This window comes from Glossina fuscipes, unplaced genomic scaffold (assembly GCF_014805625.2).
Source record: "Glossina fuscipes isolate IAEA_lab_2018 unplaced genomic scaffold, Yale_Gfus_2 1, whole genome shotgun sequence".
NCBI lineage: Eukaryota > Metazoa > Arthropoda > Insecta > Diptera > Glossinidae > Glossina > Glossina fuscipes.
The window spans coordinates 28,631,499-28,772,723 of NW_023998415.1; the positions used below are offsets into that span (position 1 = coordinate 28,631,499).

At 33.6% G+C, this 141,225-nt stretch overlaps 1 protein-coding gene and 1 pseudogene across 4 annotated transcripts; both read right to left on the reverse strand.

The window, feature by feature from the left end:
- Positions 1–22,333: 22,333 nt before the first annotated feature.
- LOC119632611 lies at positions 22,334–23,102 on the reverse strand (annotated as a pseudogene).
- A 32,649-nt stretch (positions 23,103–55,751) lies between these two features.
- Positions 55,752–117,601, reverse strand: LOC119631516 (protein rhomboid-like). Of its 4 annotated transcripts, XM_038023803.1 has the most exons (5): positions 117,583–117,601; positions 116,359–116,489; positions 70,209–71,101; positions 57,198–57,705; positions 55,752–57,002 (listed from the first exon to the last, which is right to left on the reverse strand). In XM_038023803.1, exons 3-5 carry the CDS (start codon positions 70,695–70,697, stop codon positions 56,674–56,676), a joined length of 1,326 nt encoding a protein of 441 aa, XP_037879731.1. In that variant the 5' UTR covers positions 70,698–71,101; positions 116,359–116,489; positions 117,583–117,601; the 3' UTR covers positions 55,752–56,673. The 4 variants fall into 4 exon arrangements, with proteins under 4 accessions (XP_037879731.1, XP_037879734.1, XP_037879732.1 ...); XM_038023806.1 differs by lacking the exon at positions 70,209–71,101; XM_038023804.1 differs by lacking the exon at positions 117,583–117,601 and having other exon boundaries at positions 116,359–116,504.
- Positions 117,602–141,225: the final 23,624 nt, after the last annotated feature.

Consider the following 141,225-nt stretch of genomic DNA (forward strand, 5'->3'; position numbering starts at 1 on the left):
AAGTATTTTATAATCCATTGAAATAAAAAAAGAAAAAAAAAAAAAAGTCCGTTTCGTGTTAACAATTCCAAATACTTCAAGGTGTCTTTTTTTTTTTTTCTTTTTGTTTTTCTTCATTATTGGTAAAATTATTTTTTACCAAAGTTTCTTACTAACTTGGCAAGAAGTTTTCTTAGAACATTAGCAAGCATAGGCAAGATGTGAGGAGACAGATCAGCATATATCCGTCGGCCAATTCCTTCGGTTCTTTGATGCTCGGCTTGATGCTATTATTTCAATCTTATTAAGAATATATTTTTTACGCCTAAATTCATAAATTTGAATAAATTTTTTGAAATTCATCTACTATTTATAGCAATCGAGGACAAGCCGATCGCATCCCAACTAATGGGCGGTACTCTTATATATAAATTCGCTAAAATAAAGATAACCGTTCTCTTCGTATGGATTCAGCCAGTGAGCAACAATTCATCAGAAATACTCATGTCTACAGTAGGAATGTTGAGCGCTGCAGTGAAGCAAACATAAAGTGTTAATAGTTGTCCCAACACACCTTCAGTAATCCTTAAGATCTTAACTTTGTGCAAACCGTGAAACTTTTGCCAACCACTTACTGCAAAAAACTTTTATTTTAAGGACATAATCTTAAGTATGTGTATCTGTCGAACGATAATCAGGGAAACGTTAAATTTCTGGATAACATATCGATACCCTTACTATAATCTTCAAGTGTTTAACATTTTTAGAGAAGGCAGAACTAATAGAATGTACATCTGAGACAGCGATATACAACAAATTACGTGGACATTGGGATCTTACGCGGCAATCGCGGCAATGTACACAGACGACCTGGTTGTACCGAAACTCTTTCCTCGCTGATGCAGGGATCCTACACAAATATTTCATAGCTGACTAAAGAGGGATTTTCTAATACAGAAATATTTTCAATGTTAATCAACGATGGATTAGCCATGGAAACTAAATGTTTTTTTGACTTTTAATGCGTAAAAAAAAGATGATCCTGCGTACATCTGACTTGACAGAAAAGGCAGCAATTAAAGTATGTTTCCGTATTCAAAATTAGGCCTTTTCACAATTGAAAAATCAACCTCTATGTGAATCATACCTGTTGAAAAATGTGCTACCTGGCATCCAGCCCTGGGAAATTTATTACACTATTTGCCACTGCACGTATACTACAGAATATACCGTTACATTGCTATAATTGCTTGAGCTTCGACGATAAGAGCACACAGTCAGTCCCCAGAGAACTTGGTAAGTTGGCGCCTTTTCCAGATTTTTGCGAAATAATCTCTGTATCTCTGTGTTTTGCATGCTGTTTCTCTGCTTGGTATCCTCTCTTATATGATAAAAAAAAAAAACAATTTTAATGATGACAAATTTTTTGAGTTGTTGAAGTTATTTAATTGTCTTATGTACTCGAATAATGTTGTGTTTGTTTTTTTTCAAAATAGTAAAATAAATTTTTACATTTGGGCAACGGACTCGCATTTAACAAGCATTTACTCCTTGTTAAGCGAAATACCGAATATTAATGTAATTCACTATGTATGTGCAATAAAAGGGAAAGTAATTTGTTGGAATTTCTACCCGAACTGATATCGGTCGAAATTAAAACTATAGCGCAAATTGTTTCCGCGTCGCGACCATCGACGCAGCCGTGAAGCAAATGAAGTGCTTGATCGTACATCCGTCGCCATTCGGTGTCAAATTCAGAGCAACTTATGCAAGGGAAATATATGAACCGGACACTCGGCACCAGAACTCGAATAGACAAAATATTATTTTTCCGATCTTTCGAAGGTACTTTTTCTTTACAAGTAAGTCTATAATTCGAACTCAATATACTACTATAACATATGGTGCGTTGGTCCGTGTATATGAGATTATGTTTATATATAGCTTGTTTGATGCAATCGATGAATGTAAGCAGCAAACAAAAACAATAACATTTTAATTAGCGGGAGAGTCATGTCACGGTATGATTCCTTGTAATACAACATGTAATACAATTAGGGTTAATCTCTACAGCTGTGCTGGAATTAGCTGGAAAATCTTTCGCTTACGCAGGTTAAGTTCAATCGAATTCAGCTCGAGATTTGAGAAGGCAATGATGCATTATTTAAGTGATTCTTAAAAAGACAAAATGAATAAAAATGTATTTTTACTGAATCATCTCGAAAATTAATTAAATTGGAAAATTGTTGTGTGTGTGTGTGTGTGTGTGTGTGTGTGTAGAAGAAGTAAAAATTCATTTTATCTAAATTAATGCGAAGCAAGCAATAGCAGCAGCAGCAGATTGCAGGCGTATTAAGTGAATGAAATATGTAAACACATGCACGATAAATACAATAATGATAATTGTATGATTGTGTTTATCATTTTCAATGTTCATGTGCATGCACATGTTGTATATATATATGGGTGTATGAGTTTGGTTTATATATTTACTTATACTTACTTAACTGATATGTTTTGCGCATCTATTTAATTGAAAATGTGTATCACGTAGACGTCATGTAGGCAAAATGTTTAAAAAGTTTAAATGAGCTCTAAAAACAAAACTCATCTCCCCATATGTAATATCTATATTTGTAGTATAGATAGAAATATATATATATATATATATATATATATATTTATTTATTTATATATTTGCATACCTTTGCAATAAGCATATAAAAATTGTCTATATATATATATACAAATAATATAAGACAATAGTAAAGAAAACAAGTTGTAAATCATCGTTACGCTCAGGTCGAGTGTAATGAGATTATACGCCGTAATAATGAAATGATTGATTATCACTTGGCATAATATATAAATAAAATAAAATACATATGCGCACGCATACGCGCAAACAAGTTTATGATTGCGAATCAACGATTATTATTATTATTGATCGTAAACATGGAACGCATATGTATTCATATGTGCGAAATCTATAAATTTTTTTTTTTAAATTTTTTATTTTTTTATACATATATAGAAAAGAATTTGTTGAAAATATTGAAAAAGTTTAACACGACGTCAGACAAATTGTATTGTGTATCCGTACCTTGATTCGTTTTTATGCTTTTATTTCATTTTTTTTTTTTTTTTTTTAAGCCATAAGTCTATGGAATTTTTCATATTTTGCTAAATAAAGCTGGCGCCACATCTTTGTAGTTATTTTAGTTATTTTATTATTAATGTGTTGTAGCACATGTACGTTTATTTACGCATACGGTATATGAATGAATGAATGAATAAATGAATGAATGAATGAATGAATGAATGAATAAAATGTGGCAATAATTGTATGTCAGTTATATTTCTTTTTTGTGTGTGCATGCGTTTGTTGTGACAATTTCTTGTTAAAAAATTAGTTACAATTTGATTATTCATTCATTCATTCATTCATTCATTCATTCATTCATTCATTCATTCATTCATTCGTTCGTTCGTTCGTTCGTTGGTTTCTTTTTTATTCCTTTGTTTTTTCTTTACGATTTTTCTTGGCTTTGTACCCTCAACCGTCGGGAGACCGTACTTTCATAGCTTAATAGTCTTTACATTTATTCAATTATTATCCTTTTGTGAATTAGTTTCTCTGTTTATTAATGATGTAAATGCACAAATATTTGCTTTTCAAGTAATTGAATGTATTTCTGCATCTGTATCTACAAACCACAATACAATAAATATATAATGCGGTATGAATGTATGTATACATAAATGGAATGAAATTTCTAATTCATACACTCAAGCACCGGATGTCATCAATTGTAGACGTTTTAGTGGAAAGCAAAAGACCGACATTGCATAATTAGGTAAAATAGATGTTAGACAAGTAGTTAGTTATTTACACTGATGATGATGATAATGATGATGATGATGATGATGATGATGATGATGATGATGACGATAATGATAATAATAATAATGAAGAGGATGATAATGATGATGGCGGTGACGATGACGATGATGATGATGACGACGACGATGACGATGATGACAACGCCGACATTGATGTTGATAAGAGACACATAATGCAGAAAAAAAAAAAATAAATATTGAGGGAATACAATGATTTGATAGAGAAATTATGCGCGCTTAAGTAATAAATAATAAGAAAATGAAGCGATATATGTACGCATTAATGTTAAAAGTGTGTGCAAAGCAAAATATTTTTGAAATATTTTAAATTAATTTCCCCTACAAGCTCCTCCAAAATAAATTTTCAGTCGGGACATATTTCACAAATCTTTTTCCAACCAACTCATACTCCCATTAACTGATGTCTTTTTCGATTTAATAGATCGTCTGGATAGACGGATGCTAGATACTATTTTCCACACTCATTAAGGCAACTTTGCGTTGGATTAAAAGAATCGGTGAGTGACAATAGTCAATCAACATTTATTTAATAAGCTGGGCACTCATATCAATAATGTTTGCAAATTAGGCCAATTAAGATCTGCGTTCAATTGACGTCACATGGGGTCAATTCAAACTTATGATCGCCCCGATGAGACAAACAAATCGGTTTTAATCAAATCAAAAAGCAATCAGAATGATATCAGAAATAACGGAAATATTGAGGAGTGTAAGTGAATGTTGGCATTGATTCAATTCTTTCAAGCACGCCTCGTGTCAACAGATACGGTATTTCTGTGATCGTATTACTGTATATTTATGAGACATTTCCGGACAATTAAATACTTCCTAAGTGAACTTTAAATGAGGCTGCGCTACAGATGCCAAATGATTTAAATTATTATGGTTCTTTCTCAGTTGTCCCTCCTACATAAAATATAATAGGAACTTGTTCAAAGTACTACTTGATTAATTTTAACAAATGAGAAGACTTGGAATATACCTCATAATGAAACGTATGAAAATTTCTAAAGCACATTAGCAGATTGAACGCCACCCTTTGGCAGATCAACAGCGAAATTTTGTTCAGTTTATCATCGCTACTTAGAAACCGGACATGCGCAAAGTATAGATGTTGTTAAACGATATAAGATTTGCAATGGATCTGGTCGCCTCTGCTACAAATATTTACAATCACAAATACAGAAATAAAAAAACTAACTATTAACCTATCCGTCTGCTGGATAAAATCGGGAAAGTATATCACGAAATAATATGCGACCGCACAGATACCAGGCTTAATAGCTCTTCCGTGTGTTGCGGATACTGGTTTGCATTTAGGAGAATAGAAAGCACTTTAAGCAATACTGGTTGTGATTTTTGCTATCTCCCCACAACCGTAGAGGGCCAATATATGGAACTTAGGAAAGAAGATTATTGGATGTTAACAATGCTTTTAACTTTACTCACTCGCAACGCATAGTGGCAACATTGAATTCACATAGAATAGCATTTTACTTATTTAACATTATGGTCACGCATATCGTGGGCGAAAAAGTCCTTAATGCAAAATACGTACAAGATGCAAGCGGAAAGAAAGTCTCGTTAGTGAAGTAGACCCGGATGTACCGGCTCTAGGTCCAACACTGTAAAAGCGCATGTACGCTAATCTGATGCATCTACTAATGCCAGAGCCAGCTAAAATCATAAGATAAGCTTACGACATCACCGTCGTTGTCTTGGTGCCTATCTTGGTACTATCACGAAACTGCACATGTTGGCCTGATCGCAAGGCTCAAATTTATCGGGACAAAGGAGGGAAGCGATTTTTATTAGATTCACGCAGAAGACGAAGCGAGCTACATTGAAAGTGGGTCGCGTCAACATAGTATCGCAAAAGCCATTTTAATACCTAAGGGTCATGACTACGCTTAGCAAAGTTTGCGTTTAAGTTTAAATTGATTAATCAATAATTGATCGCTAACTAATTAGCAGAGTTCCATCGGTTATTAACGAAGACTAATTAGGACAACCAAGACTATAAAGTCCCGGACAGCAACTCCCGTTTATATATGACAAAAAGCATTAGACATTCCTTCATATGTAAGAGGGCAGAGTAGTGTAAGTGAGGCTTGAGAAAAATAGCAGTGTATACCACACTACTTTCAACGATGCGATCCGAAATATCAGCAGCACAATGCCAATCGGTCGAGGTGCAAGACTGAACTGAATTGCTGGCGAGGCACCGTCTTATACAGAAAAGGCAAAAACGTATGAACCGATCCGTTAAAGGCAAATGAACGTCTATGTTAACTTGGAGAATAGAACCATAGCAACATGGCGAGATACACTCACACATCACTGAACAAGTTTCGTGGACACCTACAATAATTAGCTGGGGAAGGCCCTCCTCCCGAACATTTTTCGGCGCTCGATCAGAAGATATGTAAAGCGGTTGGAGTGCTTGTCGCTAACGTAAAAGAGACGCAAACATCTCGACGGCGCTAACGAAGACTCTTAGATAATAATTAAGTGTTTCACCTTTCGGTGAAGAAATACCTGAACGGATGTATCGTACGGATACGAGTTTGCTTTTTTAACGCAGACGAATATTGAAAAGTGAAAAGTATTCATTCAGATCAAATTTACATGTGGTCCTAAGGCGATGGGATATTCGATAATAAGAAAAATTATATGAATCGACCTCAAACCATTTCAGGTCGTCGTCTAATCAAAGACACAAGCTTTTTGGCTGGTTCACTTTTCCGCACACTTTCAGCAATAAGTCTGCCTTAAAAGTTATTCCTTAACTGCTAAAGGAAACGACCTTACAATTAATTAGCTCACTGGGTTTGTATGCATTTTTGAAAATTCTTTCATGTTGCAATCAATTGTATGGTCATGATTCATGTAAGCAAGTCTTTAAATTGTCTAAAGCGTTATGTGCGTTATGTGTTATCGAAGCGGTGTACTATTGTGACATAGTGTTTTTGGATATGATAAGACATTTCACTACGTTTAGAAAGAAGTCCATAGCATCTCTCAGCGATCTTTTCTGCGTTTTTGGGTTTTGTTGCGAATAAATTGAAATTCGCTTAGGTCCAAAAATGGATATTTCGAGATTTATTTCGTTTATCTATTTATTCCTAACACATCGTCCATCAACACCAATCATTTCAATCGAAGTCGGCATATCTTCCTCTATTGATATCTGTTGATTGATACGATTTTTAAATATTTCGATTTTTTTTATCGTTAATGTTTTTTTTTTTTTTTTTTTTTTTTTTTCATTCTTAACAATTTTTCCGTTCATTTAATTTTGGCAAAATTTCTAATAATTTTTTTTTTTTCATTTCGTCGGGTTTTATTATTATATATATATATATATATATATATATATGTTTCAAATTTGAACTGAAATGAGACGAGTGCTGGTGAAATTAATTAAAGGAATATGAACGTATCCTTTATGCATACTATTAATAATTTTAATTAACGAAACGTGAGGCCACGTGAATAAATATTTATTTGCGCAAAAAGAAAGAAAAAATATATCTGAAACGAAAATGTTGTATGCAAGTAAGCCGCGTATTCAGATTGTTGTACCTGAGTATCGCATAACTATTTGCATATGTATGTATATATGTATGTGTATGCTTGGAATTCAACTGTATGCGAATGGTACGTGCAAATATGAGTTTTCAATAACAGAGTTAAAAAATCACAAACCGTAAGTGTGGGAACTGAATTATTTAAATGGAACGAATAAACGAAAATCGGGCTATTGGTTATATACACTGAGAGAAAACTTTATTATAAAAATTAATACAAATTTTTATGCCCAAAATCATTTTCGAATATCTAAATTCAATTATCAGCAATGATTGATTTTCTTCGAGTGTATCAAAGGAAGAGAGAGAAAGAGAGAGATAGATAGATTAAGAGATAGAGAGAGAGAGCGAGTGAGTAACCTTATGTTAAGAAAGATTCATCATCATCTTTGGTTTGTATACGTCTAGATGTGTATATTGTACAATGTCTAGATGTGTATATATGCGCATACGTACGTGCCCTGGTAAATCTCCAATTCTCATATGCATATTTATTGCATTTTTTTCGCTACGGCAACGCCCCCAAGTTCATAAAAAAGAAGGAATTCCAATTTCATTAAAGAAATAAGCGCTTAACAAAGCACACAAACACATTAACTTCCTCACGTATATTAATGAAACTAAAGTCCAGTTTCGAAAAGTTTGACTTAAATGTAAGCATCTACGGCTGCTTCATTTTTAATCCGTTCTTCTTGCACTTTTTTTTTTTTTTCTTTTTTAAAGTTTCCTTTAATAGAAAAATTTTTAAATGCGGTCATCAGAGCGTGTAGCGTGAGTATGCAAGAATTTGAGATTTATTTATTTAGTAAATGAAATAAAACGCATTTATATCTGAGAACTGTTTTAAGCAAACTACGTTGCCAAGGTTCTGACGCTACTGTACTTACATTTAAATTCAAGATTTCCTATAACTTAAATGCGAAACAAAATATTAGTTTATTGTGCTTTTTCCCTGCAACTTTCAAGACAATTATTGTAATGATAAGAGAGCAGGATGCTTTTGTATGTCGCGCTAGCATAAAAGATTGACACAAATTGTAAGACACGATTGATTTCCGATCATGAGTTTTATGTTCTGAATTAATTGTATGCAAAGAGGACGAAAAAAGTCCAAATTCTAAGGCAAACTGAAACCATTCAAATATTTCCCTTCTAAGGCATATGTGTGTGCCATTAGGTATACATTTGATGGAAGAAAGCCGCCACTTAACCTATACGGTAAGTACAACAGAAAGTAAAATCAATTTATTGGCGCACGTTTGCTATTATATTCCATTTCGCTATAATGCACACTCATGGACACAATGATCTCTTCACAGCATCATCAAGTATCTAACTGGGTGGCATGGGTAACAAGTGAAACTGTTTTTTTTTTTTTTTTTTTTTTCTTGTATTTATCCCTTACCACACACAAAGAGAACTGTCTCCCCCAGATGGACAGAAAGTTACTGTGACGTTTAAAATCAAATTAATTACTTGAGAAATTTTACTACCTACAGAATGTTTTAAGGGGGTAACATTCTATATATTGTATCCCCTGTACGCGTTGCATATCTTAACTAGGTTTGAAAAGTATCTAAGTTTTTTTTGTTTTTTAAATAATATCTAGAAAACTTGTTGACTTTGTTCTAAGTTCAGCACACATTAATATTTTAGTTAACTCAGACCCAGAAGGTGAGTAAAGCTCTTTCCTCAAAAACTTTTATTATATTTACTAACTACAGGTTATGTATTTAACTTACTTATTAACTATATGTTTTGAGGACACGATAGAATCTACGTAAAAATGTTTTTCAAGTCAATTCGTTACGCATGCATTACTATACGATAACTAGATGAAATTGTAAATATTTTCGATCAATGCTTTGTATTTATTTATTGTTTACTTGAGAAAATATTGAGGTATTGATAAGTCAAAATTCATGCATTTATTACAGTCATGTGAGATTTACTAACGCTACGCTCTCGCTTGTCTGATTTCAACTTTTCCTAGGCAATCCGGGCATCCGGCGTCAAAAATATTTTTTTATTTATTTTTTTTTAAATTTTAACGCACGTAAGATGATGGTAGTTAGATACTAGGAATCCATATTAATACAAATCCTAGCATTTGTGATCTTTTTCATGGAAAAATAGCAGAAGTTTTTCACGTTATTGTATTGACTGGAATTTGCTTAAATAATGCATTTGATATTAAAGTGATCTTGTTACACTCATCGCTACACTTATACATGCGCAGACATATCACATCTGGCATTAAAGCATTTATTGCATTCTATATAATAACTTGGTAAGGAAGAGAATCAAGAATATATGCTTCACTTACCTTTATATACTGTTCGCGTCTGTATGGGTAACTGCGCCTATAAAGAATTAGCATACTTTTTTTTCACTTTTTTTTTTTTTTTTGTCTGATGGCCACGCGTCTGCAAGCTCAAATTACCCAACGTGCCATATTAGTCTTAATGCTAAATATAAGAAAAATTAAACACACATAAACACACGAAGTCAGTTTCAAATTACATTTAGTTAATATTCGGGCGGTCCAGCGCACACATAATTACATATATGTAAATACAAACAAACAAAAAAAAAAAAAAAAAAAAAAAGAGAAAAATTGCCAAAAAAAAGAAGCATTTAAAGGCATGTAAATCGATATTATTCCATATGCAAGCGAACGCTAAGAAGTTCAGAGTGCTGCTGTTGCTGTTGCTGTTGCTGTTAAGTACGCTGATGGTGATAATGTTGCAAATATACTGTTTAATACTGTTGCAGTGTTTGTATTATGTAGAAGAAGAAAGGTCGTACGACCTATACTTGATTATACCTGCCCAGCTAAGGTGATAAAATCCGATTAAGAAAGAAGCTGATGCTCAGACGACCGGCTGTTTTCTTTGTCTTATTGTTTTTTGTTGGCGTTTTGTTCGTTGCGGGCGGTCAATTCTCGTATACATATAAATCATCTTTTTTTTCATTTGCCGATTACGTTTAATGACTTTGATCAGCAGCAAATTTGTTAAAAGAAGCAAAAAAAAAAAAAAAAAATTGTAATTTGATAACACCTTTGCCTCCTATACTGACGATAATAATGACAACGATAATGACGATGATGCCAATCATCGTCATGATACCCTGCCATATGCAAAAGTTTTTTAATTAGTAAATACATACTAAGCATGTGCACAAAATATTCTGCATATTATTCATTATTTATTTATTTTGTTTTTTTTTTTTTTTTTTGTTTTATTAGTAACAAAATTTTTTCCTTAATCCTTTCTAGGGGTGGTCTCTACCATTTAAATTTGAGATATAGAAAATAAAAGAAAGCAAAAAAAAAAAAATTATTATAATATTAAAAGTACAAGAAAAATAAAGGAAAAGATTATTTCAATTTTGTTTTTATGACCTCCCGGAAATATTTGAACGAAATCATTTGCTATCAGAAAACTTTGCTACTTTGCTTTTCTTATTGCGAAACGCATTAAAATGTTATTGATAAGCGCAAAGTTCGACTAACAACGAAATTGAGCAGAAAGTTATTAAACTTTGCTTTTAGTTTCTAATTTATTTCATTTCATATTGATTTTTGCACACGTCACCCAAGAGTGACGTGCATTGATTTTATCCCTTAGTTTGCCACAAGTAACGATATGCATTACACATCCCCGTAAAAAGGGAAAAAATTAAGTAAACAAATAAAATCTGAAACATCTCGTCTCAGTTTATATATATATATATATATATATATATGCGCCTATATAGGCCTTCTAGAATATATGTGTATATCTTTCGGAAAATTCGGTCCGTTTTGATTTTTATGACGGAAGGTATACATACTTACTAACCTGCTAGCAAATGGACTAAAACGCAAACGATTCATGTTAGTATTGAGAGAGATACGATCGTATACGCATGGCTACGACAAAGTTCATTCTCACCATCCCACTGTGTTTTGCACGAATTCCAACAAGAAGGGAGTGCCACAGAAGCAGATAAAAATTTCTTGAAATTGTTGGATGAAAGTGTAGTTGCTGAGAGAATATGCAGAAGATGGTTCGAGAAATTTCGAATAGATGTCTTCGACCTTTCTAAAAAGCCGTACTATAGTTGACCATCTGTAATCGATGACGATACTGTCCCAGATCATGTTGGAGAAAAATCCTTTTTTGACAAAATCGGATACTGGGGGATAGCTTGATTTAGCTGAAACAACCGCCTTAGGAACTCATTTGAAAATTCAGATTTTAAAAATGGACAGGATTTGCCGAACTTATCATATTTATATGTATATATATATATGCACTCAAATTCGATATCTACGTACTTAGCGTGCAATGCAATTGCACTTCCCGGGATAATGTTTCTTGTTTTTCGTTGGTTTTTTTTTTTTTTTGTATTTATGAATGAAAACTTGTCCTGAGATGAAGGGTTTGGAACGGACACTTTGGAGGAAATAGTAAAGGCAAAAAGTAAAAAATATATAAAACGGTTAATAGTTTGTACCGGTGTCACTGCGCATCGCCCACTGTGGTCAGGGACGTTTTGAAATCTGAATTTTGTGCGTCAATCGTTTCCATTATTCATCCTCAATCACCCACATCTTTATGAAACCTCTCCGAAATCTATTTCTATATGCTGGAAACTTATTCATATATCGCTCGTAGTGATTATAATGCAAAATTTCACATTTACTCTCTAACTAAACTACACTAACAATAACAAAAAAATTAAGGATTTTATATGTAAAGAGTATTCAAGATTCTGTTCAAGCAGAATATAGTTTCGTTATTATTATCATTTTCTTTTTTTTTTTTGCCCTTACGGTCGATTAGCGATGAATATCGTTGGCGCGTCTGGCAACCAAATCTTCTCAGCCAGAAAAACTGCAATTGTTCTTCAATGATAATTGAAAATTTAATTTCAACTGTGCTCCGTTACGAAGGAAAAGTTGCAATTGAAAAACTTTTCACAACGTAACCTTCACTGTCCTTTCCTTCATATATATATATATATATATATGCTTGAAAATCATTTTTTTGTTTTGGGTTTAGCTATTTATATGGCAATGAATGGAAATGAATTCACACCATGAACTCGTCGCATATATTCACTCGCTTGCATATATTCTGATCATTTAAGAAATTACTAGAAATTTCTTATTCATACACACATCTATTTAATCGTTTTTACTATTCGAAAAATGTTTGCTCAATGTTGATAGTGACAAGATGCTTTACGTAGCAGCTAGCTTTTAGTAGAATTGGGAATGATTCCCATGTTTGTCATAAAATAGTAAAATACGCTCGTATTAGATCTTGAAATTAAACTAGGAGGCAAACGATAATACTTTCTACTTAAACTGAATATGAGGCTCAAAAGGTCTTTGCTGAGCTCTAAGAGGCAAACGATAATATTTTCTGCTTAAACTGAATATGAGGCTCAAAAGGTCTTTGCTGAGCTCTAAGAGGCAAACGATAATATTTTTTGCTTAAACTGAGGCTCAACAGCTTTTTGCTGAGCTTTTTCACAAAGAGATGGTTCTTACTAGGGATAGCGAGTTGCGTTGATCCAAATATCGGCAGCTGGTTCAATGGATGGGGATCACGTCAATCATTATATATTTAATATTAGCACAATTTAATAAAGCCACAGATAAAGAAATGGAAAAACATGCACAATACATGTATAATAAATAAATAATTGTTTTGTTGTAAGAAAAAATTGCTGAAATTCCTGTAAGCTCATCAGTTCCCATTGATGAGAAATCTTTATTGGATTTAAAGTAAAGTGACGCACTTTTTGTCTACAGCCCCTTTAAGATACAAGCTGCTTATCAATGGCATTCAAGGTTAACCGCCTTTAAGCATACGAAACTTATTTTTTCAAAGCGAGGAGGATCAGTCTTGCATGTCTTGCATGTCTTAGTTGGATTAGTTGCAATCGCGGTTTTCGAAGAAGAAAAATGATTCTACTAAGGATTTCCATTACTTTTTAACTATATTTTCGCTTAAGCGAATTTACTTTGCATGAAATGATTAAATTGACTTAAAATTTCGGATATGTTCCTGCCTTACATTTGAAGTATAATAAATATTACGGTGCGAACAAGCAAACAGACAGAATATGTAAACGAAGAAAAATTAGGAAATTAAAGAAAATTTGATGAAATAGTTGAATAAATAGTTGAATACCGTTAAAATTCATGAATACGTATTTATTTAGTGTATGTTTATGCACATATTTACACTATGATGGCAATATTCTGTTTCCGATAGTTTTTGTTTTTTTTTTTTAAATTCTTTACATCTGCAAAGAGGGGCACTAACGGAACGATAAAATTGTATGAATATAAAGCAGTGTGTGCGGTAGCATAAGTACATATGTACTTAAAATGTATTTTAATTAATCTCATAAAACTTCCCTAACGGAAGTCTTCGTTTGTCTGTTTTTTTTTTTTTTTTGTTAAAGACTTTAATTTCATAATTTTCGTGTCATCATTAATTCTGAAAACGTTCTCGTTATAACGTAGCTCACGAAGAACAACTGCAGCTTGTATTTTATTTGTTTGTTAATATAATATTTTGTTACTTATTATAAATCTTGTTACAGGTGAAATTGTTTCGTGGAATAAACTTGACTCTCAAAGCAAAGGAGAATATAAAAAAAAAAAAAAAAAAACATTCAATTCTTTTATGCTGCTCCCCCTTTTTATGAACGCTCTCAGGTAGAGATCGTAACACACTTTCTAATTAGAAGAACCGACAGCTAGCGGAAGATTAGCGACAACTTGCGCTTAACTTGCGACCAAACACATTTTATTACTTTTAACGGTTCAGGTACACATATATACATATATATATACATATATATATACGTATATTTGTAGAAGAAAGAGAGAGAGAGAGTGTGTGTGTGTGTGTATACACATTTACCAATTTATAGCTGAAATTTAATGCCAGGATGCGTTAAATCACTTCATAAGGGGCCATCAATTTTGCGGTTCCGAAAGTAAGCGTGAGTAGAACACATTTTTGTTTAAGATTAAAATTTTTTTTTTTTTTCAATATATTGTGTAGACCTTGTCATTATTGTGAATATATATATGAAAAGTATAATGTACAGAAATTACTTAAACAATGAACCTAACGTTACGTTACCTGTATGTGGTGGCTCACACTTGGTTGAATAACTTCGTAAATAAGAATTATTAACTCTTTGGTGTATAGAAACTATATTTGATATTCCTAAAGGACCTGTTAGTGCACAAAGATTGACTGTTAGGATTGGTTCGTGCCCTGAAAATGTCATTTTTTAGCAGGGAAAAAAATGGCATTGCATTTACCCTTAAATGCAGAACGCTACAGAAACATGATTATTAATCTTTTGTGGCACGAATTAGACAACTTACTCTCGGATGATATACGGCTTCAATACAAGGATGCAACATGCCACACATCTCGTGGCACCATCAATTCATTACGAGAAAAATTCAACGGCCAAAAATCCATACATGAGTTTGCCACAAAGATCACGCGATGTCACTCAATTGGACTTTTTGTTTTTGGGGTTTTATTGGAGCATTGGTTTACTCTAATAAACGATGAACTCACAACTACCTCTCATTCACCAAAATTGTCGTGTTGTTGGTGAATTACGAGCAAATTTATACGGAGAAGTGGGAAAAATTGCTTTACCAAAACGCGATCACTTACATGAAAACATTTTTAAATAAAAATGTCCTGGCCCGGTATCTAAAATAAAAATAAAAAAAACCTAGTTGATATCGTTTATCCTTTAGTTTCAGTAGAAATTGAAAAATAAAGAAAAAAAAAAAAAAACACTAATTTGTTCCTCAACACATTTGCAAGCAATATAAACTTGTCAACCTTTTGAAGAAAACATGTTTTCACCTTGAACTGAAATGGAAATTCTGTTAATCACGCGCATTATTCAGTTAGTTAGTAAGGATCATATATGAACTCTGAACTGTTGCGATTGTTGTAACAAATTTTGTACCATTTGCTCGTCGGGGAATTGTTCTAATTTTCAATTTGATCTGTGGACCTTGGATAAGGTTACAATGTTACGCAATCATTTTTTGTCTTTCCAAAAATACAAGACGTTGGCTCATTTTATTGAAAATCTCTATCGGGTTATATGTACCATAAGTAATATCTAATGATACAATTCCCAGGGAGGCTTATAAGAAACTTATATACTCGAGTAATCTTAAATATATAGTTTATGTAAAACGAACAGTGTGTTTCATAATATTTGATGTCCAACGCCTGAATTTATTTGCTTCAAATAGCTGGGAGACTGATTATCCCACTTTTACAATCTGAGTCATTTCTTGCTTGGGAATATTTCCTTTTCCTTTTCCTCTTTCTTTGCTTTTGGTATATTTTCGATACCCGGTCGTACTATTGTTGGCTTTTATTTAACTTGCCTTTTTTGACCGATCAATTTTAAGTTGATATTTCGGGTATTTCGTACTCCCTACTTTGTCCGGTCATGCTTAAATTTTGCACAACCGTTTAATTACGATGACAAGAAAGGACATGAAAGGAAAAAATGTTGTCTTATTTAAAAATAATTTCTTATATAAGTTATTCAATTCATTTACTAGCTAGTCATAGAGACAGATATCCACATACACGGTTGCCAATGTGTCAGCTCGCAAACGTATTAATATCTGGGCAGCATCATCGGTTATATTACATTCACTATTCATTAGAAATTTATTCATCATAACGGCAAAGCGTTATCATGTAATCGAATTGAATGGAATCGTCAATGCAATCGAGTAATAATTTCAATTTAATTGTTTGTGCACAGTTAATGGAATCATTGGTGATTATTGATTTATTAAATTTCTTGAATATAAATAAATTCATTGAGAAGCGTTGTTAATTGAACGACATCAGATAAACGATACAAATCTATGTCTATTCTATGTCTTTCTACTTCTTTAATTAGATTAAGTATGTATGTCATAGCAATAACACATTTCTGCATCTCGACGAAACTCATTCGCCTAACGTCACTTCATTTCTGAAATGAATATTCGAACGGACAATTGTTGCCATGCACAGTTTATCATAAACCGAAATGTGAAATAAAATCTCTTATCGTTACGCTTTTCCTTTTATATCTTACATGAGTTATAATGCAAGGGTATATTACGCTTGTGCGCATGTGTGCAACACACTGAAGAACTTGACGTAGATTCATTTTTTATCATAACGGTCTAAGCTTGTCGGTCCGTTTGTCTATCTTATTCTCTTACATTTAACCTGTGGGTTAAGATATTTTGATGAAATTTGATATAGTCGCGTGAACCCGTTTTCATTCCATGCAACAACTTATGGAGTGTTGGAGTGTATGGAGTGTTTTTAATTTTAAACTTATCATCATTTGCATATTAAGGGTCAACTATGGTTATCCAGAATAGCAAGAGAGTATTGATAGTGATCCTATGATAACCGCAGTCTACACATTACAAACTAATAACTTTATATGAAGAACAAAATAGGACGTGATAAACTCATAATTATTGCCAAAAATTGTAACTTGCAATACGTCACAGATATCTATCAAAATTTTGTTGGAAACATTTACCTCAGTTACCTGAAGCTTAAGATAAAATTGCTCCGTATTGAGTTGTTCACACTCCTACAAATAATAAAATACTAGGCAATTGTCGTGCTCACTATCGGAAAATAGGTGCATAGCAATATTAGTTTATATATATATATATATATATATATATATATGTATATATTTATATATATTTAATTATTTATTATATATATGTATATTTATATATATATATGTGTATATATACGTGTGAAAATCGGATAGCCAAAAAAAACTTACATATATATATATATATATATATAACCCTACTTACTGCATTTAATTATTTTTTTTGGGGTAAACTATAAATAAATAATTTCGTAGGTATTTTGCATGCAAACGTTAAAAGTAATTGATGAAAAAATTGCTTTTCGTAACTAAATGTGGCTGACTTTTGCCACAATTAATAATAAAAAAAAGAAAAAAAAAAAAAACATTATTTACATACAATTATGGAAATTGTAGCGAATTGCAGCATAAAAATTCATAGTCCTAGCATTGTACTTTCGAGTAGCGGAAAAGTGGTAAATTTCTTAAATTCGTTGTCTTATAAAAGTTTGACAAATCGCATTGAAGCGTTAAATGTGGACGCATAAAGAAAATCGAGAAAAAATACGAAACGCTGAATAAAGTGCAAACGCTATTCAAGACAAAACGAAAAAAAATTAATGTATAATTACCGCCCGTAAGGCAGAAATTTCTGATTGCTTCTACTCACATAGAGGCATAGACGCAAAACCGAGCAGATAAAATTCGCGACTATGAAGTCAACGTTCGCAGATTCAAAATCTTCAATGCAGATCGTCTTTGGCCGGCAGCTATAGAGAATTCTTAGTTAGTGAAGGTGTGGCACATACCAATTGACCGCACACTCACTAGACTGTAACAGCTAGTCCGCATTTGTTTCGCCTTCGTCACGTTATAGACATCCACTGAGCGATTGGCCAAGTTCAAAGAAAGGAATAACTTGATGATAAATGATAAAAAAAAAAAAAAAAATAGCAATCCCCGAAGAGTCTGGATTTTCTCCTTCTTCTCTCTTTATTGTCTTTCTTTAACTCTACTCGATCCTTACAAATTCAAATACACTGAATGCAGTGCGTTTGAATATGAATGAGTGACGAGTAAAAAACATGGAAAGCACATGTGTGTGCAGTTTTTGCTACATAGACACATGGATGCTGTAGGCGTGTTCTTTGGCCAATTTGAATCATTTTCAAAACTTCATTTCCGCTCATCGGAGAATGCTTAGCACAAAGTCGGCACTGATGAGCAGACGAACAGACGACGCGCTTGACTGTAATCCGAATTTGAAAGTGATCAAGAATTTATATATGTTAGGAGACCTTTGAATCTTGTTTCTACGTCTTATGAAAACGTCTTTGGGGAAAACAAAGGGTATTATGAATAGTATTGCGTAGGCGTGATCGAATTTTTCTATTATTGTACAAGTAATACATAATCGCGCATTAAATATGCATTCAAATTTTTATAGGTTTATTTGCTGTGGTTCGCGAGTAATGGGCGAAGAAGCGATTTTTTCTTTTTCCTTTTGGAAAACAGAGGTGTTTTCGCTTTACATTATACTCAAGGCGTGTCCTTTGACCGATTTGGCTCATTTTCACTACCAACTTGCGTGCAAGAGCTGACAGTGTTTCCGCCAAATTTCAAGTTCATTTCAAGCTTCATTTTTGTGGCACGCTTAAGTCGATTCCGAATTTGATGATAATCACGAACTTATATAATTTGTGGGTTCTCCGAAACTTCCCTCTGGGTGTTGCGAACGTTTTGACAAAATGAATATACCTCTCATTCCTGGCTGATGGATATAAATATATTTTTTTCGTGCAAGACCTGCCTCTAATATATCTAGAAAAAAAAAAAAACAATTGAATGCATTAATTAATTTTTTGTAAATAAATATGAAACAATATCGACAATTTTATGTTCAAAGATACATTATGTAACTTTCAGGCAATTGATTTAACATTGGAAAAAAAAAAAAACAAAATTCGACGCAAATACTTTTAAAAAATTATGTACATGCGACGATTAAAGTAATTTCAATCGATGAACTCACTGATCATACTCACTCCTGATAAAAAGAAAACGAGATTCGCATTTTTCTTTAAGATGATAATTAATTTAGGTTGCTTTACATATTGCGATCTTTCTCTTCTATCTTTTCATATATTTATGTTAGGTTTAGGCAATAAGTTGCGTAAGGCTAAATGTCTTTGCATGAACAAAGCTGTCATGCATATTGTGTTACAATTAGGCTTACATAGAATTTCACATTTGAAATGCTCTTATATAATTTTATTGAGGCAAATTGTTAATGCTTTCCATACGGTTCTATTAAAGCGAGCAAAAGCAAGTCTTAGTTGCGAGTAACAAATAATTTTATCTAATCCGAATATAATTTACTTTCTTTTTTTCTTTCTTACTAGAAATAGAATAAATTGCAATTTAGCAGAAAATAGATTAAATTAAAAAAAAAAAAAAAAAAAAAAAGAAGAAAAGAAGAAAATGCAAGAAATAAAATTGATTTGCAACAATCGTATATTACGAGAAATTTTCAATGAAATTTCTTTATGCCACTTGCATACTCTGATGCGTATTTCAGAGAGAATGTGAAAAGAAGAACAGTAACAAATGGTAAACATGTTCGCCTGAAGACGAATCTTGGATACCCATCAGTTCCAAACTCCAAATATGTTATGAATGAAGTAAATTTCCTTTCGAACTCCGGACACAGAGTATGTATGATTTAATAGCCCCTTCTTCTATTAGCAGTAGGTGAACGAAAAATCAACGAACGGTAGTATCGCTTCGGATTTTTTACCAATATAATATTGCTATTTCTCTCTCTCTCTCTCTCTAGCCATTGGATCGCACATTAATATGTTAAGCAAAAGCAAAAGACAAAGATTTCAATATAATTTTAAATTGTTGTTGCCCAGGTCTGGCTCATAAGAGAAGTTCAATCGTAAAAATCCTCAATTGCTGTACGTAGATGTGCTTAATTGAAAGAATTATTTAATAATTTTTCGTATTGGTTTGCGGTTATAATAGCCATTTTTGATCCTTTGAACAAACCACACTGACCAATGGCGGTTCAATCTGTCTTAGCAAATAAAAAGCCTATACATCTCCAAGCTCCCAGCCAGGTTGATTTGGAAAACAATACTCGCGAGTAAAAGTTAAGACGGACGGATGAATTGACAGATGAACTAACCTGCCTGCATCATTCCAAACGCAGGCATGCAATTAGTTTACCTTCATCCTGATGGCGTCAGCAATTATAAAATAAAACTAAAAACAATTCATGGCTGCCTTCGGAAAATTTAAACTAAAAATGCTGGCAAATTATTGGATTCGCAAGAAATTGTGATTATATTACGAAACTATTTACTGTTTTTTAAAACTCAATCCTAACTCTTTACGCTGGCTGGAGCGTAGGAAAAAAAACACTTTAAATATATAAAGTTCGCTCATTCGAACGTATCTCTCTCCCTCTACAACTCGTTTTCGCGAAATATTTGAAATGCGAATGTAAAGGCGATTGCGAAAGTAACTCGTTTCAGATCAAAAAACTAACAGTTTTGCTAATGTTTTCATCAACACTTTCTGTCTATTTCATTACGCCAATGTAAAAAGTAAAGATTGAATTACATACGCATTTAATTCGCATCATTGACTATAGAAAGAAGAAAAAAGAAGAATTGATATATATTTTTTCATATTTCCTCGTTTTGTGATTACATCAGCGAAATATTTTTCTGCAGTTCCAATCGTAACGTTTCCTATAAAATAAAATTTATTTTTTTCTTTTTTTTGTAGATAGCGCACAGGCAAACGCACATTTCTACACTTTGCAAAAGTGTTGAGCCTAATAACAGACAAAGAATCAGTTGAACGAAATGATTATCGTATACATACATGAGTATGGATTGAATGCATGAAAAGTGGAAAGAAATTTTGATCTTCGGAAAGCTTAATACTTTTTATTGCCCATAATATATGTACTATGCTAGTAGTACTTATATATATATATGCACCTTTTTTTTCGAAGAAACTTATTATATATATATAGAAATAATGCAATAACTGATGATAAACGTTCTTTCTCATCTTCTGCATTATTTTTCTCGCACACATACATGAGCGCATACAGTTGCGTATAATAAATAATTCTTTTCCACAGTTCCTTTTAACTATTACTACAGTATTTCAGTTTTGCTAAACAAGCAATTCTTACGATATAAATCTTTTCAAATTTTTATTTAACTCAATTGCTTAAATAAGTTAATAAATTATTGCGAAAACCATATTCCAGAGTTACTTTTCATAACTTAAATACGAGGAAAGAGTTTTCACCTACAATATGCTTAACGCAGTTTCCCTTTCAATAACACGATGCTTTCATCAACTGCGTGTCATATAGTGTTCTCTAGTCTTGGCAGAACACTCGAAGCCATCGCAAATATTTGGTCCTTTCAATTTGTCCAATAGTAGTAAGCAGTGGAACGGGTGTTAAAGTCTTTGTTTGTTTAACACTAAACCTACCGACATTTCATGTATACCTATTTCTATCATGAGCGGTCAAAGAAACATATGTAAAGTAGACAGTAAACAAGTAGCAGAATATTCAAAAGGTATTGTTTTTTAGGTGGAAAGTCAGTACTCGTAGCTCAACCAGTTAAATGCACTGTTAAGCATTTAGTGAGGAGCTCTAAGCCTAGACGTAGGTTATTACTGGTGACAATTCAAAGTTTTTAACCTTAAAATTCATTGGAAGAAATTGATCCTAGTTTTCCCACTGTGTCCTCGCTTGCTTTTCAGTTCACTGTAAATAGTTTATCATTTAAATTTATTAGTTGTATAACATATTCGTAAATAAATGCGTGAATGAGTCTATATATGTACTCGATATTACAGTATACATATACAATAGTCTGAAAAATAATTTGCTTGCTCATATTAATCATGCAACTCTGTATTCATGTAAATGCTTGTTAGAGGAGGATAGACGAAATAGCAACAACTAGGCTCTGCTAAGACAAGAAAATTTCTTTACAGTGATTTTTTCTTATGGAGAACTGAAAATACAGTAAACATAAGTATATAATAAAAAAAGAAAAAAAAAAAAAATGATGAAAAGACTTATACACACTTATACGCACGCATATGTCACCAATTTAGTATTCCCCATTTGCCGGCGAAATTTCATCGGGTGGTGCATAGAGGATTTCAAAATGCTTTTGAACCAACGGATGGGATTCCTCTTTGTCGACTTCTTTGCAGAAAATTTCAATGTCAAGCAATCGAGAGAAATAAAGGTCTCGTTCTTCTTCTTCTAAGCCTTGCAAATTCAGACGCATACACATAGCCTGAATCGATAATTCGTCGATCCGTTGATTCGTTGCAGCAATCGCGTTCTCGTTGAATTTCTTAATGATGCTAATCGCTCTCTCTGCTTTCGTGATCGACTCTAATGCCATTGATGATGATACCGTTGAGTGTGCTGCTGAAGCTGTCGTCAATGATTCGAATTTTTGTTGAATCGCTGCAGCTGCAGGCAGCATTTTGTTTACATTAGTCGTTCCGTAACCCATCTGCGCACCATCCCGAGCTGCACTCGCGTCATAATCCTTTACATCGTAATTGGCCCTTGACTAATTTATCAATTGGTATTATCTTGTCAGCCTTGACTTTTTCAAATGAAGCTTGTAAAATTTGAAAATTCTGAATATATTCATGCTCCGAATCCGTACAAAAGTTGACGTGTGTCATGGACACCGAAGAAGGAAATAGCATATCCATAAATTGACAATAAGCAGCTCCTGTGCGAAGCTCCTCGATTTTGCCGAATTGCGCCTGCAAACGTTCATTAACCCAAGCCAACATATCGTGTACGGATAAATTTTCGCTTATTGCATTCGTCGAATACACATTCGTAGCCATTCTTGATGATGATGATGATGATGATGAGATGAGTATATATATGTATATATAACTAATTGGCACTGGTCTTATCTGCGTTGTATTAATTTTCGTTGTTCCTTCAAAGCAAAATTGAAAACAAAATGAGGAACGGAAACGAAGAGAGCCAGATATTAGAAGAATAAATTTTTTGCACGTCAAAAATTCTTCAAATCATTTTCTTACTTTTTTTTTTTAAATATATATATATAGATATATAGATAAAAATATATATTGAATTTCTTTAGCGAGTTTAACTTTTAATTTTTGTTGCTGCGCGTTTACCGTTCAGCTTTTTATTTCCTTAGATCTGCAATTATTTTCAACGCTATGTTTCTATAAAATTTTGATTAAAATTAAAATGTTACGACGATGACAAAATATTTTTCTGCAATTGATAAGTAGTTTTTTCTAAAAGATATGTTCTACAGTTTTTATTTTTTCTTTTCTCTTTTTTTAAAATAAATTATCAAAATTTTTTTCGATTATAATGACTTGTGTCCTGCTGCAAGACAAAAACAGCCAAACAATTGGCAACTAAGCATCGAGGAGAGAAAACACTTATCACAAATAAGTGCATCTCGCCATTTGTGATTCGGATGAAAGGTCATGACACTGTTATAGCGTAGTATAATAAGAAAATGAAAGTAATACACCTCGAGTAAGTCAAGATGCTGCGATAGGGCGCCTAAAACGCGCATAATAAATAATGCAAGAAAGCATAGCATAGCTGTTTTATAAAAAAAAAAAAAAAAAAAATTCAATACTGAATATAAATTAAATGCATACTGTTGCCAATTGTCTACTTTCCAGTTTTACTTAATTTTAACCAAAATCTTAGGATGTGTATTTCCCAACCCAAGTTGACGACCCTGGACAGTGAATCATCATTGGCTGTTAAATAGTTGGAGTAGGGGATTAAGTTCAGTATGTTACTTGGAGAGATATTTCCTATTTGCGAGTTTATTAAAAAGAAATAATTTGTCTAATTGGAAAAAAAAAAATGATTTCTTATCTGCTATCATGTAAACTACCAGTGTTTGATGTTGCATTTAAAAATTTTATTGCATATGTAGCAGATTTTTGGGAAATGCTGTATATTTCCAAATGTCTACATTACGCGTTTATCGCATAAGTAATAATAATCGCGAGTTTCTCTCTTTTGACTCATTTTGCTTTGTTTTTTAAGATATCTAGGCGACTACAAGAATGTCGACGATTTAGTCGCAGTCGATTTGAAAGATGAAAAGGTCCCAGACGTGCAAGCTCTAATAAAAAAATTAGTAGACAATAATGATAACGATGAAGGACAAGACAATGAAGATCCTTGACTGATGAGGCAGTTCTAAAAATATATGCGAACTTGCACGTTGCAAACCATTTTCATGGACTGAGTGCGTCACATGCAAGGTTGCTTTCCTGTATTTCGCTCATAAATATTATGGGAAATTCTTATGCTAACAAATAATATAAAAACATAATCATTTGTCTACGCCCACAATAATTTTAGTAATAAACGCGTAATGATGCCAAAAGACGCCTTTTTTTTGAACGCCAATATTATTAACTGGCTTTTATTGTCATTACATTCCTATAAGAAATGATTTCTTCTTCTTGTCCTATTAATTACAAATACTATTAGTAGCATAGTGGTTGACACCAACTTAAATCATTAATGGATTTGTCTTCGAATGACTTACCGAAAATGAAATTTTTCTTTATATTAAACATCATTAAGGATTCATTTTGTTAGTTAGATCTTTATAAAATATTCGGATAATTTGTTGGTTAAATTTGTTATGATTAGATGGTGTTATAATAGGTCTTCAGAGGTATTCAGAGAAAACGTAAAGACGACGACTATAGTAGATAAGATTTAAATACAGTTTGCACCCAAAATGAATGATATACGATGTACTCCTATCCCATGTACTAAGTTATGTTCTAAATAAGTCCTAAGTTAGTCAATGTTATATATATTGAGCCCAGCCATTCGTGGTGCATCAAGTCCGCTTCGAAGACAATCAAGAAATAACACATAGTTTTAAAGTTGATTATATTTTGCTTTTACCGCAATTGTATTATCAACACAAAAGCCATTATTAGTTTGCACTGCGCAAAGTAATAACAACTTCGTATTTATGCACCTCGAATAGACTGCAATATATGTATGTACTCTCTACCTAGATTCTATCGGTGTTTAAGATACAATTTTCAGATCACAGAGAGCCGTCAATATATTCGTTCATTAAAACTTCTTTCAAATCTGCCTGCATATGTTTTGTGCGTGTATTTGTGCATTTGTGAATGGAGTTATTATATATATGGAAGGGTGTGCAAAAGTGAAAATATGTATATATAATAAAACTGGAAGGTATAGGCATTTAAGGACATTTCTTAAAGCACATTCACTGTATTAATGGTTAACAATCGAAACAGAAAAGAAGAGAGAAAAAATCAACAAATTTTTCGTGCAACAATCGCATCATTACATTGTTAACATAGCATTGCGATATTGTTGTCTTTTTAAAATCAGAACTCATGTGATATTTTTTAGGCAGTGAATATGTGTATCACAAAATGTTGGCATTTTGGAATACCCTTTATTCACATATATACTCGGCATCCAACGTTGTTGGTGGCATACATGCATGTAAGCATGTAAGCGGGGAGGCGCTTTGTATGCTTTGACAGCAACTCTCATCTTCATTTGTCGGCTGGTTATCAATATTGTAACTAAAGCGCAATCCACGATGCCGTATGTTTTCCATCGTTTGTTTTGTTTGTTTTCATTTTTGATTGATGCTGTTCAACCTATATCTGTACGCTCTCGTATATATGCATTTTTGCATATTCAAGCAAGAAAGTGTACCTACGTAGCTTCCAGCGTTTTTCTCTTTTATGCCATGCATACGTTTCGAGCGCGTTGAGCATTTAATTGAACGTCCGTCTCGTTTACATTGAAATGAATTGTGATGCGTGTGAGTTTACTGACATTATCTTCACAAACATCTGAAATCATATTTTAATCAATAGGTACTCAATTATGTGCACATGTACGCGCCATGCATGCAGACACAAATATAATTTTTCGATGAGCATATAAAACATATGGTAATTAAATGCAATATTCTTGAACGCAATAAAAAATGTTTAAAAAAAAAATTAAAAAAAAAAAAATAAATGGAAACTTTTTTCTAATAATCATTTCCACAATTTTGAATTTCAGAACTGCAAAATAACGACATTTATATTATGTCATCATCATCATAGTTGTGCAAAGCACACTAAGTAGGGCAGTAAAATAGCTAAAATAAACATTTTACTTAATGTCTGGTCAACATTGTTTAAATTACTTCAGTATTCTTTGTAAGATGTAATGCGAATTCTAGACACTGTCGTTTCTAATTCTAATTCTAATTCTTCCGAAATAAAACGATTTTTTTTTAGTTTTCTACACCTCGTTTTCTACAATGGCTGAGCATATCTCGGTCGTGTACGTATTCACACGACCTTTATGAAAACTTAAATCAATTTTTCATTAAGCATAACTTAAGTCCATTGACGCGTCTTAAAGGTAACTCAAAAACAAAAGTTCAGAAAAATCCCAAGAACTTTCTTTAAGTAGCTTAAGTGTTGACTTACGATGGAGTCTCATTAATATTGGGTTTTTTTCGCTCGTTCTGACATTTTTCGTACAATTTTTCGTGTGCAGGAAACAGGAATTTTGCTCCATTCTTCCTGTAGTCTATTTTTCATATCTTGGACGGAAGGGATTGAGTGTTTTCGCACACGGCCGTCCAATTCATCTCACATACTTTTCACGGGATTCGTGCCTGGCGATTGGGGAAGGGGGTGAAGCACTTTGAAGCAGTTACATAAGGGCCATCCTTGAATTAAGCGGAACTTATGCTTGAGATCGTTATCTTACTAGCGTTTGAATGTTTCCTAAACACCAAGTTTGTCCGCACTTTCTTTCAAATTTTCCTTCAATATCCTTAAATAACTTTCCTTGTTTAGAATGCCATCTATAAACATCAATTTTCCGATTCCATTGGCTCTAATGCATAACAAAACTATAATATGACCATTGCCATGCTCGTTGAATTTAAAAGACTTAGCTGCGTAGTTAATAGAAAGCTAAGATTAGAAATTTTTTCATTTGTTTCATCATCTCTGCTGTCACCAGCAATCGTTCCACTATAAATCGGCCGTATTTTATTAAGTTAATGATATGCTGTTATTTTTCTTGGTATCCTTCCTTATAAGCCAAAAACAAAAACCAACATTAATGACGTTATGTTTTTTGAGTTGTTGAAGTTATTTAAAGAAAGCCTAGTTTCAAGTTTTTTACGACGATAACTGAAAAATAATAAAATCTTTAAGAAGTAAATTAAATTTGAATCACGCCATGGTTCATTTTGAGCAACTGCCATTGCGTGGGCTGTCACGAAAAGTGTTCCTGTGCGAAAAAATAATTTGTAATATTTAGTTTATTAATGTCGAAACGAGCGAACAACTGTGCTAGGCGAAGTGGTATAGGGCGCCTAACGATCGGCGTTGCCTGACTGTAATGTCTTTACTTGCAGTTCGTTGCTTGCTGATCGATGAGATCATGAAAGAGGAGAAATATGATTATATGCTGATCGGCCAAAAATGCTTATGAGTATTGATGATAAAAAGATAGCTTGCGAGAAAACCTGGTAAGGCCTCTGTTAAGGGTAATCCATATGTTTGCCGAGATGCATTAGAATTCTTTTCATTTCATTCCGAGTCCCATAGGAAAAAGAAAAATCTTTACTCACATGGAAACTAAAAATATTATTACTTAAGGTAGGCTGATGCAAGTTTAACGCTTTTATTTAAATCAATCAAATTGGGAACAATTCTAGTAACAATAGCATGCAAATTAATATATAGAGTAGATCTGCTTAATATTATACTTTTTTAATTGATACGATAACTAAGAAGTAAGCCAGTCATTTATTTGATTATCGCATTAATTAAAATCCATTGCTTTTACATAAATAATGTGTAACGTGTGCATTGACAATCAATAATCATTAAATGTTAATCACTATGTTGAATACGTAGCAACCCATCAAATTATAAACGTATAAATATCAGTAACAGAGATATAAACGATAGATTCACAGATAATGACCGCATCTGCATCAGTGGTCTATCTTGCGTCAATGGCGCTAAAAGCATGAAAGATTAACAAAAAACTTTTATCACAAATTCAATAAACACTTAATTATTAAATACTTAATTACACGGGGTGATTGATAAAAACATAGATAGACACATAGATATAGATATACACAAATACACATATACACTCATAAAAGAAAGATAGATATAACCCTTCTTCATGCGCTATTGCTATTAATATAAAGTATATTATATTCAAAAATTAAATTTTCATTTAAATTATTTTGTGGTTTAAATAATAAAACTTAATCACCGATAAAGAAGAGAAAGAGAGAGAGAGAGAGAGAGAGAGAGAGAGAGAGAGAGAGAGAGAGAAAACGCTTTGCATGCTTTATAATAGAATGCAATATACAATGCATGTAGGGACAGACAAAAAAAACTATATAATTGCATTTAACAGAGCAATACATTAAAAAAGTTTGTACATACAATTACACGCATATATTTATTACATTATAGTTGGGCAAGGCCGAGCATTAAATACCCTACACAACATTATCTAACACAATTCTTATTCTCTATAACGCAACCTAACATCATAGTATAAGATTAGTCCTTACATAGCGCAGAATCCAAAAGTAGGCGTATGGGTCAATTTCCATCACCACATATTAAAACGTAGACATTTCTTAGCCACTTATGCCGAGAAATTTTGAAAATTGCAATTTTTTTTCCATATAACGACTTCTCAGGGTAGGGAGCTATGTGGGGAGTGGTGGAAAAAGTGAACTGATCCGTACCATTTTCAATAGCGTTCGTCATTGCATGAAAGCACGTCACTGTACCAAATTTTATCAAAAAATATCTCAAAAATTGCGACCTGTAGTTCGAACACAAATTTATATGGACAGACATTAGACGGCTAGGCGGACAAACGGATGCTCTCGTATAAGGAAAAATGAAGTTCATACGACAAAAATGTCAAATTTTCTATGCTTCATGTTGAAAATTATATCATATAAGTAACTGTGTCAAAGTTGGACCATATCGGTCTATTTTTTTGGATCCTACCTTAATAAGAATTTTCACGAAAATTTGATATTATAGTAATTTCATAAAACCATCTACGCCTATTTTTGGAACTTGCCCCATGTAAGGATTAAACTTGTATTACATGAGACTGCGTTTTGGAACCGCTTCCACATAAATACGCCCATGAAAAATATGCTTTTATATAGAACGAATTATGTTAGACAATGTGATGTCGGGTATTGCAGGGTCGGTCTTGCCCGACAATAATGTTCTTACTTGTTTTTACTTTAGTTGACGAAAACTACGAAAATAATCGAAATCATTGACGTCGCTGATAGAGTTTTACTTAACATAAGCTATAAAAGGGAAGTATGAAATTTTTCTTAGATTCGATTTGAAACGTATTGGATCAGGCTTGCGTTGTGAACAACATTTTCAAAATATTTCACTTACGTGAACATGGAAAAGGTTTGCATGTCGGTAACAAAACAGAGGCCATTAGTTGTTGACGTATAAAAAAAAATATACCACACAAGGGCAGTTAAAACCATTAGTGTGCCGTCTAATAAACGAATTTTCAATTAAACAGAGAAAACATGACGCTTTTCATTGGTATCATTATATTTATGTCAACGTCATGAAAGCGCAACATTTGTCATAAATCTTATTTGCCCTAAAATAACCCGCATACCGACACAAAACAGGTAACTATCATTTTACATAAAGAGGAAGAATGCGAAGAAGTCGAATTTACCTTCACTTTATTTTTACCTTTTTGTTTAGGATCAGAAAGTGAAATGGATCACTAAGGACTTTTAATACTTGTAGATATATACACATGTATATTATCGGATAACTACAAAAGGATTAGTTGGTGAGAAAATTCTGGATTGTGTTTCGGCAAAAAACAACTAAACGTTTATCCCTAATGTACAAAAGATCACTTTCAACTCCTATTTTTTTGATAAACAAATTATTGGCCATCGTTACAGGGGCAGAGTAAACCATAGATGATGCCTTGAATTTAGTTAATTGCTTTCACAATATCGAATAAGAGATGAGGCATGGTTGCTTAACCACGCAACCTATCAGTTGTAAACTATAGTAAGCAAACTCGCGATCTTTCTCAATGAAAAAAATAATAATTCCTCGAAACCATTTGTTTATAAATAATTTATTTATATATTTCGCGTAAGTAAAAAAGTGCAAATTTTTGGAAATGATTAGATCTACAATAGAACTCACGCATGAATCTTTGCATATAAGCCTTTAACAGGCTCTTTATGACAACTTTCTGTACCTTAAAAACCTTTTCTTTTTTTCTTAATATGAGTAACCACTTAGAGGATGTCCCGGATTAGTCTAACTAGGTGTCGGTTGGAAAAAAGAGTGGAAAGAGATATTAGCTAAACTGTGGTCGGTGCAAGCCTTCTGGGTGTATGCCCCAATCAGCGTCTTTACAAAGTGGGTGCTTAGTTAATAGCTAGGAACAAAGTGAACTAGTCCGCACTAAGCTTTGTACCCGAGCGTACCTTGACGTGACAGCCGCCATTCTTACGTACTCGTTTCGTCATGCTGACATATGGAATGTAACAGAAAGTTAGTTCTGTATCTTATGAAAATGACAAATGTGTGTGTTTTTCGGAACCGAACAAATGCCGTTCAACTCTCGTTAATAAATTTTTTTTTTCATATCGTTTTCGTACAGCGTTCCATTTACGATGCTTGCTTGATCTTCAATCTCATAGCTCATCAACCAAAGATATACATTTGCCAAAATTAAATGCACTAAGACGGAGCTTAACGATTTTAATCAATTCACTTGAAAAAATCATCTGTACAACAGCTATACAATAAATGAGAATCTGGGACAAAAAATGGAATTTTGACTTTTCATCCGTATTGAGGGACTATTTTTATTTTAAAATCAATTGTTATTTCGTTAATATGGAAATGTTTGATGTTTCAGAAATAACGCGTTTTATTGAGGTTTTCTGTAAACGACAACAACAAATACAATTTTAGAGACAAGGAAGAACGCTAACATCAAATGCTGCACAGTGTTTATGGGCTTGGATGACGGATAACTTTGTATGGTGTCTGTGTGTTCGTAAATGGCAATTTAATTATAAGTAGCGACTCTTAAGAGAGATGTGTAAAATATGTTTTCAAACAAAAATTGTCATTTTAACGACGGACAGGCAGACAATTACATACGCATTACAAATACATATGAACGGGCTAAGTATGCGTATTCACATCGTAAATAAACTAAGAGCATTTATATCTGGATGTTAAGTTTATCTATATTTGTCGCAAACCGGAACGATGTCCTGCGGCGTGTAGACAAGAAAGATGCAAGAAGCATTTGTTAATTTGTCGACAGCAGACATATACTAAAATTGAAAAATCACTAGATCCCAACTATATATATATATATAGTAGTGCTGATGACAATACAAGGCGGTAATAAAATCAATCTATAATTGATAGTTGCCAAGTGTGTACAAAATATCTAAGTAAAACTTTACTTACATTAATTTCATAAAATTACATTCCATTCGATATAATATCAAATTGAAAGAATCCGAATCCGAGAAACTGAGAAACATAGACGAGAAAGATCATTAATTTTCATAGTTTTTGCTATTTTGATATATTGATTATCATCTATGTTTGCATGGCATGGCATTTAAGGCTACGTAAGAGCATTACTAATATTGTAAATTATCCCAAAACCTATTTAAATTCTTTTGCGTGTTATGTTGAACTGTTTGAGGAATTTTGAATAATAACGCGGAACTCGAATGGAAAATTTCATTTCCATTCTGAATCCTTTCCTCGCATATGCTTTAATTCTACCTCTCGCTTGCTTTAAGATTTTCGAAAGCCTTCGTTTACATAAGCTGTTGCTAGTCTAGTCTAGCTAGCTGGTCTCTTCGAGAATTAGGTAATTTTTAGCTGACCTAGATTTAATACACTTCAGCATCATTACCTTTTAGTTTGATATAATATGTCTTGGCGGCAAAATACATCTTTGGTGAGAGGTAATAAATGCGCTATACAAAATGATTGTTAACAGTTTGGATGACCTAAGAAATATTTTAAATCAAAATCACTACAGTTTTTATTATGAATTTTAAGTAACATGTCCAGCCCACATCTCAATCTCACTGCGTTTGCTTTCTCAGTATGGAAAGATAAAAATAGACAGGTTTTTGCTTCTTCTACACATGGTGCTACTGAAAACTTGAAACTCAAAAATTATTTGCTTTCAATGTTTTTTTTTTTTTTTTTTTTTTTTTTTTTTTACTATAGGCTACAACGCATACATCTCGAAGTTGGAGCGTAACGTCGAGTATCAGTTGCATTGAATAACAACTTAGTAGTATCCAGAATGTCTTTTAATGATAACAGAATTTCATATTTAATGATATCGTAAAAGCGGCGATCGGGAAGAAAGCGTATACAACAATCATTCAACTTTAAGTAAAACTATCGCAAAAGTCACTCCATAAAAGCTCTTAATTGAACTTAGCAGCTGTTTTCTGTCAAGATCAGGTATCCCATATTTTTCTTGCCCAACTAACCGATACTAACCGATCCATGCAACAATATTTGAAAATTTAATATTGCCATTAACCACCCAGTATTTTGCAGCAAATCAATTTAATAACTAATTAATTTTTATTTTATATAATGTATGTGCATTTATTGCGCTTTTATTGAACAATGATAATATCAAAGCTCATAGCTTTATGACGTAGTGCAATAGATTCATTTCATGTACATATAAAACACAACAATTTGAAAATGCTCTTAACAATTTTCAAAAATTGAAGCTAACACAGAAAAGGTCTCATGGGCGGCCACTTTTACTGGATTTATGAGTACTAAACAGGAAATGACGTAATAAAAGCCAAAAGAATCCAAGCTGCATTGAAGGACTCTATTTGAACATCTATGCCACATTAATATAAATCTTGGACAATTGAATTTGAGATAAGCTTTGTGGATACTTACAAGTCGTTTCTCAGCTTCAAAACAAAAGAGCTTAGGATAAACGTAACTCCGCCCAATCAAATTGAGGCTAGTTCGTAGCTAGTATCTACAGTGGCTTGGTATGTAGATTTTTCACTTCACGACTGAATCTCATTTGTAAGACCGAGCTCAAGCCGAGCTCCCGAATGGGACCTTATGGCATTTTTGTAGTGGCTATAGTTTCCACAAAATCACGTCAAGAACGTTTTATCGGTATTGAAATGCATAGCATAGTGAAATTTGGCCCAAAGAAAAATAAAAATGGTAGATAGGCTTTGCTTTACTACGTAAGGAAGCACGTTCATATAGCTTGCGCTCAGTCACTTATATTCCCAGCGATGATGGATAATAAATATGTTTGCACACTCTGTTCTCTGAGGCACAGAGTTGTACAGCCTTAACAGCAAAAATCCAATTAAAAAGTTAATCACGCCCACGGAGACGAAAAGGGGATATTTGACTTATCTTCGAGTACGTTGAAGAATTAAAAATATATATCAAGTCTATCAAATGTGTCACGTCATAGAGTATTTTCTATGCCTCAAACCCGAACTGTTTCATTACATTGCTGTCTTCTCAAAGAAAATCGATTCTTAAAGATGTTTATACAAATTTTATATTTGCAAATAATTTTATGTGTTGTTTACTGCATTATTCTTAATGTACTGTTTACTATACATGGTGTACATTTTATGACGATATGCGGAATTGGGGAGAAGTAAACTTGTTGAGAACGCAAATAATGAAGTGAAACCAAAACATGCAAAGATATTGTAGTCTGGCAAAGTTCGATTATTGAATACTCTCTAGGCTGCCCCTGATAAAATGCTTCATTTATTTTTGTGATAAAACACTACAAAGTTTATCTTGATTTCTTCTAAAAATATATATTTTATGGAAGCACTGTTGTGAAAGCGGACCCAGAACATGAACCGACATGGTTTAAAATTAGCAAAATTAATTGTTTTTATCAAAGATATTCAGATCATCTTTTTGATCAATTTTTACTATGAAGTACTAAAAATTCGATTTTGTTGCTTACTATTCATGCAATTCCCTACATGGAATGGATCCGTAAAAATAGATCCACAATTAGTTCTTACTATTTGGAAACAATTTTCAAAATGGAATATAAGAAATCAGATCTTTTAACTACAAAAAGACTGGCTTGCCTTGGGCATGAGTGACGCGTTAGAAAAACCAGTTCATTAGCTGAGTAATGTGCCAAGGTACTATTAGTTAGTCATTTTCGTTAAAAAAATTTTGAAAATTGTTAGTCCTTTCATATAACGACTTTTTCAAAAAAAAGTTATCATCCGCAAAAGTTATGCGGACCAATTCCTTTTCAATGGTCTTCGCTTTTAGGCCACAACACGTCAGTGCATCAAGTTTCGTCAAAATGTCCCAAAACCTACGATTTGTATATCGGATAAGCAGGCGAATAGGCAGATAGAAAATGATTTCGAATCGATCGATATGAAAATGAAAAGTGCGCCCCTCGTAAACTCATTCTGCGTATTACATATATCCAGGCGAGTTGAATATACCCTTCACGGTTAGTGATGTAGGGCATAATAATAATTATGGCTTTGTTTGTTTGTAAACATATAAATTCCCAATTTCTTAAGTTTTGAATTTTACGTTTTTTTTATTACATTATAACAGTCTGAAAATTGCAAGACTTTTATGAGCGTTTTATTCGAAAATATATGAATTGAAAATATACCGCAATGCGTGTGGCTTTATATCCAACTTAAGCAAAGACAAAGTAACACGATAGTCTGTTGAAATAAACTAAAGGCAAACATGTTTTTACAAAACAAAATTTACTTGAAATACTTTTGCACATATTTGAGTTTATTATATTATATAAGCAGATTACTTGAAATGCAACTGATTTTCAAATTTCATCGATTGTATGTTATAAAGACTAAACCGAGTAGCTTATCCGTGTTTCGAACCGTAAACAATTTTCATGCTCCTTTCTTTCTTTCTTTTTTTTTTTTTTTTTTTTGTTGCAAATCACTTCAGAAAATTGTTCATACTTCAAAAACCGATTATCATAATATTATTAAAAAAGTTACAAAGTTTTCTTAAAAGTGGACACATTTTTAAGAAAGCTCGCACTGGTGTATGATCTTCAATGAGATTCGCAAACATATTGTAACAATGACCCCAAGTACTCGTCGCGCGACTTGACTTTATCATGGCATATATGACCCAATGATCCTTAAATCATAACGGGAAAGACGACTACTTTTATAGTAAACTCATTCTCAGGGGTAGAGGCCAGAATAACTTTATCTCATCCAATCGTTCGTATTTTTATTTCAACGACTAACACCAACTGGTTGCGCTTATAATTTCTAATAAATAGATATCTTGAGCTTGTACCACATAACCAGCGTTAAATATTATATTTTTTTTATGCATATTATATATATTTATCAGCAAAGAAATTCAAATATGAATGCACTTAACTGCCCCCAAAGTCCCCAGAAGATTTCCTCTCTGATTTCCTTTAAACAAACTTACATTGACTAGAAAACTTAAAGTGAAGCTGGTACCCGACCACCGCACACTTCTTTAATTAATTAAATGGAGAAAAGATATATATGTTTTACGGCTACTGTCGTTATAAATGTCGGAAATTTGCCACTTCAAAGTGAAACAGCAAGGATTTCTTGTTCTTTGGACCGTTATGGGTACAGTATGGGTTGTGCGGACGAACGAAACATATAAAATTTATCAAGAAGCTATCGCTTCAATGTTCGATCAAGTTTCTACACGAGAATAGGATAGGGTACTGAGTGATCAGGTGAATAAAGATCTTGAGGCAAGCATTGCTTAAGATAGAATTAATTTCTTCGAAATTCTTGGATCGGCGCATACCATTATTAGTTTTTATCTTAAATTACGAGTGATTACGAATGAAAAATTTGCTGAACACCTTAGCCTATTGTCTTTTCATTGACAGCGTGTCGAGAGAGTTTTCGAAATTTCAAGTCAACTAATTACGTAACTTGTTAAGTAGCACTTTTTTTTTCCTGCGATTAAACTGATTAATGTTACCTTACATTGCATATAATTTATCTGTTTTTAGTTAAATTTTTTTCACTAAAATTCTCGGCAAATGTTTGCAAAAAGTTTAAAAAAACCCAAAGAGAGAGAGAGAGATAGATCTTAGAGCAGGCAAAAATGTGAACGAATAAATGTATTCGCGTGATAATGCGTTCAGATGTTCCGAAAAGTGCGAAAAGCTTCTTGTTCGTGTCTCGTCTGACTAAAAATCATTAAATTATCATAATTTTTAAAAAACAAGTAAACAAGAAAAACCAAAACCAAAACCAAATGTATAATAAATTATTAAATTAATTTATTGTCACATTTAATAAATGAGTGCTTAAATGCTTTTAAGAGGGTGAGGACACAAACATGCTCGACATACATATACATTTTTTGTGGTTACTATATATATATATGGTTAATAGCGAGCACAAGCAATAAAATCGAATCGAATCTTCTCCTCTTATCTTTCGAATTTTATGTCACTGTACGCTAACTGATGCCAAATTTTGACTAGACTATCATCACAATAAACTCGCGACTGTTTGATGTCTTTAATGAAACGCTAATGAGTTCGTGGGCGGATATTATCGTCTTATCTATATTTATAATCGTGTCTGCCTAATACTTTAAAAACACTTTGTAAGCAAAATTTTGATAAAAATTATCTTAACATTTAAGACAAATGAGTCAAAGAGTTAAAGGGAACTTTTTGTACACCGTCACGCAAAGTAAATATAAGAATTTCTTCTTCTATTTTTTTTTTTTTTTTTCATATCGACGCCTGCCATAGCTTTCTTTATTCTTTACAGAATTTTCAAGCCACCACAAGTTTTAGTTAACTTCATAGAATGCGTAAAAGTTATGTTATGTATTTAATCATTTTAATGTAAAAAATTGAATTTTTACAAAATGACAGCCGCACTACACATAACCACTTACACTTATACTGTATACATACTTCAAAATAAAAATCGTATACTAAACGGTTAGCGGTAAGCTTTTAAGCAAACGCTTGGCAACCAATGGTACTGAACGTAGTTCAATCAGTTTGCGAAACAAATGATTTTTTTCGATTCTCTAGTCAATGGCCGATGGCGCTTACTAAAGAGTACTGATTTAATATTCTTTGACGAGTGCGATATTGAGATTAAATTATAAAAATCGTTTAGATTTTTACAAAAGGGTCCTGATCGCATTCGAAAGCTCGTAATCATATCTACATTGGTCAAGCTTTATGAATATGAAGATTGTAGAATAACGATTCGATTCTAGACTAGATTTAAGATTATCCTTTCTAGTGGGGCGAATAGGTGAACACCGCCGTTTATCAACTTAACGAGGAAGGCGACAATTAAGATAAACTTTTGCTTCTTAGGCGAAGGAACGGCTAATTATTGTCAGACGGCAATCTATTTTCAGACGTAGCAAGAAAGCTAAGGGATCACGTTCCAAATTACTTAGGGCAAAGAGCGGAAGTATCTTCTGAACTGATTGTATTGAATCAATGTACAATCTGTAGGAAGGAGAACGCCAACAGAAGCATACTCCCGTATCGGCCTAACCAAACTCGTGTACAATCTCTTTATAATATACGGATCGTCAAACTGTGTTAATCATCTTTTATATACATAGCGCAGAGCAGTGCTTGCTTTATTTAAGCTGTGCTCAGTATGTGCATTAAAATGTAAACCATTGTTCAAATACAACCATCGACTCTGCATATTCCAATTTCTGCGAATCGATAAAGTTCTCTGTCGATAATGTATTCCTCGTTGAAAGCAGAGATCAGTGTAATATTGTCGCCACACGTTGGCAATAACTGGACGTAATCACCGATGAAAGATTGTTGATGTAAAAGATACGTAGAAAATGTTCCAAGTGACTGCTTGGAGGGACATCTGAAAATTCCTTACAAAAGAGATGCTGTTGAACAGAACTCCAGAGGCATCTATTTTGAAGATAGACGGATATCCATCTGAATAAGTGTGAAGGGGAACCCGAGGACCGATATCGAAAGAACAATACCCTATGATTAAATCCATCGAAAGCTATACTAAAATTCGTATATACTACATCTGTTTGTGAGGCACATGAGAGTGTGTCGGAAACGTGACAAGTAAATTGTAAGAGATTCGTTATGGTTCATCTGCCCTTAATGAAGCCATGCTGAACCGGAGAGATGGACGTCTTCTTTTAAATCCATAAAAATTACTTCACATCGCAATTTAAAACTTTACATACTAAGCCAATGTAATCAATCCATAGATGATTGCTTTTCTATTCATTGGCAAGTAGGTGCACTGTCTGGAGTGAGATCTCTAGCTAAATACGTTTGAAACTTATAAACCGAAAAAGCAAGTTAGCATATTCCCTTTCTACAAAACTGGAAAATATTGGCTGCGCATTTAACTCCTTGACTAAGCGGAAGTACGTACATTACAAGCGTACAGATGGGTACTTTTAGGAAAAATGAAGGGATAAGAGGACTTAATAAATATGAAATTTCACATCTACTGAAATATAAAAAAAGTTTGAACGTGTGTTGAACCTTTCTTTTTTTTTCTCTTCATCTCTCTTTTTGCCTTTAATTGCAAAAATTTTGTCAACATGTCGATCGACTTGCTACAAACTATATTTGTGTCTTGTCGTATTACTATGTATTACAAAAATAATTATTGTGATCGCGTTGCCTGCATGTAGGACAAAGTTTACATTCATCTAACTGTCTTTATAAATAAATCAAAACTTTGGCGTAACGAAAATCGATTTGTTGTTCCTTGTTGGGTCTTTACGCACAGAAAAGTTAGCTTTCGGCTCTGGTCTCTCTTCAAAATGAAAACGACATTTCAATTACCATTAATGATGAATTATATATCGATTTCGATTTGGACGACAAACAGTTTCTACAAAATGGTGCAACATTGTATGACAATACACCACGTGATACTAGAGCTCAATGAACGTACCAATGAACCACCAGGTAATCCAGTGTGACTTGGCCACCAAGATCATGATATATGAATCCATTGAACTTTTTTCTTTCCGATTATATTGAGAAAATCATTAGTTGACTCCAATAAGCCAACAACTTTCGATTTTCCTATTTTCTAAGATTGTTTGCGCTATTGGTGAAATAAAAGCTGACTTATATAAAAAAATGCTTCCAAAATGGTGTTTCACAATTGAACTTTACGAAAAAAATCCAGACGCAGTCATTTGCATCAAATCATTTCTAAGCATTAAAAATAGCAAGAGCTTGGTGTTGGTGAAATAAAAAAAGAAGAAGAAACATTATGTTTATATCTTTTACGATTCCGTTTTTATTGCAAATTCAAAAAAAAAAAAAAAAACAAAAAGTAAATTTATTCGATTGCCGTGCGCTTAATTATTGTAGCACATCGGTCGACAAGTCCAGGAACTGAGACATAGCGATGTCGCCGTTAACATAAAAATCCATACTATGTTTGTCAATCTAGGCTGTTACGCTGTTAGGCTGTCAGGCTGTTTGAGCAACGATAATTTTTGTTTTGTTTTCAAAACAATGACAGCAATGTGCACTTCGTGTGTTGATAAAATATTACTGCTTGAAGGCGAAAAACAAGAAAAAAAACAAAAAAAACACAAAAAACAATCGTTCAAAGGTAGCTTTAATTGAAAAGAATTTTCCCAACTCTTTTTCCTTAGAAACAGCAAACGATTGCCAACGATTGTTGTCGAGGTCGTACGGGCACCGACTACATTGGTGCCTAAAAGGGGTGGTGACATCAAAAAACATCAAAAAGAAAAGAAAAAAAATGCGGAAAATTATTCTCAATATTGCAATAGATAACTACCCCCTGCAAGATATCAAAAGGCTGTGTATGCACAATTTTCCAGGAAAACTTTTAGCACGAGAAAGCTATTATCCAAATAATTGCCGCGTTTACTAGCAGTAGGACCAAAAATGATCAACCGTTTAACGGCAATTAAAAAAAAAATCTTTCCGGCGGTGTATGACAATGCGTGAATTATTGATCCGCCATTGCACACGTGATTCAAATCGATGGCCCATCAAATACAAGAAACCTGGTGAAGGCTATGCGAAACTCAGCCGGGTTATAGCCTCCACGTTATGGGATTCGCATAGTATAATATTTATTCAATTACAGCGAATTTTAATATGTATATAGCACTTTTGGTACGAATGAAGAAGACAATTTCCGGTAAATGACCTCAAAATAGGGAAAGGAAAGAAGCGATACTTCAATAAGACAATGCATCGTGTTGCAAGCCGATTCGCAGGCATCCAAGTACGGATTAATGGTCTCCTCCTGTTTGCTGATCTCAATAACGTGCTGCATCAAGTAAAAAGATTCGAACGAAAGGATCGAGCCATTGTGGAAAGAGAAACGTATTTTAACAATCGTCGTTGGATTAATTGTATCTCTTTTGGAGAAGATTATATCGATAAATATAAGTAAGTGTAGCGAAAAAGAAGAAATGTTTTATTTACTTATTCGCGGAACATTTACCCTACTTCGTGGAAAGCGTTTATATGCCGAGTCGGATAACAGCCTTAGTTCGTCTTCGACTACAATTTCGCGACTCGCATTCGCCTACCCGTGTCCATGTTTACCAGTATTTACTTATTTTAATATATTATCTTTAAAATACATTTTATTGCTTTGTTGTATCAAACACTTCTCCAATTGTACGTGGATCGTTATTTATTTTATTTTCAGTCTTAATACTTCCATTGAAAATCCATTAAACCATCTTTCGAATATATTTGCGCTGCTTACAGCAACGTAATCATTTTATTTCACCGAAAAAATGAAATTAACTCGTGAACATTACCTTTGTCGCGGACTATCGATACGCGGATGCACCAAGCAACTTAAGCAATGACACCGCCAAAGTCGCGAAGGTTATTCAAAATTAGTTGTTGTGCCAGGAAAAGTGATGATACAAGGAGACATATTGAGACATTGTGGAATTGAGGCATCACTTTCACCAGCATACGCGCAGTATTGCTTCGCCCTACGTTCTATACGTGTTGCCCTACGTTCTATGAAAAAAAAAAAGATTTTTTTATTCGCTTCAAATGCTTGCATAACTAAATAAATGGTTGAATTCATCTGAGTTGATTTTAGTTTAAAATAATAAAAATTTGTAATATATTTATATATATATATTTTTTTTCATTATTTATTTTACTTTTTTGTTTATTATATTCGTTTATTGTTTTAAAGTTTCAAGAGATCCATAAAAGACTGCTTATGTACGCTCTCTGCCCTAATCAATGGTGTACAATGTGCAATAATGGGCGATGACGACTGTGATTGACCGACCGTAACACTGGCAGTTGATATTTTTTTTCAATTAAATTGACGACAGAGATTAAACCATCAATGTCGCGTCAAAAATGAAAAAAAAAATAAAATAAAAATAAAATAAAAATAAAAAAAATAAAAACATTCTCTCTGCCTTCGCAAATCATTAGTCCTTAATATATATATATATATATATATATATATATATGTATGCAGCCAACAATGCTGCAGTTTGTTGAAGGTACAACTTAATAAAATCCACTGCTAGAGTAATTCTCTTTTGCTTCCTTCCATATGAACCTTCATGGTAGAAATATCGCCATAAATACGGTCTGTTTGGCTTTGTTATTTTTGCTATTGTTGTGTTTTCGTTTTATATATCATCTTGTGATCCCATTAAAAAAAATCAAAAAATAAAAAAAAATGTTGCACATTGTTGTATGGCGTTTCCAAAGTCTAGACAACATCGAGAATCGTTTGAATTGATTCATGTTTCGCTTAAAGAGTTTGGAGTTTTTCCCTTTTTGGGACTGGCGTACACAGATGAATTTATATAGACACTACTACCTTCCTATCTTCATTCACCTTACGACGAAGTTTGTACACCCACCACCACCTTAACTGAACGCATAATAACAAATTTTTATTTAGTTTTCATTTCGACTATGCTTTTAAAACAATTTGAATCGCTTCGATTTGAAAATTTAAATGACTTTCAAAGACTCTATTGCTATAAGTGTTAGCTTTTAAACATCTTCGATAGGTTATAAGAAATAATAACGAAAATGTAATGGAATTTTTAAATGCATTTCGAATATTCTTCAATTTTTGTAAAAGCATTACATTCGATCTGGAATTTGATCAAACGAACTCGATGTAGAATTTTCGTTCCAAGTGTCAGGTTTCTATTTTGAAGGAAGTGCAAAAACGGGAACGCATGGCTATGACGTGTGAAATGCATGGAGTATATGACGAAAATTTGCAAACAAAACAATCGATTTAGTAGAACTTTGTTCTACTCTGGTCGCTATAAAATATTAGTGAAAATCATTTATTCTATTGATTAGTAAATAAATTTACATAGTTGTGTGGTCTTTCATATTATAGTTAGCCCTTCATTGAGGTATGACATAAATGCTCTTTCTTTAACAAGTAACGTATTACATTTGAGTGTCCTTGAGAATTATACAGAATTGTGAACAAATTTTCTATTTGTTATCATAAATATTTTATATACTTACTCAATAATTAAGCCGCGCGTGTTAAAACAAGTCTACCAATCAAAGTACAAAAAAAAAAAAAAAAAAAAATGTTAAAAAGCAGTCTACTTAATACCCCACACGACTTTGCTTAATATAATCAATCTCTCGTCGCCATAAACATTAAAAGTTGTGCCCTGTTGTGTCAATTGAAGGCGTGCTTTTTACGAGAACCTTTTTAATGGGAATCGTAAAATAGACTGATGTCGTTCATAAGCTAAGTCACTATTTTCTTACAATTGTAATTTCAATATAGTCAGTATTTGATCAAGATGCCGTATAAATGCTTATTTTTTGTAAGCGCAAGCAAGATATTAAAAAAATTACTGCAAGATATGAATACAAATTTTGGACATTAATTACATACACGAATGTACTATTTTTCATCGATTTTTACCGGGGAAATGGATTTCATACGAAGAGTGATTCTTCAGTTTCAGTCAAAGTACGTTAATGTGTTTGTCGAAATGTTTAAAAAAAAATGCATTCTACAGATTGAATAGAAAATCACATGGGCCGCCGACAGATAAATGGACAGAGAGACGAGCAGACGAGAAAATTAAATTCGGGAAATGATTGCAAATCGGCCCTTAGAATAAAAGGTAGGACTATTGTCAGTGCTTCTCTACCTTTTAGCTTATATTACCTACCTTTTAACTTATATTATAGTACAAGTGTAGTGCAGTGTACGAAAGAAATTGTTATAAGCTCTTATATCACTTGCTCACCTGTCAGCATGCAAACTTCCACTCGATACTTCGGGTACATTCGAATCTCTCCTAATAATTCAATAAAGCAAACCAACTAATAGAAGAATTGAATCTGCGATTGAACGATTATCGAGTAGTCGAAAGATTTATAGAACCGATATTCGCCTATTGCATGGAATAGAAGGGAATGAGGGGACAGTCCGCCTTCATATGAAATATAACAATTTCATTTTGATGCACTGCACGGAAACCGTAATTCACTTAACGTCGTGCGTAGTGACCGAATTAGTAATGAGGGAAGAGTTTTAAAAAAAACCATTGGGTTTAGGTTAGGCTTACTTGATTGCAATTTTCGGGTCCGCGTTCAGAGTTCAAAAGCGTAAAACAAATTTAATAAACTGCGAATGATATTGAACTTCTATCGCATATCGTGCAAACGATTTAATTTATTGAAAAAAATTCATTTTTTCGGTTAATTATTTTTAAGACTGTCAAAGCTCGACACAAGAGTTTCAATTAAACTTTTTATGTCAACTGAAATATGTTCCACAAAAATGTTTACAAATTTTAACAAACTGAAAGCTAAAAACAACTAGAAATGAACAATTTCTGGTAAATTACTTCAGGGATGGAATAAATAAATTGGAAAATCGCTGAAAAATTGCGTTAAGCTTGAGTAGGAATATATTGAGCAAAACGAGGGGTGTTTATAAAAAAGTTGGCATTTTTTTATTATTGTTCTTGGAAAATATTCATTTATTCATCAACCGCATTCATTGTAAGGCATGATTATGATGTTGTTGTGGTACAATAGCCACGACGTTTCATGCCTAAAACATCCGAAAAAAATGCAAAGCATAAGTCAACCAATATGCCGAATTTCTCTGAAACTGATTCGATAATTCTTTATAAAAGTGTTCTCCATTGCTTCAACGCTTCTACTGGGATGCCCAGGGCGGACATCGTCATTAACATGCTCTCGGCCTTCTGTGAAGAGCTTGTAGCACTTTGTTTCCTTGTTTTGCTTAAAATAGTCTTGCCAACGCCACAGTCAACATTTTATAAGTGAGTTGGAACTCGTAGTTTTATTTATCAGGCAAAATTTAATACTGATTCCTTGATCGATTTCTGTCGACAGTAAAAAATCGTGAAGCACATCAAAATATCTCTCAAAAACGAATCAAAAATGAAAAATCGCTCATAATGTGAACGTATGTCGGGAACATGTGTAACAATATAAAAAAAAAAAGAAGAAAAATTCGATAATGAAATTTGAAAAGTCATTTTTCTTCTTCTTTTGAACACACCTCGTATAATAGTTTGAAAGGAAGTTTGCTTAAGTGATTAATCTTGAAATTTAATTTTGATTTCTTTCTTTGATTGCTTCTTGAAAAATGGATATGCGTTTGCTTGTTTGCTGTTTTAGAAGAAATAAAAAATAAAATTCGGTTTTATCTAAAAAAAAAAAAAAAAAAATCAATTTATCTACATTTGTATGACAATTGCGAAAAAGATATATATGTTATTATGTAACTTTCGAATAAGAATAAATCCATTACAACCGAAGGCATATATATGTACATCCTCTAGAGGAAGTGGAAATCACTTATTCTCATTCATTGTTCTTAATGCCCTTTGGTAAATCCACACAACTTATTACATTCTCAAAATCTTAGTTGCGTAACGATGCTCATCCTACTCAAGTTGTTGAATTTATTTTTCTTAATCGAAATAAGTTTTACTAATAGCAGTAATAATAATAATAATAATAATAGTAATCGACTATTATTGATTGGTCAACTGGCAATGATATTTCTAAAAGAATTCCATATATTTAGATGTAATTTGCACGTCGGTCATTCTCGAACTTATGATGCCTATGATTCATAGAGAAAATGAGAAGAAGTGTGCGGCAATTGAAATTCTCTTTTAGATGTGAGCAGAACGTATAATAACTTAATATAACGAAAGTCTCTCATTTCATTGCATTCGTTCAATTTGTGTACGATTTTCTTTATCTTTTCCTTTTTACCATTTTGTTAAATAGTGAAAGAAATTAATCAGCAGCTGCAACTGAGCCTTTCTTGGCATATGCAAGTGGTCGGCTGCACTTGTGTGAGCAGCAGATTAAACAATGATATTGTTAACAGAGTTCATACATGGACTGGACTGACTTGTGTTGGAGTAAAAATTACGCGCAATTGTATAAAATGTTTTTTTTTTTGTTGGTCGCGGATTGCCCTGATTTCGTGCGTTCATATACGCCAATATTTTCTTCTTTTTTTCTTTTTTTTTTTCTGTATTTTTTCTCTGCTGGTCGTGTTTTCAAAAATCAGTGTAGAAGAGTTTAAATGATTTTATGCGTTAATTGGGATCCATAAAGTGCTCTTGTATATGGGCACTGTTTAACGAGTTTAATATATATATATATATATATATATATATATGTAGCGTAGTATAATTGATGTCTTTTAATAGTTCACAAAAGCAGATGCGTTTCAGATTTGTATAAACAACTTTTGCGCTCCATTAAAAGTCAATTTGCATGTTGCTTGACCAAAGATTTATGCTTGCATGTCCTTTCACTGGGCTTCTCCGGCCAGCAGCAAATCCAATTATACGCGTGTATTGTTTGTTCGCCATGCATATAAACATGAATGATGGCATCTCGGACTCTCTCTCTAGCAGCAGCAGCAGTATCATCCAGCTTGTATTTATAGTTAATAGCAAACAATTTTAACATTAGCATATACCTACCGTATAAATATATGCAAGTATGCGCATTTGAATAAATGCGATCGTAAATTTACGTTATGTTACAGTTCATTCGTAATGCTGGCACACACTATATTATTATTAATATTTAAACGACGGTTAATCATAAGTTATCATCATATTCATTTAGACTAATGGTCATGTTGCGTTTAATGAATAAACGACGAGATATATAAGTTGAAAAATTTGGAGAGAATTTAGACAAGAGAGAAAATATAAAATAGATAAGAAAATGGTTAAGACATCTTCAGACTGTTAAGGCGGTAGTGTCATTTGATTATTTGCTTAAAAAGCATATACGAACTGCTTTGGTTTTTAACTTTTCCCCATTTGATCGGTGAAGGAAAAAAAGATATCTATACTATTTCATTGAATTCATTGAATTAATTTCATTTTCACTTCATCTTTCGAAGTTATCTTGTCTTTCATAGGACAAAAATGGAAAGATTCGTATTCTTCCGAAGAACTGATCGTCAATATATGAAATTATATTATGATTTCATGCAATACAGAAGCGTAAGTAACAAAAGTCATTCACAGTTTGGTAAGTAACTCGTTTTCTGTTGTTTATGGATGGATGGATGGATGTGCTTGTCAATTTATTGTTTATCCTATGTTTTGTAGCGCTAGCATCTTAATTCGTCAATATGTTTATATGCGAGTAACTAAGATATTTCAATCATTGCGAATGCAATGTGGATGCTCTCTCTCTACATATGAAAGTGTTTTTGTGCACAGTCTAGATTGAACTTGATTTACAGAGTAACCTCAAATGGCGCCAAAAACTTGAGGTTTGCCTTCTGTGGTTATAACGAAACTAAAAAAAAATAATAAAAAAAAAAATAAAATAAATAAAAAAAAGGAATATAAAAGCTATTCTCGGTTGATAAACAAGTTCCAGCATGTTGAGTAATCATGATTTCGTTTAAAGAAGGATATCAGATGCTGCGTCAACAATTGAACAGTTGAATGAAACACTGCTCACTAGAGAATGAGAAATTTCCTAGTACTGTCTCTGTAAGTGTTTGTGTGTGTTTGTGTATATTTATGTGTGTATTTCTGTGTGTATTTCTCTCTCTCTCTCTGTGTGTGTGTGTGTGTGTGTGTGTGTGTGTGTGTGTGTGTGTCTATCTCTATTTCTTTCTCTCCTTCTTTGTCTTTTTCCCATTTTCTATTCTTGTTTTTAAAGTTATTACATTGCGACGCATTTGCAAGAAAACAAACTTCTAAGGACGCCTCATACATTAGTGACTCTAATCAAAATATGCGAGTTCATATAAGTTCTACAGTACAGAATAAAGTTTCATCGTGAGAAGCCGTAGAAGAGTAGAAGATGTTTGCAAAAAAAAAAAAAAAATTCATTCTTTAAGCAAATGCGGGATTGTTTCAAGCATTTTCTCATTACTCTACGTAAAGTCACACATTTATATTTTCAGCCAAATAATAAAAATACAATGATTTGTCATCAAAAATTGCCTTATTTTCTTTCAACCCTTTCTTCTTCCTCACCGACACAAATTTATTTCATTTGGCTTGAAATGTCTCCAAAACATCAGTGTTCCTGACGTTGAATTGCCAAAGAAAGTTATTAGGCGCCCACTGAGGGCGATACGGCGGATTACAGACTAACTCGATTTTTTGAATGCTTAAATAGACGGTTGTTAGGAGAGATCAATGCGAGTTCACGTTATCGTGACGACGAATGATCCGACGGCTGTGTTTGTTTTTTTTTTTTTTTTTTTATTTCACCAAACACTTCTGGGAAACGAGTGATTTTCACACCATTCAAAATTAATCGTTTTAGGTTCTTCTAAAGGCACTGTTGCGAAAAAAAACAAACGACCATCTATCTCAAAGTACATGGAGCATAAACAATTTTCATTGGATTTAGTTTATCTTGAAACATAGACTCGACCGCCGATTTTCCGGTTCATGTGCGCAGATTCATGACTTATCACCTGTTACCATGCTACATACGTCCTTTTTAGCGCCGTTAGTGTATGTGTTAAGCACTTATTTGCACCCACTTACACAGGTAACTTTTTGAGATATTGTAAAATTATATATCCTGGCAAAACCCATGCCTAAGGTTGCGTCAATCTCCCGGCATGTTACATGTCGATCCTGCATTATCATCACCTTTGACATACCATCAATGTTTCCTGGTACAACCAGCAATTTTGAGCAACCTTAACGATTTGCGTTAGAGAACGTACGACGACCACAATCTCGCCCATTTTACCAGAACGCCACATAAGCATAATTATTGGGTTTTTATGACGCGACGTAGATAAATTCGACTTGGATGATGTATGCTTTTAACAGATTGTTCCAACATGCCATACATCTCTTGGCCCATCCATTCATTATGAGGAAACTTCAATGACCATTTAATCTCTAAAAATGCCTGTTAAAGCTTGCTACAAAGACCATGCGATCTAACTGTATTACACTTTTTGCTTTGGGCTATGTCGGAGCATTGATTTACTCAAATACACTACGCGCGCGCATTAAGCTTTCTCACCGAAACTTTTCGTATCGTTGGTGAAAAATTGATCTAACCCTATCTGTCCATCTGTCCGCCTGTCCGTTTGATGTCTGTCCATGTAAATTTGTGTTCAAGCTACAGGTCGGAATTTGGGAGATACTTTGATGCAACTTAGTTCAGTGACGTATTTTGACCCAAAGAAGAATGATATTGGAAATGATTTAGCTCGGTCGACTCTTTCGAGCACACTCCGTATAACGCCCTATCCTGTAAAGTCATTATGTGGGCAAAATTTCAAATTTTCAAAATTTCCCGGAAAAAGTGGCTAAGTAGCAGTAAAGCGGCATTCTAAATTCGTATGAAAACTTTGGACTGGCTGGGGCAATTTTTGAACCTCCTTCTCTATAACGAGGACTGAAGTTCACACGAGAACACGATATAATTTTAAATGCTTCATGAGAAAAGTTACATCATAGTAGTAATTTAACATAAAAAAATTAACTATACCTACTAAGTTTGGAGCATCTCGACCTATATTTTGGATCCTAGCCTAATAAGAGTTTTCACAAAAAACTGATCCTTTTAATATGTGATGATGAAAATTGACTCTTAATATAATAGCAATTTCATACGACAATGAACTCTATAAAATTTGTACGTATCTAAGCGGATTTTTGGAGCCTGCCCTATGTAAGGATTAAACTTACACTAGATTAGGTTGCGTGTTGGCCCCGCTTCCCCGTAAATACGTAATTGAAAATTTTTGTGTTCTATAATAAAAATAAGAATCATGTTAGACAATATGGTATAGGGTATTCAACGGTCGGCCTTACCCCATTATAATGTTCTCACTAGTATAATTTTAAAAAAGTGTTTGTTTCTCATATACATAACGATTCAGTTCATTTCTATTTTATAATGAAATTTAACAAATTTTTTAACAAAAATTACTTATTATTTAAAAGTTTTTTAAGTAAAATATTATACAAATGTTTAAATAATTAAAAATATTGGACAGTTAAGTTTCTCTTTCACTTTCATCTTTCATGCAACGGCTCGTTCGTTTATATAAAGTTTGCAAATGAAATGAAAGAGAACTTGCATGCATATAAAATATTTGGAAGATGATTACTCAAATTTTTGCACACTTTTTATTTCAACTAAGTTCTTAACATTTACGTATCTTGTTTCGTTTTTTTAAATAATTAAATAATTCATTAATCACTGCAGTTTACATTAACTTCGTTTGTTTTCAAACAAGAAGGAAAAAAAAATATGCAAAAACAACGCTCTCTCTCTCTCTTTCTCTTCCTCTTTCTTTCTTTTGCTGAGTGTTCGAATACAAAATTACTACTAATTCCCACAACCTACAATTTGGTAGACATGCCAAATGGCCCCCTCATCTATAGTCGACGCCGAAATCAGGTGGTTGCTGCGTTAGACTAGCCAATTTACTGTATACGAAAAGGGAAGGGAAAGAAAAAGGGAGAAGGCAAGAGAGAAAAGAAAATTGAACAAAAGAAAGAGGCCCCCATCCATATGCTAGGCTGGATGAAAAGGCATCATTTCAGCAGTTTATTTTAATCTTTAAATACCTCGAAAACATTATAAAAACTGTTGCCGTTGGGTATAAATTATGCCAATGCAGGTATTGAACCGCAGCACATCACCTAAATCCACCACTCGCCTTACCGCACACTAAACGTACAAGTATATCAGTCTTGATTGTGTTTTTTGTTTTTTTTGTTTTGTTTTTTTTGTTTTTTGTGTCGTCTGCAAAATACCGCAAGAAAAAATGTTTCGCCTGTCGATCTGTGAATTGGTAAAAAGTACATCGTTGAGATAGTCTGCCCGTCGGTCAGTCATTCAGTCAATCAGTCAGCAGGAATAAGCATTCGGATGCATGAGAGAAAGAAGGAAAAAAAAAGCGAGAAAGGAAGAGAAAGAAAGAAAGAGATAAAAAGCCACAAATAAACGTTGGCCGCGTGCTAAGCAGATGCCAAACTTGTGATGCTGATCCAAATTGCACTCGCACGGTACCGTAGGATAAGAAATGATAACGGCAATTACTTGCAATATTTCAAATGAAATACGTATGACATATTAACTTCAAGACAGAAAGGCAATAAATACACGTAAAGAAAAATGCATGCATATCCAGCCACGCATCACTATGTAGATAATGGGAAATGCTATTGAATTTCTTCGCTATTGGCCCACTGTTAGAACAAACGGTGATGGCAACATTAAATTAACTAAATTACTGATTACATTTGTGGCTTCATGTTACTTTTGCTGCTCGGAAGAGTTTGTTTTTTTGCTCTTCTTCTTCTTCTTCTTCTTTTTTTTTTTTTTTAATTCGGTTATTTTGGCACGTTTGGCTGCCGTATGCGACGAATGAGTCGGCGACATGCAACAAAACTGCAGCCAATGTCGAATTTTATGACCAGTCAGTGTTAACCACGATGCTTATGTGTGCATTTAATACATGTCATCTACATACCTATATTGCATTTATGTACATGTATTGACCATAAGTGTGTATTTATGTAGATACGTAGATATGTGGGTATGGATTAATTTTGATATCAATTTGAAGGTTTGGTGTTTTTTTTTTTTATACATTTGTGAGTGATGATCACTGTATAGCGATATGTGCAGATATTTATGTGTGTACGATATCAGAGAGCTGTAATTTAAATTTTTTTTTTTTTTTTGTTTTCGCACCGTATATTCAGCAAAATTTTATGTGTAAATCTAAGAAGACAAGAAAAAAAAAAGCAATATATATATATATATGCAAAATACACTCAATTTGTATTTATGTCGGAAATATGCATACGTGCATATGTGTGCGCATTTATGAGAATTTATAATGGTTTCTACAAATTTTGGTTTTTTAATGTTAATGCGGTTGAATTTTTTGTTTTTTTTTTTTGCGATCCTGACGATTTTGTTAATGATTAAGAAAATTATATCAATTCGTTTAAATGCATATTGTACGGAATGCAGCCATTTTTCTACAGTAATTTACTGCATGCTATTGATTTTTTCCCTTTTTAATTTTACTTTATTTTTTTTTTTTTTACACTGTATTCTCAGTGCTGTAGTACTATTAGTTTTTGCTACTCGTTGCTGATCAATGGAGTATTTGGGCGCAAGTTATTTATTTATTTTTTTTTTTTATGTTGATTTTCGACAACAATGTAGCATCAAATTAAGCATTACGACGCAATACGTACGGCTGACTGACGGTTGTTGTTTATGTGGTCACAGATTGCAGATGTTTAATGAAATTGTGCGCAGTTATATGCATTTCATTAAAATGATCAACTCATATATATATATGTATACACATGAACGTTCTTATGTATCTGTGAGTTATATTCGACTCAATTACATTATGTTGCGGCAAAATTTTGTGGTTTTTAAATCAAACGATTTACGTTATTGTCATACTTTAGCTTAATTCATTTTAATCATATAAAAAGTAATAGAAATCTGCTTCTTCTTAACCTACTATATGCGGCTTATCGTTGCTCTGTCGCTTCGGAAAGAACAGAACCAAAAAAAAAAAAAAAAAAAAAACAAACCTCTTATCTCTTATCTAACCAAAGCTAGAATATGCCGCCCTTTCTATTGCAATAAAAAGAAGTCACAATTATAGGGTGTTTTCAATAGAGCGATCAATTTTCGCTACGTAACATTTATTAATTTATTTCACTAACTTTTCCAAATCCTTTCAATCATACCATAAGCGAACAAACGAAGAAAGCGAAAACCGTAAGCCGTAAACCTGACAATGGCTTCCTGCCTTTAAGAAGCAGAAGTGCAAAGAGAGAAATTGGAGTGAAATGATTAGTGATCGCTGTAATCTGCTGACTATCGATTTGAAGATTATTTTGGCAAATGTTGCAATAATTGCATCTGTCTCCAGCCTGAACTATAAAGAAGTATTGTAACGTAAGCTGTGTTTTGTGAATTTTCCGTTAATAAAGTTCGCTACACTGAATAGTGATTATTTGGATAGACTAGATTTTATTCACAGTTCTTTGCTCTTAGTTCTTCGCAACGCGTTAATTCGCTTTAGTACTACGACTCAGCTCTCTGCACCCAACTCACTCGACTGACTTTCGACTGACTTTGCTTGCGCGAATACGCTGCTTATATACCTTCTCACAACCTAGTTGCCATTACCTAAATTCATCGCGACATTTTTTAATCCGTTTTTCCGCTAAATTTCTGCCAATTACTGATAATCTTTTCGCCAATCACCACGTGCCAGTTGTATGACGCATGAATGTGTACTTGATTCTCGTGTTTCATTAGAATTTTGTGACTAATTTTCATGAAAACGGCAGTCCATTGAGAACAAAGTTCAGCCAGGGGGAGGCGCCGTAAATGAATTACTGTATCTTAGGTATAGAAATAAGTTATGTGTGTTAAATTTTGCTGCCTTATAAAGTAAACCGAATGCAATCATTTCTCTCCCTTGCCAAAACCTCAACACCACTTATGGGCAAAGCAATTCGAAAAATTGCTTTTACTTTATGACAACACCTGTCCGCATGCAGAAAATGCAAAGATGGAAATTAGTTTTAGCTTGGGCTAGGCATGCGTCTTTCGCATGCAGATCATTCTCTAGACCAGTCAGATCAATGTCGTATTCACCACATTCAGTAGCATGCGAAAGTTAAGGATATACGAAAATGGCTCGATGAGTACGTATTTCATCTCGGAACCAAAAGATCTCTACTGCCAAGGTATCGTTAAGCTATGCACAAAAATGCCATAAGACAATGGACAATCGAGTCTTGACGAAATGTATTGTAAATAAATAAATAAATAAATCAATTTATTAATGAGTTGATGTGGAATTTAATGAAAAGGTAGAACGAATTTATTCCAGCGCTTAATATTTCAATATCCAGTCCTTTGTTTTTCAATGAGAAAGAAAGTATGTAATGATGCATTCATTAATTGTGTGTATTAATTGTGTGTGTTCCTGCTTTATGTCATTTGTCAAAAGGGAAACATTTATGACATCCAATTAAATAAATACTGAAGAATTGCGTTGCTGCGAAAAGTTTATTTGATTAATTTTTTATTTATAATATTTTGATTAGATTTCATTCATTTCGTTAATACTAATGATAATAATACTAATATTCTATGCTATGTGAGTTAATTAATTAATTAATTGTATTTTGGAGTAAAAATTAATTAAAAATATTTTATTGAAATTTCAAAAACATATTTGGTGATTTCCATAGCTCTGTACAAAATTTGTTTGTCGCTTGCACACATCATGCCATAGAGAGCATACAAATTTTATGCGCAGTTGTTGGGCTTTTTTAATTAGACATTTACTAGGTAAGTAAATGATTTTTTTTTTTTTTTTTTTTTGTTTTGTTTTTGTTTAATACTCTCATCTAGAATACCAAGAGGTATGTATGTATATAAGAAAAGAGATCATTTCAAACAAAATTCGGAGCAATGTATAGATAATTTACAATCGAGTTTATTCAAACATATCTGAAGGCATCAAACTGTTTATCTATAATTTCAAAAATTTTTTGATGAATTTTTTCGCAATCGAGTTTGCAACTACGCTTCGATTTCTCAGTGAGAGGTACACTAGCTGAAGTTACGATTCGTCGATTTCTCTTCTTCGCTTGTAATTCTCTTTTCAATACGCTTGCATTCTATTTAGTAAAAAATATCTTTGGTTTATCAATATTGAGCAAAAAAAAAAAAAAAACAATCTAAAGACTAAGGTTTTCTCTGTGGAGTATTATTCTCATACACAGTTTTCGAACTTGATGTTCAAATGAATTAATTTTTCATTTCAATTATACCGGTAATCGTAATGTCCAAGGATTATTAATTTAAGATTAAAAGCATAAAATATGTGCGAATCTCGTTACGTTTATTTCCTAGATATGTAAACATATGTATATGTATACCTATATGTACATTTTTGCATAAACGCATACAAACACACATATTCAAGAGAGCAATTATTTTCGGATATCTTATTACCTAAGCTCGAGAGAGCATCAAGTGAATTATCAGCTTAAAGTGCTATTTGTCTGTTGGATAGGATACGTAAGGTATACGAGAATAGGCTAATTTCCAAAAGCCTAGGGGATTTCCAATTTGTATACAGAAGACAAGGGAGGACTGCCGATGCAATCAATGTGGTCGCCATTACAGTTGTTGAGTCTACAAACAACAATCGTTATAGAGTGGACAGCTTAAAATAGTCCTTTAACACTGAACACTCAGTTCGGCCGATTGATTGATGATAACAACTACCTAGAAACGATACATCGCACAATACATTACTTCGATCGTAGCTAATTACTTTACTGGTAAAAACTTTCGATATGAATTAAAAGTACGGAGAAGAGAACCAATGCTTAGCGAGTCATCTTTAGATCTTAACCTACAGACGAGAAAACTCTACAGATTAACTCTCTCAGAAGGAACTGGAATCGTGGCTTTTGTTGGCAATTAACGGTACACCCGTTGAAACGTAAATAAAGTCAACAAATGCGCTACCAAGGCTTTTACATGAAGCCGTAGGCAGGCCCATACAAAACTGATAGCTGGTGTAGAACAACAACAAGAGACATTCCGGCAGCATAACAATCTTGCGCTCTAGGGATATACGTCGCATGTCACGCCACATCCGAAAATGCTGTCTATATGTGAACGTTTGTATGTATGTATGTATGTATGTATGCATGGATGTATGTAAATATCATATATATACCATATATATATATATATATATATATATAGGCTACTGAGTTATTATTTCAGTCTTTGGCAATATCACAATATTATCTATTCGTATTTTTGGGATCATATATAGAAGCTTCATCACCTACAGTCACATAGTAACAATGTAAAAGGAGAAAGAAAACTTGCAATAAATTACGAAACTATAATATATATATATATATATTATTATATAAATGTTTAATAAATAAAATCTTAAATAATATAAAATTCTCTCTCTTGAGGAAAACGATGGTTACTTACTCTCCCCCTCCCTGAAGGATATCCAATAGAAAATTCATTCTCTTCTACGAATTATTCGATCAGAACCACTGCCGTAATCATACATTTTGCTCTCGGATAGTAGGTCACGGATCGCACATCTTTTTAAATGCAGCGAGTATGATGAAAATTTCTAATTGCTCGACCTAAACATAAGTTTAAGCTGAACCTCTCGTCTATTTTGTTATTCGGTTTAAAGAAAAAATAGATATATGATGTAAACACTGCACAGTGGTTAAATTTTTGCAATTTGTAGGAAAGATATTTTACTGTTGTCGGACGTGTACAGCGATCGAGTACCTTCAAAAACAAATCATTAAGACTCTGGCAAACGTTAAGTAAGTCGTACACGTAATCTATTATTATGTTTGCAAGGATTTAAACATGTATCTAGAGCAAGTATAGTATTATTTAATGGATAAAGCTGACTGAAAAGTCAGACTCAAACTCTTAGGCTAGTCAAACTCTTAGGCTATGTGCATTCACTTTTTAGAATTTTAGATGGGTGCTCTTGTTGTCGGTTGTTATGAACGGAAAAACACGTTATGATGAATATAAAAAAAAAAAAAAAAAAAAAAAGGCTTAAATAATTCCTTTAAATAATGTAATATTGATCAGAGTATTCTATGCGTTTTTATAGCTAATAGCTTACGCAATACCCAAATCACGTAACAAATGCTGTTTGAAGACTTCGCCCTCCTCTCCGAGTATTTGTGCGGTAACGGTGTTGATGAGATTGAACACGATGGCAAAAATGGTAAATGATCCGTAAACTCCTAAAGCAAAGTAACGTATTAAATTCGATTGATGATAATAATGATGATGGCATTGCTCAAAGTTTCGTAAAGCTGCCAAACCAATTGTGAAACCGGCCAAGGAACCTGTCAAATGTGCTATGTACGATATCGAGGGTAGAGCCTTTAAGCAATCCTCTGTCACGCATTTACTGTAGAATGCATAACCAGTATCACAGAAAACTAGAGAAAGGAAATTTAAAAAATAAGAAAAAAAAAAAAAATATATATATATATATATATATGTATGTATATATGCTCTTATGTATATATATAAATATATATATATATATATGAATGTGAATGAAAAGTTAAGGAATTGCATAAACGTTTAAACAAACTTTATGTTATTTGATTTGTTATTATCGTTCTACGTACCAAATATAAAGACAGCCGCAAGCCTTAAAATGCCATAACGCATTTGCCCAAAGTTTATCATGACATTGGCTAATTGTGCTGCCAGTAAAGCGTAAACACCACCACTGGCGCCCACTAAATACACCTTCGAGTCAATGACGCTGGTGCCTAATGATCCAGCTAATACGCCCGCTAGATAAACGACAGCCACACGTTGTGAACCGTGCACCATTTCCAATGGCAAACCGTACAATAGTTGAATAATGACATTGAAACTTAAATGAAACCAATTTACATGTAAAACCATGTACGTTATAAAACGCCATATCTCCAAGCGGCGATCTGGACGGTAAACCAACAAAGACTCGTTGTACGCATAGCTGACGCTGCTACTGCTGCTACTGCCACTGCTACTGCTACTGCTGCTGATGCCGTTGCCGTTGCCGTTGCCGCTGCTACTGCTGTCACTATTATCATTTAATTGTGTTCGCGGCAACTCATTCATGTTATTGTAAACGAACACTGCAATCTACACAAATTTATATATATATAAAAAAATAGAAATTAAAAATAAAATAAAAAAATAAATAAATAAATAAATTTAAATTCATAATAATTCCCGTTTGAAAAGTAACTTTTTGTTCATTTACAATAATTTAACCTACATACGTTAGATTCATATTTATTTATATTGTTTTCATGTGTTTAAGCAAATAGAAATTCAATTTTATTTGTTACTTAAACGAAATAGATTAACTAATAAAATAGTTATGGAGTTGTTTAGCGGCTGCGTTTGAAAATGCTCACAATTCAATTAAAACGTATGACAGCCATTTTACTATATTATATTATATTATATTTTCTCATCTACACTAAAAAATGCTCTTGAATATTATTCACAAAATTACGTTTTTTTAACTAACATTAGCCCTGTTAAAGTCGCATACCTATTATATATATATATATATATATATTTTTTTTTTTTTCAATTTTAGCTAATTTCCTTTAGGCAGACGTGTGAAGGATCATGTGAAAATTGCCACAAGTGACTATAGAAAGTTACATTAATAATATGAATTAAAGCAATGGTATATGTACGATGTAAGACTTATTTACAAAAAAAAAAAAAAAAAAAAAAAAAAAAAAAAAAAAAAAAAAAAAAACTTACGTAAAAAAGAGTATAAAATACGTCGCTACAACTAGTAAACATTAAGCGGAAAAAGACCACATGACTCGATAATCTTTTAATAAGAAGATCAAGACTGTTGTTCCAAAGAAATGATATACAAATTACAACGCAATACTTTAAAATCCGTTGCACCATCAATAAAATGAATGAAGCTTACGTAAGTGGTTTCAAACGTGCAGCAATCGTATCGATTTTATTCATACATGGTGTTTTCAAGTCCTTAGCCTCAAAGCTAAGGAGACTGGACGTCGTCGAGCGTCGTATGTTGACGACTCTGGCACATTATCTGGTCGGGCGGAAAGAGCTTGATGATACGTTCTGACGAAAAATCTAATGCAATTAGTGGTTGTAGTATTTTTTGGAGGAGCATGGCAATAATACGTTTTGATTGCTATGCAGGTATTTGTTTGTCAGAATTATTTATCGAAGTACGAAACAAACAATAAGAAGCTTATTTTCTACATTCATAACACGGAATATTTCACACCCATCAAAATAGTCAATTGTTGATCTTTTGATATATTATTTCGACTTATTCCCTAATAATGTCTTTATCCAATGCTCGATACTTATTACTGAGAGACGCTACTGATGAAATAGAACCCAAACTTTCGATATATTCATTGGTTTTTGAGAATATAAATATCAACTTGAACTTCTATATAAAGCTATAGCCACCCAGAAGTCGTCGTATCATAATACATAACGCAAATGGAGGCATAGATATATGAGGAAAACTATTAGATATAATAAAAAAAAATTGCTCGTGATATTTCTCCCCACATATATAGCTTTAGAGTCGCATAACTTTAATAACACTAATCCTCTCAAGTGATAATACGTGTGTATGTGTGACAGTGTAAAAAACATTATAATTTGAACTCAATTGAAAATCCCTGGCTGTTATAAGTAAACGAACTTTTTCAAAAATTTGCTGCATTTTTGTTGGCATAGATAAGTTTCCATTTTCAAATTACACGTACACAAGTATTGCACCCTTTGTCTTCTCTCATCTACATATTAACCTCATCCACCTAAATAAAGGGCATCTCCTGAAGGGTTTCTCAAGTAAAAGCAAAAAAGATAAGACACCCAAACAGTTCACTTATTTGCTTTCTACACACTTTCGTCTCTTTAGAACGTCGATCAAGATTGGCACATTTCATCCTATGAAGTCATATCAGCACAAGACATTTATCGGAATATAATTTCTTGGATGGCGATGGATATAAAAAGAAGCTCGAAATTTACCATAGGAATTAACAATCAAAAATTTTATGGGCCGCATTTCAATTCGTGGAAACGAAACATAATGGAGGCATTAGCGAGAAGACTTCGATTCCGGAGAAATGCCAGATGGATGAAGCGGCACAAATGACGACAACGTGAACGAATTGAGGCCACGTAAAGTAGCGCTTTTTTCTTTGATACTAATCGTGTATCATAAGGTGTTCCGAATTGCCCTAACTAGTGACTTCTTTCTTTACCGCCAATAATTAATGCGATTAGATCGCTATTTCTAATTGATCCAAGGTGAATAGGAAAAGTATCATCTTCCCTTGCGACGATGCTGTATTGCTTATACAAACTTAATGATTCAGAAAATATTGAGAAAGTTCGAAAGTTCGGAGGCCCTGATGTGGTTCGGATCTTCCCGTGTCCGACTGCCATTTATTGCTTTGGTTCGCACATCTCTCTTGATGATCTAAAGATGACTTCAAATGAAACCTGAAAAACACAATTAATTCACTCTTCTGCCAAGAAATATAAGAAGTTTTATCCTGACGGCATAACGATTTTTATCAGATATACGATATATATATACAGAATATGTATACAGGTGAGTTTCAGTTAAAAAATTATCCGAAGCTTTTTTTTTTTTTGCTTTGGATTACCTTGTTAAAGCTCTTGTAGGGCATAGTTTTTCGCTAAAATTCTTCTACGAAGCACTTATCTTTTATCTACAAGATCGACCGATAAATTGAAAACTATACAAAGAGTATTCGTTCGAATAAATAGTTCTTCTTAAGTGGAAGTAAATAGCTATACGTTTAAATTAGGTTCATCTCTAGATTGCAATGATGCAAACAAATCCCTAATCATTTCGCTTTTAATCGATGGATTTGGAACATGATTCAAATATGGTCTACGATTAGAAGTTTTCTCAATAATGAGGAAAAGAGAAAAATTGCACAGTAAATATGAGTAAAAGAATGAGCTTCCTAGAGATTGTATGGCAAAATCCATTCATGAATCTTTCAAACAAAGAACGAATACTAACGTTAACGTAATGTAACTTTTCGTTAAGTTAGTGCGAGAAGTTCGTCTCTTGAAATTTCGGAATACTGCTTCCAAGAAATACTAGTCAAGTTCATAATAATGTCGATTAGATCAAAAAACAATTTCCAATACTAAGGCAGCAAAGAAATCACATACATCAACAACACCTACATGGAAATAACAGTAGTATTAATATTGTTTACGATAAATTATGAAATAAAACAGAGCGAATTGCTATACATTCGGGTAATACTTTAACTTTCACGAGGATAATGCTAGCAGATCGATCGAAAGATATTAAAATGCATTCAAATTGCACGGGGATAATGCAATCGAATAGTTGTTTGTTTCGCCTTAATGTTTGCTGCGCCTTAAGTGAAATTTTTTGCTTATGTTGATTTTTATGTAAATATCTTCACTACATCAATAAGATCCGATATTAAAAAGTACATCTTTCAAGTCAAAAGGTTCTAATATTCAATTTGATGAATAGGCAGAAATCAGACGAAGCCATGTCAGGCGACATTCGTAAAATTTTGCGTGAAAACATCAATGGAATGCATGCAAACACATTGCTGTGATGCTAAAATCAATTCATTTATCTAGGTTAAGAAGACAGCTATAATAGTATATCTTCGACTAGTGGTAGTTAAGAAGGTCATGTGTTAATTATGGACAGCATGTTCAGCAGCATGTTTTCGTACGATGGGAGCGTTACGTTTGTGTCCAACGATACAAACACCAAAAAGTGCTTGTGCACTGATTCATATCCGGGTAACAATGATGGCTAGAGACCAAACCACCGGGAGGACCCATTTGGAATCCCCGAACTCACCGTAACTTCCTCCGACAAGACGAAATTTAAAAGCATATTTTGAGTGCGACCTTGCAAATGCTATCCAGCCCAGTTTATTATGACCCTCGGGAATCCAGCCTTAAATAGCTTAAATGGTAACAAATCATGATTGACACTATCAAGCACCTCACTTAGATCGGTGCAAATCACATTAGTTTGTTTGCCATCTGAGAACCCCTTTAAAGAGGAAGTTACAAATTCTGAATGCACGGAAATTATCGCAGAAAATTATTGAAGAATCTGTACACCTGGCTTAAGCCAAGCTTTGGTAAAGCAATTGTGGAGACTGCGAGCAGTTTGTTACCTTTTTGCCTCCGAAACATTGTTACATATATAGAAACGCATATTTGCAAACAAACATTATAACGGTTTACATACATGCATGTTTTAAATTCGCTATCATTGAAACCCAAAATGTTTTTTCCTTTTCATTGCTTGCAGTGAATGAACTCTCAATCTCTAAATTTATTGTGTCCTATCTTTATTTCTGGCAAACATCAAATGATTCTAATATGCATACATATATCTAACTAATTAAATTATTCCATTTATTTACTCATCATATCAATCAGGAAACTTGGAGTCTCGTTTTGAACTTATTAGCTTACTCGCTTTGTGCACAGTTTCCTAGCCTTCAACTGTTCTTTCATTTATAGACTACTCACTCGTTACGAGATGCAATATTTTGAGTTTTGGGAAGAAATATTTGAAAAATTTAATTAAATAAAAATTTCGCCTCAACGACGCAAACGATTCAATTAAGAAGAAAACCACTGTAACAACTTAAGAGAAAGCTTTTGTTTGGTCTTTTTTATACCCATCATCGAAGGATGAGGAGTATATTCATTTTGTCAACACGTTTGCAACGCCCAGAAGGAAGCTTCAAAGATCCCACTACACTATATATATTCTTGATCAGTGCCAAATTCTCAACAGATTTATGCATGTCCGGGAATGACTGTTGTTAATATTCTCCTGGTCGCAAAAATGCTGCCGAATTAGCAGTCGGCGCGGCTGATTTCAAATCGCGGCTTTTTTCAAAATGAAAGTATTTGTTGAATAGACGTGTGGGCGTTACAGGCGTGTCCTTTGACAAGTTTAGATCACTTTGAAATTCTTTTGCAAATTTTTAGGCCAAGTCTTCATTTTTGGAAACGAGAGAACATTTACCACAGATACTATAAAGTTGGACAGGCTGGCAGATGGACGCATGAACAGATAGATATTGAAGGGTGTCTTGTGCACAAATGCTACAGCATCGCCAATAGAATATGCGTTAAAATTTGTGTCCATTTCTTTGCCGCAGTTTATAAGTAATGAGCAAGAAAACAATTTTTTATTCTTTTGAAAAGCAAAGGTGTTCTCAGTTTATGTGATTCTGTGAGCCTGCCCTTGGTCCCATTTGGCCCCCATTTTTAATAGCAATCTGCCTGGAAGACCTTCCAATGTTTTTGCCAAATTTGAAGTCTATAGTTTCATTTTTGCGGGCAGGAGAATGTTTACGACAGATATTACACAGACGACCAGACAGCCGGACGGATAGACAGGCAGACGAATATGCTTAGATCGACTTAGAATTTGATGCTGGTCGAAAATACATACGGTTTCTGTGATCTCTGAAGCTTCCTTCTTGGCGTTGCAAACGTTGTGACAAACTTCGGTGACGGGTATAAAAATGAAAATTGAACGAGTTATATACAGGCGATTTTAAAAAATCCACCCATATATCCATATATAATTTTTCCTCACAATACTATTTTCCATTGGGCTGCAATCCGAGAACTCTAAAACTAACCCTCCATGCTTACTTATTACGCTTCATTCTCTTTCGTCTGACATTATATGCTCGAAAGTGTGTCGTTAGCCGCATCGATGAGAGATTGAATTGCACATTTTACAATCTACACATTGCAGAATGACGAAAAAAAAGGCAAAAGAATCTATAATTTTATGGACGAGCTATAATAAATATTAAAAACTTTATTTCAAACTCTAATTTCTTGCCGCGAGCAACGATAAATCTTTCAAATCGCTACCAGCCTCATATCCACCCGACAATCGTCTTGGTGAACCTACACTAATAAATTTTCGCTTGGAAATACTTTTAAATGAATATAAATACTTTTAAATGAAGACATCTGATCGTATATTAGAGGAGCTCGAACTCAATGGGGCAGATGCTAGTTGCAACTTTCCAGTAGGGATTCATTTGCAATATGCCGTCTTTTTCGAAGTATTTGATGAAACGCCCGCATTTTTCAGGAAACAACTTTCTGCTGGCAACAAAATTTTTCCCACACATTCTCGAAGATTGAAAGCTCCTATTAAGCCAATCAAAAAAAAATTTTATTAGAAAATTTTCATTGATTAAAGATTTTCTGATACCGCACACACTTACGGCTTACTCTACCCGAATTACTACAAGAAAGGTAGCAGGCTACTTTTATCATTTATTGACCCAATATTGCAAGTATGATAAAGTTTTAGATCTTAGATCCATTTATTGAAAGCTTCAATATCGAGGAATTAGTTTGCAGCAAATATATTATACAATATGTCTGGACAATAAGTTTAAGGATGACCACGATTCGAGCACACCCTCACTTATGATTACGAGAAGAAGAAGAAGAAAACCGAGAAAAACTTTAAGAAAGGAATAAATTCAAAATATTGATTTGAAATTTTAAGGATCTATTTATCGTTCAGAAATTACTTTGAACAAACCAATTGTCTCCTTGTGAGCCTACAACCAACCAGTAACAACCTTTGTAATTGTTATTTAATTTCATAATACGTTGTGTATACACTAAAAAATGATCGTAATTTCTTTATTTGTTAAAAAAAAAAAGACTTACTGCATATACAACATAATGATTCAGGTAAGGGAGGCGACACTTTGACCCGGCCGATATATTAATATACGCCTCGTCGAAACAGCGTTAATCGTTTCTACTTACATGCAAATATATATATAAGCATAATATATATGTATGTATATGTTATGTATATATATATATATATATAAACAAATGTGTATAGATATTTCTTGGCAATGTTACTGATACGCGTGCAGCATGTTCTCATATTACACAAAAACTCCATATGAGTATATGCGTTTAAATGTGTGCAATTTTTAACATTGGAGCGCTTGTAATGTTAAAGTAGAAGCTTAAGGCTGGCTTGGTGGTAAAAGTTAATCAGCTGATAATATACCAGCTATGAGATCATATTCGGTCTGGTTCACTCGAAAGGGGATTGACTAGCATTTACGGTATTGGTAAATAAAAAATACATAGGAATAAAATGTCAAGGGATTCGTGTAAGGTGTACAAGCATTCATGTGAAAAATGAATGGAATCCAAACCTTAGTATATAGTAGTAGTAAGAGTACGTCTAGGGTTTGTTTATTTCGTTCACCAACAGTACTTTAAAGTAACCTTTTACCCCCATCTCCCATGACTTTCCCCCATTCTCACGCAAATTTATTTCAAGCTATGGCTTATTATTTGTTTGCATGTCACATGTCTTGCCCGCAAATACGTGAATATTCTCGTTCTATACCGTGAGTGCGTGTGTAAAAGGGTATACTATTGCATAGTAAATAGTCTATATAACGTTTTATTTCCCTTTATGTACTCTTTTCTGTTGTTCTGTTCTGTTCTTTTCTGCTCTGCTCTGCTCTGCTCTGTTGTGCAAATTTTCCGAAAAGTATATATATATATATAAATATATATATATAAAAAATATATTTACCAACTGCCAGACTGTTAGGTCTGTGTCTGTCTTTCACAATTTTATTTATATTCTACGACATAGAAAGAAAATTACTGTGCTAAGCAATTATGGAACAATTTCAGTGTCTGACTTTATGTCTCGCCAAAATATTTTTACACATTTGTGCAGTTGTTGTTTGTTTCTTTGATTTTTTATTGTTTTTATTGTTCTTATTTGCCTTTTTAAGTTACGTGTGTTAAAAGAAATCGAAGGGAGACTTTCCCTTCGCACAAATACAAACCCATATGTACTACATTTCCTTCCCATTCATCGTAAACTTATATCCATTAGTTTTGCCAGACTTGGCTATCGTATCCATTTTAAACAGAAAACTTTTTCCATTTGTTTCTATGCAGAAAGTACAACAACAAATGTACACATTGAATGTTGTTTTCTTTTTTTTTTTTTTGTTTTTTATTCCTTTCGTCTGATGAAGAGTTCACAGTGTAACATGTAAAGTACTATATATATATATATATATATATATATATATATACACTTTATATACAAAGTTTATACTTAGAGTTACATGTATAATAAATGTATAGGTGGCTATGTTCTAGAGAACAGAGATGAAATTACTTTTAGATTTGTTGCGGTTGTATTGCAAGTCCTTTGTGATTAATGATTTCGCCCGGCAGGAATTTATTGAAATTGGTTCAGTTTCGTTACGAATTTCTAGGTGTATTAAGTATTTGTGCGATAAGACTTTAATATCACTTCGTAATACATCAACATAGCAAAGCAAATAAGTTTTATTGTAAATGTTGTTTGCCTTAAAAAAGTTATCGAATAGAAATTTGCGCAAAAAGCATACTTTATCTGCCGTTTTCCATACTCCATACGACAGTATGGGTAAACACGAACGGAAATGTCTCATTTGAGTGGCTGCTATCAGAAATTCGTTTCAATGACTTTTTGATACCTGTCAACAGTGTGTGAAAAACTGTCACTTAATGCCAACACTTCGAATAGGAAAACATTCTTTGAAAGGAAAAAAAACGAAAAAAAAAAAAAAACTCTCAAACTAAAAATAATTTTCAACTATACTTCAACTAAAACATTAAGTATTCCGATGATTAAAATGAAAGGCAACAAAAATTACACAAAAAAAAAAAAAGAAACTTAAATATTCTTCATAACATAATTTTCATTTTCAGCGCAAGTGAGTACAAAAAAGCAAAAATTAAAACGTGATTAAAATAAAGTTCAACTTAACTGCTGATGGAAAAAGGAGAATCGCAACACAAGTGTCAATTGAACGCAAGTGGCAGAAGGGACTTGGTGTCAGACATTTTAACGCACAATTATGACGCGATGGGAGAATATTTAAAATTACAAAATCGTAGCAAACAATGTATGTTAAATGTACTTTTTCATACTTTCAAAAGTTCAGAATTAAATATGGACCAAGTGTAAGAATTTTGGCTCCAATAAATAGGTATAAGGGTTAACGACAAACGCCCTAAAGAAAGTGTTTTCTTTTTATACCCACCACCGAAGCTTAAGTCATTCAGTTTGTCAAAACGTTTGCAGTGCCCAGAAGGAAATTTCATAGACTTCATAATCGAGTACTGAATTGATTTAAACATATCCGTCTGTCCGTCTATATAATGTCTGTTTTAAGCATTCTCCTGCCGCAAAAGTGAAACTATCGATTTCATATTTATCAGAAACCATTAAAAACTCTTACACGCAATATGATATTGAAAATAGACGAAACCGGTCGAAAAGCACGCTTACAGTACCGCGCAAAGTGAGGACATCTCTGTTTCTTAAAAGGAAAAATAAATATGATTTTTTGTTCATTACTCATAAGCAACAGCAGATAAACGTATACTCGTATACTCTATGAGTGATGCTGTAGTATCTAAAAAAAAAAAAAAAAAAAAAATTGAAGAAAAACGCCCACGCCTACCCAAATTTATAGTACGTCATAATTTCATTTTGCTTTCAAAGCCTTCATAACGCACAGAAACAAGCTTCAAAAGTATTATAATTAACGTATATAAATTCGTAGTCAGTTTCAAATTTGCAATGCACCTAAACATGTCCGTCCGTTTATCTGTTCATCTTCTCATCTGCTCATCTGCGCAACTGTACAATATCTATAGTGTGTATTCATTAGTTTGAATTATGACGATATCGCCAATAAACTTGCGAAAGAATTTAAACAATTCAAAGAACGCGCCTATAACGCCCACACGTCTATATAGGAAAAACAGTGAACACTTCTGCTTTCCGTGGTTTTTGGTCTTGGTAACAATAAAGCGCAACAAAAACATCACACAAAATCCCATTTTTATTCTGAAAATTGCAAAAATCAGCCGCGCCCACACAGTGTATCATAAAGCCCAGGTAAGGAGCGAATCTTATTTTCTTACTTCTTTCCTTTTTTTTTTTTTTGGATTCGAATGCAATAGAATCAAAATAAATTAAAAGGTTATTAAGCGTACTTTTAAGTATGGAAAATAAAAATGCGAGGCCTGCGCCCCCGCGCCAATCACACATACATATCTATAACGAAAGAAACGCGCGGAATACTTTAAAATCATGAATTTTTGTGTGAATGACGAGTAGTTGGATGATGAAATAGTAAATTTTGCTTTTGTTCGTTAATTGTCGATAGTTTAAATGCAACCATTTATATAATAGGCAACGTTTAAATTGAATTATCGAAAATCGCCTACGAAATGTTATTTTAAAGAAATTGCGAAAATTCGCATAAGAAGGATGAAACTTGTACGAGTTAGGTGTGGGATACAGATCCTTTCGGAAAATTAAGCTTTTATTAAAATTTTAATCGCGTTTTAAACTTTTAAAGTAACTCTGGGAGAAATTTGTATTTTCCGCCTTCCACACTTCACCAAAGTAAGAGCTCAGTTTTTTTTTACATAATGAATTGAAAATATTCTCATTGCTTGTGAGTAGTAAGGCGGTAGTGTTATAACTATAACTATAACAAATGGATGATAATAAGATATTATTTCATAATACTTCCGTATGGAAAACATTTTCTTCTTCTGTGTGAGCGGTACCTTAACGTTAAAAACCTTCTTTCAGTAGTAGCCTTAATAGTAAACTCTATATACTTCAATGAATTTTTCCCGTTATGGTAACTCATTTTGAGGGTAAATTCATTTTGGCAGGACACCTGCTACGCCCGGGAGATTTTGGAGACTCCATAAAGTCTATGTATTTTTGATTAGGACTTGAATCGATATTTCAAATTTACTGGATAGCTTAGTACACATTTGGAGATGAAATAAGTTTAAGTACAAGTACTTGGATGACATAAGAACTTCTTTAAAGCTGACGCTGAGAGCTTTCAATATTTCGAGTTTCCCGGATCGCTGGTGTCTACGCTTTTTACCCAATTCTTTTGAAATTCGAAATGCTGGATTTAAATGTGTCTTTCTCCAGAGACCATTGTTAGATTTTTCATAAAATTAAAATAGTCGATGTTAGACCGTAAGCTCAAAAAAAAAAAAAAAATAAATAAATAAATAAACATAAAAAAGAAAAATTTCAAACCGATTCCATCAAGCAATTTTTTGAGAAATCTTTGCGGACTTTAAGTTTTTCGCTGTAAATGCAAAATTGTGACCTGTGCTGCAAAAGAAGGCCAGCAAAAAAAAAAAAAAAAGAAAGAAAAAACAGTGTTTTTCAAGAGCACCTTTTTATAAAAATTAGAATAAAATGTTTTTATAAACTTTAAAATGTGCAGTATCTTATGTAAAAATCCGCATAAAAATAATCTTGATTTTCTTTATGTAAATTCACTTTCATACAGCGCAGAGAAGATGATGTCATCCCTTTTTAAATATGAAATGAAAACTTGGCGAAACGTGAATCATTTTAAATAACGAAAGCGCAACCAAAAATAAAGAAGAAGAAGATGACTTCAAAAATATTTAAGCAATGTGTAGGACTTTATTGAGGAATAAGCAAAAAAAAAAAAAAGAAAACAGAACGAAAACGAATTTTTCATAAGCCAAAATACTGATTGTATTGATCTCGTATGCTATCGAACAAAATAGTAAATTGAATGCGTTCTATCAATTGGTCAATACGTAAACCGCAGCAGGCGGCCAAGGCATTCAGTCACATAGTATATCTTTTCTTACTTTTGACTGAAAGTAAACTGTGGTGCGTGTGGTGTGTGGTGTGTGGTTTTTGTCAGTTTTACATAACTTTTACTTTCCAATCGACATCGTTATTAACATTTAGGAAGACCGGCCTAATTAAAAAAATAAAAATTTTAAAAAAGAAAGAAAAGACGTAACTAAAGGCAAACCAACCAACCAACCAACCAACCAACTAACTTCGACTAACCAATAAACTTTTTTGCGTAAACGTGTACGTACGTACGTACGTTTATGTTCTTCATTCGATTCTTCGTTTAAGAATTCATTGAACTTGCATAATACAGCCCCCACATGTTACGATCGATGCTGGTTCGATGGCGCACAGTATATGCACACATCATCTGTAAATTTATACAACATTTGTAATGCATACAATTGATACACATTTAACTAAACTGACATACATATAGGAAAGTATTTTTATACGCACTAAGGCTTACGAAATGTGTTCGTATAAGTAAAATGCAGCAGCATTTTTGCCTGCCTTTGCCTGATTTTGCCTGTGTGTGCTGAACGCTAAACGAAACTAAGCCTTGAACTGCTCTTTATTTTCTAAAGCCACCCAAGTGGCGAATTGATGCGTTCATTAGTTAGGATGGCTGGAGATGAGTTGACAGCTGATTTTCGGTATCGATGAATGACTGACGGACTGTCTGAATAACTTGTTCACTCTCTTATTGCAATAAATTGAATCATTTTTTTTTTTTTTTTTTTTTTTTTTGGCATAATTTAATATACGGCTGGAACTGCATGACAATTGATGATATAATTATAACGAGACTTACCTCCAACAACGAAATTAATATGATGAAAATGGGCGGCGGACAGCAGCGCCTTACGTCAGCCAAATATTTTTGATCACCTTCATGAATGTTGCTAATTACTTTTGGCAGCAGGGAGAGCTTTGTTGGCACCTCATATAATTGAGAGCGGCACATGTAATGCGGAGCGTTATGCAGCCCGGGATAAGAATGATGATAAAGTGTGGGCAAACTGCAGCAAATGTTGAGAACTAAAGCTGCATCAGTTTTATAAGTGAAGGAGTGAGGAAAAGGGGACATCGACAAGGCGGAGGTGACGGGGGCGACGGGAATGGCGGTAGAGGGCAAGAAAGACGAGCAAACAGTTTTTGTTAAGGATTTTGTTAATTTATTTGGAACGTCTGCTTTGGAAGTCAAGGATATTTCAAATCGTTGTTTTTCTTGTACGCTCAGTTTCTCCTCTTGTCGATTTAACATGATGACATACCACCACCTTATAAAACACACGCACATTTGCGCCTATTCAATCCAATAATGATTGTGAACAATTGGCACTGACAACTTCGATACACCTCTAACAGACATACATTTACCGAAGTGTTTATCATGAACGACGACGACGACGACGACGACGACGACGGCGAAATGGTTGCAGCAACGAGCGTCAATATAGATTTTAAGATTTCAATATGTTTTACCGGCCAGGCCGACGTAGGCATTTTTCTTTACTCCTCCATCAATTACAGAATATGAATGGCGGCGTGTTACGTTGACGTTGAGAGCTGAGTTTTGGTCTTGAGTTTTCCTTCAGCTGACTTTCCCTCTTAGTTTGAACACATGCCACATACTACATCGACATGTTTCAGTTAATTGCAGCTATCAATCCCCGTTGGCAATGATTTTTGCTTAACCATACACTGAAAGTAATCACACACGTATACATGCTCATAGATAAATTTTTGTCTTTTATGTGTGCCGTGCATATGTAATTAGCTCAAGGTTAATTTAAATCAACGGAATACTAAAAAACAAAAAAAAACAACAACAAGAATAACAAGTAACGTTCAAGTGCATTTATTTTCGTACATTTTGGGTGAATAAGTGAAAATATGTCTGTCCATATGTTGGATTGTCTAGTCTGTACTTCCTCTGCGAACTAAACAACGCAACAAAAATCATCATCCAATTAGTATACATTTCAATTATTTTTCATTCATTTACATACTTGTCTAGTTTTATTATTATCATTCTCTGTTGGCGCACTTGAGAAAGGGATTGTAAAGGGGGATCGCGTTATATTCCGTTTTGTCTCTGAAAATAGCACAGAAATATGTCAGCTTTGTCGCCAAAACGCAGACGTCGCCCTTTTAAATGAGAAGAAGAAAGTTTTTATACCCAAGATTCGAAAACGGAGGCTGCTTGCAACATATCAGAATCTCTTTAGTATCCATGCTTGCATGCCTGGGTGATGTCAAGTACATTAGTTTTCATTCCTTTTTTTTTTTTTTTTTTTTTTTTTTTTTTTTTTTTTTTTTTTTTTTAGTTTTTGCAGTTTTTGCTTTTGGCACCACTCATCACTAGAATGTATGTATATATATACATATATGCGTGTGCGCATATGCATCTATAAAGGATGAATTGTATTCTTATATATACATATATATATATATATATATATATATATATATAATAAATTTAATGTGAACGACGGATTGTGCAAAGTTAATTCGCTTTTGGAGTAATGTTTAAATTCTAATGAATATTCGCGTTGAATATTCGTCGTACTTTTCAATCGATTAGTCTTATACCCTCAAATGGAATCGATCTGTTCACCTAAACTAAAAATGTAATTTATAGGGCACGCTTAAGCTTTTCTGGTACCTTTCTGCAATCATAGGATATGCACTAAAGGACTACAGTCGTAGCAAAGATCTTATGTCGATCGGGAATATGATTAATTTTTTGGGAATATACTTTCAATGCGCGTGTTACAGAGGACACAATAGAATTAAAATATTATTCATTCGTCGAGCTATCTACGGATTTTTGCAATACAAATATATATAAGAATTGGTATAGCTTTTGTCGAACAATGATGAAGTAGTAAAAATTTTGAATGCTATGCTGCTTGTTGTCGAAAAAACGTGTCTATCAAGATGGAACTTATAGAATGTGATATAAGAAGATAAATTCAAAGAGAAAATTAAGGGAAAAGACTAATGACTTTCTTGTCATACAAACCATTATATCTTTGTGTAGAACTTTTTGGCCAATCTTTTCAAATATTCGAGTTTGATCAAATTTTTGTTCTGCAGATCAAAGGATTTAGGAAAAATCGATCAAGAACGAATGCCAGTAAATATTATATCTAAATACAGAAAATAACGACATGCTCGAATTAAAAATACGAAAAGGTGAGTAATGGAGAAAAGCATTGAGGTCATGAAGCGAGATATACGCATGGTATCCGTAGTGCGATTGCGGTTACATTGCGATTATTCTTCTCTTTTCCTTTTTACTCAAATAAAAACAGACATTATTAAGAAATTTTTTTGAGTTAAAGAAATTCCGCGAACAGGAAACAACCAAAGTCGTAACAAAGCCAAAAGAAATTAGGAGAAGAAAGCCCTGTAAAATACGGTGCGTAGAGAAGAGTTCAAACCTCACTCAGAGAGTTCATATTTATCGCCTGAAGAGGCTTTAGGCAAGAGTAACAGTTGTGGAGTTATTTACATGTTAAAGAGAACGAAAAGTAAATTCGTAGCATAAATGGAAGCATAAAACGCAAAAACTTGACTGCATACCATTCAAACCTATATAGAAGAAGAACTAGTCTTCGTTGAACGCAGTGAATGCTGAAGTGAAGAAATTCCCATTTTAATTATTAGCATGTTTTTAAAAATTTAATAAATTGAAGTATGTTTGCCAACACTAAGTCGATGCGAGCAAATAAAGAAAATGCTTTTTCCGACTTTCGACAAAAATCGTATAAAGTTTACAGACTGTTTGAAAGAAGAAAAGAGGTTGAAAAACGAAAACGAGAAATTGAACATTTATACATAAACATTATTATTCCTATTAGTGGCGGCAATGAGTAAAACGCCTACAGAGAGAGAAACCTATAAACAAAAGTGTTTAAATCACATCCAAAATTCCAAGATCTTCAGTAAGTTTATTTGATTCTTATCGAAACTAAACAATCTTTACAATTATTTACCTCCCCGTGAAAAAAGTGAACATCGTCTAGCACTTGGGCAATATTTTTTTGAGATAAAAACAACGAAAAGATCCACTCCACTAGATAGAGCCCTGAAATGCATAATAGCTGAAATTAAACTGGCTTCTAAATGCAGAACTAACCGATGCAGAAGTGTCCATATCACCCCTTGAGATTACAACTCCAAAGAGAATTCAAAAATTTATACGCGATATGATCTTAAACGAGCCAAAGTTGAAAGTGCGTCGGCTGTAAACATTTTACGGAAACATGTACATATGATATCAGGTGCACAAAAGCTCCCGTCCGCCTCTCTCATCACCGAGTCAAATAGCATTCGCGTAATCGCTTCAAGGAGGAATTTTGATACATTTAAGAGCAAATAATCTGAACATTTTCGCCATTAAGAGACCGCAAATAAAATTGTCGTGCACAGATGCACCTAAGAGTTACGTGAGGAATGTAAAGAATGGATTTTACAGGTTGGAATTGCTCTTATGCGGCCAAACGGCATAAACATTTTACGCATAGAGTTCATGATCAATGTTATTTAGAAAGCACTTGTTATAATCTTGATCGACCCTCTTAGAAATACTAAAGCGATAAGTCCAATTAATCGCGCATATTACTCAGCGTCATTCGGGTGGGCTCAGTAGCGAAATCGAGAAAAGACGGATGCAGCTTAAGAAGAAAAAATCCTTTCTTATCATTATACGTATAGCTGGGCTGAGCAACCGCCAGAACGAGTACAAACTAATCAATGATTTGAACCACATTTTCACAAAGAAAAACAGTATAAATTAAACATAAATAAATACATTAAACTAGAAGGAAAAAAAAACAAAGTAAACAACAACAAAGACCGTTCGCAACCGAATCTTATATACCAATCCCTGTTACCTTATAAAAGATTGAACAAATGGAAATAAAAATAAATTTGCTTATCCCAAAACATTGGGTGGGCGTGGCCGATTTTTTTTTATTTTTGGAAATTAAATTTTGTGGAAATTTATACTGTATATTTGTTGTAGTTTATGAGCAACGAGCAAAAGACACGGAAAGCAAATGTGTTCTCAGTTTTGGTTGCATGGACATGTAAGCGTTGTAGGCATGTCCTTTGTACGGCCCGGGTCATTTTCGAAATCTTTTACAAATTCCTACGCGATATGTTGGTTTTTGCGAAGGGGAGAATGTGTGCCACAGATCCTTAACAGTTTGACAGACAGATAAATGGACGGACTTACAGACGGACAGATGTTGGAACTGGCTAAGAATTCATATATTTTATGGGATTTTTGAAGTTTGCTTCTGCGAATTATAAAGATGTTGGAAAAAATTAAATTTTGATACACTATTGTATTGGATAGGCATGGTCAATTTTTCCTCTTTTTTGTTTAGGTGCTACAGCATCAGCCACAGATAATACGTTCGATTTTTGTAGATTTATCTGCTGTAGTTGATGAATAATGAGTAAAAAACCAATTTTTGATCCCCCTTGAAAAACAGAGGCATTCTCCGTTTACATGGTACTATAGACATGTCTTTGGACCGGTTTGGCCTATTTTCAATACCAACGTGCGTGCATGAACTTTCAATATTTCTACTGAAGTCGATAGCATTTTTGCGGCCAGGGAAAAAGTAACAACAGTCATTACAGCGACGGATTGCTTAAATCTGCTCAGAATTTGATACTGATCAAGAATATATATAGTGTCTGTAGTAGATCTTTGAAGCTTCCTTCTGGGCGTTGCAAACTTGTGAACGAAATGAATATACCCCTCATCTTTCGATGATGATTATAAAAAAAGGCCAAACAAAAGCTTTCTCTTAAGTTGTTACAGTGGTTTTCTTCTTAATTGAATCGCTTGTGTCGTTGAGACGAAATTTTTATTTTATTACATTTTTCAAATATTTCTTCCCAAAAACTTATAATATTGCATCTTGTAACGAGTGAGTGTTTTATAAATGCCTAAAGAGGTTTTTTTAGCCTACAACTGAAAATTTGATGGTTAGAGAACTGTGCACAAGGCGAGTAGGCTAATAAATACAAACGAGACGAGAACAATTGCTTATAAACACCAAAATAATCACAATGCTCACGCAACGTGTACAAGATGGAAATCTGACACCATAAATAGGCACAAACTGGCAAAGTTTAACAACCAGTTAACAACGCGGTCGATTCGTTCCGCGTTATAGGAAAACGCGTATTAGGTGTATTCTCGTATAACGCGTTTTTACGACCTCGTATAACCCAAATCATCAAACATTTTTCTGTTTTTGGTATTAACGAATCTTTTACACGTGAATATCACTATAAATTTAACAATACAGAAATATGTATGTGGAAAATTGCCGCGTTATATAGGGGGAATGCCCATGTTATGCGAGGGATTGAAATCACGTAATATGAAAAAGCGTTATAAGGGCACTGCGTTACAGAGATGATTACTGTATATTTATTAATTGAGTGATGGAACGAACGCTTTTAAAAACTATTTTGTCACTAACTCCTATGATCGTCTCACTCCTTTTATGTTTTTCAATTATTTCCTACTGGCTGTCGTTGCCTACGTGACATATAACAGCTGACAGTTAGTTTGCAAAGCACAAAGGAATGTATATTTAGATATGTACATGTGTATAAACAGAAACAATTATGGTTTTAATTATTTATGCACTTGCATTTAATTAAGAAGTTACTAATTTTATGGAAAGTTTCCCAATATACATATTACTAAAGCAACGCACTTGAACATTGATAAATTAATAAACAAGATATTATCATGTTGTCTAGTTGGTGTCAGCAGTAATACATCCCTTCCCCTCCCGCTCTCCGCCAACATTATAAATAATCCTATGGGACGAATTTACCCCTTATCGTTGGTGACGTCCAGTTTATCAAATAGCTCGATTACGCTTTCCCCAAACGGAAAAATATTCAAGGTTGAACGGTAATTTTCCTTCACCTTTGTTCGCAAACCTAAAATGTTGACTAATTTCTTCTTGATTGCATTCGCCAAGGTTGGCGCAAGTAGGCTTCTCAACATAGATGTTTGCTAGATCTGTCAGATTAATTTTTGAAGGCCCCGAACATCCTTGTTTTTCTTCCTGTTGTTTCTAATATTTCGCCGACGTTTTGCGTAACAAATGCTTTGACATGTTTTCGGATCCATTCGCAACCACTGCAATACCGCCTTATAATCGGCAAAGAAGTACTGAACAGTAAATTTTACGCGTTACATGCCTGCCACCTTGTTGCCTAACTTCACACCTGCAATGGCAGATTGTAATCCGAGCCTAAGTATTGACATCGATTTTAGTGGAGCAACCTTTGATTTTCTTGCAGTCATAGTGACGTCATGGTTGCTTTGCTCGACGATTGGAATATAACGAATGGTACCATAAGCGTCTTCCGAAGCATCAGTGTAAATATGAAACTCTTTATGAGTCTCCTCATTAAGATAAAGAGAGTAACAGCGAGATATATCGACGTTATGTCCTAGCTACCTTCCACTTCTGCCATTTAAATAAAGGAGAGCCTAGTATTTCCACACCTTAGTTAATTTTAAAACGCCTGATGTCTTATAACAAAATTTTTAACGTAGTCGCGTAGCACAATATTAAACCCAATGGCTCGAAAATTGACATTAGCACCTGAGGCATCTTCTTCTAGAGGCAATCTCATTGGTGAATACCTCACGGGGAAGTTTGGCAAATCTGAACATATGGGCGCAGGAGGTACTATTAGGTTTCCAGTACATATCAATACTTTTTTGGTACCCGCCGGTTCTTTTGGTTTTTAATCTTGTCGTTTATTCTCCTGCAAATGTCTAATGATCTCACTATTATTCGAAGACCAATTTCGAATGTCGAAACCTGTGGCTGCATGGATAATGCGTACTTGCGATACCAATTTGATTGGTTGAATGCTGTCGACACTGTCAATCAAATCGTCTACGATGCTATGACTCTGTTGAATCATTTCTACCGCTCGAGGAAATTTTCGCCTGAATTATTCGACATTGAAGTCACGCAAGTAATGCGTGATGCATGGAGCACATGAGATACCAAAATCCACCAACACCCGTTGGGTACGCCCAGAAAGATAGCTACTCAACCAGGCAATCATACTGTTTGAAAAATCAAGGCGATGTAATTTATAGACTAACAGCCTATGATCAACTCTGTCGAAAGTTGTGGAAAAGTCCGTGAAGATAACGTAAGTTTGTTTATGCTCGGAAACTGCTTTGTAGATTGGGCTACAAAACTCTGGAAGGTTAGTGGCTGTCGATTCGCCTTTTAAAAAACTTTACTGACAGCGCCATAGAATTGACCCTAGAACCGTAGCAAACCTTTTTGTTATCAACCATTGAGAAAGGTTGGGCAATGCAATAAGTTTGGCAATTCCCCTATAATTCTCAATAAGTCTCCGAGAACCATTTTTAAAAAGAGGAAAATAAAACTATTCTTCCAAACCGATGATGAATTACCTTTTTTCGCACATACATTAAAAATATATGTAAAGCGAGAATATAGTAAATCAGCACAATCTACTCTCTCTCTACTCTACTCTCCAAGTAGCAGATGGAGCACCATCAGAGTGGTTACAAGGTTTCAATGTTGACAACACTATAAATATTTCTTCTTCGGAGAAGGATATAGACGGAAAAATATCAAACGAACATATCGAATGCGGGCAGTTATCAAACGAAATATTTGAACATTGATAGACTTTACCCAAAAAATCTGCAAAAAGGTCACTTATTACCGATGCGTCTAATGATTCCAAATTACCTAAGCTCATAATGGAAGGAAATGCTCCTACCTTTCGTTTAGAATTTACGAATTTCAAGAAGTCCTTAAGATTTTTAAGAAGTTTGCGCTTGGTTGCATTAAGAAAATTGGCATAGCAAGTTGCTTTCAAGACACTGTAGTCTCGCCTAGCGGAAGAGTATAACGCATTATCACTACTCGAACCACTAGAACTATATTTTGTAAATAGTCTACTTGTTTATTAAGGACCATCCGTGAATGCTTGGTGTACCAACTAGGAGAAACCGAGGTGTGACAAGACTTAAACCGCGTCGAGACGGAAATTTTGGAAAAAAGCTGACTGTAAATAAAGGATAACGAATCATCATTATCTTTATAGCGTAAGCCCCATCAAGTGCCACCCGGAAATTTCCTAATTTTGGCGTAATTTGTTTTTGGAAATAAACGCTGATTGCTAACGATCACTTGATTACTCGGCCCATTGCCAGCTAGCCAACTTGCAACCATGGTAGAAAATACCATACACGTCCCGATGCTTCACTTATTTCATTTTTACCCAGTCTTCTAGCGTTACCGTTTCCTAGTAAATTTTAAATTTTATCTTAAAGTTTTCTTTTTAATTTTGACTCTCTGTGCAAATAAGGCGTTTGTGGACATTATTGTGGCTCTCAGGTAACACACGAGAGTTATCTTTGTAGCCGCGGTGGCAATGGTCCATCCCAGATCGGTTTTGAGGCAATCGGTTGATTGCACGGTCCTTCACGAGCCGTAAACGGCGCTACGACGCTGCAGTTGTTTGAACCAGATAAAATACTTGGCCTTGTGTTTTTCTCAGGTTGTACAGGAGGCCAGCCAAGTAGAGATATTTTGTTACCACTTCTTTCATGTTTAAGGTCCGCTGGTGTAGATCTAAATTTTCTAGTGTACGCATACACCGCAGCGGCACCATTGGCTTTGCTTAAAATGGTTACAGACGTTCTTAGGGACGAGTTTTCTTGACGGGTTACATTACCCTTTCACCTTAGACATAACGATTGTTGCACAACGTCTATATCAAGGAGATTAAAGGCACCTTTGTGGATCAGTGACACAGAAAAGCCTTCACCAATAAAAGCATATATATTAATGAGGCTGGTTTTCTTATGAAACTGAATCGGTAAAATTCTGAAATGTTGCTTTGGCTGGGCTCTGACGTCGAGAGTGAGATCATTGTTTCATTTCCTGTGTTACTCGACTCTTTTTATACTTTTTTTCTGCGAAGATGATGATGCCGGGTCGTTCGCATATTTGTGCAACAACATTCTCTTCTCAAGATGACAATTTCCTTAATTTTTTTATTTTTCACTATGTTCCTACCATCTTTTATCTAATGATATGATTTTTATAATCACTGCACGCTGTAACTTTGTGGTCATTACCACACATGCAACACTTTGCTTTAAATGGCGACCATTCCTGTTAATTTTTAATTGCTGGTACGATGCTAAGCACCGTGCCTGCAGCGTCTGTACTTTGAAAGATCCATGCATTAAAGATTTTTACAATTGGGATGCGATCATCTTTAGAGTACATAGCCCCATTTAACTTATATTGGCTCAACTGTTTGTCCATGAGCTCTTTTACCAACACAGAGTTATTCATATGTGCGCCCATGATGGAGCATATATTTGTTACGTAAAGTGCAAGATCAATCATTGACTCCAGCTTATCTTTCGGCGGAGGTAATATTCTTGCCTGTTCAATTAATTGCTCCAAAATGCGTTCCGGACATCCAAAGCACATTCTGAAATTGTGAATTATATCTCACACTATTGCAAGTACCTCCTTACTATTCCTATGTCTCAAGGCCCTCAAGCCAATCTTGAAGACTTAGCCAGGTTTCTGCACGTGAATAACCAGCTACTGTGGCACTGTTTTCGAATAAATTAATAAATAAGACCCATTGGTCGGGATCTTGACAAAGTTTTGGCAAACCGCAAGGAATTGCCTGGCGTGCAATTATTTGGAATGGCATATGGCCCCAAAAAAGGTCCAATTACTGGTCGTATTTGACGGATTTTGTTCTGATTGGACATTTTCACCAATTGGCGATAAAATTTGTGATTTTCTGTCAAGGAATTTCTCTAGCAAATGCTGCTGATCTTCTAAAAACCTTAGCTGAGATGTTGGAGTAGCTTTTTGTTGATTTCTTGCTAACTTTTGTTGAATTTTATTAAGCAGAAATTAAACTATACTAGCAAAAGATGTAATTGATTGTGTTTTAAATCGTGCTTCTCTCGCCTGAGTTTTGTTTTTGTTCGTTTAAATGTCAAGTGGTGTATCCATTTCTGTGCTCAACTCCGTCGATGATGTTGAAACTGCGTTTCTCAATCGAAGGATCCTATTGCCGATTTCTGTTGTGATCATACCCATCAGTTGATGTACCTCCCCGGTAATTGTCGGTAACGATGCTGCTGGGCGATTATCTTTCCAGACCAACAGATTTAGCCGTGGATGGAATATTTCCTAAGGTAGGTGTTTAGCACTATGTAAATTGCAGCCTTCACAACTCCAATTCACAACAATTAACAACTCCGCTGCGAGTCGCCGGGCAATCGTAATCGTACCACTGCTCACATTTATCACATTCTAACGTTCGTTCCCTTCCGTTCAAAGACCCTTCCTTTGTTTTCGACAATTTTACAACATTTTTTTTATTTTCTATTTAACAAAAATGTCTTTGTTCGCAAAGCTTTTAATTTTTATTTTGTTTTACTATCTCCTTCAAATTAATTTACTTTGTTTTACGCGACTGTGAAATGTGTTTGTTAATAAGATAATTAAATAGTTTTTAAACAATGTTCCGGTACGGCCAAGTTGAGTCCAGTTTCAATCCAATAAAATATAGACAACAACATTTTTTTAAAAGCACTCCTTTATACTAACAACTATATTCATTAATTGATTGACGGAGCGAGCGAGCGAATGAGCGAACGCTTTAAAAAGCTATTTTATCACTAACTCCTATGTTTGCCTCACTCGTTTTATGTTTTACAATTATTTTCCAGCAGCTTTCGTTGCCTACGTGACACATATCAGCTGACCATTAATTTGCAAGGCACAAAGGAATGTATGTAAATATGTACATGTATATAAAAAGAAACAATTGCGATTTTAAGCATTTATGCACTTGCATGTAATTAAGAAGCTATTAATTTTATGGAAAGTTTCCCAATATACATATTACTAAAGCAACGCACGTGAACATTTATAAACTAATGAGCAAGATATTACCAAGTCGTCTAGTTGGTGTCGGCGTATCATTCAATGGAACACACAAAAGCGTTATATTTGAAACCTTTTCGAGAGAGGATTAATCAATAAGCCTAACACAGGTTCATAGGAAGGCGAAGAACGATCGTGGGATGCTCTGTGGGCTTAAGTAGGGCAAATGTGAATAACTTCCTCTGAACCGACTCGATTCAGTCAATGTGACATTAATAGTAACGGAGATCAAACTATTGAAGATTACCGGATATTCCGTTTCATTAACTGTCAGTTCTATATGTAATTCGATAGCCTTGAACTCTTGGAGGCAGAGAAAGTTCGTACGTATAGTCCTAAATAAGAGACTTCAATAATTACTTCACACAAACGGGCCCTCGAGCAAAGAACAACTTGCAGGTGTTCACGCAACTCAACTTACCCTCCTTAAGAATTATATAGGGACGGAAATTTTGACAGAACGTGCGTATCGCAAGAATAATTCTCTTGGAGGAATTGTGTAAACAACTTAAAAACAATCTGAGGTCTCTTAACGTCTCTAGGCAGTCTTCACATTTTTAAAATACAAAATCGCTTAAGATTTCCCATAGATTCCATTTGACTATCATTAAATAATTGCGGCAATAAGCACACCACAGAGATTATATATGAAAGAAGGTCCAATCTTCAAGGAGTAGGAATAGTTATACCGATCGGCTCTTAATAAAGGATTAACATATTTGTATGCTGAAATGAAGAAATAACATTGGAACAGCGTTAATGGACAGTAGCCACCGGATGTTTAAGTCAATCTGAAGAGGAATATGCGACAGAAGGGCATCGCTTATCTTAGGAAATACAAAGCGCAAAGCTATGTTATTAGCATTGAAAAGGCGGACTTCAAAAACCAGATGAAACAATTCATCAATACGCGCATATACATACTCGTAAATGCCAGGAAAGACAAAATGGATTGAAGTCGGCCGGAAGCGGTTTTAGATAGGTTTCCCTAATTAAGTTCTAAGCAATTTTTGAAAATTCAAGTTGAAATCCTACATATATAATTAAAATAATATATATTTATTTATAATCCCTTCACTTGGGCAGGAAGGCAAGAAAGTTACGGGCTCTAGCTCTTACGACACCGGTATTTCGTTGACAGAAAGGTTTGGTAATTGAATTCGATTTGGAATACATTAGAAGCAAGTAGAAGCGATCATATCGTATCCCTTCCAAGCACATTAACAATCATCGTTATTCTTTGCGTCAATTGCTGGAAACAAGTAAACACCCGATTAAGGCTTGGATAGAAGAGAAGCGAACTGACTGACAAGGCATGTTTTAGATTTTTTAAATGTACGTAAATGTCTGCACATTAGTGATTATTAATTTTATATAAAAAAAAAAAAAATTGATTTTCACTATTTTTTATTCTGAAAATTAACTGCATCATGTTAAAGACAAGTTAAACCAAGTTTAACGTAATTTGCGATAATGGCATTCTCTGACGCCTTTAATATTCACTCTATATGTTGGATTTTGAAACAGATATAAATGTACGAAATTTGTTTAAATAAGCACACATATGCACATATATACATATGTATATCCATACATGTCAAAGGTTGTTATCTTAATGTGAAAACATTAACGACTGGTAACTTAACTATAAGCACACATATGCAGGATGATGATGAAAATGTATTAAAAAAACGATTTTAGAGGAAAATTTGTATTCGCCTCTTAATGGTATTAGGCGGCGCAATTAAGTTTGCGTACATAATATGTACACATATGTACTAATTGTGTTTATCTCCGTCTCGTGTTGTACGATTATGTTTCTAATGTTTTTGCTGATGCAATAGTAGTCGGGGTTGTTTGATTTCTTTTGTTGGTGCCATTTGTGTTGCCCTTGATAATGAGTTTTAATGATGACTACAATTTGGTTACCAAGGGAGTTTAGGACATTACAGGACAATAAATACACGAAAGTCCAATGCACAGTATATGTATGTGTACATATATATTTATATATGTATATGTATATTTACTTATGTATGAATGCCTTCTTTCCAACATATTACAGTTGTGGTTGCCTTTTGTCCCAATCCTATTTATAAACATAATATGAATGAGATTTTAAGTGAAACTAAATACTTTTGCGTTCACGTCATTCACAATACATTCACAATATATACACGTAGGCGAATTTATAATTTCTCTACCTACGTAGGGCAAATTGACAGTAGAATGTACGGCAAAATCAGTGAACGTAAACAAAAGGAAAAAAAATAAAGCAAAATAACTTGCTAAGTTAGAAGCAGCGGAAGCGCTTCCTTCCTATTGGGAATGGTGCAGTTTTAAGGATATCATGTAAAGACTTTTACACAGCAGCAATAACGACAATCAAAACAGTTGTACTTAATGTGTTTTTTTTTGTCTTTTTTTTTTTATGGTTATTTGACTTGAGAGTCAATGTTTTCTGGAAATCATCATCAGTATATAAAATCGTACTCGTCTTTTGCACAAAACAGGGCTATTAGCAACGTGCAATTTTCAGTGTTAATATCCTATGTCAAAGGGAATGATGTGGAAACAATTTTATATGTTATTGAATCTATCAAAAACAAAATTTTTTAAGCAATAAATTTTATCGATGACTCCATGATAAGTTTAATAATCTTTGAAATCCTTTCTAGAAATTTCATGATTCTGCGCCTGTGAGCTTTCCTTATTTTTAAGTAACGCAACTCGTTATTCATTAGTAAAAGTGCCATTATGCAAAGAGCGTTGCATAATTCACAATAAATAGCAATTACATAGCGCAACGTTACAACAGGAAGAGGGATGAAATATCACTGTTTAATATAAGACTAATATAGTTGAATCCGTTTTTGTATGATTGATTTTTTGCGAATTGTTTTGTGCGTTCTAATCTACTGCAAGAAAACAGGGTTGATCGTATTCATTTAGCGAATAAAAAAAATCGAACAAAACAAATCGCATGAAATATGTCATGTAAAAAAACCGCATAAAAACAGATTCAACTATAACTTCCAATACATAGTTGTGTCACTTGGTTTACGATTAGAGTTAGAGACAGAAATAAATAAAAACCAAACCCCGTGTTAAAACTTTCATTGGGAAATTTTAAACATTCTAGAGAACAAATTAAACGTATACTTGCGGAAGAGCGTTAATTCACTCAACAAATCCAAAATTTCTTATAATATCGTTTACTTGGAGTTCTTCTCTAAACTATCACTCTATGCTGCATAAACAAATCGACTTTCTTTCCTAAATGAGTTGATTAGTTTGAAAAAAAAACTTATTCCAGTCAATCGAAATTTGTTTGATTGTATAGCTATCGCAGAGCGTGACAGCAATAATTAAACTTAAGATAAGGCCAAGGAAAATACCCCTTAATAATTATTTATTTTTAGTAATAACAATTAATCGATATATGGTCTTTGCAATGACTGCTACAACATATTTCAGGCAGTGGTAAAGGCTAACACTTTAAAAGTCCGTTAGCTATAAGTACACTGTCCTCACTTCATTTAATACTCCCATTCAGTAATAATATAACTAGTAATGAAGCCACTATTGACCACATGACTGCAACACAGACGTCGTCCGGGTTCATCTCTGAATGTCATTCATGTCAAAATGCAAGATTTACACTATGTAATCTGTTCTTACTGACACTGTCGTATTCACGATAACTTAAAGCAGATAAATTTACTTTCCCTTAAACATGGTGTTAGCTAAGTCCAACATTACAACGACAATAACAGATGGTTATACAAATAAATAAAAAAAGTATGCAAACTGTAATGCATATCCGTTTCTAAGTTAGATCTGCGAGCAAAAGAAGCCGCCGGTTTATATGTATATATCAAACGTGAGGTAACGAGTTAAAAAGCTGCACTATCGTTACAATGATTTTTCATCGCGGATTGTGTTATCTATCTTCTTAAACAAATCGCTTGTCATGTTTAGCCTAATATTTTATTAACTGCATATCACTTCAGTGATTGCTCATCATCGGAAAAGAGAAAAAAAACCAAAAAAAAAAAAAAAAAATGAAAAAAAAAGTATTTTTATAAAAACGATCCGATCTTTATTGTATGCAACAACAAATTTGCCGAAAGTTTTCGAAAAACAAAAGGCCCAAGTAAATACACTTCTCTCTTCTCACTAAAAGCGAAATTAACTTGTAAAAATGTTTACACCGACTAATATCAGAGTAGAAAGTGTTCATTTCCGAGATTACACCGAATGAAGAAGACAATCAAGCTGTTCGTAATATGCAGAAAATATTTGAAAACACACTTCATTGGATTCAAATGCTGAGTCAATTTAATCAAGCGTGTTTCTTGTTTCGCCCTCAACTCTATCTTGTGGCAATCCTTAAACTCACTTGAATTAATAACGAAAGTAAAACTCGACGTTTATATTATTGATACGATTCGATAGTCGAAAATTAAATGTGATTCGACATCTACACATAAATTGAAGTCAAGGGCAATAAGTAAGCAAACAATTATAAATATTTTCTTGATGTACAAATACCCGAAGACGTAGACATCCGAAATTCATCTTGAAATATATTTATTGATAAGTTGCTTACAACGATTCATTAAATGATTTGGTTTAGATTAGAAAGATTTCCTCTATAAAGGCGATTATTACCGCCTTTATATGTTTATAGAATAAACTTAACAATGATTGCTTGCCATTTAGTTGAGTCGGATTAATGAAAGTAAAGAGTAAATACCAAGCCTGTAGCTTTAAACAATGACATATGGCTTGGCGCTTGCATGTTTGCGGAAAGGTCTTTTACACGACGGCAAAACGTACAAGGGGAATAAATTTTTATATTTTCTTTTATGAAATTTATTTCATCACGCATAAAACAGACGACCAAAAGCAATTAAAAACAAGATAGACATCCAATGATAGCAACGCTTAATTGTATATAAAAAAATAATAAAAGTAAAAAACAAAAAAAAAATTAGAAGTAAAACGCAAATAAATATTCATAGACTGAAATCAAACAAATTTCAAAATGCACCACATTTGACAAAAACAAAAAAAAAAAATACAATAAATAATCGCGTGGGAGTAATTGCGAGTGAATTTGGTCGATGTGAAGGCATTTCAAACATTTATTTATCAACTGACTGAATTGACTTAACTTTGCGGCATAGTAAAGCCGCTCGTTTTAGGGCGAAACTTTGATACCCATCTCTTTGAATATCGGATCTATTCGAAATTGTACTTTTCAATTAACGAATGCTCGTTGAATAAAAAAATAGCCCCCAATTTACTCTTAAAAACTGATTGAAAATCTCTGCACAATGTTTCCGATTTTCAGATTAAATTACGCGGTTAAAAACACAATTCAAACTATAGGCTCTAGCCTGCCTAAGTAATTCATCGATAAATGGATTTTGTGATTAAATTAATTAAAAAGCTCGCATCGAGAGAAACGATATACATTTTATCTGATTGATTACGAGATCGTATTTTGAAACGTTACAAAAAGGATGATATAGTTAACACATCTCTGTCCTTTGCTCTTGGGTAGAAAAACACAATGGTAGCTATCAAAGCCATTACAATAGCATTTGTTTTAAATTCTGTATGCATTACAAAATCGGTAACATTCCGCATCTCACGAAACTGTAAATGCATTACGAGAAAATCCCACAATTATATCACAATTCAATCGTACGCCTCACAGCAAACAAACGATGGTAGCAGTATATAGTATAATATAGCGCCTGATACTACTTGCTCACCCAGAGTCACAAATATGCCTGGAGGGCATATATGCACGAAAAAAATTTCACATTACACTAATGTTGTTGCACTGCAAATAAATGCATTTTTATTTTTTCTGTTTTTTCCTTTTATTATTACACAGTCTTTGCAAAAATTCATAAAGGTGGTGTTGTTTTGTTTATTGTCTTCGTTGATGACTAAGTATTTACATATCAACTATCTAAACGTCATTTAAAAATTCAACATTAAAAGCTGCTAAGCATCACTTACTCCGTATGCATTTTCCATACTCATTGAGCTATGGCTCATGAGGCTTGCCCAACAAAGTTTCTTTTATACAGTTAATGGACTCAGTATGCTTTGTAGTATGCACATAAATCCGTATCAGATAATAACGATGCTCGTTCCAACAAATTTAAAATGCTTGTACCGGATTTGTTATTCAATAGCCTTGACTTGATTTCGTCCTGACATTGCGGTAAACAAGTATTAAATATTAAAGTGATTTTGCTTTTATTAGTTGCGTCCAATATGGCTTGTACAATTGTACAAACAAACATTATTCTGATAGTGCAATTTTTCGTTTGCTTTGCCATTTTGCGGCATCTTCGATTGCTGATAATTTCGAGGGTACCTTCTTTTCTCTATATGATATTCATGTGTTAATAAAACAGGAAAATATTCAAACTGAATGTAACTAAAAGTCGATATTTGTCGATTCGTAAATGCAGGCGTACATTGTTAGCAAAATCTTCTTACCCAGAAATTAAGGCTCCTGCATCATCGCGAATATCATAAATTTGTCAACTTTGGCCTAAAAATGATGGTAACTTTATTAAGGAAACCATCTCCTCAGCTGAGACTTATTTTCATATGAATGGTTTAGTCAACAAGCAAAGTGACTGTTTTTGTGCATGAATCGAATCCATACCCTGCACCGGAAACGTTATCGTATTCGTATCGTATAGAAGTGATCGTGCTTTGTGCGCTTTTGGTAACATCGATCGCTATTTGACTGATAATACGTGAACGTGAAGTGTTATAGGTGAACCGAAGCTGTAGTAATCATTTGAATGATATTGCATATCGTACTTAATTGCCTCGAATGTACTTTAAAACAAAGGAAGATTGCCCTTACATTGCAAACTATAAGCGGACATCTTCTATATAGATATTTACTATCCTGCGATACTGTAAAACGGCAGCTAAGCTTCTAACAGAAGTGATGCTTTGCTTCAATGTGAATACGAGCTTTTTCGAATTTCGACTCATTTACGAATACACGCATTGATTGCGTGACTATGCGTCTGCCCTCTTTTACAACGAGCGTGTAAGTGGCACTGTAAGGTTCCGAACAAAAGTGTAGTATTTTCAATTGAGGTTACTATTGTTAACTGATTGTTAATGTGTAACTGTATTAGTTATACACGAAATAGTTTCTTGGACCTTTAAATGTGTGTAGTTCTTTACCGAAAAAGGGCTACTTATGGGAAGCTCCGCTTTTTCTGCTTAATTCGAAGGATACTGCTTCGACACAGCGACTACACGCTTACGAGTGATGAGGATGTGTTACAACATCTCAGGTCCGCATGCAAAGTACCGAAATCGTTTTCATCGGCGATAAAGGTGAATATATGCGGCGGCCCGGTTTGATTGGGCAGCTGGACGCGGTGTACCATGGCTTGTTTCAAGCAAATGGAATCATAAAGTCATGGTTTCTGCCCTACTTTGCCCGCTGTTATCAGCAGCCATTACTTGTTCCTATTAACACAGTTCTGTTCGAACGATGCTTTCATTCTTACGACGATGGGGCGTAAAATGGGTTAGTTTTTGAATAGCATTAAAAGACTATTTTTTCGTTCCTCACAGAGGTAGGGCCCAGATGATGGAAGGATAGTTTGAGTTAAACACTGCGTACCATTTTCTACAATGTACTAAAAAATCAGTGGACACTTATTGACACATCTAACACAATGGCAACTAGCTCATAAGCTCTCTTTTCAATATGCTTCACTGTGTTCATTCCCTGGAATTGAATTTTTGAAATACTTTCTTGTCGATTTGCGGTTTTTTGCAACCATCTGGTTATGAGGTTTCAATGCCCTCACTGCGTTCCCGATCTCTCTCGTTCAATCTTTACATTCAAATTTTGAACTGTACACATTGTACACATATGTTGTCTAAAACTACTTGATTATTTCAATGGATCACGTGGCAATGTTACTTTCGGGTGCGTTTTTCGCTGGCGTTGAGACAGATTGCGTCAGGATTAATATGTTTTAAGCTGACGTACTTGTTTCTATTGATTTAATCGAAATTAAAGTTTTAAATAAACAACAGAATGTTTGTGCCAGCGATGCCAAATAAACGAGTATACACTTTACAAGGATATATACAATATTCAAGATTCGAAATCGTAACGATACTAAGTAAATAACAAGGAAGTGTTTAGCGTTTGGGCTCTGTTGCCGTCAATGAAGCCAAAAATATTTTACGATCAATTTGTTGATGATATCGTTTCTATTCCACTTACTGAGAATGTCTAGCCTTCCATAAAATACAATCCTATCCTAGCCGTGAAGCATAATACGCATTGCGGGATAGAAAATGCCATAATTTGTTGGTTCATATTTCTGGCGCATTTACCAAACTTAAGATGAAATAGATACTGAACAAGTGCTACCAGTTGAAAATAAATTTTTAAATTTCAAGAGTTTCAAAGCGAAATTTTATTAAAAAAAGTAAATGAAAATAGTAAATCAATGTGATTGTTGACAGTGATAGAAAGAAAAAAAATTTCTTCTATCGATCGAAGCCACTCGTCGTAGAAACACTTTAACGCGACTAAACACTAGCAACGCGAATATTATTAGATTTTCGCTGGACTGACATTGGAGCAAGAAAAAGTACAGGTAACAACTTTTTTTTTGGCTGTCGGCTGCGCAACAATTGCAATCACAATTCTTTAGCAAGTAACCAGCCAAGAATGCTTTAGAAGGCCAAAAACAAATACAAAGCTAATCTCACCCCAAAGCTAAAAGTTACGTATGAGCGATATAAAGTTCAAAAAAATGCACGCAATCACACACCGAAACCAATGTTGACGCGTTCTGCGCCTAGAAGGAAAGACCTAGGAATTTAGTAAGAGGCAATATTTGACGTGACCAGCGCATTCTAGAAATTAATAGTGATGGAGTTGTTGCGCAAAACTCCTCTCAGAAGATATAGTGCTAAGAAAAACCCTTCAGATATGTGAGGCGTAAACGTTGACATGTGCTATCAAAAACCGCTGATCGATTTAACGAAGTTATCCTAATGAACAATTTATTTCGAAGTTAGAGGCGGGCGTAATATGAAAAACCTAATAGAGTTCAGTAAGCACAATTTAAAAGTATTATCAAGGTCGTGGAGTCAGACGTCCAAACGCTTACTACACGCTATTTGAAGGCCTAGGTTGCTTACAAAACTTCATTCACGACATAGGGTTAATAGGCAACACTAAATTTGAATTATGCCCAGCCACGCCGACACCATATAAGACAAAAACGTAATAAAACCAACAAAGAGACCTGCAGTGCCGTTGACGATCGTCGGAGGAAAAAAGTAGGAAGATAAGAACCTACATTGACCCCTCTAGCATGAACAATATATACCGCACGACCAGCACCGTCCAAAACGCTGGGTTGGGTGAAAGGGTTCTGACAAATACCAGGAAGTGAACCCACTCAGATGATCTTTACATTTAGCATACCAGCGGGCAGATATTATTTTAAAAGTCTGCCATTTGGAATCAATTCAGTCCTCGACAATTTTCCAGATATAATGGCGAAGTTATTTTGAAATCTTTCCAACATCAAAACCCCAATATTTAACTATGCCAAACTATGCCAAAACCTTGGAAGAATTGCATGTAATTGCAAATGAAGTACGGTACATTAATAGGAAAAAGTGTGCGGAAATTTAACAAAAACTTATGAATCTTTGAACAAAGGCAATTACAATTTCTTAGCGCCAACGGGTTGTCAATAGGGCAAACAAGTCTTAGGCTGGAAGCTATCAAAGGGCTTAGATCGCAAGTAAGCAAAAGGTAGTTGCAAAACCGTATGTAAGTAAATTTAATAAAAAGTTTTCTACCAATACACCACCACTGAGAGAATTGCACACGGACGCCGAGAGCAGTCTTAATGGATCAAAGTCAGCCTATCAATATATCACTCAATCAGTTCATAGGGTCTCTAACAACAGCAATTTGATGCGAACTTCACGTCATCCGTTAGCATAGTCTCCTTCAGGTGTGACATACTCATTCCGAAACTTCTCTAAGATTTCTCTCTCTTTTCTCTCTTTTCTTTAGAGAAGGATTTGTTTAACTCTCCAAGACTCTTGTCTCGAATCTAGTACACTGAATTCCAAAACTCCAAAAGTGATCATACAGAGAGGGAGAGTTTGTTCACTTCTAATATTTTGAAAGCGGAAGCAGTAATCAAATGAAAATGTAACCGTAATAATAAGTTCCCTTTACTAATGTGGACAAAAGCTATGCTCGAAAAATATTGATCACCATTTTAATAAGCTAAAGTCCATAATATTTGCAGGCCCCCCCTATCCCACAACGAATAATCACCAAAATTCAATGTAGAATAAGAGCTAAGATCGGGTCATAAGTTGAAAGCAACTCTTTAATGCAAAGACTTAGGTAGAGAAGAATGTGTAAGAGGTAATAGGTTCTCACGATCTATAGGTAACATGGCATAAACACATAAATGTAAGTTACACGTTATACTCCAATCTCTTCGTGGCATAGCAGAAAATGTTCCTAATCTGGAATTCAACCCATCTTGCTGACTACTGCAAAATCGATATGCCTTGCCCTTGGATGAGTTGCTTAGTTTATAAATGTAAGCACACAAGAAAAAAACAAAAAAAAAAAAAAAGCTTATAAAAAACTGCAATAAAACATTTAATGCTTCTAGTGATTGTGAGAGAAACCAAAAAAAAAAAACCTGCCATGTACTCTATGCGATGAAGAAGTGGCACGTTTTCATGGCTTATCTAATGTAACGAAATACCAAAGTTGCGAACATTAAAACCAAGTGAAGCATTTATTTTTGTTATATAGAACACTAAAATCTTTTATCAGTTGATATCAAATACAAGCTTGTGGTACGTTTTTTCATTGGGTACGCATTATACAAGTTTCGTGGACAGTTTTGAATAAAATTCAAGTTTTATTTGAACTCTTTCTATTTTTAATTGTCATTGTGCAATTACCAAATAGTCTGAAGCGCAAGTGTCATTTAGGAAAGAAACAAATTTTGGTAAAAAGACCACACAACTATGTCCTCTTCTTTTTGTTGTTTTTTTTTTTTTTTTTTTCTTGACTGCTTTTTCTTTTACTGCTTAAAAAAAAAACCTCACCGAATGAAACAATGGTAAGAGCTATTAAAAAGTGAAGAAACAAACAAAGCAACTACAATTCTTATTTTCTTTCTCACGCATTACAATATAAACAATTTCATTACTTTACTTATTAGGTCATTCGAAACGTATTCACGGATTCAGATAAATTACTCTGACTCGCTCAAGGGACACTGAATGTTTGTTTACGCCAGTTGTCGTTTTACATTAGCAACAAAAGTCAGAAATTGTACACGACTTAAGAATTTAAAGAATTGTATTCTCTTTCGTGTCGCATGCTATTTAGTCACGACTACAATTATCCGTTTATATACAGTCGCCTACAAGAATGTGATGGAGACGTTTCGTTGATTTGCTTGATTTGTTTCAGAGGTTGTTCGTCACTCATCTTAGAGAATTGTAGTGTAGCACTGGTAAATCTGAACGGATATTTCCTATTATGCACTATAACCGCATAGGCAGACAATTAATTTAATTAAGTCCTTGAGAAACTTCGTTGCCTGATATTTATAGGAGATTACTAACAACAACAAAAAAAAAATATAGGTCAGCAGCTTTGGACTTTCATAGAATATAGGATGGATTCCGAAAGCACTTGTCGAAAAGTTTTTTCTTAACTATCGATTAAAACGAATTCCTTCTGTAGGTTTGCAAAAAGAAGAGAAATCTTGGAAAACTTGTGCAATAAGAAATATTCCAAAGGAAACCTAAGGATAATGGCTAACCGATAATTTAGTTTCGACGAAGCGAAAATGACCGAAATCGCTATCGAAAGTTGCGGCAGCAAAACTTGAAAGAGAAGGACGCAAATTGTGAAAGAGAAAAAATAATTTTTTATCACCAAAATGTTTCAAAATGTTTTCCTTTGAATGAAAAGAGTTGGCTTATGAATGGCTAGACTAACGTTTCTAGAATCAGAGTGCAATCAGATGGGGAAGCCGAAAAGGTGCAATTTATACTATTCAGTGACGGTGATTATCACTACAAGTTGTTATTTTTCAAAACAACCCAATAGCAATTTTCGTCGAATTGCTACCTAAAGCGCTTTCTAATTTCGTTTTTTCTATGCTTTATTTATTTATTTTTTTTAGTTTTTTCTATTTTTTATTTCGTGCTACATTGTCGAAAATATGGACTAAAAACATTGTTAAATGAAATTATAAATGCATAAAAGTTTTTAGAATTAAACGCTCAATTATAAAAATTATGTTAAAGACGGCCGCAAATGTCTAAAGCAAGCGTATATAACTACAACTATCCATTCTTCCATTCATTTTTTACTGTACGTACGTATGTAAGGCATTATGAGAAATTTAGTAATACTAAATAATCATTTTATTTCATATTATTCTATGTATGGTATATCTATCTATCTGTATTAAAGCTTTTATATATATTTTAATAGGTGCATAGATGAATTAGTTTGTGACGATTTCCAACAAAAATGCACTATGGAACACTGATAACAATAATGATTTGTTCACCTTAAAAGACGATGTTTACGCTTTACGCAATAATGTAAGTTACCTCACCGAAGTGTACACAGCCTAGCTTGTGGGAACTTTGAATATATGTCAGGCTCAGTGACAATAATTTTTATACGCGAGCAACGTTTATTTCAACGATAGGTAGTCTCCAAGCGTAGTGACTTGAAAAATGAAAGTGCTGTTATGCTTGAGATGCAAAAAGGCATGCTGTGTGAGCACGTCGCCCCAAACCCATGTCCCGTGCGCAATTGTGTTATGCAGCAAAGAGCAAATGTCTGCCAGGTACGAAAAAGTGTAACAGAGTGATTTCTTAGCATGATGTCTACAGGAAAAGTTTCCCAGGAAATGTTAACCGCACGAAAGCAGAATGTCGCCGATCTATCCATTCTTATGGACGCCTATTTGAATCGACGCTTTCTTGCCTAGTTGAACAACACTTTCACTCTTATGACAATATCCAGAATATAGATTCTTCCAGGCACAAATTGTGCGTGCCTTCGATGCGGAATTTATATTTTGCCAGAAAGCTGGATAAAATGTTGCTTAGCCATGAATATCCTCAATAGAATTTCTCTTCTCATCTTTACTATAATAAACAGTAAATTTTAACGAACAAGTAAAAACATTATAGTGGGTCACGGTCCCACCATTCAATACTCTAGACTACTTCGTTTAATACAATCATTCATGGCTTTTCAAAACAAGACGTAATGTGAGATTGAGTGGTCAAAAAACTGATTCGATCCGCGCCAATTTTAACAACGTGTACAAAATTTCATCAAATTTCATCTAATAAATTTCGCTGTTGCTTGGAGACAAGAGTACAAGACGGAAAAAAAGAGACGGTACAATAAAAGATGTGCCTGTTTCAAGTCCTATCTATACATCTTAACACAAACTTAATATGCCTTTGTACCACAAGCGGTGCAGGATATTTATATATATATATAGACAGAAACGAAAGCGTACCCTTAAATATTTTATATGAAAATAATCGCAATGAAAGCAACTGCGTTTTTACTGACACTAGACATGGCCACCTATTTTGTTAAACATTAAAGACCATCGTGCCATAATGTCTGGCCATGTAATCTAGTATGTTAAAGGAATGGTCAAACTTACCTGTATCCTATCGAAGCAGTTCTTTGTCCGCTTTTTAACAGTAATTATAAAAACTACTTCGTTCACATTTTTATGCCTCTCATACTTTCCCTTTTAGTAAGATTATTATAAAAACAATTAAGAAAATTATATTCAGTTGTAGTCGAATTTTTTATACTCATAAGCTTTTTGTTAGCAAAAAAAAAAAAAAAAAGCGAAACTTCGTAGCCGATTTTTTTCTATTTTTCGACAGGTGCTGTGAGATTATTCATAGAATGTATGTTGAAATTTTTATTGTTATATTTTTGGTGTAGTTTGTAACTAACCATAACTCAGTGTATTTAACTTTTCAAAATATTGGTGGTTTTCGTTCATGTGGTACAATAAGCACATCCCTCGACCGATTTAGCCCATTGTGCAGGAACATGCTACACTTCTGCCAAATTTGAAGCCGAGTGAACATTTGCTATAGAAATTCGAAGTTAATCAAGGAGATATATATTTTATAGGATCTCTGAAACTTCCCTCCAAATGAATATATCCTCATCCTCCGACACTGAGTATAATAATAATAATAATAATGAATTGTTTAGCTTAGTAACATTTATTTATCTCTTAATAAGGTGCTAAATATCGAAACATCTTTATTAAAAAAATTTTTGAATTATATACATCAGAGTTCTTGTAAATTTTATTAACATATAACGTTTATCAAATGTTTCTTCACATGTTGGTAAGCCAAACTTCAGAATGGATTATAATGGAATTATGTCACTTGTGATCGGTGATATATTCAAGAAGGATTTCTATAAGATTTATTGTCACTCTGATCCTTTATGCGACTCAAAATGTTAACGCTACTCAAAGATTATAATCGCGTTTTATTCGAATCTCTGGTATCTTTTATGATTTACAACATAACACAACACTACAATGTAATAACGTATTACAATGCAACATCCGAGGCGACAGTATGTTATTTTCTTACTATGACTCACAACTGGTTTTGGTTGTTGACTGTTACAGACTAGTGGCACTTTTAGTTAAGAATAAATGCGACAATACCGTAATTTAGGCAATCACCGCGCCTGTTATGTACCACTACATTGTTACAAAAATCAAAAGTTTAATGAAATTTAATGAAATTAATTCCAAAATGTAGAGAACATATGGAAAACAAATAATGATTTGTAGCTTTTGCCTGCATCTTTGACAAGTGAATTGTATTGTAACGCTACAGTTCAAACTTGAAGCCAAAAGGATGCTAAAAAGTGTTTTTTCTTTTGTGCAACGCTGGCTATTCCGCCAACTTGTTTGCCACTAATTATTAAAAAAAATATAGTATCTGTTTATGCTCAACCTCTTAAACTAATTACTGCTTTCTATGCCCATTCCATTTTCATATCAATTATATACACTCAACTCTTTTTTTGCACGATTGATTCATTCCTTAGGAAACCATGTAAAAAAAAATCATATAAAAATTGCTTGCGATATATAGTAAGTTTGGAAATATGTTGCACGACTTTAAAAAATCGCATAAAATAAGAATACTTGAAATATTTTCTCAAAGCACCGTGCAAAAAAAGTAACAATGGTATCCACATTAGAGAAAGAATAATTAATTTTTATTACAAGAACAATGCGAATAAGTGTGCAGTGAAAATTCTTAAGTTTGAATTGGAGTTAGCAGTAAATATAAATTGGGCAACTATTTCGCTACATAATAAGAAGAACTGAACCAAAAATGCTATTGTCAGTAGACATGTCTGATATGTCTAGTATTTCTCTCGGCTTTGATTCAAATAAGGAATTGTATTTGTTATTAACGGGCTCCGTTGGTTTGGATGGCCTGTTGCTAGCAGCAGGGCATAAACCGACCGATTCCTGACCGCAGTATTTACAAGACACTGCCAAAGTTATGATTAAAAAAAACATTTTTTTCTTTTATAATTCATGTTAGAACAAAAAATTCATATAAGAAAGTGTATATTTCCTAATTTCCTGGCGTGTTATTCAGAATCTCAAAAAAAGCAACAACAAGAGTTGGCGGCAATATTATTATATTACAAAAAGCATAGATTCGATAAAATAAGTTTGAATAAAAGCTAGCAAAATAAAGATTTGCTCTCATTTACCTTTAGTTTTATGGCAGCTTGTCGCTTAACGCAGATGCGGATTGATAAAAAGAGTAAGCAAATTTCCGGGAGCAAAGAGGTTAACCAACATATTAGAATTTAGAATATTTGCTATTTTCGACTCGTTCCCAATAGGTTTACCAGTAGAGGCTTTGACGAAGACAAAGGACATTTGAATATTATTAGTCGAACATAGAGCACAAAAGTGGGAAACAAGAGTGAAAATTTTGTTAAAAAAAAGTTATTATAAATAATTTGTTTGTAAGTAGTTGTTTTAAAATGGCAAGTAAAAGCCACGCATTAGCAAATTAAGAATTCCGAGTATAGGGAAACAACGATAAATTAACAAAGGGATTCTTCCTGTAATAACATGTTTCCATGAACGGTACAAGCAAACAAGCAAACGTGTCTATAAGCCTAGTTCCTTCGCAAACAATTACAGATTTCGACTACTTTATATTAGTTCCGTGTGAATTACCATTTCCGCTACTTTAAACAAATGTATTTTTGCGCGCATTGTGCGCAAACACCCCTTTCAAATAGGTAGACAGGAAAAATAGGAGGCAGACAGAAAAAAGTATGATTACGTAACCACACAACGTCGATATGTGCGTACAAAGATAGACTTTAGTATAAATATGAACAGTGAAGTCTCTAGCCCTTGTAACCAACTTATTCAAACCTGTTTTGCTTATTTATAGAAACTACCTGTGAATAGCTTGTGAATGTACTAAAACATTCAATGCAATGCCTATTTATGCAGTGAGGCTAATAACGCACAAATAAATACAGTTTTATTTACGGTGGATTTTCTTTCATTATTTGCGACGTGTCTAAATTATCGATGTATTTGCTATAAAAACCTCATGCATTTCCCTGAGTATAATAAAATTGTTCTAATAACGAACAAGTGCTTCTTGAACGTAACAGCATTTTGCACATAGTTTCATTTCGTTCTTAGTAAACAACACTAAACTTTGCATTGGCATCAAGCAATGGTTAGAGTAGAGTAGAGTCGATTTACAGTTCTCATTATTCGAAGCGTATGATCGTTTGATATGATTACAACTATACTCACCTATATATACAGGCACAGCCAAAAGTGTTATTCGTTTATTAAAATACAAAAAGAACAAGAAGAAGAAGAAGAAGAAGAAGAAAAATGTCGATATAAATGAATTTTAAGCGCAATTAGTTTAAATAAAAATCGAAAATTGCCTTTAAAAGTGTACGAATAAGAACTTTCCCAATGAATTGTGTTCCGTAAATGATTTTAAGTCAACATTGAATAGCAACCATCTGCTTGTAAATTGGTATCCTGTGGGTGTTTCCAATACCACATAATACATATTCACAAAAATTATTGGCTAAAGACTTCAAAATGTACAATTAATTCAACAATTAAACGCGAGAGCCCGAGCGAATACTTTTGCCTTCACCTATGCTTCGCAACCCCTACAAAATGTATAATACAATAATCAACTTTCACTATGTTGTTTTGTCGGAAGTTATTCAACCGTAAAATAAACAAACGCAAGCAAATTCTTTAATGCTTCAAGTGCAAGCTAATGGATGCAACGGCCCCTACACGTGCTTGATCCCTGAATGAAACCTCAAATTTGTGATACTCAAAGCTTTGGTTTAATTTCGGTACTACCTAAATAAGCGTACACATATACGCATGAATATATATATATATATATATATAACATAGCTATATTGACATAGCTTATGTATTGACAATAGCTTATAGCTTCCAATCACTCTGACTCTATTCTACATTTGTAATTAATCGGATTTGCAAAAAAAAAAAAAAAAAAACGCACATAATTTTAAGAGCATAAAACACCCTTAACAAGTCTATACATATGTGTGCATACATATATTTAAATATGCACACGGAGTTTTTATGAAAAACGCTATTCACAGAAATCAAAATTAATAACAACACAACTGAAAGACCGTACACCTTTCTCGATGAGAAGAAGTCACGCCGGCATTCAAATATATCCAGTAGTGGTTAAATGTTATAATTAATAGGGCAATACTTTTGAAATGACTATTGAATAGTGAATAGAACCATTGCGTGAGGCTCGCCACTAAAACTCTGGTACCTCAAAACAATGTAAGCTTTAAGCAAATTATATAAAAATGAGGCAGAGAAAATAGAAAATGCGAGTACGGAACTAAACGAAAAGATACTCCGAGTATAGCACAACCAAGAAAATGAAAGATAACTTCTACAACGCGACAACGAAAGGTAACTCTCTCCTGATATTTAATTTAAAAAAAAAAAATAAAGCATACGAAGTTTCATCCGAAATGCGTTTCAAATGGTTACGCACGGCAACCTTAACACAATCGAACTCAACCACAGGAACATCATGATGTTAAAGTAAGTGTTAGCGAATATTTCCGAAATAGTTAAAAATACGGAAATGGTCTCCAAACCAAGAGCAAAGTATGCAAACATAGCCATCCCTCTTGTAATGCTACTACATAAGTGTATTTCGATCGACTAATTCAAAAGGAAAGATTTTTAAAATAAAGAAAAAAAAAAAAAAGTATTTTCAGATCATAGACCTTCGAACAAATGCTGAAACTATTTTCAAGCACATGAGAGAAAAATGCGAAAAATGCCACTTTGAAGTTCTCTTCTGTTTGAATGAAACCTTAATTAGAAAATTCTGAAATTCACAGTTAACTCAATTAACTTCTTTCACACACACATGAGCAAAAAAAAAAAAAAAAAAAAAAAAAAAAAATACAGATAAATAAATAAAAAATAAAAAAATGAAAATAAACGCTAACAACAACCGTTTAATGGCACAATAACGAGCAAATCATGAGTTTGCAGTTAATAGACACAAAACAGATAAGCAACCGCCAAATGTAACACTTACTTAACGCCACTACATCTGTTACGGTTTTTTTTTTTTTTTTTTTTTTTTTTTTTGCTTACACACTAGCCACACTCAACAGCTGAGAAGTAGTAGTAAGAACGAACGGCAAGATTAACAAAATTCTTATATACGTTCGTACGACGTTCGCGCATATGGAAAACATGCACATTTTAGTTAAAGAAAAAAAAATGTATAAATCACTAAAGCGCGTGGCGCTCAAGAAATCTACTCAAACATGTGATCAATTCACATACATGAACACAAAAACACTTAAATATATTTGTACATGCATGTATGCATGCATGCATGCATCAACTAACCATAAGTCTCCGTAGACAGCCAGTAGCATTTCAAGTCCCTGTTATTGCATATAACAGAGGTTCTTTAACTTCTCTCGCCAAAATACACGATAACCATTTAGCTAATTATTATAAACGACTTGATATCTTCGCATATTGCATATGCATGTATGTATGTCTTCTGGATGACTGCAAAATCCATATTGTAATCATTTAATATTGAATAAGAAAAAAAATATCTCAAAATCGAGATTAATTTCCGCGTAATGTTTGTCTTTTTTCGTCAATGCAGTAAAATGTGGAATGACGGTTAAGCAACACTGATAAAATAGAGTGCACATCACTTAGGAGGTGATGTGCGAACTTATATGTAAGCACAGACTAAGAGATGGGCATAGGCAATACCCGAGTCTATTAAGTGAACATGTACATGTATTTATTTATATATATTTATATATTTATATATATATATAATAAGTTTGGATTAAGTGCACGTTAGGTATAAAGGTTGACAATAAAGTAATATCGTTTCTTTACTATGAAACAAAACTCTTTGTTTTCAAGTGAAAAAAAAAAAAGAAAAAAACAATAGGCATTTTGTCATCTCTCGAAGACACGACTCACACAACTTTTAGTTGCTATTTATAATGAACTGAAACAGAAAAGTAATTACAAGTAATAAAAATTATTATTATTCAAGAAATTCGGTAGACGTCCAGATGAATTTTAATCAAATGAAGCTAAACAATTGCTCCGTGGGAGACACACGCACAGTATTTATCAATCAAGCCCGAATAATTTTCCATGAAAGCATTGCAAGCATTCAGCAATTGTGCCTGTCTTTCTGTCCGCGATTGCCTCAGTTAGCTTGATCAGTTGTTGCTAATACGCATTCAAATTTAGTTAGATCCATTACTACATGCACCGTAATATACGTAATATCGATCTGCTTTAAGCTACCAGTATGATCCTTTTGGAATGAAAGCTTCACATGTGCATCGCAAAATTAAGCTTAGGTAAATAAATGTATCTAAGATATTTTAAAGAATTTTCAACTCAGCTGCCCCCTAACATTCTATATTTAATCGATTCGTTATCTCTCGAAATAGTTACGACATGCGATGGTCTTCTGCGGCTATGATTAAATTAATTTAGCTATAATTCATTTCATCAAGTGTTTTTAAAGTCACCTTAGCCATGTTATACAACGCACAGTGCACTACTCTTAGAGAGATGAAAGAAGCAAACATAGGCCTAATCTGGTTCAACTGGATTATGTCGGCTTTGAAACAATTAATTAATACTCGAGTTGCTTATAACGGTAACCTACGTTATATAAAAATCATAAGACTAGAAATTTTTGAAATCAATTACACCTTTGACCGAAAATAGTTTCTTACTAACCCAATATATGTGTTAATGAAAATATTTCCACATAAGTACATAAGTTCTTAATCGAGCATGTCGTAGAACGAAGAAACGTTCAAGTTGCTTCAATTAATGGAGATATTTTTAAAGATATAATGCGAGTACAAATCATTTTACAAAAAAGTTATCTATGACAACTGAAAGATGGACATTTAAAAAAATGTAAATCAAAGGCAAGCAATGTGTGTTTGTGTGTGTGTGTGTGTGTGTGTAAAATTCATCACCTCAGATCGCATAAGTACATATTCAGTTATTATTATCGCTAAAAACTTTTCACCTTTTCTATCGTCTTTGTACATTTATCAAAAGCGAAACCGTTGGCCGTTGTTCTCTTATGTCTACGAACAATAGATGTGCGCTGTATTTGCCTTAATCTTCATACACAGATATATAGAAATTACGGTAATCTCGTATCTCTGGATTAACATCTGCATATCTTCCTTTAATGACATTTGTCCGATTTGTTGAAAAAATTTTTGGCAAAAGTACATGAAAGCACATGATGGAACCGCCAATCAATTTTGAAGCATAATAAAGTTATCAGCTAGATTTGTATCCTATCGGCTTGCAGTGAAGCTAAGATCACAGTTATGAAAGACTATTTGAATTTGTTTAAGGGACATTCATCACGACGTCGTTCCGATTAAGAAGAAACGAATTCATCATAATTGTAAACGATAGTGTTCGTAGATCTCAAACGAAGAAAGAATCTATTTTACCTTACGTGTTTACCGTTGTGTCAGTTAAATATTTGAAAAAAGAAGAAACGAATATTATTAATGTTAAAAGAAACTCCCCCACTAAAAGAAGAACATGCAGACGCCGTGAGCTGCTATCGAAATAGAGATAAGTCTATGCAAATATAAGATATTTGCCGGCGTTCGATGTCACCGATATTATATATATTCATATGCTTTGCAATGCACTCTTCATTTCAATCATACAACAAATCGAGTTTAACCGAGATTGATCGTGAGAAAAGAACGTAATAACCTTGTCTGCCGCCTTGTTTTCTTATCTTTTATTTTCCTTTCATTAAAAGTTAACAAGAAAACATTATAAACACTTGAGTTAAACAATCAATGCGGCTATTGTTATTAAGGTAGGTGTCTCTTAGATAATAGGATCCGTGTGTAAGAAATAATAATAATTGTTTTTTTTTTTTTTTTTTTGAAAAACCGCTTTACACTTGTAACCGCTTTTGTCTAATATCAAAATATTTTCACTTTTCCCTCATAAGTATCTTATGAAAGATTTCTATCAATGTCTTCGCCCTGACTTCTTCCTTTGATATCAATTGATATCAAGTCATGCATTTGCTTCCAACATTCTAACGATTTTATTCCTTGAAACAAAGGAAGTGACCGAAGAACAATATGTAATATGCACGACGAGTAACATATGAATTAACAGGAAAAAAATTGAATGGACTTCATTTCCACCTACTGCTAAAGCGGAAAGAAATCGAACTGAATCGAGAAATGAATCACATATGAAGATACGATGCGACAAGAATCGCAAGCCAAGTTGGATGAAACAGCATAAACGATCATAAACCCGGTTTGAGGCCGCGTAAGGTAACGGTTTCTCTTTGATACGATTGCAAAGGCGACGTGTCTCATAAGGTGCTCCTCTAATGTGGCCAGACATTAGATCGCACTCTCTACCGTCAACAATTAATGCGATGAAAGCGTTCCTTTCTAAGTAAAGCGCCAGATATTGATCACTCGCAAACGTGTTGTCTTTCATCACGACAATAACAAGCCACGCACATCTTTAATGTCTCAGCGAAAATCCTACAGAATGGATCTTGTCCCGTTCGGACAACATCTCGCTCGCAGCCGAAATCCTTCTTAAAGTTAACTTCAAAGGAGGCACTTGAATAATATTTCGTTCAGTTTTTTGCTCAGGAATCCCCAAATTTGTATAGCGATGGCATAATGGTTTTTTAAGAAAAATGGCAAAAGATTGTCGATCAAAGTGTCTGTATTTGGTTTGGAAAAATTCTTTGAAAAATGTGATGAAGTTTTTTTTTGTACAATCTTTCAAAAGAGGCAAAGAAAAGTGCCCTGATATCGAAATACTTTTAAACAAATAAGTGTGTTCTGTAATGCATGGACTCTGGCCTATTGAATAAGTCTTTTAACGTTTATTTCGTATGAGTTTTGGGAAATACATTTTGCTTGAGAGTGCGTTTACGCTGAAGGTGACGTCGTTGCTGTCGTCAGATGATTTCATTTGAAAACACGAATGCTTACAATGCATTCAAGTGTCAATGCATTAGTCATTAACTTTGCAATATAAACATTTGTATCGTTTATATGTAGGCATATAAAGAAGATAAAAAAAAAAATTAAGAAAATAGATAGTCTGGTCGCCCAGATATAAGCCGTTTGCGTAGGATTATTTCGAGTCTTGGCTTGTCGTCGCTTATTTTGAGAGGCCCTTATAGCCGACTGTTGCTTATTTCCAAAGTGCTTGCAATTGAGCTTCTGAACCATTTCTTTTGATCAATCTATCCAAGCATAATTTTTTCTTAAGGACTGAATGTGTAAGGGGCGCGAAACATCCTGCAAAATCACGGTTCTTTGCAAGCACGGTTTTGATACAACACCGTACCTATTGATTTAACTTATTTATTGTATACAAGTTTCAATTATATTGTAGTTTAAATAAATAAATAAAAAAAATTCGTATAAGAAAATTTCGATATAACGCGATACGAATTGACCGTGTTATATGAGGCACGCCTACACACAAAAATACTTCGATTTGCAGGTCAGGAAGAGAACGAATGCATTTTGGAATCATCTGAAACACATTAACATATAATTCGCTTATCTGCACTGCGGATAGTTACTCGAGAGTTACCTCTCAATACATATGCGGAAAAATTAATTAGTCTACAATGATTTAAATACTGTTCTGAATATTTATTCGATTTCATTCAACTACAATTAAACAACGTCCAAGTGCTATGTGCGGTGAACTACGATTTAATTCTAAAGTTGAATGAACAATAAAAGAGTTTTCATCTCGGCGAGAAACGTATATATAGACCGGCGACAGGAAATTCAAACATAAAAATATTTTCAAGAAAAATTTTCCTTTACAATGTATTATGAGCCATTTATAATATGTAACAAAATTATGTGAGAAAATGCAAAACAAGACAACATGTTGTGATTACTAAATAATCGCAAACATGGAAAATCCACGAAGAAGCAGACAAATTATGCGAATACAAAAAGACACCTATTGCGTTTTAACGTTAAGTGAGAAAACAAAATGATAAAAAACATTGTTAGTTCACAAACCAGCGGTTAAAAGTTAAGTTAGAAAGAAAGCTTTTCGCCATAAGACGAATACTGCATACCCATCGACTTAGAGAAAATGCATATGCTTACGAAATGTGGTCGAATTTGAGAACTTAAAAAGTCAAAATTAAGCAAGACCCTTGAAAAAAGGGACATTGTTTACGGCATTTGAAATAAATGAAACTTAACTTAATATGAATGAAACTTACGCAACGTGATTTTTACGACTCGGAATTACGATGGTTCGATGGTCAGAAAAAATTCTCAGTTTTCTTTGTTTAACAAACGATCTCACAAAATTATTAGATATCGATACTAATAGTGGCTTAACAATGCATAAATACCGTTATCTGTTTTATAAAAGCAAGCATAAAATCAGCATAGGACGGTGTACATATGTATATGTATTAGTATATATAAATTGATCTCAAGTTGGCAAATAATGAATGAAGAGATAGCGTTGAAGAGAAAATCCAAGAATGAATGAATGAATGAATGAATGAATGAGATTCTGATCAAAACTGAATGAAACTATTCTTAAAAGAAAAACTAACGCACTTTGTATGCAAATTAACATAAAAGCAAACGGAAATGCGGCAACAGTAACAAATGAATGACTGACGGATAGACTGCATTGGAAAGAGGAAAAAAAAACAAAAGGAAAACAATTGTAAAAAAGAATTTCTTCTAAAAATTTCTCAAAACTAAGCAGAATATGAAACGTAAGAAAAAGAACAAGAAACTGTATCAAGTTAAAGAAATACTTGAGCAAGAGAAACGTAAGCGTAGACTTAAGGAATTCCGTTTAACGGTATTAATCATGCAAAATAGCAGTTACAGTCAACATGTACAGTCACATGCACAGCGGCTTCAGGTGTGAATTTCAATAGTCATTGAAATCGAAATTGCTTGCAGATGATTCACTTAACATGCAGCGTTGAATAGTGTAACGGTTGAGAGCTGCAAAGTTGACGGAAATCCCAATCATTTAAAACTGCCGCTTGATAAATTTTCAACGTTTTGCGAAATTTTGTTGTTTGTTTATTTGTTTGTTTCCCATCACTCTCGCTCTCTCGTTTAGTTTATTCTTTATATATCTATATATAGATATTTATATCTATATATATATAGAAGAAAACGTGTTCATGCTAAATACTTAAACACACTACATACGTACGTACGTACGTACGTACGTACGTAGATATATACAACACATCTAAAAGTAAATACACACTGGTATATATTGCAATAAATAATCTTATCTCACATTCACTGCATGAGATTTGCATAAATTACCTGAAGTGCACAATTGCAAGTATGAAAAAGAATTAAATAAAATAAAAAATAAAATAAATAAAAAAAACACAAATAAACAAATAAACAAACAAACAAGCACACAACATCGATGATTGTTTTTTCTGATAAGAGGCTGAAAGAGGTTGAGGTAGGTTCACCTTGCAAACTTTTATATAATAAACCAGATGTGAACAATCGTTTTCTTAAGTTCATATACATACATATGTACATAGAGTCTTGTTCATGTGTTTATAAATCGTATGCGCATCCGTGTATGATTTTCCGTACATTAACAGGTAGCGTTCATTCGTAATCTGCATTTGAAAAACCGCATTAATGATTAGATTGTTAGACCTCTTATTAAAACACATACATATATATAGTTTTTCCAAATTTGATACCATTTTGGTCCATACATAAATTTCAAAAACGTCCGCAATGAACAAACGGTTGCTGATACGATTGATTTTCTTAAAATTTTTTTTTGTTTTTTTTGTTTTTTTTTTTTAGGTAAAATGAAAATTATGCGTCGAAAGCAGTCAGTCCTTATTGTATTTGATGAAAAGTAGGAAAAGGAAGTTGGCAAGGAAACTGAACGAGAATCCTATTCCAAGTCCTATCCTAGGCATCTATCTTATGTCACAATCACATTTTTCCACAAAAATATGTCAAAGGATTTTTTTAAACAATTACAAGTTTTGTCTCATTAAGGCGCCACTCGTCAGTAGTCGATAACTGTTCAACTGATTGTAATAAATAATGTAACGTTATTTTATGCTCTTGTCAATTTACTAAAAAGCTATGTCGCCAAAACTTCAATGCTGCAGCTACTTCGCCATTCTTCAATGGAATACATATTGCACGACCGTCCTACGAGACGTTATCAGTGGGATTGGTTTTCCGCTTTTACTAACTCTCAACGTAACGAGAAATTGCAGAAAACTCTATAGAAATAACATCAGATTGAACTTTTTCCTCACGATTTTATTCAACATTGACACTCTACTAAAACAAAAGGAGAATTTATTATTTTTTTTTTATATAAACTTGATATTCTTGAAATCGGAATGACGTCGTTAGCATCAACGATATATCGATCAAAAAAAAAAAAAAATTTTAATTTAATGCATCGATTACTTTAGCTTAGACAATGGATGCTTTGATGATTTGAACCAAGGACCAAACTTAAACAGTTTATACAGTCATTGAATTCAATAAAGAAAGAATGGATTAAAGGAGAGGAAGTTCTTCGAAGATATGCTAAATGTGTCCAAAAGAAGGCTTTCTTTGCGCTTTAAAAAATATGAATACGTTGTGCTTGATAAACACAGTCTTTCAGAGATTAATGCTGATTCCTAGCCGGGATATGCAGCATTTGATTACCTTCGCCAGTTGGTTTGCGAGGACCATTGAGGCTGCATGTATTTGAATTGAATTAGTCAAGGACCCTTCTCAATAGCATATACATTCATTTGAAAATTATAAAACTCATTTTCTTTATTGGTTTGTAAATGTAGGTGGAGTTTGGGCTTAGCTATCAATACAATTTTGAATTGCAATACGAATCGCATAGAGGATTAAGAATTGTGTTTCTTAGCTTTTGGCCAGAGTCATGATCGAGTGGAACTATGCATCTATTGTTTTTGCATGTTCAAATGAAATTTTGTCAGATGATAACGTTCAAATTAATGAAACTAAAACAGGAAATAATCACTTAAGTCTTAAGGATATATTAAATTAGTTTCGAAAAAAAGAAAATTTGTTGTAGCTGCAATAGTTTCTAAACAATCAGTAATATGAGAATTGTAAGCATCTAAGTCTAAGGTATGAGAAGCCTGCTCGGCTCCTAAATCCAAGGTAAAGAGTATTATATATATCAAAATCGTTGTCTACGGACAGGATTACATCTAAGTACGACTGACTTCAAATGATATCTTGAATCCGCTAAAGTAAACAGAAGTAATGGGGTAAATGCGTGTCCGATTAGTTAGCGTTTTGGACGCAATTGTCAAAGTAGACAGAACAGTGTTGATTAACGACACACGATTTATTCGAATAAGTGCTGTATTAAAGCTTAGAAATGGACTATTTAGATATAAGGCATGTAAACATAACCGATATCTAAAAGAATAAAGGCAGCGTTTTAAGATGAAATTAACCAAGATTATCCGATAGCCGGGAATATATGCGCATAAAGAATTCGAAATGCATAAAGAAAACTTAGCCCGATATTTGAATTAGGAGCAGCAGCGAAAATTTGCTATAATCCATCTCTCACGTCAGTCAGCGTAAGAAACTTCTACGCTACAACTACAAGTGCAACCCAACGGCAGAGGGAGCCATAAACAAAAAAAATTCTTTTAATGCCGCATACCATCGCATAAACACTTTCGGTTAATACTTCTACAATAGGAATTTCGTACTATTTTTTCAAAAGCGAATTATCAAAAAAACAATAAACGTTATGTGGAACCTGTCCTCTTACGTACGAAACGATAAAATATTGCTGGGTTGAATTTAAATGTTGTCATAGAAGCTCAAGTGATCAACCTGATTGAAGTCGTCAAATAGAAACTGTCCCCTTAGATATGGGTGAAGACAGCCACGATATGATATTCGACTTACTAAGTCGGAATGTAGGTATCCTTGTTGTGGTTGTAAACATCTCACATCAATTTGTTGTTAGTATTGCAAAGGAAAGCTTCGGGCCAGCTGGGTGCTGTATAGCTCACTCAAAGTTATTCGTGTGACCGCAATTAGTCTGAGCTGTTTTTTCATTAAGTAAGATACAAATTCGCCGCCATACATCAGACTTACGCCACGAATCGAAAAACTAGGCTTTGCACGTTGGAAGTGCTCTAAAGCCCGAAGTATACATCGACGGGAAAGGTAACAGCCAACGTTTTTTGAAGTGCATTTGTCGAAATCGTGACAGACTATCCTAAGAAGATTAAAGCCATAACGGAGACTTATTATTCAGCGTGGCTGAGTCGGTTCGTCGACAAAATCCGTGTGTCAAGCTAGGAGGGGATTACATTGAAAAACGAAATCATATTTCGCCAACCATGCCTTGTTTTCCATATTAGACAGTTTACGTACTTACGAGCTTTTCACGAAAAGTAAACATTACATAATTTAAAATTTTATTGAAAATGAAAAGTGCAGTAAGTGATTTTCACACGTCAGTTTTGAAGTTAGCAGAAAAATCCTTTGTCCAGCATGTATGCAAAAATGGATGAATGAAAAAATCAGACCTTGCATCTGCAAGCGTCTGTGTAGCAAAGAAGAAAACCGCGTCAGAGACCGCTTCATTGGTCAATAATATTAAATAATTGCTTCATTTATAGCAAACACCATATTTCTTTTTAAGCCAAAATGGATTGAACAGCTATCAGGCATATAGCGAAAGTCTTTCTAATTTCAATCTTGTAATCACTAAATAAAATGAAGCGTGACTCATTAGCCTTTGCCATCCCGCAAAGGTATATTTAGCGGGAATTCCACGAGGACAAGTGGGTTGACAAAAAGTAATTTTAGCGATTTGCAGTTGCGCAGATTAGACTTTTCAAATTTCCCATTTAAAGTTGCTCTAAAGCAGCATATGGTCATTTACTTTGAAGTGCTTGAAGCTGAAATCACTTTTACTCGTTTATTTTGCAAAACTTGTAGAGTTGCCAGTTAGTGATTTTCAGACTCCCACAAGCGTACCCAGGATTCATCGTGTCACGATCTTGACACTGATTCTCTAAGTATGACGATGGAATTTTTAGAACAACTGTCATCGGAATTTTTGGTTTGATGCTATATTTTCATACTACGTTGAATTTTGTAACGTATATGGATTTTACTATAATAAATCACTTGGCGATTTTGCTTTATCAATTTGTTCACGATATCGATCGATTTATTGCCATGGGAACGAATTTTGAATCGGTATTATTTTACGCACACACACACACAAATGTACACAACTATTCAGCGAATTAACTACGGCCACGATCAAATTGATAAAGAGGACTATTGTTAAGTTGCCTATTATTGAAGATTTAAAATATTATTCTAGACGATAATCGAGTATAATAAATAAATAATTGATCGTATGGTGAAATTAATGGCATTTAAATTCTTCCCGAATTATAATAATAACTTCCGTCTGATTGTTAACGATATAACGATAGATAGTTTACTATTGCTTATTGCGCTATAAGAGCTTACTTTCAACGCGCGTCCTTAGTGTCCGAAAAATACATTAATAAACTATGTATATCCTCCACCGCCAACAACCAACGCTGAGTTTAGATGCAATGTGCGGAATTAATCAATAGGAGTTTATTACGATAATGGCAAACTATTCACATCGCTCATGTCGCAGTGCTTGGCTGGAAAATTGCGATTTATTTGTCGTATAGACGACATTTGTTTCATTGCCTGCAGAAATTTCTCATTGGCGTAAAATTTAATTTAAAAGAAGTCGAAGAAAATTCCTTGAAATTCCTTGTTGTAAAAGAAAGTAAATCAAATCGACCTGCAGTGATAGAGATGGGTATACAGGGTACCAGGAACTTTGAACAGTGAAGGAGATACAAAAAAATCGAATATTGGCCTTTGAACGTATTTTCGTATATACAAAAATGATCAATAATTTTTCGAATACTATATGCTTGATAAGCATCCTTTAAAGCTCCAAAGTTGAAAGAAATCAACTTGAACTACTTATTAATATTAAATGAAACTATTACAATAGATGGTAATTTAACCGGAGCTACACGAACACACGAAAGGTAAAACGAAGTGTCCTTTCAAGTTATAAATTACGTCATATCGGCCACAAAGCCATGAATGTCTAAAGTATGAAGGCGTGAACGCTTAAAGTCGTTTAACACATATAGTCATTGAATCGCATTATAAGCATCTTGAGTGCACTGGATAGTTTGGAATAAAAAAACAACAAATCAATGAATTTTCTCCTTCCTCTCGAAATTACGTATTTCCAGCTTACCGTACTACTGACGCTCAATTTGTCTGTCAGTCATATTTGTAGAAAATTGTTGGCTTGTTGTTCTGTTCAATGTTAAATTGTGCTGCTGTTCTTGCTACGGACATTCCTTAATGCTACAATTCGAGCGTATTCAGTTCACCTGATGCTTTATTTTAAAGATTGATTCAATAAGTTTTGATATAAATTTTCTTCCATTAATTAGTAACGGTACATTGATTTATTATACGGGCTTCGGGGATGGTTTCTTGCATTCGAAGGTGACTTTTCTTGTTTCATGATCCTTTTGATTCAAAACTAAGAATTTATTAATGCACCTATAAGCTAAAGAAATTAATAGGTCTGCTGCAGCCTCTCATCAATGCACGGAATACCTGATTAAGTTACTCATATCATATGCAGTGCGGTCTGCTTCAAATGCAATCAAGTACATTTTGATATGTAAATTTTGCGTGAGAGTGACTATATAGGAATCGATCTAAGCTTGCCTTGCCTGTCTCTCAGTTCGTCTGTCCATCCGTCTATCTGGTTTATTTTTTTTTTTTTGTGTTCAATTCGTCAATAACGTCAAATAAACACTGAAAGGGGGCAAAAAATTTAAAAAAAAAAAAAAATTAAAGAAAATTGTTCTGAATCGATTTATCCTTATATGTACGTCTGTGCCTTTGATGTTTGTCCATGTAAGTTTGTGTTCAACGTACAAGGACGACCGGTAGCAAACAAGTTCGCAATGCAAAAGCTAAGCCGAAACTGTAACTCAAAGTATAAAATAGAAATTGATGTAAACGTAGGCATAAATATTTATCAAAGATATTTTTCAATAAAGAGCGTTAACTGGTACGTATACTTGTGCCCATTATTTATTGATTTAAGATATTGAATATCGAAAGCTCACCATAGAACGTATATATATATATATTTTGTACTTTTGTGCGTGCATTAAGTTCAAGTGTTACATAAACCTATGTCAGCATATTAATAAAATATATATTGTCGTAACGTAAGGACCTGCAGATAATAAGATTTTTATAGTACTTAACTGGTGTTAGCCTTTGTTAAAGCTATACGCGGGGCTACTCATGCAAAATCGATTTGAAACAAAAGCAGCGGAATAAGTTAAGGACAATGAATAAAAGCATATAAAACGCTCTTATTATAAAAGAATTTTGCGACCTTTTACCTTTTAAACGAATAGGAAAAAAATGCATATATATATATATAAATATATATAAGTAAACCAATGATATCTCTATGCGTTTTTATGTCTGTGAACAGTAGAAAAAATATACTCGCAAACGGATTCATATGCGATATCGTTCTTTTGCATTGTAAAGCAACAGCGCCAATGGCGTTTTAGTGTATTGTGCGCACATTTGCAAACATACGTGCATGTGTTCATAAGTATTATGACGTCAGTGATCGTCTGATAGGTATAAAAAAATAAATAAATAAATAAATAAATTGTAGAAATCGCAAACATTTTAAACTTGAACTGCAGCCAATCGGCAACATCCGACACTATTTGGTTGGCGAATTTATAGCCAGCACTTATGTAGACACTAACATATATGTGACACATTGAATAAATAGCTGTTGTCTCTTAGCGGCCGGTAGGTGGTATAACTTCCCCCTCCTTGCCGATTCGTTCCCTCTCTTTACTCGTTTAAGCTAATTTGTATCTAATAGAAAAAAAAAACATTTTAAAAATTCTCAACGATATATATCCGTTTAAATTTTGTTTGAGTGGGTGTTCCTTTATTACCCTCTCTCCCTTTCCCTCTTCCCCATCTTGTTTTTTTTTTTCGCGCTATTTTTAAAAGTCAAAATTTTAATAATATTTTATTACAAATTTGTTTTAGTCACAAATGATTAGTTGGCCTTTTAACAAAGTAGCGAGTGTACATGTACATGTGTATGCCTATGCGTTTGTAGACCAAATTAAAGAATGACAAATAGCAGCATATTCTCATCCATACGTTAAACAAAAAAAAAAAAAAAACCAACCAACAAAATTGTGCTTTGATATTTTGTGCCTAATTTTTTGTTGTTTTTCGATATTTGTAATAATCAAAGTGTGGGTGAGATGGACAAGTTTTTATGATAAAACGAATTAAGTGCCCATTTAACTCAGTCTACCGTTTGAGCAGATTTATACGACACACTTTCTATCTATGTGTTTGAATATTTCAGACAATTCGTTTTCTTTACAATTTTACAAAACAAGTTCAAAATTATGAAAACAAGTCACACTTTTGTGAAAACACAAGCTATATATAAAAAATCATTTATCAGAAAATGATTTGTTGTGGTATCGTGTTACAAAGCTTTCCAAAATTTTTCAGAAAATTTTGGGTTACATGCACCTATTATTTGCAGGCAGTAAGAAATGATTATACGAGGGTTGTGTGAAAAGTTTTCGATGTAAGACAAAAGTAAGATATTTTCTTAATCATGATATAACCAAAATAACGCCCATTTAATATTTCGATGTCTTGTCCGTAGAAACATTTGTCGTAAGTCTACAAGTGCGCTTGAGCTTCCGCCGACTTCTTTTTACCTGAAACATTCTCTTGACATTCACGATGTGGACTAAACGTTCAGGGCTATACTAATATTGTGGGTGGTGCTTCAAACCTGGTAATTTTGCTATTACAACCACTAACTTCCAGCACGGCTCATACGCAATGCAGTTTGCCCGCAATGCCTCCATCCTGGTTCAACCAAACACATTGTTTTGGACATTTCCCGACACTCTAACCGTAATCCAAAAATCATTCAGCGCAAAGTGGTGAGCTTGAGCAATGCTTCTGTCAGTTTTCGCCCAGGTCCCCAATGTTCATCATCATCCAAGATGGTGCGACCACTTATCGATTCAACTAATCAAAGTTTTACCGTAATACATGGTAGTAGAGGGCACGCATGCACCGGGTTGAACTCATCTTTAATTTATGTAGACGTATCGCGTTTGGAAAGCAAATCGTTAATAACAGCCTGATACTGAATTTTTTTTCATGTTAACAAAAACACTCATATCGCCGGACATCGACGACAGTCAGTCGAACAACAATCGCGCGCCCAAAATGGCTACAATTTTGGGTTAATACATATCAAGGCGTGCGCAAACATGTTCCATAACGATTGTGAGTAATTTCCGCCAACATCATGCTCAGGTGAGGAGCTTTTCATCTATCCTATAAGCAAATTATAGTCCTTTTGATTGCTTGTATTTAGTAACCAGTGCACCGATATATGATCCAATTGTTTTAAAACGTTATCCCTTAAAGTTGCAAATCTCTAATGGTTAAGTTTGCGTACGTATATGAATGTGTGTGTGTGTGTGTGTGTGTTGCGGAATATTCTACCAGAAAAATCAAGCAAGCTGCGGGTGACGAATGAGTGAAGGATGAAATGATTAACAATTTTTCGTTGGGGAGGACCAAAATTCTCGCAATAGGCCACAGTGGATTGCAAGCCATTGCTTCGTATACTCCTTTGTACATTTTTCTTGCGGTGACTCGAATACAGCTTCTGTCTTTCAATGAATATTCTGATAAATTTCGGGTAAAATCGTATCAGACGAAAACGATCTTTATTCGATGATCGATGACTATTCGACCCCCTCTTCTACGACTCAGGCGATAACTTTGGATAATCAGCTTTTGATTTTGTTCAGTTTTTTATCTTTTGTAGCTGTTGACGGTCAATGAAACATGCGATCTTTCTCATGTTCTCGGCAACAGGAAATTGCTCACAGGAAAGTCAAGAGATGTACCCCAAGAAGTTTCTACTCAGACTGTAGAGGCACTTTTTTCTTCCTATTTACACTACTCGTGTCATATTTCGCTTTATAAAACAATTGCAAGGAATCATGAGTTTCAATAGTTCCATCCTTTTTGTTTTCTTCGTTCTAGCAACTGACAAAGACCCTTGGAGAAATTTTGTATCGGCTTCGGTTACATGATGTGATATGAAACAATAAAGTGTTAAATACATCCCGACTCGTCACAGAGAGGTGGAAACATCTCATATTCATATCACTTTCGTGCCGTTTTATCAGCAGTGACGGGGATTGTCCGTAAGAACCGCTTATTAACGCTTCAAATTTAGTATGTATGTCGTCGGGCATTCTGTTTAAATGTTCTGCGGTACATATATACCTGTGGGCTCTAATGCCATATTTTTGATGAGTGGACGATGACATCTTGCTTAACACACACAAAATTGAATAACCAACTCCTGGTTCAAATAGCGTTCAATAATATGATCAAAGAGTAATAAATGCAGCTCTAAAAGAATACATTGAGGGAAAGCAGGCGTAGAGTTTGCACGCAGTAACGTATCAAAAATAATTAACACTTTTTTGGGAGAACTTTCGTATGCAGTTTTTATAGCATCAAGCTACCATTAATAATATATAAATTCATTACAATCTATTTGTCGAATCTACGCCAGGCTTAAGAGAGAATTCTTACTTTTTTGCTTCGTTGACCCTTTACACTTTCCCGTTAAGCCGTTAAAGTGAACATTATTGCCCAAAATATACATAAGAAATTAACGTAAATCAATGAATCAATTGGTTATGAAAATAATTTAAAATTTAGAATATGTAATAAGTCATAACCGTGAACATGCACACACTTTTGTGCATAGGTAAATGTACAAATAAATATGATACATGTATATATGCACGTGTGTAATCGCAATGCATTAATAATTCCGAAAAGGGAAGAAGATTTATGGAATCGTAAATTTATTCCACACTTACCGCAATCAGTGCGCTGCCTGGACTGGATATGGAACGATTTAAAGCTTGGCGATTGCATTTGTTGACATTGACAGCAAGAAATTAGGAACAGGAACAACAGAGTCCGAATATGGGTAAATATATGCAAATCGCTATATAGAAACAAAAAGGAAACGAAATAAAAAACAAATTAAATTACGATATCAGTTCAATATATATATATATATATATATATATATATATATAAAATATATTCTATCAATGAAAAATCACTGATCGTTTATTAGATCTCTTATATCGCTCTTGCATTCTTTTTTCGTACTCTTACTCTTAATATTTTCCTCTTTTTTTTTAGCAAGTTCAAAGTTAGTAAGATTTCATAAATTTCATAATGAAAATTTTGTTTTTGTCGCTGCACATGAAACCTTGCCAAGATTTGAATTTTAATTTGAAAAGAACAATAAAACCACTATCTTAACCGACTGTCAAGTAAAACACGCGTTTCAAAATGAATATATTTTTAGGAATCGTCTGATGGCAGATGTTAACATATACGTACGTACGTACGTAAGTACGCACGCACAACCACAGTTTCTTATTTATTTCTTTTTTTTTTTTTTGCAGCATTTGTTTAAACAAATCAAACAACGGAAAAAAAAAACAACACAAAAACAATATAAACCTTTTGAACATTTGTGATAAAACACTTAACGTTAAGAAAAAATATATCTATTTTTTTATTGTTTGTGTGCAAATTATTATGGGTTTATACACATCCGCCAGATATATAGAATTCAAGTATCCTGCTGTTGCGAAATTCTTCTTTTTTTTTTTTTAATATTTTTTGTTTTATAATAAGTCAAATATGGCAAAGATGAATGGCAACGACAACAACACTAACTAACTCTCATATTCATTATAATATTAAATAACAATAACAACAGTAATAATAACACACAAACGATTTCTTCTTTTTTTGCTTTTTTTTTTTTTTGTTTTTTTTTTTTTCTTTTTTTTTTCTCTCGTTTTTTATACCGTTAACATTTCAAACATATGTTGTTATCATACACCACATACACATGCATATACACTACACGCATGCATATTACGCTCAAGTTTTAATCGCATTATATCGAAATGCAAGGAATAATAACAGAGTGGAAAAAGAAGAAAAAGACCAAGAGCAAGAACAAGAATAAGAGCAGAGAAGCAGAGCAGCAGAATAAAAAAGAATTAAGTACGTACAACTTTTGCTCGCAACTGAGCTTTTTTTTCAACGAACCGATAGTTTTATAGCTTTGCAAATTTTCCACCTGTGCCGTTTAGCTGTTTTTGTTGTATATTTTTATCAGTTTTTTATTTTATTTTATTTTTTTTTTTTTTTGTTTTTATTTTTCGCTTCTTATTTTTTCCTTTTCATACCGCATGCATTCATTTTATGTTCTTTAGGCTTTCATATGCTTATGTTTTGACTCTAAAGGCGTATTGTTGCCTTTGCAACAACAAAACAAACATGTTCGAAGCACACTTGATCAAACAACTACTATTATCTTTTTATAGTTACCATCACACCATAAAGCAGACAAAACACCACCCAACCGCTGAATTCTATAAAAATACACCCACGTTATCCGAAAGTAAATAAATAAAGTACCTAAAAGCATATATATATATATTGCCCTCTTTGAATTTGACTTTGTGACGACAGAAGAGACATGTAAAAGTTTGAAATTTTTAAGTAATAATTATAATGTTTGTAATATAAAAACGTTAATATTTGATTTTTATGGCTTGAAAAATTTTCCAACAAGTTCAAATAGAATGAAGCTCGGTCCAAGTCGTCTTGCTTCGATTACCCACCAATTATAAATGAAAATATTTGTAAAAGTTAAAATCGCAAAGCAACCACGATTGTATTGCACTTAAAAAAAAAACCCATGAAATTAAATTGTGGTTAAAACAATCGAAGAGAAAGACATTACACTGATAACGAATACGATATATGCATATATATCTCGAATTCCTACTTGCTTTGATAATAAAACTTAAGCCAAGTATTTATTTACATTTATTGTCAAATGATTTCTTGACTAAATGCTTGTTCTTCGATACAGAAATTTTAAACTATTCTGAACTCGCAACTCAACTACACGGTATTATTTAGGCAATATTGTAACACGATTTATACACAAATTTGCTATTGATTTTTTTCTTTCTACTTATTTATTTTTTTTTTTTTCTTTTCCACGTTTCTTTTGCTTGCTTTTTTTGGAAAAGAACTGTGGTCAAATGTTCTGTCCTCTACATAAAAACGTACAAATTTATCGAGTTATAATAAAAACAAGATAATGTTCTCTATGCAGACAAACCATCTTCCTCCACTCGCAATATAATATTTTTTTTTTTTTTTTTTTTTCGTCTTACTCTCAGGCCTCCCATTAAAGTTGTTTCAATAAAATTTTTCCTATATTAATAAAAAGAAAATGCAAATCAAATACAAGCACACTCGTGCACTAAACAACTAAAGTATAATTGCACACAACTACAGCGATACACGAAAAAGACAAAAATATGCAGCCTTTCACCTTCACATATGCATTTGCGAAAGCCTTGCGACTCCTTTAGAAATCTATTAGAGATATCAGGCCCTCTCTGCTATCTCGAAGTGTTTAATATGCATACCTGCCGTGATAAGGCTTAACAATGCCTTGTTCAATGGGACAGGGCGTGAGTAATGTTTACTCAACGCTTTTTTCTGAAATATCAGCGAACCTTTCATTATGTTAACCAACAGATTTCAAATTTATATTTACAAACTTCGTGCCATTGTAGTTAGGAACAACCATACCCATGATAAATACTAAAAATAATACGCCTAGCGATGTTAATTGTCGTACACCTAGCAATGTGAAGTCCATGAATGGCGTTATGGGGCGTCTGAAACTGAAAGCTTCCAGTGGAATCGATTGCACTGTAGATCTTTCAACGACCAAAAGGAAAATATCGCAATAATGGAAAGTGCAATACTATCAGGCCCAACAACCATTATCCTAAAGAAAGCTCTACCAATAAATTCCAAAGTCTTTATTATCTTCGTTCCTGTCATCGACTCATCATCATGTAATTACAACTTGGATCAACAATATCAACTTATCTGTTAAGTAAATTACGCTCTCATCTAACAAGCTATAGCAACGGTTATGCACAATAACAAAGAAAAAGGAAAGTTTCCTCGAAATATTTCTCAAAATATTTGGTATGATATTTGCACTGAGCCTTAGTATTTCCATTTTTATGTAAGAATTTGTAAATTTCGATTACATATATGGTATCAACTAATAAACAAAATGTTGTAAATGTTCTGTTCAAAGCTTATACAGATTAATTATGATCACGTTTGTATTCATTGTTATGCTATTGCTTTATCGTTGCGTTCAACTTTTTGGCATTAGAATTATTTGAAATATTAACGAAAACAACAATAACAAGAAATTTTAGATAAGAGACTTTCGGATGTAAATAGTTATACGATATACTTACACATATGTTACTGTATATGTTATTCATACATCGTATATAGGTTCTCTTAAGTTAATGTAAGCGTATGCTTGTCGATGCGTGTATATGGTATATTGTTGTTGTTAATACTGCTTAGACTGTTTCGTAGTACAGCTACTGATATTTACTTTTATGTCCTTAACAGAAGCAGTAACTAAAACATCAACAATACGTACTACTACTCAATTTTATTATTGCCAGTAGCAACAACAGCAGCAACAACACGAATGCTTGCAACATTAGCAGCTGTTTCAATAACACGTTTTCTGTATTTCTCTCCTTCTTTTTTTTTTTTCGTTTTTCGTTTTTCGTTTCTTTCTTATTCCGTTTTTTTCCAATTTCTTGCCTCGTTCGCCTTAAGAGTGATGTAATCACTTGTGCACTTATTATTAAGTATATATATATATATGCAGGTGTATGTGTATATGTATATATGTGTATTCATACTCTTTCAGATTTACACAGCCATTCGATACTTTGCAACTAAATTGTTGCTATTGTTGGAATTTCTGTGATATTGTGTTCATTATTATTCGAAACAAATCAATTACAGTTTGAATTGGACTTTTAGTTTATAAGGTAAACATGAACGATTAAATCGCCCTTGAACGTTTATATAAATATGCAAAACTTTATAATATCTACTAACGATAGATGGGTGCATAATTTCGTCATTTCAGTTGTAACACGCGCCAATACGATTCGATGACGATTCTCGCCATTTCGTCTCATTCTCGATTCGTATGCTACTCAATTATACGATAGCTAAAGAAAATGTTTTCTTCGAAATTTTTAATGATACCTTGATCCAAACGCGCATGGTATTGTTTTATTATTATTTTGAATTTTGAAATGACTATCAGTGAAGTTAAAAAATTGTGATTAAAAATAGCTCCGACCAATTGAATGATAAATATTTAGAATTAAAAGATAATGCCTTTTGAAGAATCATCTTGAATGATGAATGGAAAATTTTTTACTTATTGGATAGTCCATCAAGTAATATGGAGATAATCGTAAAGCATGTATGTATGATGAAAGAATACCAAAATGCATGATTGCAATTTAAGGCAAAGCAAAACTTATAATATTCTTCCATGGGAAACGATTTTCATTAACTAATCCCATAATGCTGATCACTTGCTATAATTGTCTTTCAAAGCTTTTCAAAAGCTTTTGCAGCTAGTTTTTCACTGAAAAATTGGCGAATAATTATAAAGCTCGTGTTGTGAAAAAGACATAACCACTTTTACCCCAGAAAACATTCCATAAAACGTGAATTTTAACTTCCTTTCATATTATGTTGGTTTTCCGTGCACTATGTTGTTGAATGATTTCTGAATCGTCAGTACTGGTGTTATCATTAGCAATTCGGCATTTGAGTCTGTCATTATCCGTGGAAAGCATTCTTTCAGTCACTTGAATACGGCGGTCATTTCCCAAAAAAAAATAGAATTGTTTTAAAACAAGATGAGAAGAGAAACGAGATAATTACAAATTGCTCTTTAAAGCGAATTGAATTGTTCGCATTTATATTTCATCAATCGACAATTGCTGAGTACAAGATACTTGATGTCGTTAATATTTGGTTAATAGTGCTTGCCGTCGATGATTTGGCTCCACATGATTCGTGTTCAACTGCTTGTCTGCCGTCTTTAAAATTTCTATATCACTTGGGAATCTTTGAACATCTCATACAAGAAACTTCATTTTTGTATCATACGACTTGCTTGCGATTTAAGCATATATTAAGTTTGAGTTGGTATACACAGCATACAGGAGCTTTTTTCAAAAACTGAATCTGAATATACCAGCAGAGCGATCTAAAAATAAAAGTCAAGCATGTTTTCTTTTTTCGGCCTAATGTAGACTTTTATTTTAAACTCATGTAAAAAATGTAAATTTTCATCTTCCATTCTGAATACACACATGTTCGTTTAAATAAGCTTATTTATGAAAATCCTACCGACTTGCAACTTAGTTAGGTAACCGCCAGTTGACCATATGTTTGCAATCAATATATCAGAACGATTAAAATCGCACGCTTACGCCACCCATGAAGAATCAAATACGAGCTTCAGTAACCACGAACGGTTTTTATTCACTCTTGGCAGCTTCGAAACAATTTTTATTGACGACAATGAAGACAGAAAATATTGATTGATGAAGAACGACGACGAAGAAAGGGGTATACTCAGTGGGCTGAAACTTAGCCCTTAGTATTCAACTGAAATTTAACTGAAACCTTATTTTTGTTTGAACGACTGAGACGACTTTCATTTCGCGCGTGAAGGCATTTTCTTGAAACTTTTTCCTATAAATCGGAGGCTAGTTATAAAAACACATTAAAATGTCCATTTTAGCCGTGTTTCGAAATTGTCGCGGGTGTGTTTATGTGCATATCATCTGTATTTTCAAATTTAGTTTTAGCCGAAGCTTATGTTCAAGCTTGACCTTTCTATCTCAATTCTCCTAGTGTTAAAAAATTGCAAGTGTAAACAACAAGCTGGACAAATATGATTACACTAAGTGAACTTTCGTACGGACTAAGTAAGAGCATACGCATTTAGTTTATAAGATCTCTTATACAATAGTTGATGACTTAAAGCACGTTTAGTCACAGGGCAACCAGGATTGCATAGTAAGTCTGCCTCATTTTCCCATCATTGGAATGTATGTGAACATGTATGTAAAATCTAAAGTTCCTTTACGCTTGCACGACTAAAAAACTTATTTTATATTTCAATGAAGAAGGAAGAAATGTTGTCCTGAATTTTTAGGATTTAAAGCCAAGATTCTTTGATTGTTTTCGGTAAAATTTTCAAGTACGTTTCACTTGAAATTCTTCTCATTCTATGCACTCGATTTAAAAGTTCTTTAAATGTAATTCACTTTCAAGCAATCATCATATCAAAGATTCATTTTTACGAAATGGATATGAAAATAAATAATAAAGCTCATCCGCCTAAGTGGCCGAAGGCAAAGAATCTCGATATGCAACTCAATGGTCGTGGGTTCGAATCTCAAGTGCGGTAAAGTTTTTCATAAAGCCGATAGCCGATAGCCGATAGCCTTAGACGTAAATGCTTTAAAACTTTAATTTTAGCATATATTTCTCTGGCTGCATTAATAATAATAATAATTATAATAATAATAATAATAAAAATAAAGCTCAGACACAAACTAAAATCTAGTTATGAAGAACGAGAGAGTTTCCAACTCTTTAAAACCACAATTTTTCACATAGCCCATCCCATAGAGAAAGAAAAAAAAAAAAAAAAAAAAACAAAACGAATACTCTATTGTTTACGCATAACTCTATTGGATTAATTTAATGTTTATGCCAACGCATATATACGCATGCACACAAAGTTTTATACATTAGAGAACTTATGATTAGATTTTTATTACATTTGAAATCGATTTCCTTCAATAACCTAAAAACCTCAGTAACCATATACACTCATATAAACAGTAAGCAAGGCTAAATGCAAACATTAACACTGAAGGTTTCCAAACAATTTTTACTGGCTACCGTCTCACTCAGGGCCTACTTCTTTATATGCTCTTTTTTCTCCTTTTTCTTTTTTACTCACGGGCTAAATGATTGTCTTATAGCAAATGCTATCATGGACATTACATTGAAATTGCAATACAATGACCCGTTTCGATAAAGTATGAGGCACATGCTACGCTCTGGTTGTTTATGTACTCGTGAAATTGCAAAAGAACTCCGTGCTGTTCGAATTTGAATATAACTTGAATCGACGCTACAGGACCTTCTTATTAGATAACAGCAGTAATAGAACTGGAAATAAAGTTCATCAACAGGATTTGCAAATTTATCAATTCTGTACACAAACTGATATTGCAAATGGTATTGAAAATCTCAATGCAGCCAACAATCGTAGAGAGGTAATTAACTTTAGTGTTAAAACATATATATATATATATATTCTTGATTTATCGCCATAGATCAAATTTAACTGCGCTTGCGATCTGCATAATACGTCTGATCTGCAGATCGAACTCAAGAGAGGCAATAACTGAATAACTCAAAGATTGTTTATGCTCTAAAGAATATCGATTTAGAATTTAAAAAAGCAACTTAACAAATTCGTATACTTACGAAGAATGCTATTGAAAATTGGATTGACCGGTCATTTAGTTTTGGTTTTCTTCCAAAAAGTTGTTACCTTAACAAAAAATCGGCAAATAGCATTCCGGTATACCGAGAGACTAAAAAAAAAAAAAAATTGAAAAGTTGGACTTCATGTTGTACGGCAGCACAGTCTAATTTTTAGCATTTCCTTATGAAATTTAGCACAAAACAATGAATGAACATATATATGCATATGTACTTGTAAGTTTGAACTAAATTGGAACTGTATTTTTGAAAGTACTCCCCACATAAGGATTCCTGGCAAAAATTAACTTCTAGACAAATAGATGCCTCACTTTTGACGTTTTATGAACGTAGATGAAGAATTGTATATAGAGTGTATATATAGTCTACCTTGTCGCAAATTCCATGTCCGGGAATTCAGTTTGGCCAAGTTGACACTTGAGCCGCATTTTCATTTCATATTTTAACTGCTTCTAACAGCAAGGCTTGTTTTTAAAAAAGTTCAATTAATTCTACGCAGTAGCTTTTGATTCGTACGTTCGCAAATATGGAAAATAAAAAAAAAAGCATTGTCGACATATATTAATTTTTCAGTATCGAAAAATTAAAAGTGGTTTTCAAGCCAGATAAAAATTGTCGGATGTATATGAATAGGATATATTGGCCGAATGCTGATTTAAAAGCAATTCGTGACATTGCTGAGAGATTACATTTACGATAGAAGAAAAGATGAAATGGCATTTTGAGAACCTAAGCTGTTGGTTTGTTTTTTTCTTTTTTTTTTTTTGTAATTTTTAATATTTACATTTAATTTTATAAAGTCAAAGCACTTTAGTGTGCTTGCCAACTGGAAGACAAAAGAAATTGATTCAACCTTGTATTCATATAGGTTGCGGGGAGTCTGGGTATATCATGCAAATTTCTTGTCGAGGAATTCTGATAGCAAATGAGGGACAAACAATTAAAGTCATTAAAAAAAAGAAAAAAATTTAAGAAATTCATCCGAGTTTGTTATATCTCCAGTCTGAAGAAAAAAGTAAAGCTAGAGAGTTATGATTTGGCTCACCATTACATGCATATATGACGAGCAATGATAAAGAAAAATGCTTTCGAATTTTATTAAGACGGAAACTGCCTAATAACTATGAAATTAGTTAGGCAAAATACAAATAAAACGTTTTAAACGCAACAGTTTGGAAACTTCTGAAATATAATACGAATAACATACGGCATCACTTTAATAATCAACTTGAGATTATGCAGACTTACATATTTATTTGCAATTGAAGTACAAGAAAAGAAAAGCTTATAAGATATAAATATATATATATACACGTACATATACATGAAGGAAAAAGCGAACATAAACACATTCATGCACACACGTACAATAATATGAACACAAGTGGAATAAAATCCAATCAACACAAGAGGATAAAACGGTAAATAAAATCACAAAAAAAAAATCGTAATAAAAATTATAAAACAATTGAAAAAATGAAAAGAAAAACAGAGAAAAATATAAGAAATCGAAGAAAAACGGAAACTACATATTCAATAATAAAAATGTCGATTTTATTTCGATTACTTTGAAGTTTTTAATCAAGGATTGTGCTTCCGAATGTATAGATTCGTAAACAATCCACCAAATACACACACAAACACACACATAAACACGATGCGATGGGAAGAGGAAAAGGGCGAAGCACAAAAAGAAACAAGCAAGGCAACGAGGCGCTTAAACAGGAAAGATATATACATGCCATCCGCTCGTTCGCTAGCAATCTCAACATAGTCAAAACTCGATTTCTATCTAACTCAGCTGCTCAGCTCGTAACATTGTTTTAGAGCATACTTATTATCATTCAATCATGAGAACGATCTGAAAAGCTCCGGGCGCACTTTCTTCAACGAGATGGACAATTGCGAATAAGTGTTTTGGCGAGAAAACATCCCCAGAGAGCATGAGACTACACATGCTGCGACAATATGAAAAATTTTAAAAGCTTTACACGGTCCTTGCAGTAATTCTTCTAAAGCGGTTAGATGTGCAAGATCGCAAGCATATCAACCAAAAATTAATTTTATTTAACATGGCCTATACATAACAGAAGCGACTGCAATGCTTTTTTTTTTTTGTTTCTTATTTCAAGGTTAGAGGATTTTTTTGTCAAGAAAGATGAGATAATGTTACTTTCGTATATGGATATGATTGCGTCCTTCTATTTACATATCCAAATTTATTAAGACGGAAATTCATCATAAATTAGTTCCAAGTAATAAATCAAGGTCAAGCCAAAGTTCTTGTCGTATTTATTTAACAGATGGTTTTATAATCATTTAGCTTTGATGGCACAAAACCTTTTCAATCAAATTATAACGCGAGCGAAAGTTTGGCAGTCGGAGATTTTTCGCCCAGAAATCCCGAAATTTATTATCGACTAAAAGCGTACATATTCGGTTCACCAAAAGTTCATTTGAAAAAAAAAAAAAAAAAAAACGCTTCATAGCAATAATTTTCAACTCTTATGCTATGCTACATTGTGTTGTATGTATGTTACAATTTCACAAATCGGGATATGAAAAGTATGGAAAATCTGAAAAAGAGGGTCAATGCGTTGTAACATGAAAATCGGATCAAGTTGCGTGGGCTGGTTCGCTTCTTTCACAATCGAAACTATTAATTCCTCTCCCATACTAGAACCGAAATGAAGCGGAATTTTTAATTGTTTAATTTGTTTGTTTTTTTCTAAAATAGAGCCAACAGCTTATAATGTCGTTAGTGATTCATTTCTTCGTTTAGTTGAAAAATTCATTTCATTAGCGTAAAATTATTCCTTCGAATGTAAACAGCATTGTATCGATAATTGATTTTATGTTATACTATTTTTAATCATAACGACCCAATTATCGACCAAAGTAAATAAACAGTTTCCGAGTCATTTGTCCATCAATGTACGTCAATGTCGACGACATACTAATTTAGGATTCATAGAGCCTCTCGTGTGTCTGCAAACAGAATTGTGTCACTTACACGTTGCATGAAATTTTCAAAGTCGCAAATATATTGACCAATAAAGTGAAATTGTTGAGTTGTAACCAATACAAAAGCACAATATACCCTTAAATACAGGACTTACAATAATTTTACTTTTACTTGCGATTGCTTCTCGCCACCAAACTAACATCGTTTACGTATTTACGTGGTGGACATTAGACTAAATTGATTATACTCACAGTTCGTTTATTCTTTACCTTTTTTTTTTTTCAATCATCTATATGAACGCAACGATTAACTTTGCTTACTTTTACAATGCTATCGCTTTTATGAGCAGCTGCTTGTTGTGACCAGTGTTAAGCGCATTTTGATTACGCGCACACTGAAAGAATACCAAATATTTTAAAGTTGTCCTATGGGCAGTACAGGCCGTATCCGCAAAAGAATACAATAACAGCGAAGTGAAGTGAATGGGCAAGCGAACGGAAAACGGCACGAAAAGGAAGTAAGGCATACACACGCACAAACTTTGATTATGTATATTAAAAGGAGTTGGTGGCAGTTAAAACTGGTTTCCCCATAATAATAACAACGCTACTGTCAAGCAAAACAAGCAAAAGCAAAAACAAAAACAATCGATTGCCAAAAGTAAGTATTTGTTGACAACGTTTGCCGCATATTAATGAATTTATGTTATAAGAAAGCCCGAAAAGGGAAAATCATGTACTCTAACCACACTTACAGGTGCACGTAAAGACCGGCTAAATAAATACACTTTACATCTGCAAGCATGTTTAATGTCTTAAGTCTTTAGCTGTGCTTGTATTTTTATTCATAAATTTGTCAATACGGCTCAGTATGCGCGTATGTAAAGTCATAATATATACGCACAATGAATGAGGGCTTCGTCCAACCATTTATATGTGCAAAAGAGAAACGAAAAACGGAAAGAAAAAGATAGAGAAATGATAAGCGATTTCTTCCCGATACACATGATTGCAATAATATCGCACAGAAAGCTTTTATATTATGGATGTATACCTAGACGAGCTACATATGGTATGATAAACCTATTGCATGTCCAATTTTTCCCAATTTTATCGACTGAGATCTTCTTCGCTGCTTAAGACATTGGTATTCGATTTCAATTTCAATTTATGCACATTTGTCGGTCAAAAAGAAAAAAAAAAATTAAAAAAAAATAAGTAAATAAATAAATAAATAAATAAACAAATGACGTGAATAAATAAATAAATAATAAAAAAAAAAAAGAAGAAAAAAAGCAGACCTCATTCCGGACCCGCCCGAGAAGGTATGATATTTTTACATTTTTTTTATATATAAATTGTTTTTCCATTTTCTGTTTGCTTGGCAAACTACATGACTAAAAGACTGACTGACTGACTGACTGACTAACTGACTGATTGACTTGACTGGCTGTCTGACTATGCTGTGCTATGTGGTGCGTTTGTTGGCTGAAATGCTTTAGCAGCATTCTATGAGTCACCACGCAATTCAGCCTTTGAACAGACAGTTGCGAAAGATACAAACACTCATACATCCCCACCTGATATATATTTATATTGATATTTTACACATAATATTGTCTCGTCTTATACCCACACATAAATGCATATATATATGCATATTCTGTACACATGAGCGCTTAGTACTCTCAATTGAACGTATATAGTAGTTGGGATTGTTAGTAATACATCTGTGCACATGTTTTTATGCGATTATCCACATATACACTTACACTTTGTATTTATATACAAAAACAACTATCCTATCGCACAGACATCATAGCTTTACTCTCAGCAATAGAATTTTACTCTCAGCAAAGTCAAATAGGGCCTCCATAAGAATTGCACAGTAAAGTAAATTTTACTCTCAACAATAGAATTTTTTTACTTTGTCGGTGGTTTGTGTCACAACAAAAAGCAATTGATTTTCTACACTGAAATTGAGAGTTGTTTTTTTTTATTTTTTTTTTACTTTTTTTTCTTATATTTATTTTTAATTCATATAAAGAGAGAAGAGTAAAAACCAAACTGCCGCATTTCTCTCATTCATGTTTTGTGAAACGGTATGAGACATGAATTATAACTAAACCAAACATTTTTTTGGTTCGATGTTGTGGCTGCGTATAAGAGTCGTGTTTCTCTTTGTCCAATGTTGGAGTTCGTTATTAGAGTTTATTTCAAATTTGTCCCAAAATTTGAATGATAGATTTAACAAAAGTTGTTCAATATAATTTGCAAAAAATAAAATGGAAAACAAATGTTAATGAAAAGTAAAAAAAAAAAAAAATTAAAATAAAATCACATTCAGATATATATGTCATTGCGTTGCTGCATACCTGAGTGTTACATACGGGACGACATGTAAAATATATTCCCATCCTTCGGGGTGATGCGTGTAATAAAAACGAAAAATTTGAAACTTTTGCAAAAATGCCACGTGCACCTTTTATCCTGATGACAATTAGTTCGATATATAATAAAAATCAAATTTCAACCAATCCATGGAACATTTCGACATTCGTCGCTCTGTTGTTTTCGTCAAGAAAGGTTTATTGTATTTATAATCACATATGCATATATTAATAGAATCATAATCAAGTTTTTTCATCGATTCCTTGCTTACACTCGGCAATTATTTTTAAAAAAATCTGTTACAAAATATTATACATAATCAGTGCATTGTCACCGTATGATAAAAACAAAGCAACACTAATTCAATAGATGATGAGTGACTGACTGATCCAAAAAAGTGGTTGTCAGATAAATGAATATGACGTCGAGGACTGAACTAATTAGCATATGCCAGTTCAGTATTTGTGATCTTTTCTCAATGAATTTTGCGTTGCATAACCGAGTGTTGCCAGTGGGAAATTGGATATTTCATTCATTTTTTTTAAATATTTTTTTTCATATTTGGTCCTTGCATATTCTCATCCGTTTGAACACATCAGCCATCGAACGTGAGCTTGACGTCATAGACGCTCATAGACTACTATGCATTTAGTACGGTTTCCGTTATCGCGATTCATAAATTTTTTATCATGCTACGCAATACAATGTAAAATTTGTCTTCCTTTTCTTAGCTTAAGACGATTGCTCACATATGAAAAATGCTTCCTTGCAAATCTTAGCGATTCTATTCAAACATTCGCTCAGCTCCAACTACTCCACTACTACACTTTCCAACTACTTTTTCCGCATGAGAAAGTTCTTCGTCGCGTAATACTTGCAATTTTTTAACTCCAATTTGTTCTGCATCAAGTCCAATAATCCTAAAGAATCCGAATTCATAGTGGATTTCCTCGATGGATTTTACTTGCAATGGATTTCAGTAAACGGCACTTTTTTTCGAATTAAAAAATTCCGCTGGCTTATAAGTCAGCTCAAATATTATGCTGTTGGACGTGATTACGTCAGCTCAGGTAATAGTTCTTTCACATGGAACAGCCACGGTACGCCCATTATGCTCTCCCTTAAAAATCTCCCAAAACTTAATCACAAAATGCACGACACAAAAGTTGTCAAGCACTTGAAAGTGAAAACGTAGAAATGAAAACTTGAGAGCAGTGAGTTAGATGCCTTTCAAAAACACGCTTCGTCGAGTCCGTCCCCAAAAAAAGGATGACTCTGCTTCCACAAACATGTGGCGCTAAATATAAACCATTGCATAACCATCATACAAAGCATATGAGAAGTTAGCTCACCTAATGGGTGGCACCAGATGGTATCATTCCAAGACGTACATTTCCTTAGTTCACAAATTCATTGATAAGAGATAAACTTATATAGAGAAGTTAAAAATTCTAATAAGCCTTAGTAGTGTTTGCAGGCAAAATTTTATAGCATACTTTAGAAGCCGACGACATGACATGAGTTTTGAAGTAAAAATCGTAATACCGGCAGACATGTGAACACACAATGAACTGCATTGCGCTATTTATGCTTATCCATAAAGGATTTGAATGATTTCAGCCTCAAAGTTCGCGTTTTTGAATAATTACTTCTTCGTGTATCCATTTACGTTAGTTAGAGCGACAACTCTCGACCATAGAGTGTTTTGCTAACGTTCGATTTATAACGGTAATGTTCTATTCTCTTTAAGCCGCATCTTTCATAGCAATGGCCAAACCAAATTTATACATAAAAGCTATAGAGTATTTCGTTAGTTTTGGGCGTGTTAATTAATCGGCCGAGGTTTTATTATATTGATCTTAAAGATAATTCTGGGAAATATTTGTAGCAAATTTTAGTTCAGCTCTTCTTACAGTGTCCTTTGCGATATGTGAGACAGCGTGAGAGAGAGAGAGAGGGAGAGAGAGAGAATGGGAGAGCGAGGAATCGCGCAGATAAAATAATTGAATTTTTAAAGCATTTTGACATTCAGATCAATCCTTACTACGGATTTTATGTTACAATCTTTTCTTTGTCTTTCGCTTTCAATCTTTCCGTTGTATTGAAAATCTAAACAAATAAGTAATTTTGTGAGGTCTAAAGCATCATCTATCTACAGCTTAATGACAAAAAAAAGGAGATGTCAGAAAGCCAAAGAAAGCAAGCTCCGTCGTGATGGTCGGAAATGGCCCTTCGGGTAGTTTCATAACGGCCAAAATCGGGTGTGCAGGAAATTTCTTTCGCAGCGAGAAGTGCATAGTTCACTGGGCCGTACATGCGCTTTCATTGAAATATTTTAAGAATGTTGGAGCTCTCCTATTCACTGGGATGCGATGAGCAAGGCGACACTTTCCCGTATAGCCATGTGTGGGCATAAACGTATTCATGTGCATGTTAAATCCTCTAGTTAACAGTTGTTCTGTATGGCTACTCTCTATGAAACAACATCAGCATATTAAATAAGTTTAAGCAAACTTGAAGAACTTTCTCATTACATTTATAAAATTCCGGACATACACATACATAAACCTTGTAAACAACATATAATATCTATGTTTGATTTTACGTGTCGTTCACAGCTGTCCATTTGCACATATGTTAAACATTGTACGTTAACTTTTAATGAGATTCGTGTCAACATTTCAAAAATGTATTTGTCCAGATCCTCTTGATATGTAGAAAGCTTAGAGCTAAAAAAAAAATTAAATATTTTTACTGCACTGCAAATGCATGCCTTAGACTCACAAAACACATATACATATCGTTATAAGCGAAAGTAAATGGTTCCCGAAATTGTTTTGGACAGAACTGTATATCCGTTCACTGTCAATGTCAATATTGACTAAACAATTGTTCCGAGATATCTCGGGATTTTTGCATACATCATAAATGGAAGTAAATTTTTAAAACGATATTGTAATCAATCCTTTCGCAATCGGAATTGTGGAAATTGAAAAATGTAATGCAACTTTTAATTAATTTGAAAAAGTTAAGCTCGAAGGCAGTATATATTATTCATTTACAAAACCCGTTTATGGCCTTTACAAGCCTTTAAAGCAATCTCGAGAAAACGTTGAAAATTTCATGTTATCCTTAACAACGAATTACTCACAAAGTACCGCTAATGTGACGCTGAAATTTTGCATAAATATTTATCAGAACGGACTTGAAAAAAAAAAAAACAATGCCGATCATTTTGCCAATAAACAAACAAAACTCCCATACAATTAAGAGAGATATGAAGTGATATTCCGAGATTTGTCGTTGTTATCGCAGGCCGGTACAAATTTTTATTCGCTTGCCTTTGCCAATAAAGTAATGAATTTATTGAAGACAATATTGCTTTCCAATTTAAGAATATTTACGAAATCTAATCATTATTTCAAAATCGAAAAGCTCGATAACTAACTACCAATTTAAAATTCCCATATGTAAACATATATACAAACATATGTGCACACACAAATACCAGTGCGTTAATTTTAAAGTGAACCCTGATTGGATAAAAACTGGTTATACCGGCTGCCATACGTGTAACAGAAAACGGAAGCCTTTATTGAAAGCACTGCTTGTCTGCTGTGATTTACCATCATTATGTGTGTAGGCTTTGTCTGGCAATCATCCATAGATTTCTTTTCGTTTTTTCCATTCTCTCTCTTTGTTTTTTTTTTTTTTTCGATACTTAACCCCACCCATCATACACGTTGTTTCAAATATTCTTTGTACCAAAAATTAAGAATCAAAAATTTTATAAGACTTTTCAAGACTCAAACAATTAGTTTAACTTTTTTTATTCTATAAGCGACTCTCGCCATAAGGTCAAGATTCTTAGCGTCGAATGCGTTATAATTTTTAAGGAAATTTTAATTTAACATTTTTACGTATTATTGCAGTAAAGTAATAAATACATCGCGCAATAAGTTTGTAGGATTTGGGCACTTTTACAATTTTGTCATTCAAATGCAATACTGGTGCTATCTAATGCTCACTATTGATCCTTTGCTGCCTTTCAGGGCAGACGATGAATATCATACGAACGACATAACCGTCCGCGTCGCTTTGAACGGTTTTCGCCTGTTTCTATCCACTCGGTTAATTACCGATGTGACTCGAGAGAGTAGCGATGATTTTATGCTTCATTCATTTTCACATATCGCATGAAAAGATATTTTTTATTTCGCCTAAGTGGGTCCAATCAGCGCTCCATTGGAGTCATTAAGGAGTGTAGCGCAAAGGCGAAGAGAACTACCTCAGGAACAAATGTTCTTGCAAAATAGTAAACAAACTGTCTTCTGTTATCACGAAGGTGTCAGCTTCATAACTACATAACTTCACTTTTCGGTCTTCCAAACTGATTTTGTGCACTTGTTTACAGGTTTCCTGAAATAAATGCCACATTCGAGCGACCAGAACGTTTAGCATAAACGAATTTTGTACCGAGCTATTTAAAATCAGCAAACCACTCTTCTACCACTTGTCTCGACGGAGGGGAGTCCAAACAGTACTTGTGGAGCCGCTACTTTGGTTCAACACTACTTTTTCGCATTAAGAAGCAATACTTACTTTACCAACGCACGAGTAGCCTCACCAGAACATCTATAACTTGTAAACTTGTGTAATGATTGGACTGAAATGATCGAAATTTCCACACATTTCGTTTGAAAATTGGTTTTATTCAAAAATCATATCGATTCGTTACATATTCGGGTTCGGACATCCATATGTCACCACTGAGCGGCACTCATTATTCAGCGATGTTTTAAACTAATAGTAGCAACCATTTCGGGCAAAATAATCATAGCGTATGAAGAATATAACTAAATCTGAATACTTTATCTCGAACGATGAAAAGGACGCAATCGGAAGTTCGTTATGTCAATTCCCAAAAAAAAAAAAAAAAAAAAAAAATATCAAAGCAGCAAAGGGAAAGCATTGCGATCTTTGCATTTTATATTTTATATAAACCGTGAAATTCTAGTTACTACAAGTATTTCAGACACAAGTTATTTGGTTAATTCTGTGGTTGTAAACGACAACAATATCCTGTATTCTTAAGTTTGCCACAAACATACAAGTTTTTGATGCGTTACCTTGTGCGAATGAGCATTCCATACATACATAATCAGATCTTTCTGATCTATATTTTTTGGGTGCAAAGTCAATTGCGTGCTATTAAACATGAGCACATGTAAGAAACGGTCTTCCTCTTGGCCAGCCCTAATTCCTACGAATTATGATATTATGTTGCAAATCCTTTGATTGCCAACATGACCGAGTTCTACATTAACCATCCATTCGCCAATGTGTAATAAACAAAGCAAAATTTCTCATTTGACTTATAAAGAGATAGTCCAACGGGTCTAATGGTACTTGTATTACATACAATTTCTATATTGACTAATCTTCACGTCTGTTTTTGACTAATCAATTTTTGCTCGAACAAAGGGGTTATAGTCAATTGATTAAGCCAACGTAGCGTAACTTTCCCTTACTATGCTTGCAATAGTGCTCTTACTTATCTTTGCCATCGTATACGAACAAAGACTAAGAGCTATTAGATTGCCTTCACCTGAGAGGAGCCCTGAAATGTTAGCAATGATTTTCAAACTTAAATTAATCAGAGATCAAGCTTGTGCGCCGTTCTCTCGTTTGAAAACAGAAACAAAATAATTTAATGTACATTTAAAGCAGTCATATGGACGCACTAGTTGTGTATTATTTGAACCATTCCAGCTCTTACGTTAAATGATGATGTCTAGCGCGCAACTGGCTGCCACACTTATCTATTCTTATGCATAGGGACTAGGATAGCTCGTCTGTACGGCTTTATAAGTATTATGTTACACATATGTAACATATGTATGTTGCTATACTGTTATCTATCAATTACTTAATCTCTTATATATTTTTCGTGCACGCAAATAAAACTTTTATTTGACATATACACCCTACACCACATCGGGTATAGGGTATATTAAATTTGTACGGATGTCTATAAGTTTCAGAATCATTTCCTGAATATATCTAGGTTTGTCTGTCCGTCTGACTTTCTGATGTCTGCTTATGTATGTATCTTTGTCTTTAATATACAGATCGGAATTTTTTACATATTGTTATGAAATTTGCGGCAGCAACGTGTTTTCGCCTAAGAACAAACATTAGTGAAAATGGTTCGGATCTGACATGCATTCATTGCCTTTCTTTGAAGAAAATAATGCAACTTCAAAATTTCGCGACAAAAATCGCTTAATAATAGAATTTCGGACTTTGAAATGGATGTGAAAAATATGGATCGGACCCGGTAATTACTTGAATTTCCTGTCATATAACAATTGCTACAATAACTTAATCTTTATATAACAACAAGTAAGAATACTATACTTTAAGTATAGCCGCCCTTTAGATACCCTCTATCATTTCACTTAATTGATAACACGCCAAAAATTATACATCATTTTTATGTGGTACGCAATTTTCCAGAAAGTTCTCGTATTGAAAAATGCCGAAACTGTCCACTAATGCATTTGCTCTCTTGAAAAAGTCATTTGTTGACAAAAATTCATGATACTATGTAAATTAACGAACATATTTTCCATCAATTTCTACAACTTTTTCCTACCTTTCTAGCAACATGTGTATTCTGCGTTGGAAGAACGATATTGGTTTGGCAGCGATCCAATCATCGACCCATTTTCGTCTTTCTTCTACTTTGCGGAACCGCATGCGCTCCAAAGCGCTTCGACATCGATCTGGGCAAGTGGTAACCAGAAAGTGCAGGTAGACCAGAGAGAGTGCGCTGGGTGTGGCAGAACTGGAGCTGAAACAGTGTATTCTTGAGAACAATTGCAACAATTGGCCAAAATAGGATATTCAGTCAATTCGTATGATAGCCATTTGAACCGCAAAAAACCATCGTTCGATTTGCTCAATTTACATGTGTAGGCAGCTGCAGTGACAAATCGAAGCGGTGTTAGTTGCTCGCAATATACTACACCTTGCCGATCCCATCATATACACAGTAAAATGTTATAACAATGAATATTCCGTTTCGGTGTCGATGTGAATGGCACTCCTGAACTAACCCGTGACTTTTTCCGCTTGGGATTGTCTTAGTAGATCCACATTTCATCGCCAGTGTCAAAACGCCACAAAAAACTCTTCTTTTCTGGACTTCATATGGTGGCCGTATTTCCTTCTTTTGGATCGCTTCTATCGCAAGTAATGCTTTAAACTGTATGGAATTACGGTCGGTATGCGTCAGAGAAATAAAAATTTAAATATTCCATATTCGCGATATCGTGCTTAAAAAGGAACGCAATATATATAAATAAGGAGACATTTGTGAAGCTCATCATACATATGTACTGCAATCATTTAATGAAAATTTCTATGTTTTGCGTAAAAAACTTTTTCCTTACCTTCGTATTGCTTGTGTAAGTAAGTGTAAGTGTGTCCCGTTGATGACAGTCGATGTGAGGGCAAACGTGCTTTATCAAGCCATCTTCAAGGCATACGTAAAATAAAAAATGTTTTCTTTTAATGTTTTTAATAATTTCACAGCTTATTAATTAAAAATTTTTATTTTAATTTTTTTTTTTTTTTTAATCAACATACGCATATTCAATGCTTTTTATTCATTAATATTATGTTTTTATTTTAATTATATTTTAAATCGCTATACACACATGGTTATACAAAAAAATCAGTTAATTTCGTAAATTTAATTAGTAAAACATGAAAAAGTAAAAGTCGATCTAATGAAAGCATAATTATATTGAAACTATTTGCCAATGGATTTAACTTCAATTTACAAACAAAAGGTTGGGTAATGCGTGTGTGACCTGAAAATGTTTCATTTGCGGAAAACTTATCTTAACATTTGCATGATAAAGAAAGTGTCGGCGTATAATGTATAAATATTTATGCGATTGTTACTCATAGCTGGGTATAGAAATAATAGTAAATTATTTATATGTTTGTGAGTAAGTTTTTACGCATACGGCTAAATTTGATATTACACTTAACAAATATGTATATATATATATATATATGTCTCTATACGTATAAAAGGTTTTTCCTTTTAAATTTTTAGTATTCTTTATGAAATTCATTTCCCCTTAGAACTATAAAAGTCGGAAAGTTAAATTTATATTTGACTTTCGGATCGATGTCTAATTGCTAAGCCGAGGTATATACATACACTTTATCGCCTTTGTTGGCGTGTGTTGTTGGCGAATATTTTCATATCAATAATGTCGAGGATGTTAGGTTTGCTTTTTTACTTTTTATGCACGGCAGCTATTCAATATGCATATGAGTTTTGCCGTTTTGCACGTTTATGTAATTTTCTTAAGTAAAGGCCAGCACGAATTCGCATTAGAGCGAAACTTTGATACCCCTTTACCTTAAGGCACTGCATTAGAATTGCAAAAAGTTTTCTTAAATGTGGGTGTGTCCATTAAGTTAGTCGGTCGACTTTTTATCTATTGCTATTTATTATAATTTACAATTTTCCTCAATCGCATTGCATGCGTTGGAATTTACTTTCAAACTTGTTCTGGGGCTCATAGCAAACAGTTCATTTGGAAAGCTTTTAACTCTTCATATGAGTTTCCTGATCGCGAATAGATAAATAGAAAGAGAGAAAGAGAGAGAAAGAAACAATAAGATGGACATATGGACGGACATTGATTTGAAGCGTTTAGTCAATGGCATCACAACCGAAAGTAGAAATCTAGTATACCATCATTTTGCACTAAAAATGTATGCAAACATACCTTAGCTTAATACAGCAGGAAACTTAATTAAGGAACTCCTGTAAACAGACATATGGTATATGTACACATATAGTTAGTTGTACGTCGTTCGTTGTTATACATACATACATTCATATCTCTATATGTTATATATGTAGCAGTGCGTTTTCATGAGTCTTTGATTGCTTAAAGTAATAAGGAGTAATTTTTATTCGTTTTCCTCGGTACTCTTCTCCTAAACTAGTTACATAAGAATTGCTCAGCTTAGAATTGATTTTCAGTTAACTGAAGGCACGTCAGTAAGCTGATCGGGGGCATTTATTTATACGAGCGTGTTTATATTTCCATTTAGAAAGGAGTAAAGGAAGAAGTAAAAATATCCGAGTTTTGATTTAAATTTTTGGTAAACATATTCAGTGTGAGCATTATAAACAGGCGGACAGACAGACAGACGGACAGACGAAAGAATCAGAATAAAAACGAATGAATCGGATAGACAAACAGTGCTCCAGTCGTCCAATCGTCGAACTGCGATTTTTGTCTCTGTTACAACTGCAAACAACAAGTTAATATGCCCTGATCACTCGGCAGTGGATATAGACTCTATTTTACAGTTGCAAACGGAATAAATAAGAATACAATTTGCACTCGTTAGTTTGACTAGCTAAAGAAAAGTTATTCGTAACGCAATAAGAAGCGGACGATATTAACTGTGCTATCGTTTTTGTTGTTATTGCTTACTAAGAACACCAGGACTTGTTTTCTATTTTATTAGAAGAACGTATACGATTTACGCATATAAACAAACATTACTTAAATAAACAAGCATAAAAGCACAAAGTTTACTTTCAAACTCGGCCGTTCGCAGGTCTTTCGTTCCGTCAAGAAGCCATCTGTGAACCTACAACCATTCACAAGCGTATGCATAGGTGCGGGTATAAGTGGGTATATGTAAAGCTTGCTGTCAGTCGACCGACCTGTAAAGAATCCATAATTTATATAACATGCTCTGTCGCGAATGAAGCTCAGTTCCAAGCAATTGTGGATTAGTCCGCCTGTTAAGTTAACGATTAAAGTGTACCGGAGAGCTTACAATTCCCAAAACGAAAATGAATTCCTGAATCGCGTTATTAAGGATTTTTTTCTCTAACCAGTGAACTGAACGAATGCAAACTCTATCGTTATTCACTATTTTTAATCGCTCGAATTAATTTCCTGTTCTCTCATTTACTCATATAACTACTTGCACATGTATGTATCCTGTTTTTAATGGAAAAATTAAGTAATTTAAAACTTCGACATTAATGTTTTGTGTATGCAATGCATTAATAAAACACATAAAAAAAAAAAAAAAATTCCCATTGCATATATATACTCCTTAATATGTATGCACTTCAATAGGCCGTTTGCCCATAAAATGAATTCAAATGTTTACTGAGTTAGAAATTATGCACTACTCTATATATGTAGGAGTGCATTGAATCTACTTTTGATTTTTAATATTTACGCAAGTAAATAAAGAAATTATAGCAAGTACTATTTAAATTACAAAAATAGCGTGTAAAATCAAAAAGCCTAACATAAATATCGCGACGGATGAGAGGAAGAATTTTTACTTTGAAAAATCCAAGCACTTTGAATATCAATGCTTACCCGTTTTTGGTATTTAGGTTGATACAATTATCATTGACGCCTGATTCAAATTTCATGTCATTGATATCATTTAATTTTAGAGAGTCTCTTCTTCTAGTTAAGACTTTAAAGCATGCAACGAACTTTATATAATTGCTTCTAGCTGACTCAAAGCGATTAGCACTAGGCGATTACTTTAATCGTGGGAGAGGAACGAGGAGCTATGGTGGAAGGACCTGATTTTGATCGTTGTTAATAAAATGGCGAATAACTACAGCAGTATGCGGAAGCGCTTCTTGCAATAAAGCTGCAGACACACAGACAAAACATTTCTTACGAACAAAGTTTGGTAGAAAATCCCAACAAACAGTAAATCAAGTGAATTTTTCGCACGTCATTCGCTTAATGATTGATTTGTTGTCAAGCGCAAGCATAAATGCAGGCCTCTTTCGCGGAAATTATGCATTACAAATCATCAACGCCCATGAAAAGAACATCTGCAGCGGCATAGGCGTCGTCGCCACACCAAATCGGTTTTCATGAATAACTCACTCGGTCAAGAAATAACTGATTTATCGATTGGACACATATCCACTAGGCTGCGATAAGTCGCTATCGCATTCACTTTCCCATTTCTTCGTGACCATTACCGTGTTGCACATATATGATGCACCCTCTGACTAATTGGTTATATTGCAAAAACATGGACACGACGCTATATTTAAAAAAAAAAATTGAATGGTTTTAAGCCAAGACGAAAAGACGGATGAGACGAATTGAAATTGTTCTTTAAAATAAATGCAATTGTTGTAAAAGATGTTCCAACTATGTCTACTAGCCTTCTGGTTTTTTAATGGGTCCTTGAATTTATTGGTATTTTCATCAGTAGTTGAGATTAATGGTCTTCTGGAGATGGGTGAGTCTTTAACTGTTTCTCTACATTTGGAGCCATTCGACGATGTCTTACTTGGCATTTGGAGCGGAACTTGCGCTCACTATACAAATAATTTGCTCCATAAATTTATTGATTTTGGAAATTTGGCGGCAACAACTTCCAATAACTATGAAAGATGCTCTAATTTATAATATAATATGAAGCTTTTCTTAAACAATAGTCAGACAGTGAGACAGTAAAAAAAGGATGCATCAATGTTTGAAACGATTGCATCTTCAATATATAAATTGACCTTATTTTTTAAACACTGTCGCACAAGTACAAAGTTAACTTTAATATTATTCAAGTAAAAGTATTAAAGTGGACCGCAGCCTATCATTAAACTTTCTACGTAAGTTTACTTCATACAGCTGTTCATGTTTATAAAGTTCAAATTCAGGCGTTATACGGCAAGTGGGCGAAAATGTGATCCTTGAGCCAAAGCTCCCCGATGTACGAAATTTCAT

Bases quoted from the DNA above. Each gene is read 5' to 3' on its own strand.
- LOC119631516 (XM_038023803.1), bottom strand. From the start codon at position 70,697: ATGTGCGTGTGTTTTATAAGGTGGTGGTATGTCATCATGTTAAATCGA. The intron at 57,706-70,208 runs GTAAGTCTCGTT...AAATTTGTGTAG, and splicing joins TATTAATTTCGTTGTTGGAG to ATTGCAGTGTTCGTTTACAA. The intron at 57,003-57,197 runs GTACGTAGAACG...TCCTTTCTCTAG, and splicing joins TGCGGCTGTCTTTATATTTG to TTTTCTGTGATACTGGTTAT.